Source organism: Astatotilapia calliptera, chromosome 6 (assembly GCF_964374335.1).
Source record: "Astatotilapia calliptera chromosome 6, fAstCal68.1, whole genome shotgun sequence".
Classification (NCBI taxonomy): domain Eukaryota; kingdom Metazoa; phylum Chordata; class Actinopteri; order Cichliformes; family Cichlidae; genus Astatotilapia; species Astatotilapia calliptera.
Window position 1 is genome coordinate 7464736 of NC_137427.1, and position 124569 is coordinate 7589304.

Below are 124569 nucleotides of genomic sequence, written 5' to 3' on the forward strand. Positions count from 1 at the left end.
CCACACAACTCTGAAATTGGTAACATGTCTTAGACACACAAATATAATGGCACACAGTCCTTTTTTATGTATTTTACATTCAATATAGTTACATTCATTTTTTAATTTCTTTCTTTTACTGGTGCTTGAGGGTCCATGTGGCTGCTGAGGGTTGCTGGTGCTATGAAGAGCAAAAATTGTGTTCTGGAATGCCGTGCAGTTATATACAGGAAGTGTTGATCGCTGATTGCTGACTCATCTTAAATTTTCTTTGACTTGTGAGATGCATTTTTTGCTTAGTCTTGTGTTTAGTTTTACTTATTTGAAGTAACTATGAGACTAACTGTTGTTTTTGTTTCTTCACTGTTAAATAGTTTGTTAGTATTACTCTTATGCATCAACCTGGTCTCATCAGCCAGTATTCAAATCCCCTTAATTTCTTGTGTGTTAGATCAGATTTATTTTGTACAGCAGTTAGCTTCAAGTTATGTGAAGTTTTTATTTTGACTGTAGTTTAGTTCTGTTCATTTGACTTTTTTTAAGTGCCCAGTGTTAATTCATTTTGTATATTTCTTTTTCATTTTTAGGGTAAATAAAACCCATTTTTTTCAACATACCCACCATGTCCTCCTATCTAACACACTTCGTTCTTTACACGAATTCTAAAGTACCTATTTAGGTTTACTTCTCTCCTGATTTCAGACATTCATTTGAATTTTAAGATATTGAAAGGCTTGGCAATATAGAGCATCTTTCAGAGCATCTTGTTGCTCAAAGGGACCAAAGACAGAATATATATGTAGCTTAGTAAAAAAAGAAAGAAAGAAAAAAGAAAGAAAGAGGAAACTGTTATAAATACGCAGTTCATAAAAGATAAATATTGCAAAGTTAAAAAGAGTTAAATGTATGCTTTGTTGTGTGATGCAATCCATGATTAAAATGATAAGAATGTAAAGGTTATATTTATTTTGTTTAAAAAAACGTGTTACTTTGATAATTCAGTTTTGTCCCAGTGGAGGTGAACTAGACACAAGTGCAGACGTGTGGCGTCTCGGAGCAGGCAAAGTGAGACGACTAGAGGAGCTAACGCAGAAGCGAGAGGCATCCTGTGGTGATTTAAAGCTACAGTTTATGACTGCAAACTAGAGCTGGGTGATATAAGATTTTTTCATATCACGATATGTTTTTTTCATTTCAGGCGATAACGATATATATCATGATATAAGCCAAATAACTAAATTTGTAAGATTTAAATGTGCCATTGCTCACAAGTAAAATGTGAAATAATCAGCAGCTTGTTTTGATTTAAATATTTATTTCCCATAATAAGTTAAACAGGGCAGATGTACTTAAGGAAAATGAAACTTCAGTTTCAGATAAATAGAGGCAAATATTGCAAACTACACAAAAGGCAGCCGCTAAAGCGTTTAAGTTTGAAAATAGAACAAACAAAACAGACTACTAAATTGTCAATTCCACTTAGAAACAAAATATTAATTCTAAAAATAAATCTTAGTTTGTTTTACAGAAGAACAGACAAAATTGACTAACTAACTTTTGTCAATATCAAATGAACTGAGAACTAAATGGAAATTCTCACTCTCCTTGTTGTATAGCTTAGCTTTTCAAACAGTTTTAAAATAAAGATGCTAACAGAACATTCTTTAAATCCTAGGTACACATCCAAGGTGCAACATATATATATATATATAAAAATAAAACTTTAGTCTGACAAAAGCCTACAGGTTGTGGGACAGGAAGACAAGTCTATCCACTGCTTCAGGCTTTAAAGCGGCCCTGTGGCAAGTCACAATATTAGCCCCTGTACTAAATACCCTCTCAGAGGGGCTGCTGGTTGCGGGGATGCACAGGTAGCGCTTTGCCAGGCAGCTAACTCTTGGGAAGCTTCTGTCGTTGATTTTCCACCACTCAAGTGGGTCCATTTCACTGTCTGCATCAGGTGCCAGCAAGTACTTTTCAAGCTCCTTTTCAACTGTCTCCTTCTCAGTGAGCCCTGTGCTGGTGGGGTGGGATTTCTTAAAGAAGCTGCCCAGTGACTTTCTCTGTTTCTTCTGGGTTGGTAGTACTGCAGCAGCTCCACCATCTTCTGTTTCCTCCGTTCCAGCTGAAGTGGACGGGTGCTCAATTTGCCCCAACATCTCAGACACTGCTCTCATTTTGATGGCATCAACGTGTTCTGCATTAATGTATTGTACTACATCTACCAGGGTTGCAACATCAAGCAGTTCATTTGTAATCTGGTGATTGTACTTTTCATCAAGGTATGTCATGACTGTCATCTTAAGGTCTTTTGTAAGTTGTGTTTCATCCTCAGATGGTTTCAGAATCTGTGTTCTGAAAAGGTGAAGCATCGGCTTGAGGTAGGACACACTCACGTAACACTCTCCAGAAAGTGAATCTGTGAATTCCAGTAGTGGGTTCAGGGCCACATGCACAGACTCCAGAACATCTAGATCTTGCCAGGAGGGAACCAAGTGCCTGGTCTTCTTATCTGCACTGAGGACCTGAGAGATAGCTTTATGTTGCTCCAGAACCCTCCCAACCATTTTTTGGCGTGAGCCCCACCTGGTGGGTGACTCTGTCACTAACTTGTGCTGGGGGAGGTGAAGCTCCTCCTGAGCAGCAGCCAATTCCCTTTTCTTCTTACAAGAGAAACTGAAGGCGGCCACCACTCTCTTACACACGGCCACAGCTCGCTCCACCCTCTTGTCTTTGCCGGCTTTTTCTGTGGATAAAAAGGTAAATAATAGCACATATTAACCTCAGAAATTAATTTAAGATTTTTGATTTTTTTTTCAGTCACAAATAAAATTCACTGCCCTGAAAACCCACTTACTTGCTATGATTGTACTTTTTTTTATTGTACTTTTACTTTTTTAAATTTTTCTGACAGACTGTCCAAATTTTTTTTTCTTATATTTAAAAAGGTGACAGAGGCTGGTGTTATCAACATCATTGTTATATTTGACGTTTTCATCACTTGTTCTTTTTGTCTTGAATTGCCCTATTTGGTGGAATCATAATTTAATGTTCTTTATAGGAAAAAGAGCTGAGGTTCTGTATTAGCCAATTGGGATCCTGATAGAATCCCAAAATTCTAAATTTTATTTGGCACATTTTGTCAACTTGATTTACACTGAAGAGTGACTGAATATTTGCCTATTATGCATGCCAACAGCAACTATTACTTCAAATAAATAGGCTGACATGAAGAATATTCTTTCTGATGTTTATTTTTTAACAATAATCATGGAAGTGATTTAGATCTCTAGCTTTTAATATATTTACATGGGCTCAAAAACACAATTAAAAAAGGCATTTTTAATTTTATTCTGCTTCCCAACTTACCGATAGCTGAGTGAAGTCGATGTCCGAAGCACTGCAGCCGGGTCCAGTTATTCAGGGATGTGGCCTTCACTATATTTGTCCCACTATCGGTTGTGATGCAGACTTGTTTGTCTTCACTCAGTCCCCAGGATGCAAGCGCTTCTGACAGTCCTAATGCAATTACTTCACCCGTGTGGTCGTCGGGAAGGTAGGCAGTTTGAAGACATTTGCTTTTCAGATTCCAGTCTTGGTCGATATAGTGGGCAGTAAGGCTAAGGTAAGGTTCTGACGTGCGACTTGACCACATGTCAGATGTAGTAGCGAAGAACGATACAGTTTGTAGCTCCTTCTCAACAGCCTCACGGCGCTCTCTATATAGCTTTGGAAGCGCTGTCTGAGAGAAATGTTTAAGTCCAGGGAGTTGGTAACGAGGATCCAGTACCTTAATTAGCTGCTTGAATCCTTCATTTTCGACCGTGTTTATTGGTAGCATGTCTTTAGCAGGACAGTAGGCTATGGCATTCGTTATGTCGCTATGTCTCTTAGCTTTTTTGTCATATGGTAAGACGCTGGAGAAAGCCGACTCAATTGACTGTTGCTGCTTCGCAGGGATTCCCCTGGTTGTTTTCGATGACAAATTAGCACTTTCAGTCAGAGATTGAGCGTGCTCTAGTGGGTGGCACTGCTTCAGGTGATGAAAAAGGTTTGTTGTATTTCCAGACTTAGTGGGAACATGCTTTCGGCACAACTTACAGTGCGTGCTACTCTGTTTTTTGTCAGACTTCAAATAGCCGAAATATCTCCACACTACGGAACTTTTCTGGCCCTACTTTTCGACAATCTCTTCGGCATTCGAACCGTCATCCGTGTTCTCTTCGGTAACGTGGTCACCCGAGCTCTCGGTCGATTTTTCTCTACTTGGTACACTCATTTTCTCCATTACCCGGTCGACACGGTGGTTAGCTGCTTCGCAAACAAATACGCACGTGCGGCTTGGCACTTGTACGTAACAAGGCACGTGACGTGGATTGGCTCTGTGCTACTTAATTTGGATTGGCTGTTCCTTTTTTTTTTTTTTTTTAAAGAGGAAGAGAGAGAGATGAGGTCTATCGCGATAGTTGTATTTTCCTATCGAGAAGAAGTTATATCGCAATACATATCGTTATCGTTCTATCGCCCAGCTCTACTGCAAATGTTTTGGGTTGTCGGTTAGATAACCCAGGAACTATTTGGCATTGCAAAGCAGCGAATGTCGACCTGAAGTCTGCTGCATGGAAGTTTACTGTTTATTGATAAAGTGGTGGCTAACTGGCAGAACATCCAGACTGTGAGCAGCTAGTTGCCCTGTTTGGACATTTTGGTGGCCTGAAAGTGGACAGCAAACACGCAGTGCCCAAAGTGGCCCAGACACACCCCATATATTCTGCAGCTGTTCTTGAGAGCTTCTGCGCTGCTTCGGAGTTTAGGCCTGCTTGCCAGAGTCTTCTCTGCTGGACACGTGACTTTCCAAAGCTACTACCCCGTTTGTTTACTTCAGATGGAGCGAAGCGACCATTAAGTTTGGGGTCACAACGATCCCCAGCTATGATTCAGTCCTGCGACTTTTACTTTCCCTTATGTTGTTTTAACGGCTTAAAATAAGATAGTTATTGTTAATTGATGAAATTACTCTGAAATTTCAGTTGAACAACTAAACAAAAGTGGACTTTTTTTTTTTTAATTAGAATCAGTGAACAGACACTTTTAAGTTTAAGTACTCAGTAGGTTCATTTTGTTTATGGTGAAAAATATTTGCGTATTGCTATGAGATGTAAGTCATTCAAGCATATGATCCTAGTGCATTATTAATTTGTATTTATTTTCTGGGGGTAATTTAAGTTACATAATCTTGAGTTTCAATTCATACTGTAATAAGAGAAAAGAACCCAGGGCCCCAATCTACGTCATTATAAATATATGGTAGATGGGCCACACACACTTATGGAGTTATAGCATGGAAACAAAGCAAAATTACCAAGCATACACTGCAGGCAGACCGATATAACTTGCAAAGCATGCACAAATTGAAAAACAAAAAGCTTTCCAAAGGTGATAAAATAAAGATGATTTGAAGAAAAAGAGTGATGTAATAAGTCCTTGAAGAGGGGGAAAAAAAACTTAGAAGTCAGAAGAGCTTTAATTGAATGACCTGCATCCAACTTCTTTCAAAAGTCTGGGTTTCATAAAAATGGATATTGCATATGTCTGAGTAAATATATCTATATTTGCTTGACATTTTTATTTAATGTTATTTAATTTTTTTTTGTTTAATGCCACGAATAACCTTTTTTTCTGTCGTGTTGATTCTGAATAAGATTATGAGTGACTCGGGCTGACACTGTAGCAGGGGTTGTCATTAAAGCAACTATCATTTTCATCCATAAACGCGACAAGACCGTTGTGCATTATGTGCCCTTTGTTCTCACCAGGTGACATCACATGTGGAGCACAAGTGCCTGGAACCAACGCTACCTCAGGGCAATCCCCAAAGGCCTTTTGTTTTTTTTAACCTCCAGAAACTCTCCTGCTTGGCCTGACCTACTCCCCCTCAGGTATTATTCATTTTCCTTCCCCCTTTTCCCCCCTCTTTCATATATATAGGCATGTGTATGTACACATAGGGTTTCTATACAGGAACACTTAATACTTGATATACTATATGACTGCATCTAAATATATCTGTCACGGTTTGCCGGGGCAAGCCGTGTGGAATATGAAATAGGACCCAAAATGCGGCAGCTCTGGTGCAGATGAGTGTTTATTTACAGGGGTGTGAGTACAAACAGCGGTGGCGACAAAACATGAAACCGGAAACCTAAACTGGGTAAACTAATAAGACAAACCAGAATGAGGATGCAGGGAGGTCCGGAGAAATACATACGGGGAGACGCAGGGAGACCGAGGGGAAACAACACAGACGAACCAGCGATTACCAAGACAGAAAATACAACTTAAATACACTCAGAGAACACAGGGAGATTACACACAGGTGGGAGACACAGCTGGGAGTGATTAACATGACGAGACCAGGGAGGCAAACTGAAAACACTCACATAAGACGCAGACCTTCACAATAAAACAGGAACACACGGGGGGGAACAGGGTAAACACCAATTAGAGAACAGAACCAAAATCGCGAAGAGAAAACACAAAACGCTGGGTCAAAAGGACCCAGGATCATGACAATATCACTGTGCATGCTGTCATTTTTATAGTTCATGATAGAATCATATGGGTAAATGTTTTACGTAGTTTGTTGTTTGTTTTGATATGGGGAATGTGTTGAATGTTTCACTTTACAAGGATTACAAGAAATTATTTATGGTCCTTTTTATAATTTAATGTAGAGTGGCTCACCAAGTTTATGGATTGTTATAAACGCATTTTTATTAAGACAGTAAGAGATTGCTACTGTAAAATATCAATACATCAGTATGTGCATGTATGTGTTTGCCTCTACAATCCCAAGAAACTATAACTCTCATTAGTACCATAGTGGATATTATTCCTCATTCTGCAGCATAACATGGAACTAAAACTAACGAGGTTGCCGAACGGATGCTAGCCAAAGTGCAGTACCCATTTACATTGACACTCACACAGATACACCTCCACATACGTCTTAGTTATTGTTGACTTTGTATTGTGCTAAAGACAATTTCAAAATGTTTTTTCCCATGTTTTCAATGCACCATGCTGTGTTTTGTCTCTTTGTGCTTGACTTGTGCAGAGTGTCTGGACATGAATGAAGCCATTGAAACACTGTTTATCCGAGACAATAATGGCCACCTTAACTCCCACACAACTGCTTCGGGACAGGAAGCACCCCAGTTCAAGAGTTCTCAGCATGAGAGTCAAATCCCATGTAAATACAGACATTTAATTGGTGCAGATCGCCTCAGAAGTTGTCTGAATGTGAGGGCACATATTTACGACCCTTAGAAAACGGTCACGGGGTTTTTACAGCCTGAAGCAGCCAAGAGGAAGTGACGTAGCGTGAAGAGGACGGGCATGCGCAGTGAGAGAGAAGACGAGCGGAGCAAAAAAAAAACCACACGTGTCCGGACAAGGGAGGATGCTAGGAAAGACCCGAACAAAGTGTAAACGAGGGGTTAGCGAGACAGTGTACGGTACCGCAGCGAGTCTAGGCTGGGTTTCCGTCCGTGTATGAACTCTGATTCCGGCTACAGCGGCCTTACGGGTGCAGTGCCGGGGCGAAGCGTCGGCGGAGATAGCGCTAGCCGAGGGGCTAATCGAGAGCTAAGGGCTAGCGGCCGCTCCCCTCCAATCTGCCTCAGTTTCCCGGCGTTACCGGTAGAGTTTGACGGTGAAGAACGTTTAGAAAGCGAGACAGCACGGCCGGCTGTCTGGCGAAGGACCAGCGAGTTTCCGAGAGAGGAGTTGGGCGGCTTCGCTTCGCCTGGCCTGGGGACTGCCGTAGCTCCGATAGCCCGCGGGACCGCCATTTTGGGCCTCAACGTCGGCGGTGTTTGGAGTACCCTGCCACCCAGACGACGCTCCGGATGTTCACCCTGCTTCAGCGGGCTGTATGTAAAAGCTTCGCCTACCCGTGAGTTCATCACACCCCATTTCAGGAGGGGCAAAGGTACTGTTTCTGTGTTTTTTCTTTGTTTTGTGTGGACCGGAGAATGGACATTCTATTCCGGCTGTGGAAGTTCTGGACAGCCCAACAGACTGTAACTCCGGTTAACGACACCTACCCCTAGAACTATCTGTCCGTCCCACCCCAGAGACAATTTACTGGATTAAACTGTAAAGACTGAAATGTTCTTTTGCTGTGTCAGCCATTTTAGACTGGATAATTGCTGTGTTAACTTTTACTGTTCTTCTGTATTGTGAGTGCTTTCTCTGTGACTAGGGTGGGTTGTGCGGAGTCGAGGACTCCTAACACTGGGTCCTACCAGTCTGTTTTGATTTATTTTACCTCATTTTATTTCTTTCATTTCTTTGGTCCTGGGGAGGCTCCTTGCTGTTTTCCCTTTGCTCTCCAGGGCCCTGTGGACATTGTTAACCAAGTTTGGTTTTTTTTGAGGGCTCTCCAGATAAATAAAAAAAGAGCCACGTGGTTTAAAAAGTCGTTGTTGAATGCTTTTGTCCGACCCAGGTTGCCTTGGAGTAGGGGCACCCGAGTTATTTGGTTAGGCACAGGACGACGGAGTTAAGTGGGACCGTGCTAGTATTCCGTGTGCAGGCGCTGCTATCATTGCAGGTCCGGGCCTGGAGTCCTCCTTTTGTGCCTACTGTTGCCAGGTAACTAACCCCATTCTTACTGAAGTAAGTGTCCGGGTCAATCGCGCTAGAGGGGGTTACGGACTTAGATCCCACCACCCGCTAGTCGTTCAAGGCAGCCTGTGCGCCCTTCTACCCCTACATAGCAGGGCTAGTAGCCCCTCACAATTGGCGTCACGAACAGGATTCACCCATTGGCTCGGGGTCGTTATAGAGGAGGAATAGAGTTAAGGCAAACATGTCTGAACTAGAAGATTTGAAAAGGAGCTTTGATGAACTACAAGGGAGGCTTGCGGAGCAGGCGGGTGCCTTACAGCAGGCACGAGAAGAACAGAGAGAAGCTCTTTCTCTCGCAAGGGCAGTGATTGATCAACAGGCCCAAGCTTTAAAAGCCCCGGCGGTAATCTATGTCCACCGAGACCGCAAACTGGCAGATTTTAGTGGTTGCCCTGGAAAGAGTGGAGATGATTGTGTGGAAGAATGGATCGCGGCAATGCGGTCTGCGTTCCAAGTCATGAAGGTGCCAGAGGCGGACCGTGTAGAGCTGGTCAAACAACACATAAAAGATGAGGCCAGGGCAACTGTTAAGTTCATGTTGGATGGGGCAGGAGAGTCTGTCGAGGGCATATTTGAGGTTCTCCTTCAAACCTATGGAGACAAGGTCCCCATAGGTACCAGGTTGAAGGAGTTCTATGAGAGAAGGCAGATGTCCAGCGAGACAGTCAGAACTTATGCCTATGACCTACAGGAGAAGCTGGCTTTGATTAAGAGGCGAGAACCCAACCGCGTTCCCGACTCAGAGACAGTGTTGAAGGAACAGCTAGTGCTGGGCTTGCGGGATGACCTTTTGAGGCGAGAGATGAAAAGGAGGGTCAAGGAGGAGAAAGGCCTAACCTTCATCGGGCTGCTGCAAGCCGCAGTTGACTGGTCGGAGGAAGAAGAAGCCCAGTCCCCTCTCGCCTCCCAAAGTAGGCTCAGAACTAGAGGTGCGGTGAACGCTGCAGTACCGGCCGAAGATAAACCATCCCCCCTCACCCTGGAGATGCTCCACGAAGAGGTTAGGAAACTAGCTGCTCGTCAAGCTGTACTTAGCACTACAGAGCAGGGAAAGAGGGAGCAGCCAGCAGAGTGCACAGCGCAGGCGAACACCCCTGAGGGACGGTGAAGGGCGATATATTTGCTACAGCTGTGGGGAGCCTGGCCACACTAGCCGGCATTGTACCAAAAAGCTAGACGCCGGGGCTCTGGCCCCTATTCCCATAGACCCGGCGCAGGTGGCATTTTCTGGCAATCCAAACGCCAAGGGTGTGGCCAAGAAACACCCCACCACACCGGCCATAGGGCGCCAAGCAGCCGAGTGTCTTCTGACAGAGGTGGAGGAGAGCCTCCAAAGGAGTGCTCTTGGGAGGTGTCGCACAGTCCACCTTAAGATAGGGGGGGTGGACACCACCTGCCTCTGGGACACGGGGTCAAATGTGACGGCTATTATGGAGTCCCATTTCCGTAGGTGTTTTGGGCCACAGGAGTTGAAGTCAGCAGACTGGATTGAGCTCACAGCCGCAAACGGGCTCGATATTCCTGTCTTGGGCTGCTTGGAGGCGGAGGTTGAATGCGCCGGGAGAGTGGTTGGTAAGAAGTGCATTTTTGTACTCACCGACACTCACCCTCAGGTAGACAAAGCTAATGGGCTCCCAGGGATTGTGGGGATGAATGTTATAGAAGACCTCGAAGCGCTCTTTATCGCAGATGGGGGTCACGTCCACATGGATCCCCACGCTCCAGACGAGACAGAGGCCACCATCCGTCGGTTGATAGCCCGAGCGAGGAAGGAGTTCCCGCGCACAGGTCCAAGTGGCAAAATCGGGTTTGTCAAGGTGGCTGGCAGGGAACCCGTTATCATCCCCCCGAGGAGCGAGAAAGTGGTGGAGGGCCGTTGCGGGGTCTCACCTAGGGTTGAGTGCCAAGTGCTGGCAGAGGCGGCAAAAGAGATAGAGCTGCCGCGGGGACTGTTAGTTGCCAACACTATTGCGACAACCAGTGGTGGAAGAATCCCTCTCAGAGTGATGAACACAAGCGAGAGGGCTGTCAAGCTGATGCCAAGAGCCAGGCTTGCCGTTGTAAGCAAACCACGAGCTGTGCTCCCCAAAGAGCTTGTACGGGTAGAGGAGAGAGGGGGGGCACTCGTGGTTAAGCCGCTGGGTCAGGGTGAGAGTATAGCGACAGGTGGCGAGGCTGGGCAGTTGCCGGTCCCTGTACAGGCTAACACCCGGGACCTCACGGAGCTACAGCGTCAAAAGCTTTGTCGGCTGTTAGCCCAACACCAAGACGTATTCTCGGCAAGCGAAGTCGATTACGGCTACACCACCACGGTGACACACAGTATCCCCACCGAGGCACTCCCAATCAAACAGAGGCACCGAAGGGTCCCACCCCATGTCTTTCAAGAGTTTAAGAGGCATGTTCAGGAGCTCGTTAGCCAGGGGATCCTTAAAGAGAGCTCCAGTCCATGGGCCTCGCCTGCGGTGGTGGTTATTAAGAAAGATGGAAGTGTTCGATTCTGCTGCGATTACAGGCGGCTGAACGAAGTGACGTGCAAAGATGCCTACCCACTTCCCCGCATCGAAGAGTCGTTGGATGCGCTTGGCAATGCGCTGTTATTCTCGACCCTGGACCTGACCGCAGGCTACTTCCAAGTGGCCATGAGCGAAAGGGACAGGGGAAAAACGGCGGTTACAACACCATTTGGCTTGTTTGAATGGACTCGGATGCCATTTGGCTTGTGCAACGCCCCAGCCACTTTTCAGCGGCTGATGGGTATGGTACTGGGGGACCTCAGTTTTGATATACTCCTTGTCTACCTGGATGACATTATAGTCTTCTCCCGGGACTTTGACAGTCACTGCGAGAGGCTCGAGACAGTGTTCGAACGTTTGAAGCAGCACGGGTTGAAGTTGAAGCCGACCAAATGCTTCCTTCTGCGGCCGGAGGTTAAATTCCTTGGCCACGTGATTTCTGCTAAAGGCGTCCAGGTAGATCAAGAAAAGGTCAAGGCCCTGGAGGCATGGCCGGCTCCAAGGAGTGTGCGAGAGGTGAGGCAGGTGCTTGGATTCATGAGCTACTACAGGCGGTTTGTGCCAAGGTTTGCACAGTTGGCCAAGCCTCTGCATGCCCTGGTTGGGAAAGGGTTGAAAAACACGTCGAGGGGCACCCAGACGTTTGTTTGGACCGGTGAGTGCCAGGAGGCACTGGATGAGCTGAAACGGTGCCTGGTGTCCCCTCCAATCCTGGCCTATCCCAACTTCGGCCTACCCTTCATATTGACCACAGATGGGAGTCTGCACGGACTCGGGGCTGTGCTCAGTCAAAAACAGGAGGGCGTAGAGCGTGTGGTAGCCTACGCGAGTCGGGGGCTGAGAGGCTCCGAGAAGAATGACAAGAATTACAGCGCATTTAAACTGGAACTTCTGGCGCTTAAATGGGCTGTTACCGAGAAATTCAGGGACTACCTGATGTACGCCAGGTTCACGGTAGTCACGGACCATAACCCGCTGCGCTACCTGGCAACGGCTAACCTGGGGGCTGTCGAACAGCGGTGGGTAGCACAACTCGCTGAGTATGACTTTGAGGTGTGTTACAAGCCCGGGCGGCAAAACACGAATGCAGACGTCCTCTCCAGAATCCCTAACCAAGAGGAACCCGAGCAGGAGGACACGGGCAAGGACTTTATCAAAGTGGGCCCAGAAGAAGTGCGTGCGTGTCTGTGGCCTGCTAGGTTGGAGGAGGATGGTAGGGCTGATCTGAAAGCCAGAGTGCAAGCGACTGCTGGGAAAGCTCTTGGTGGGCACAGCTGGGAGGAGGTCGAAGTGGCTCAGAAAAACGACCCGGTCGTCGGGCCCGTGTATCGGGAGGGGCACGGGGATGAGCCATGCCGATCTCCACGCGTTAACACCTGACGCGAGGCGGCTTCACCAACAGCTTGACCGCCTTAGGCTTTATAAGGGTGTGCTGTATAGGCATGTCAGCAACCCTCGTGATGGGGAGGAGATCAGGCAGCTCATTATCCCAGGGGCCTTACAACGTAGGGTATATGAGAACCAGCATGAGCATGGGGGGCATTTCAGTGCAAAGAGCACCCTCGCGGTAATGAGAAGGAGCTATTACTGGCCTACCATGAGTAGAGATGTTTAAGATTGGGTTCAGCAATGCAGGCGGTGTGCATTGGCAAAGGATGTCTTTCCCAACCACAGGGCCCCCATGACCTGCAGCAATGTCACCGCACCCCTGGAGGTCCTTGCTATGGACTATACGGTGCTAGAAAAGTCTTGTGGGGGATACGAAAATGTCCTTGTCCTTACAGACATGTTCACCAGGTTCACCGTTGCCGTCCCCACCAGAAACCAAACTGCTGAGACGACAGCAAATGCTTTGCTGAAACATTGGTTTACCTATTACGGGTGCCCGGCCCGGTTGCACTCCGATCAGGGGAGGAGCTTCGAGGCTAGTGTTATAAAAGAGCTGTGCAGAGCCTATGGGATTGCCAAGAGTCGCACCAGCCCTTACCATCCGCAGGGGAACGCGCAGTGTGAGAGGTTTAATAGGACCATGCACGACATGCTCAGGACACTGCCACCAGAGAAGAAGCGGGATTGGAAAACATACTTGCCAGAGTTGGTTATGGCCTATAACTCTCGTGAGCACTCTTCCACGGGTTATGCGCCCTTCTATCTCCTGTTCAGGAGGGACGCCAGAATGCCCTTGGACCTCCTGGGAGGGAAAGACATGAGGGAACCAGAGGCGGACAATCTGGACGACTGGGTCCGGGACCACCATGAGAGGCTTAGGACCGCGGTATAGAGTGTTACTGAACATGTGGGTTAATATGTGTTATTCTGTGTTTGTTACAGGGATGAACTGCTTGAGTCGTCGCTGGTGTGGCAGGGTTTAGCTGGGGGGAAATGTGAGGGCACATATTTACGACCCTTAGAAAACGGTCACGGGGTTTTTACAGCCTGAAGCAGCCAAGAGGAAGTGACGTAGCGTGAAGAGGACGGGCATGCGCAGTGAGAGAGAAGACGAGCGGAGCAAAAAAAAAAACACACGTGTCCGGACGAGGGAGGACGCTAGGAAAGACCCGAACAAAGTGTAAACGAGGGGTTAGCGAGACAGTGTACGGTACCGCAGCGAGTCTAGGCTGGGTTTCCGTCCGTGTATGAACTCTGATTCCGGCTACAGCGGCCTTACGGGTGCAGCGCCGGGGCGAAGCGTCGGCGGAGATAGCGCTAGCCGAGGGGCTAATCGAGAGCTAAGGGCTAGCGGCCGCTCCCCTCCAATCTGCCTCAGTTTCCCGGCGTTACCGGTAGAGTTTGACGGTGAAGAACGTTTAGAAAGCGAGACAGCACGGCCGGCTGTCTGGCGAAGGACCAGCGAGTTTCCGAGAGAGGAGTTGGGCGGCTTCGCTTCGCCCGGCCTGGGGACTGCCGTAGCTCCGATAGCCCGCGGGACCGCCATTTTGGGCCTCAACGTCGGCGGTGTTTGGAGTACCCTGCCACCCAGACGACGCTCCGGATGTTCACCCTGCTTCAGTGGGCTGTATGTAAAAGCTTCGCCTACCCGTGAGTTCATCACACCCCATTTCAGGAGGGGCAAAGGTACTGTTTCTATGTTTTTTCTTTGTTTTGTGTGGACCGGAGAATGGACATTCTATTCCGGCTGTGGAAGTTCTGGACAGCCTAACAGACTGTAACTCCGGTTAACGACACCTACCCCTAGAACTATCTGTCCGTCCCACCCCAGAGACAATTTACTGGATTAAACTGTAAAGACTGAAATGTTCTTTTGCTGTGTCGGACATTGTAAATGATGCGTTGGGACTGTGTCAGCCATTTTAGACTGGATAATTGCTGTGTTAACTTTTACTGTTCTTCTGTATTGTGAGTGCTTTCTCTGTGACTAGGGTGGGTTGTGCGGAGTCGAGGACTCCTAACACTGGGTCCCACCAGTCTGTTTTGATTTATTTTACCTCATTTTATTTCTTTCATTTCTTTGGTCCTGGGGAGGCTCCTTGCTGTTTTCCCTTTGCTCTCCAGGGCCCTGTGGACATTGTTAACCAAGTTTGGTTTTTTTTGAGGGCTCTCCAGATAAATAAAAAAAGAGCCACGTGGTTTAAAAAGTCGTTGTTGAATGCTTTTGTCCGACCCAGGTTGCCTTGGAGTAGGGGCACCCGAGTTATTTGGTTAGGCACAGGACGACGGAGTTAAGTGGGACCGTGCTAGTATTCCGTGTGCAGGCGCTGCTATCATTGCAGGTCCGGGCCTGGAGTCCTCCTTTTGTGCCTACTGTTGCTAGGTAACTAACCCCATTCTTACTGAAGTAAGTGTCCGGGTCAATCGCGCTAGAGGGGGTTACGGACTTAGATCCCACCACCCGCTAGTCGTTCAAGGCAGCCTGTGCGCCCTTCTACCCCTACATAGCAGGGCTAGTAGCCCCTCACATGAACAACCAGGTTCCCACCCACCGTGCAAACTCCTGTTTTCTACAGTTAGAGAAATGGTCCCCAGAACTCCTTTTATCCACATTTGAAAGAGATACACATATTTACACCCAAACACACAAGTTTACAAGTTTAGTGAGTATTTTGTGAGGTTGTATGAAGCCAACTGAAAAGTCTTCTTTGAGCTCAGGCTTCTCTTTGTCAGTGACTCACAGACACTGATATGATAGAGAAAATCTTGGCTGTGCGTATTAGTCTGATTGTGTATGTGTGTGCATGCATGCAAACGTGCATTTGTGTATGTTTGATATGTGTGTTATCTCATTAGGTTGAAAAATGGTAGTAACACATACACACGCTTAGTTCATCCCTGAGGCACAGCACATCTCTCTGTCTCCTACTCTTCTCTCTTGCTCTCTTTCCATCTCCATATACACCCTATTTCAGCATGTGGTTCATCTCCCCTGACTTAAGCTGCTCTTCCGTAAGACTGGTCTGAACATGTGTATTGCACATTCCCTAAAATTTACTTAAACACACACAATCGGACACACGAGAAAAACAGAGAAAAGTCGCATTAGCTCATAAGGCAATGGGTAACCGCTGAGCTAGACAGCACATGTTGACTACCTTAGAAGAGAAAATCTACTTAACTTTGCCAATGCAAATTGAGTCAGAGTCAGGATGCCTGTAATGCAACATACAGCATAAAACATTACTTAAAGGTGCACACATTTATTTACATCTCTCCTTGCAAGACTTCAAGATTCCTTCCTCAGGCCTTAAAATATTAATATTTTAAGCATTATTTTCTTGCTAATAACAACAGAGGTACTGAAATGCAGAATAAAAGATCCAGAATTAAAGAAAAATGCTAAAATATTAATTTTACAACTTCAATTAGACTTCTCTGCAGAACTTGGTTAAAGTTTGTTGCTCCTTGTATTAGTTTAGCTTAACTTAGCTAGATAAAATGTCTGCAATTAATTTTCTTGTATGCCACATTTTTACACTAAAAACAGAATCATGTTTCAAATTGTCTGAGTTACACTATAGTATGATTCCAATTAGAGTCATTGCAACCAAAATACCTACCAGCCTGCACAAGATTGCCAATTCTGGTTTGAGGATAAAAGTGTTATATACCATTAGCCATAATGAGCCCTCAGTCAGCTTCCTTTCTTTCTTTCTTGTTTCTTTTTTTCAGAAAAAAGAAAGAGGCAAGCATTTCAATTAGTCAGAGAAAAATGTTAATGCGAAAGCTGTAAGAACCCGATATATTGTGTTTGTATTATATATGTATGTTTATCTTGTTTGGTTATTTATTATTTATTTAATTATGGAAGTACCTTTATCCTGAATCCCTAAATCTGATGTGTGGCGACTGCACCATGCATAGAACCTATTGTCAGATTAAATCTGTTATCCACTATCGTTGACTAGACTACATATGGTTGTAGTTAGTGTGTGTTATTTCTGGCTCAAGAAAAAGAAAACAATTTTGTTTGTAGAAAAACATTACTTTCTGTAAATACCAGCTATTTCTCCAAATGAACTTGAACTAAGATGAATCATGATCATCGGAGGGGACTATGGTGTGAAGACGTGTCTCCCGGGGCTCCGCAAAGCAATGACAAAAATATTGGTTTAAGACGCATCCGCACTTACTATATCAGCCCTGTAGGCTCTAAATAACCGTTCTTGCCGCCGAGCATCCGCTCGTTTATTTATTTTTTTTATTTTTTCACTCTCTGAGGTCGGGAAACCTATTTTTGACAACTTCTGGGAAAGGCCGTAGGAGCTTCTTTCCTGGTTGGCTGTGGTGACCGTAGCAGTTGCGTCCGGACAATCAAGTTCTCTCACTAAAAGCCTCACCATTTGCTCTTTATTTTTCTTTTGGTACAATGGCAGATAAGAGGGAGCACCGTCGAAAACGGGGTCAAGCCGGCGCGGGTGGTTCTCAGAGCCCGGAGCTGGGCCGCGAATCCCAAAGTGACGCGGCTATCACAGAGAGCAGCTACGAGCAGGGTGCGGGCGCACCGCTTGGTGAAGTCACATTTACGAGAGCATTGGAGGCTCTGAAACGGGACATCTGCGACAAGCTTGAATGCAAGATTGATACGGTTACCCATACACTGCGGTCAGAAATATCATCTGTGAAGGCTGAGTTTAAAGCTGCTATAACCACCCTACAGGCCACCGTTAATGCTCAAGGGACTACCATTAAAGATTTGGAGCTTTCAGCTACAACCTGCAGTGACGACCTGACTTCTCTTCAATCTGCTGTAAAGGTCCTAACGGAGGAGGTCAGACATCTCCAAGCTAAATGTGAGGACCTAGAAGGAAGATCAAGGCGTAACAATATTCGCCTTGTTGGCATCCCCGAGGGTTTGGAGTCTTCCAACCCTAGGGAGTTTATTTCCCATCTCCTGCAAGATCTTCTGAAACTGAATGAAGCACCTTTGTTAGATCGGGTTCACAGGTCCCTTGGGTCAAAGCCTAGAGAGGGAGCGCCTCCTCGCCCACTTCTCATTAGAGTCCATTACTTCCATGTCAAGGAACAGCTGCTACGTCTTGCAGGGGCAAATTCTCCTCTACTTTACCAGGGCAGAAGGATTTCCATTTTTCCAGACTTCACACCTGCAGTGGCTAAAAAACGTTCACAGTTTACTGGTGTCAAGCGCCTTCTGCATTCCTGTCCTGGGATTAAGTTCGGCCTGTTCTATCCTGCGGAACTGAGGGTGACACTTCCAGATGGAGCTATACGTAAGTTTACTGAACCTGCGCCTGCCACGGACTTTGCCAATAAGATCCTGGGGGGCCCAGCCTCTCAGGGTACATAAGTGTCTTGGTCCATGGGCTGATATGTCCATTTTGCTTAATTTCTTTGAAATAATTTTTTTTTTTTTTTTTTTTTTTTTTTTGATTTATAGGATGTGTCTCGTTCTAATATATTCTTATATAATCCTTGATTTGTCTTTGCCTTGTAATGCATGGAGCTTGAACTCAACTGGGACTTCGAATTGTTGGGAGGAAGTGCTCAGGGGTGTGTTTAGCGAGGGGTGCGCGCATCTTGTTAGGGAAGATGCTTCAGCATTTAGGGGGAAGTTTGGGTGTTTTTTGTTTTGTATGTTGTACTGCTCTGTACACTGATTTTGTTTTTTGCGTTTTTTTCATTGGTCAGCTTTGGCTTTTCTCAACCTATGTTTTAACATGGTATCGCAATTAAATATTAATACTCAACAAGCAGGTTACTCATTTAAGTTCTGTAGCTGGAATTGTAAAGGCTTGAACCAACCTATTAAAAGGAGCAAGGTCCTTCATCATTTGCAATTTTTGGGCGCCCAGGTTGTGTTCTTACAAGAAACACACCTAAAAATTTCAGATCATTTTAGACTTCGTAAGGGGTGGGTGGGTCAACTCTATCACTCTACATTTAATTCCAAAGTTCGTGGTGTTGCTATTTTAATACACAAATCAGTGCCATTTGTTTCTTCTAAGGTTATAGCGGACCAGAATGGTAGATTTATTATTGTGAGTGGTAGTATTTGGAACACTAAATTCATTTTTGCCAATGTTTATGCTCCCAATTGGGACGATCCAAATTTTTTTAGTATTCTTTTCACTAAAATTTCTGATTTGTCTTCCCACTATTTGGTTCTTGGTGGCGATTTTAATTGCTGGCTCGGGCCGCTGGATCGATCCTCAAATAAGCCTGGTAGGCAATCCAACTCTTCCAAAATTATTAATACGTTCCTTAAAGAATTCTCTGTTATTGATGCCTGGCGTTTCCTCAACCCTACACGTAGAGAATACACCTTTTTCTCCCCTGTTCATCATACATACACTCGTATTGATTATTTCCTACTGGACAGTCGACTTACTTCACAGATTCGCTCTTGCTCTCATAATGCTATTGTCATTTCAGATCATGCTCCGTTGACTTTAGATTTGGCAGTGGGCCAATGTTCTCCGCCAGCTCCATGGCGTTTGAATACACGCCTGCTGTCAGACGATAAGTTTACCACATTTCTGAATTCCAAGATAGACTTATTCATAGAGACAAATATTACACCCGGAATATCACCCTCTATTTTGTGGGAAACGTTTAAGGCTTTTATCAGGGGACATATTATATCTTATGCTGGTTTTGAGGCAAACCAAAGGAAAGCAAAATTGTCCGAGCTCATAATACGCATATCGCAATTAGACGAGTTGTATGCTGTTTGCCCGGCACCAGAGGTCTATAATGATAGGCTGTCTTTGCAGACTGAGTTTGATCACCTGTCCTCTGCTCGGGCTGAAGAGATGTTGCTGAAATGTCAGTACTCCCAGTATGAATATGGGGATAAGGCCAGTAAACTGCTTTCTCATCAGCTCCGTAGTGCAGCAGCTGCACACTCCATTCCTCGGATTCAGACATTAAGTGGTGTCTCTACGGATCCTAGAATAATTAATGACCAATTTCGAGACTTTTATTCATCTCTCTATGCGTCTGAGTGTGCATTTAGTACGGAGGCTTTGGACTCATTTTTCAATCATCTTAAGCTCCCATCAATCGATCAGACACACAGCCTCCAGCTGGAGGGACCAGTAACTGTAGAAGAGATCATGCAGGCTATCAGCAAACTGCAGTGTTCTAAGTGCCCCGGACAGGACGGGTTTCCGGTTGAGTTCTATCGTAAATTTATGCCTAAACTGGCTCCGCTCATGATAAATATGTATAAGCACTCACTGGAAGTTGGATCCCTCCCACCCTCTCTACTGCAGGCATCTATATCCCTGATCTTAAAAAAGGATAAGGATCCACTACAATGTGGCTCATACCGTCCCATTTCTTTGTTAAATGTGGATTATAAAATCCTTGCTAAACTTCTAGCGATGCGTGTAGAAGCAGTCTTACCATCTGTAATCAACCCGGACCAAACAGGCTTTATTAAAGGGAGATACGCCTTCTCTAACCTGAGACGTTTGTTTAATGTTCTTTACAATCCCTCAGACTCCAACAGCCCGGAGTTTGGGATCAGTCTAGATGCTGAGAAGGCTTTTGACAGGGTAGAGTGGGGATACCTCTTTTATGTCTTAGATAAATTCGGCTTTGGTAAAATATTCATCTCCTGGTTGAAACTTCTTTATACCTCCCCGCTTGCCGCTGTCAAAACAAATGGCACATGCTCTGACTTCTTTCCTCTGTTTAGGGGGACCAGGCAGGGCTGTCCTATGTCGCCGTTGCTATTTGCAATTGTAATTGAGCCCTTAGCCATATCGCTAAGATCAAACCCAGGTATCACCGGGGTTTCTAGAAATGGTATAGAACAAAGAGTCTCCTTATATGCAGATGACTTGCTTCTTTATATCTCAGAGCCAGCATCCTCATTCCCTTTGGTACTTTCAATATTTGAACAGTTTAGCCTTATTTCTGGCTATAAACTGAATCTTGCCAAGAGTGAACTGTTTCCCCTGAATGCTGCTGCACAGAAATATCAGTGCACAGCACTACCTTTTCGAGTTGTATCAGACAACTTCACATATTTAGGGGTTAAAATTACAAGTCATTTTCATGCTCTTTTCAAGCTTAATTTCGACCCACTTGTGGAGAAAGTTAGGCAGGATTTGGACAGATGGTCTCTACTCCATCTGTCTGTAGCAGGGCGCATAAATACAATTAAAATGAATATCCTCCCCAGATTTTCTTTTCTTTTTCAGTGTGTCCCTGTATTTATTCCAATTTCCTTTTTTGTTAAATTAGACAAGATTCTGTCTGGGTTTATCTGGAACAAAAAAACACCCAGAATACGCAAGACATATCTTCAAAGACCGAAAAAGATGGGGGGGATGGCTTTACCAAACTTTATGTTCTATTATTGGGCATGTAATATTCGTATTCTCAGGTATTGGCTACAGGGGGAAGACACGAATAATGCCCCGGCCTGGCTCAGTTTGGAGACTTCTTCCTGTGTCTCAGCCTCTTTACCAGCCCTGATTTATGCCCAAAAGCAGCCTTCGAGTACAGGCTCTTATAATAACTCTATTGTCAAAGTTACCTTGAAAATATGGTATCAATTTCGTAGTTATTTTAAGTTGACCTTTTTTCCCCTTCAATCACCCATCTTGAAAAATCCCTCTTTTCAGCCTTCGTTAGCTGATGGTGCTTTTTATTTGTGGGCCTCTTTGGGTATCAGGTCTTTTTCTGATCTGTACATTCAGAATACATTTGCCTCCTTTGAACAGCTCTCATTGAAATTTGGCCTTCCAAAAAGTCACTTTTTTCGCTATTTACAAATCCGGAGTTTTGTTAAGGAGAAATCCTTTCAGTTCCCATCTAGACCTTCTTATCATGACTTTGATAACCTTCTATTGCCTCCGCCCTCATTACAGGGCCTGATCTCCTGTTTGTATGGGAGAATATGTTCCTTTGGCAACTCTTCAATCTCGGCTATTAAATTGGCATGGGAGCAGGATCTGGGGTGTGTGATCCAGGATGACTCTTGGGATAAAATTCTTTACCGGGTCCATGGCTCCTCATTCTGTGCCAAACATGGGCTGATTCAATGTAAGATTCTGCACCGTGTACATTGGACTAAGGCCAGACTAGCTCAAATATATCCCAATCTTAGCCCTGACTGCGACCGTTGTCATCAAACACCTGCCTCTTTAATGCATATGTTTTGGTCATGTTCATCCCTCAAACAATACTGGATTAATATTTTCTTGATTTTATCTAAGATCATTCAGCTAACCCTCCAACCTGTGCCCTTAACTGCTTTGTTTGGGGTTCTTCCTGATTCAGTTGCCTTGCCGACGCCTCAAGCGGATCTGGTCGCATTTCTCACCTTATTGGCAAGACGCAGAATATTGCTATGTTGGAAGTCCCCTTCTGCCCCATCCTGGGAAACCTGGATCAGAGACGTTCTGCATTTTAGCAAACTCGAAAAGATTAAATTCACCCTGCGCGGGTCTACGGCCAAATTTTTTAAGACCTGGCAACCCTTTTTTGATCATGTTCAGACTTTGCGGTCTCGCAATGCTCCCAATTAGCCAGCTCAGACTCTATCGTATTTTATTTTTTCTTATCTTATGTTCAAGTAAGAGGCCTAAGTTTAAGTATATGGATTCTATTGTGCCTGCGTTCTATGATGGTATTTATTTAACTACTTTATACATATTTCTTTTCTCTAACAGAATTGATTTATCCCTATAACTAAGTTGACCATTTATTATGTGTGGGGTTTTTTTTTTTTTTTTTTTTTTTTTTTTTTTTTTCTTTTTTGTTTGTGTGTTTTGGTTTTTATGTGTCTGTGTGGAGGTGGGGGTTTTGGATACTCTCCACATCTCCCTTGTACACTCAGGAACTGTTGTCTTGTACCCTAGGGTTTGTTACTAGTATTATTAGATTGGATTTTTTCCTTTTTCTGTTTGTACACCCACTGGTACTGCTATAATTATGAGGTGGGAGTGTATGTCTTATATTGCTTTATGTTCTTTAAAAAGAAAACGGCATATTGTTCAATTTGTCTTTTGTAAAAGTCGATGCAAAAACTTTAATAAAAATATCAGGCTGAACTAAGATGAATCATGCAGCACTGGTACAAAAATGATCACAGTTATTTATTCATCTATTCATGTTTAGATATACACAGTTAATTTCTTTGTTGGATCACAGATTCATTTGGCATGTCCTCTAAAGTCCCATAAATAGTGGACATCAAACCCAGCCAAACAGGATATGACCTGACTAATTTGAATAACATTTCAAATTATCAGCCATCCTGCCAACTTTAAACTGTAAATCTCTATTCATGAAAATAAATTGCATAAAAGATAAAAAACAGTTTTAGATTTATTTCACATTTTCTTTTTTATTATACAGCTTCTGTAATCCCTAACTAATTAATTTTGTGTTTACTTTTTTTTTTTACCAGTAAATAAATTTAAAAAATATATAATTCCCTTCAGTATGGTTATCTGTTAAAACAGTTACCAGAGCTACAGGATGGTGTACTTGTTCTCAGTATGTTCATGGATGCCTGTCGCTGGGATCATGTTAACATGATGATTGATGATGCTTTGCATCGGTTATGAACGCCATGCTGCCAGTGGTGCACTTTGCCCCATAGCAGAACTAAGTGCCAGAGCATGACCTCTACCACATGCTTCCTGTAGAGGACCTCAGCCAAAGCTGGCATTCTGTCCACCACGGGTACATGTTAGATCCATTAACTTTCCCAAACAAGCAAGAAAACCCAACTAACTCTCTTACATACACACACATATTTTTGGCAAAGCGAAAGTATTTTGCACAGCAGTGCATTCTGACTGATTCTGCTTGGGGAAAAAAAGCTTTTTATACTACAAGAAGTGCATAAAATCATTTCTGGGCAGCCATTGTTGGGAATTTTAGCGGGTTACAGTGAAGGTCCCTCTTACAAAGATACAACGTAAAAAGCTGGCTCAATTTTTTTTCTCAACCTTCATTGCTTTTCAGATATAATATACTGTATGCTGGAAGTGAATTGCATACAGTGTAATAAAAATGCATTCGCTCACCCTGACTGGTTTATCAGCTTCCTTCATCTCGTACGTACAGTGGGGCAAAAAAGTATTTAGTCAGCCACCAATTGTGCAAGTTCCCCCACTTAAAATGATGACAGAGGTCAGTAATTTGCACCAGAGGTACACTTCAACTGTGAGAGTCAGAATGTGAAAAAAAAATCCATGAATTCACATGGTAGGATTTGTAAAGAATTTATTCGTAAATTAGGGTGGAAAATAAGTATTTGGTCACCTCAAACAAGGAAAATCTCTGGCTTTCACAGACCTGTAACGTCTTCTGTAAGAAGCTTTTCTGTCCCCCACTCGTTACCTGTATGAATGGCACCTGTTTGAACTCATCATCTGTATAAAAGACACCTGTCCACAGCCTCAAACAGTCAGACTCCAAACTCCGCCATGGCCAAGACCAAAGAGCTTTCGAAGGACACCAGGAAAAGTATTGTAGACCTGCACCAGACTGGGAAGAGTGAATCTACAATAGGCAAGCAGCTTGGTGTGAAAAAATCAACTGTGGGAGCAATCATCAGAAAATGGAAGACATACAAGACCACTGATAATCTCCCTCCATCTGGGGCTCCACGCAAGATCTCATCCCGTGGGGTCAAAATGATCATGAGAACGGTGAGCAAAGATCCCAGAACCACACGGGGGGACCTGGTGAATGACCTGCAGAGAGCTGGGACCAAAGTAACAAAGGTCACCATCAGTAACACACTACAACGGCAGGGAATCAAATCCCGCAGTGCCAGACGTGTTCCGCTGCTGAAGCCAGTGCATGTCCAGGCCCGTCTGAAGTTTGCCAGAGAGCACATGGATGATACAGCAGAGGATTGGGAGAATGTCATGTGGTCAGATGAAACCAAAGTAGAACTTTTTGGTATAAACTCAACTCGTCGTGTTTGGAGGAAGAAGAATAGTGAGTTGCATCCCAAGAACACCATACCTACTGTGAAGCATGGGGGGTGGAAACATCATGCTATGGGGCTGTTTTTCTGCCAAGGGGACAGGACGACTGATCCGTGTTAAGGACAGAATGAATGGGGCCATGTATCGTGAGATTTTGAGCCAAAACCTCCTTCCATCAGTGAGAACTTTGAAGATGAAACGAGGCTGGGTCTTCCAACATGACAATGATCCAAAACACACCGCCCGGGCAACAAAGGAGTGGCTCCATAAGAAGCATTTGAAAGTCCTGGAGTGGCCTAGCCAGTCTCCAGACCTCAACTCCATAGAAAATCTGTGGCGGGAGTTGAAAGTCTGTGTTGCTCGGCGACAGCCCCAAAACATCACTGCTCTCGAGAAGATCTGCATGGAGGAATGGGCCAAAATACCAGCTACTGTGTGTGCAAACCTGGTAAAGACCTATAGTAAACGTTTGACCTCTGTTATTGCCAACAAAGGTTATGTTACAAAGTATTGAGTTGTATTTTTGTTATTGACCAAATACTTATTTTCCACCCTGATTTACGAATAAATTCTTTACAAATCCTACCATGTGGATTCATGGATTTTTTTTCACATTCTGTCTCTCACAGTTGAAGTGTACCTCTGGTGCAAATTACTGACCTCTGTCATCATTTTAAGTGGGGAAACTTGCACAATCGGTGGCTGACTAAATACTTTTTTGCCCCACTTTATGTTTCACTAAATTCATTTATGTCATATACAACAAAATATTCCGAAAAGAGACATTTCACCTTCACATTGGAAGCACAGCACTACTTAATTACTGTAACTTACTGGTTAACGTGTTTACTTAATTTTATAATACAAATGTAATCAGAGGTGGAGAAAAGAGATGTGTAAAAGAGATATAAGAGGTGTGTGAACAGGGATGAGTAGACATGCACATATAGTAACTGGTAATGTTTCACAAATGCAAAAGGAGGAAAAAAAACAAGGTAGATGGTATGTGTTCAGACAGGAGGAGAAATGATGATCATCAAATGATGAAATGTTTCCGCCATGGCTCCCACACACATCAGCAGCCTATTTGTATCACTTAGGGCACGAAGCGCAAAAACAGAAAATACGCCTCTTCAAACACATTAAGTTAACTCACTGCAGCACTGGGGCAGGGGCCAGACACAGGCTGTGTCTGTCACACACACTGCCTCTCCACACCTTACTGATCTGATAACAGCAAGCAGAGACATTATATTCAACATAATATACTGCAACAAAACATCTGCAATAAAAAGCAGCAGTGCAAATGGTAACTGTCACCATTCACCCCTGACTGCTTTAAGGGGAAAATAGTGATTTAAACCTGAGAGAACTTTAACTGCCAGTTTATGAGGTTCTGCCTGACTTCTCATGTGCTATTGCAGTTAGGGTTAGGGTTTTCTTGCTTTGCGGTGCCATTTAAATATACTTTATCAGAACATGTCTGATCAGAAGTGAAATATTGCCATTAAGTAAAATCACTTTCTCATGGTTGTAATTACAGAAACTCCTGAACAGAAGTTTAAGTTAAATGTTTATTTTTTCTTCATTTAGAAACCACAGTCTTTCAATTTAGTTTTAATCATGTGTAATTCCCTCCAACTACGACATGCGATACATGGTTTTCTCATGTATCGCCAACAGCAACATGTGACCTCCTAACCTCCTTTAATAACCTCTTTTCTCCCAATCAGTTCTGTTATGAGCCAAGATTATGCACTAAGAATAACTGTGAATATGCACTGTACTCGTAGTGTTACTATGAGAGCATTTGTTAAGAATAGAATGGAAAAGGATTGAAGGAGTAAATGAGATTATATACCCCATTCACCCTGAAATCAGATTAAGAGCATTTTATTTATATGTTTTATTTTTTTACACACTACACACATATACATGCATTTCCATACTTCTGGATTAAGTTGGAGAGAAGAGAAAGTGGTTGATACGTGAAATAAATGAACATGGATGTAATTATTATTATTTCTATTTTTATTATTCCTTGGTTATAGACAAGGTGAAGTGTAGATTTTAACATAAAAACATCCATGGTTGATTGCCACATCTGTAAGACAATGAGGACGGCTGGTAACACATTTGTGTTACCAGCCATTGTCAGCAATGATGGACAGCACAGCTTGATGTCGGGTAAGCCTTGTGTTCTCACTGGGTTCAATTTGTTTTAATACTGCTGAGAACTGCCATTTGAATGGAAAATGCGTGATTACAGAGATCAGATTAGACTTACTAGGTCATGCAGGTTATTCAAAAGCAAACTACTTCATGAAACATCCACGACAGCAGTGACTTTCAGATCATTGGCTAGAGGCTGGCTTTCCTCATATTCAGGATGCAGTAAGTACTTTTGACTTTTTGCATTCTAAATAATAGAGATGCATTAAGACATTATATTGCATTGCATTTTATTATTGTAAGAAACAATAGTTATTCAAAATACTCAGGTTAGCTTGTATTTATTTAGCTGCAAGTTGCAAAACATTTTATCATAGAACTGTTTAGGACCATATACATACACCTCACTGGAGATGTTAGGTGTGTGGTCTTTATATTGAACTACACTATTAAGCCCACAGAGGTGTGTTCCAGATTACCTGAGACCAACAGTGCCACCAAACAGAGAAAACATTACTCACCAAAACTGTGCAAGCATCCAGTACAACCAAAGTGGCCTGTTCCAGGACAATTTCAGGTAAAGGTTATGGCACTGTGTCTGTCACCTTGGTCTGCTGGCAAATGGAAGGTTGGGGTCCATGTGTTTGTGGTGTGATACAGTGGGGTGCAATTCCAGCCACCTACAGCTGTCTGTATGTGTGCAGTGAAGCCTGAGATTAGATTTGACCAATTTGAACATGTTATCACACTGCTGAGCAGCATTTGGTGTCTGTGTGTTTGTGTGTGTGCTAAGCTGCTGAAAGTCCTGACTAATATCATAGGCAGTAAGGAGATTGGATACTGTCTGACTTTGTTTATTTCCTCCATTCCTTCCTCTTGGGAAATGAGGAAGGCTGCTGAACCATACTGTCTGATGAATGTTTGTTACATGTTCACATATCTGAGTTTAGTTTAACTTATCAGCTCAGGGTGCAGAGAAGGTTCTGGCTCAATTTTGTGTAGTAATCTGAAGCCTGAGCCTAGAAATACTATTCCTAAAACAGGGAATCTTTGAATTTTGCATTGCATCGAACATGAGTTTTGAAATGTCAAAAAATGTCATTTCTTATCTTAAAAAAAAATCTATCAATACTGGCATATGTAAATCAACATGTGGTTCTGGATGTCTCTATTGAAGCTAGGAGCTTGACACAGCAGCAAGTTAATTACTGTATTTTCCGCATTATGAGGCATACTTAAAATCCTTTAATTTTCTCAAAAATCAATAGTGTGCCTTATAACACTGTGCGCCTTTGTGTATGAATTCTGGTTGTGCTTACTGACCTCAAGCCGATTTTATGTGGTCACGGCGCTCAAAAATCTGTCAAAAAATGTTTTAGTACGACTTTGGTAAGCTATGTAGCTGCACTGCTTGATGGATTGTCAGAGCATTACGGCTACCATAGTCAGGAGCAGAGTAATCTGGGTCCAAAACTCTTTCACTTCAGGTCCCAAAATTAAAACGAACACTGCGGCATCAATGAGAGGTAAAAACTGTCTAAATTCTTTCATCTTTAACAAAATTAGCAAGATTTGAAGTTAGAAGTTAGAAGTTAGCAGGAAGTTAGCTCCCTAGTTTCCACCTAAACTTGATATGGTATGTTCTAAATGAGAGATTTCTGAAAAAAAATAAAACTTACAGCTCTGCTATCACTTCCAACATACATGAAGACAGAAAACTAAACAACAGTGACTTTTGTAAGGTTACTGAAGTTGGACTAGCTGGTATTTAATGATGTGCTATGTCAGTGGTTCCCAAACTTTTTTCGCTGCGCACCCCTTTGTTTTACAGAAAAATGTTCGCGCACCCCCCCCCTCGCGCGCGCACACACACACGCACGCTCTAACACATCCTCCAACCACACACACCCATATTTTGCTCAATTGTGGTTTATTTCACACCTCAAACATTTAGTAAACAATTAAGCAAATACAAGTAATCTGCAGGTAGTAAGAAAATAAACTACTAACTCTTTACGCTACACGGGTATTTTTTGAAAACGCAGCTGTTTCGTCCACACGTAAACGGCGTTTCGAATCACCGAAAACGGAGATTTTTTAAAACTAATTTTTTGCGTTTAGGTGTGGATGAGGAATACAGTTCGTCTCGCACCGTCAAAGGTATGTGCCTTTTTTCACGTCAGCTGTGCACCACGTTATTGCTTACATGAGTGGAATTGCAGAATGGCAGATAGTCAGAGACAAAATACTGTTAATCTATCTTCAGGTTTTACATGCTTACATATAAACACGCAGTTACTGTCCCTCAATTTAGAAAGGCAGAGGCATCACGGTGTAATTATTTTACATGTAGTTGTTTTTTTCCTGTGTAATAATATTCAACATTGCTATCAATACATTTTTCAAAAAAAAATGCCTCTCTGTGCAAAATGGGTTTAAAAACATAAACAGCTGTGGGATACTGTTTGTCCATGATTTAGACAGGGGGAACAAATCGTGGCAGGATCAGCCTGATATTATTTGTACCCCACTGTAACTTTACTGTATAAAGAGCTAACATCTCCAAAATGTCAGGAGTAGTTTAGTCATTACAAGAAGTGTTTGTGAACTAAAAATCACGAATGTGGGATGCTGTTTGTCTGTGATTTGGAGAGCCCAGCTTGTGCTCCCAATGAAGGGAAAACCAATTCTGCAGGGGAGACCTACCTTGGCACTTGTGCAGGTGAAACCAAAGGGAAGATATGCTTCACCATATTTTCTAGTCTTTGGCTTAGAATGAAGTTGGTTTGGAAACATATTCAGTGATGCTTCATCTCCTGCTTTGTGTTTGTGTGGGCGCCCAATGGTTGTTTTGTTTTTTTCCCCTTTTCATGCTGCGCCCCCCCCCCTGCAATGGCTCTGCGCCCCCCATAGGGGGCGGGCCCCACACTTTCGGAAGGTCTGTGCTATGTGATCACTAATGACACAGCTAGGATAATGTAATGTTAGCATAACATAAACACAGTGAAGCTGGAGGATGAATGCTAACTTTTTTCGACTCGATAAAAGTTAACATGAGGGTTCCCAATGGTTAGGAACAAATGCAATCACATGGCAGGATGCTGTAAACGAACCAAACTTCAGTTAGGAGAACAACTGAGATAACCCATCCACAATACGAGGTTAGTCATTAATATACTGCAACAACATGGGAATAGAGCAGCTGCAAGAGAATTCAACATTAATGAATTAATGGTAAGGAAATGGAGGAAGTAAGAAGAATGAGTTGAGTAAAATTTGACTTATCTGACTGTTTTGTTTCCCTTAATGCGTCTTATAATCTGCATTATATGTATGAAAACAGACCCGTTAATCTATAGTGCGCCTTATAATCCAAAAAATATGGTACATTTAGATTTGTTCACAGCTTAACCTTTATGCTATGCTGAATGACTCTTGACTTCATGGATCTTACTGCACATGTGAAGCTTCATGATCTCACTGTCATGAAGAAGACATATGCAATTAGGGTCATACATATTTGGACAATAATAGAATTATTGCAATATTGTCTGTATGACATCACGGTCCAGCAATCAAGCAATTCAAGTCATGCAGTCAAGATGATTGTAGTGCAGACTTTTATGTTTAATTTAAATGATTTAACGAAGATATTAATTGTTTACATTAACTGTTTACAGACATTTTTAAAGAAATTCTCCTATTTTCAGAGGCTAAAAATAATTATAAAATTAACAAAGTTTTTTAGTTTTGATAATTGTGTTTAATGCTAGACTAGGGCTGCCACAAACGATTATTTTGATAGTCGACTAGTCACAGATTATTTTTGCGATTAGTCGACTAATCAGAGCATGCATCTGCTCTTATATAACTATCATTAGCTTACAGCTTTAAGTGTTTAAGGTATGTGCTAATTAAAAATAAAGGCAAGATGATAGTTTATTAAATTTTAATGAAATTTGCAGATTGTTTCGGTGAAGTTTAATAAACTCCTTGCTATCTAAAATATAACAGGACACCGGAGTATATTCTCGAGCATTTCACACTTCTGATAATCAGTTGTCTGCTTGACGTTTATTCAGCTGTGTAAAAACTATAACTTTAATCTCAGCCAAACCGATTTACTCAGGAATAAATAAAATACTAAAAAAAAAGCCAAACAATAACATTTTAAGTTATAACATATGTAGTGACTTACATATCATGTTTAACCCGAGTAGCGAAAGACGGCCGTGGGTTTGAAAACGATTTGCCCGGAGTCCGGGGTTCTCACCGGCTCTAGTCAGCTTTGCCCCCGGCTAGCTATCGAGGTAGTGGGGAACAGACGTTTGAGTGCTTTTCAAAATATGTGGTGTCTTGATAAACTGAGCAGATATTTGAGGTTTGCACAGCTACATTCTCGCTTGAAAATATGTTAAACGTTTATTTTGTGACCCAGAAAGAATAATAAGAGTAATATTAAAACTAACTAGCTACCGCCATTGTTGGAAACTGAGCTGGGCTGCGCTATGAATTCTGGGACAGAGCTACTTCTTTTTCTTCTTCGGGGTTTAACGGCAGCTGGCATCCTTATACATGCAGTGCTGCCATCTTCTGTTTCAGTACGTTATTACACTCTTAAATCCTACTACTTATTCCTGCGTCTTTTGTGATCTTACAAAAGCTTCAAACGACGCGTCGACTATTAAATTAGTCGTCGACGATTTTGATAGTCGACGTAATCATGACTAGTCGACTAATCGTGGCAGCCCTATACTAGACAATGAAGCCTGGAAAATCATCCATTGCTGTGTTACCTTCCTTGTTGGCCTCTGCTAGGCCTTTACTGTAGTTGGCTTCAGTTGCTATTTGTTTGTGGGTCACTCTGCTTCATCATGATTGACTGATATTGTTGTATGCTTTCGATCATGAGGTGTTCTTTCCCTTCTCCATACTTCCCCCAGTCTCAATACTTAGATGTTTGTCTTCTGTGGTCTTTCTTGCCCTTGGCTGTTAATGAGCTACCCAGTGCATGGCTTTTTAAGAATATACCCAGTTTTGCTGTTTTGTCTGATAGATAAGATTTATTTTTCAGGGTAATGATAGCCTTTTTCAGTTGCATCAGCATCTGTCTGGACCTTATTTTAAAAGCACCAACGAAGGGCTACAAAAGTTTAGTATTTGGAATTACCACCTGATTTAAATCTCTGCTTAAATTAAAGCTGAAAGTCTGCACATTAATCACATCTTGGTTTTCTGTTTTTTTAAATCGACTGTTATGGTATACAGAACCCATTATTGGTTGCATTGTTCAAATACTTATGAACCTGATTGTGTGTATATTTTTCTAAATTTTGAACTCTTTTGTTAGAGCTTATTGTGAGAAAAAAAATAATATATTATTCTGTCAGTGAAATATGACATTTTATAAAACTGTGTGAACAATACCATAGAAGTCACTTGTGATTAGGCAGGCATATTAGATGACAAGCTGTCATTTCACTGACTCTTCAGATTGCAAAAAACAACCTAGTAATGACCACTTCCAGTCGGTTCCAGAATTCATCATGACTGATTGAAAATTCTGGTGGTAACATTTTAATCAAACTATATAATTTCATGAATTGTAGCATGTCAGCAAGTGAAATGCCAATAATTATTAGTCACTCCTTTATTTTTCTCAAAATAGTGATGTACACTGAGCATTTATGTACATTATTCAACGTAGAATGACTCTGAATGATACTGAGGCACAGACTACAAAGAATAAGACACTCAAGTTGACCAAAATACAACATTGTCAGTTTAAAAACCATTAAAAGCAACAGACAAATTCAAAAGCATTGCAAAAAGTAAACTGCCACATCCTCATTTTTAGCTATACTTGTCAAAATCATTCAGCAGAATTAAACCTTTAAAAAACTGCAATTCGAGCCTTTAGTGTGTGGGTGAACTTCAATATGTTGAATTGTAAATTGCATTGTCTTTTACATTAAACAATTCTTGACATGGTTTTATTTCTTCTAATGCAACCTTTCAATTCATGCCTCATATGAACTATTGCATCTGTATGTTCCAACACGTTGGTAGGTGAGATGGAGCACATTTGTGATACCTTCCCACTTCTATCTGCATGGACATTTGCAGGCATTTCCAATAAATCCCAATAAATGTTTTGTTATCAGATCATCTATGATTGGATTCATATTTAAGCAAATACTGTACAATTTGGAATATGCTAGGACCGTGCACAATTAGAACACTGACCAATATTTAATGGAATTGTTCAACTTGGTAAAAAATGGATTTGTTTCTCTGAGTTAGACAGAAATATGTCAGTCAAGTAAGTTACCATCAGCATGTAGGTAGCTTAAGATAACTCCAGAGCACTGACTATAGCTCCTTTATTACACAGATGTGAAAGTGGTATTCATCTTTTGATCTGTTTGAAACAAATGTCTGCCTGTTCATTTAAAGATTATAAGACTACTCCGTGTTATTTTTAAAAGCATATTTGTGACATTTAAAGCAAGTAAAAACATCAAATCCCTGGTCACAGAAAAGTAGATTTTTGAATGCAGCTTAAGTTCGCACAAAAGAATTGGCAATAAAGCAACACTGTACATTTCATTGGCTTCACCTTTTGCTTCATGTCTATTATGACTGGACATAACAAACTGTTTACAGTGCTTTAGTGGCATAAAAGGTCGACAGCAGTTGGAAGCTGTTTGTCTGTACGTAGTGCATTGATTAACTGTAACAGCATGAATTCCATTTCAGTGAGTATTTCTGCAATCGCTGTGTGGTATACTGTATGGTGTTGCTTCATTCTTCTTTAGTTTCCCCACTTAACACCATTTAAAATATCCAATAGCTTGGTGGAAAAAGGCTGTGAATTTATGTGGGTTTTTAAAATGGGAATTCACTCATGTCTTTTGCCCCCTGGAATCAGAGGACAGTCAGGGGGCGAAAAGAGACAAAGTTGAACAAAAATCTGTTCTATCAAGTCACCCAGTAATTCTTGTTACATGTTGTCACTAGAGATTAGGGAAGAAAAGTGTTTGCCTTTCACTGAGCATTAGAGAGTAAAATACAAAGCACTCACCACTACAAAAGAGTACTAAATGCACATCTCAGAATAGATTTCAAAATATTCTCTTTCTGTATTGTGAGTTTCTGTGTGAGAACATGTCTAGCTCACACAAATAAACAAAGATGAATTTACTACCCAAGGAAAAATTGCACTGTAAGTGAGTGTGAGTGATTTACAAATAGTGCATCATATGCTAACAAAACTATACTGTATTAACACAAGGGATGGATGTAATGAAGTGACACTTTAATAAACTGCCCTGAAAAGTTAAGTTTTCAGTCACAGAAAAGTTCCGGTAGTATTAATTTGTCGCTTTAATGTCATTTCAAAACAGTGATGTTGACTGAGTATTTTTTCCAGTGTCTGGTAAATCATTCCTATAGTTTAAATGAACTGCCACTGACAGACTGGGTTGCTGTGGAGAAGCAGAGATTGGTAAGATTTGGCCTGTAAGGCAGGGTTAGCAGAGGTATATTAACATTTTGGTGCCTACGTATTCTGTGTTCTTCTGTCTGCAGTAAATAAACCTTATAAAGGGCAGGCGATGTATTGCAGGTTTTCTTGATTGCTTAAACACTATAACCAATCTTTTGAACTAAAATTTCAAAACCATAATGCTATTTTTCAAAAAGCACACCCATTTCCTTGAACTATAAACACTATTCCCCTGCTTTAACACATGAGTCAGATGTGGGGAACTGTTACTGCAAAACTCTACACACAAATCGCTACATTTTTCAGTGCTTATACCATGTGGCCATTTAGAAAGCGCTTGCATTCAATAATGTTAACTTAAGTCAGCACAGCTTGAGCTCAATTAGCACACAATTAACCAAGTGGAAACACTACGAGTCAAAATTTATCACACACCAATCGGAAACTCATTCAGGTTTGAAACAATGGATTCAAAGAGATGCAAAGGAAGAGGTTGAGGAGGAAAAGGAGGTCTAGGACACCAAGGAGGAGGTGGAGGAACATAATTGGCCATTGGGCTATTGTAAATGTACCTGGTCAGCGTGGAGGGAATGTCACTCTGTGCGCAGCCATCAGCCAACGAGGGGTACTCCACCGCCATGCCATTCTAGGACCCTATAACACTATGCTTCTCCTTGCTTTTCTTGATGGTCTAAGACAACATATGTTCCAGCGGGACTACAGTGAACCAGCACAGCCAGAGCAGCCTCACTATGCTGTTGTTTGGTGTAATGTCAGCTTCCATCACACTGCTCTGGTTCATGACTGGTTTACCAATAACCCAAGGTTTTCTAACATCTTTCTGCCTGCATACTCTCCCTTTCTAAACCCGATGGAGGAGTTATTTTCGGCGTGGCGGTAGAAAGTGTATGACAGAGAACCTTATGTCCGTGTTCACCTCCTCCGGGTCGTGGAAGAAGCCTGCCTATACATATCAGTAGATGCATGCCAGCGGTGGATCAGGCATGTGAGAGGATTTTACCCCTGCTGCCTGGCCAGGGTCAATATAGCCTGTGATGTGGATGAGATTCCCGGACCTGACCCAGATCACAGACAGGATGCTGCAGGTGGAATAATGTTTTTGCTGTGTGTTGTACTGTATGGTACATGAATAAAAATGTGCCACTGTATTAGGGCTGGGCGATATGACCCAAAATTCATATCTCGATATTTTTTCACTGTCTCAAGAGGGCACGCAGCATCCTACGGGACTGCACACACCCAGGACACCGGGTGTTTAAGCTGCTGCCGTCTGGCAGGAGGTTCAGGCTGCTGAGGTCCCGAACAAATAGACTCAAGGACAGCTTTTACAACAGGGCAATAGCCCTGATCAATGTAAATAGCTGACCTGACTGGATACCTCCCTGGACTTTTTAGGGGGAGTTTACAATGTTTAAAACGATAACAATAATATTTATATTTATAACAAGGTGCAATAATAATTAATGTGCAATAATAACAGTGTGCAATACACATACACTTATTCTTCTTTTTTATACTAAGTTAATATACTGTGTTGTGTTGTTTGTTACGTTGTGATGTGTCATATCGTGTCGTGTTGTGTTATATGTAGTGCCGACGTAGGACAGTTTTTCCAATTTCATGTACTATGTATGACTGTGCAATGACAATAAAGAGTTATCTCTTATCTCTTATCTCTCTTTTTAGCTGGATGGCGATATAAGATATATATCTCAATATTTTTTTTAAAGTTTTAAGTTTTAAGTTAAGAACAAAAAGAGAGTTCTAGTCACACTGTGTCCCAGATGTCACACGGGCACTTTTATTTACATACAGCGTAGATGTACATGAAGAAATTACTCAAAAATAAATTATCAGCATTTATTAAATAATCATGGTCCATAAATAAAAGAAAACAATGTTGTTTTTGTGCATAACAAAAAGCTCACAATTGTGCAATCAAAATGTAAACTAATAGACGCTGAGCGTAATAACAAAGAGACAGATTTCACAGCTGCACCACGTCTCTGAACAGGTGCCATTTGTGGTCCTTATACACACACAGTACGTATCACTCCGCGAGGCTCCTCCTCGGTAGCCGTAATCCTCCGACAATCCATCAAGTGGTGCAGCTCCGTAGCTTAGCAAAGTCATATTAAAACATTTTTTGACAGATTGCTGAGCGCTGTGTACCACATAAAATCGGTTCGCGTCAGTAAGCACAACCAGAATTCATACATAAGGCGCACTGTCGGTTTTTGAGAAAATGAAAGGATTTTAGGCCGTGCAGCTCCTCCGGGCTGCATGTCGTTAGCGCGGTTAGCTCGTTAGCGTGGTTAGCTCGCTAACACGTTGACACCGTCCAGCCCCACGCACGGGGCGATCCGAGGTAACTCGCTAACGGAGATTTTCCGCTTTCATCTTGTCATTGCCTGCAGGTGAAGCTATGGGGGAGGGGGAGTTGTGTTCAGTGAAGGAGAGGCGAGGCCGAGTGACGTTGCGTAGAGACAAAAGTGGACGAAAGAGAGGCAAACCTGCGGCTCCATAAGTATAATTATAACGTAACATAGACTATATGATATAAACGATATTGTCACATCTTATATCTCGTATGAAAATATATCGATATTTTTCAAAAACTCGATATATCGCCCAGCCCTACACTGTGTGTACATTGGATCTTTTGTTTTCATGATGTGAAAAGGTTTTTGAGGGGAAGAACCACAAGCAACATAACTTGACAGTTTTTGAAATATTGTTTTCAATTTATTGCACCAATGTGTAAGACTATGTTGTAGTGTGTGTGTTTTTGAGGCCTTGTGTCTGATGTCTGTGGACAAAGTTTGGTTTTTCAGCAAGAGTGAATGGTTTTGAGTGTAGAGCTTAATTTTGACCTGAAAATACAATTTTCGGGAAATTGAGTGAGACGTTATGGATTTGTGTTTACTGTTTTGAGAATACGAGCCATAGTTTCAAGAAAAGTGTTTAAGCAATCGAGAAAGACTGTAATATATATTAGACTAATAGCTCCATTTGTAAAAGGAAGAGTAAAAATGAAGGTATAAAGAAATTATTTGGCTTTCTTTGTTGTAATGAATCAGATACAGTTGTAAGTCAGGCTGTGGGAAATTATAATGGGCATTTTCACCTTGAGGGGACAACTATATAAATAAAATTGAGTTGAATTGAAATTTTAAATCAAATTTCAGTTAGCGAGGGAAAATGTATATTTATCTAAAATGAAAATACTCAGTAGTTTCACACCTCAGATTAGTGAAATGTATAATTTCAGTAGATCTCAGTGAATTTGCTAACTCATTAAAAAATCAATTTCAGCTTAACCAGATTGCACTGTAAAATGTGGATTTATTTATAAAATACAAAGAACAAATGCATTACAAGAATACACCTGTAAAACCCTGTACTATATATGTAACTGCTGAAGTTGTTTAGGTAAGACATCTCTAGAAAACGGAGTGAAGACAGGATGTGTAAATTCTAAAATTAAGAGAAAAGAAAAGCTGTAAGGGAAAGAGTGAATTCTGATGAGACGTGACGCTCAAATGGTGGCAAGTAAATGATGTGGTGCAGCAGGGATACAGAAGAAAAGTGCATCAGTCTGACTTTCTACATCATTAACTACTACATGTTGCTTCAACTTCCTATGTACCTGTATGTATGTTGTAAGCTAAAGAGGAACCTTCACAGGGAAAAAACACATTACCCCAGCTATATACCAACAAACGTGTAATGAGAGGGGTAAAGGCTGGGTACTGATCTATGGTGATATCAATTCTAAATTAACTTGAGCTTGTGTGTCTTCACATAAAAGTACAAGAGAGGCTTGTGTGGTGCAGGTCTAATTGTGTCAGAATTTCTACTGTTAGTTTTTATCTGTCAGTGATGATAGAGAGCAGCCTTACGTAAAGTCTTTTGACACGGCTTCAATGAAATTGGGAGCTGACATGAGAATAGTGAAGGTGCAGATGATGGAGAACAGCGAGAAGGCCACCAGGCATAACCGGTCCACGACTGCAGCTGCAAATTTCCACTCGCTGCAGATTGCCTCCCCCTCGTCCTGCTCTCTGAAGCGATTCGCAATGTACTGCACTTCTTCCAAAATCCGGCAAATTTCGGGAATCTGCTCCAAAAGCAAAGTCCGTGTCTGGTCTGAGTGGATGTCAAGCTGGGAGGTACCGTTATGATGATTCCCTCCACCTCCATTTCCACCACCGCACACAATCACACCTGAATCAACACTAGGTGGAAACACAGGGTTGTCTGTGCCCATTGAGTGGTAGCTAAAGTATAGGTTCATGTTTCCATTGGTTGTTGTTGCCTGAGTGGATGGCTGCCCTGGTATGGTGCTCATCTGAATGCTGGTGGTGCTAGTGTGGTGAGCAGGAGAATGGGAGTACTTATAAGTTGAAGGACTGGTTGAGCTCACTGGAGTTTTGCTTTCCTCTCCAGGCTTCTTCATACGGAGGAACCAAGCGCACCAGTTGAGAAGAAAGACTCGGACCTGAAAGAAAGAAATAAGAAAGATAAAGATTTAGCTGGAGGAAAGAAGGTGGAAAGATTGGATTGATATGTTAATTTACACTGGAAAGTGTTCCTTAGACTACCATGACCTGGATGACAGAGAATCTACATAGACAGTTTAATTGACACTTACCAAAAAAATAGTCTAAAATCTTCTAAAATGACTAAAGCTAGCAACAGAATTGAAACAACAGTTGGTATGATTTCATCCTGAAAATTTCTATTTCTTGCATTTATTTGGTGGCCTACCAAAAAGGCAAAGCTTCTTAAGAGAATGAGAGCAGGACTAAAAGGAAAAAAATCAAAAGATAATAGAAGGATACATCAGAAATGACTTGTTCACAGCCACTCTTAAAATGTTGCCTCAAGTGGTAAAGGGTTTAAGAAAAGTTTTGCAGAGTATAGTTTTAAAAAGTACCTTTAATCATTGTGTAAGATCTTGGTGTCATGTCCTTACACAAACAAACTCGAAAATAAAATGGACTTATACTGGCTCAGCGGCTGTACCTCTATGCATTATGTTAGAGCAGTGGTTGTCAGGTGAAAAATATGATGTGAAACTAAGGAGAGTCAATTTTTTTTTTTATGGTTTTTTTTTTTTTACTAAACAAAGAAGGATCTGTTATTGTTATTGTGCTAATGATGCGTACCCTTTTTGTTGCAAGAACTAACCTTTTTCAACTTCTAAAGAGGGGCACATCAAAGCTTGGAAACAGTTTTAGAGAGGTGGTTATTGAAATAATACTGTAATTAAATTGTCTCTTTTTTCCCCTTATTGAACTCACCCATTTAGGCATTTTTCCTCCGTGGGGGTCATGGTGGTGGAATTGCAGAACCAGAACAGTTACCACCACCGACAATCCCACAATCATCATGGTGCTAGCAAAATACTGAGCTGAAGAAGAATACGAACAAATCAGTATATTGCAATTTCAATAAAGGACACATGGCTTGTTAGTAGATATTGTAGTCTGTTACTGAATGATTTATTTATTTAAATATATAAGTGAAATGGTCATTTTAAAATTATTAGATTAGAAAGCATCATCACTGTCACCAAGTAAGGTAGCTGGTTGATTATTCAGTGAAGAAATGATCCCTGTCAACAAATCTAAGGTCATAACACCCCAGGGGCGGTTAAGAGGATGACTAACATCTTTTTTGTTAATGTAAAATGTAGCCAAAAGACATAACAGCCTTGGAGGCACTGGAAGACACACAGGGACATAAAAATGCATATCCTTTCCATGTAGGAAAGCATGTTTTTCAAACACATTCTGATGCAGCTGTGATGTCAGCGATTAAGTAGAAAGGCGGGCTAATGAAATTATACGTTTCCGTGTCACAATATAATTGGAATTGTATGATAACCTCTGATAGTAAATGTCAAAGACATTTTTGTCTTTTATCTATTATCTCTGATATACAGTATCTGTAGTGTGTTAAACATCTACTCTAAAAGGCGTGTTTTCTCTTGGCTTTGTTTTACATCACTGAGCTGCCAGATGATGCAGGGCAGCAGCCCTATCTGCAGCTTCTCCTCCCTTCTTAAAGTCTGCTGCCTTGTCTTCCCCTGTCTGCATCAGTATGGTCTTATGCAACACAACTGTTTATCTCCTACGCTGAATATAATCTTCACATACTGCATCAGCAAGCAAACACCCACCCCACACTCTTTAGAACCCGCCCACAGCCACAACATATCAGTCCATCTGTGCAAAGAATGTTTTCTGCTACAGACTGCCCTGTGATGTGAGTATGAGGCATAACGATCTATTTTGACACTCTAACCTATTGTAGCCAACTGTCTCCTGGGTAAATTATTCTTTTCATCCAGCAACTTTCCATGGTTTTCTCTCTGAACAGTAAATTGAGAAAATAAAATCTCCATACTGACCCACTACCCTCACTGTGGCACTTTATACCTTTTCCACCTTTTGGGCAAGTCATGATATATTATAATTTTCTTACCTATTTATTGTAAAAACAATTCCATCAATTAAAAATAAACTAAAAATAGCACACATTTTAGCTCTTGGATGTTTGAAAATGGAAATATTAGATTGTGATTTAAATAACATTTTCTAGTGTTGGCATCCATAACCAATTTAGAATCACCAGTTAACATCCATGTCTTTAGGTGGACACCAGAGTACAGTCTCTATGCACTACTGTGTAAATGGACTTGGTTAACTGATTATCAACAATTGCAATTGCTTCTATTAAAGCAGAAGTTTTAGCAGTTGACTCAGCAAATGAAGTGGTATGATAAGACCCTAAAAGAACTCCCCATAAACCTTGCAAAGAAGATTTCTTCACAATTATTTTAGAGACTAGTGAAGTCATATAGAAAACCAATCAGTGCTTCAAGTTATTGCTGCTAAATGTTGTTCTACAAGCCACTGAATCGAGGGATGTGCATACTCAGACTGCATAGGTTCCTGTGAAAACCTTCACAATTCACAATTGCTTTAATGTTGTTTTTAAACCAACAATTAAATAATTACCAATAAAAGCATTACGAGGAGCTGAATATTGTCTTACCAATTAGAGGAACTGAGTCTGAAGTGGCAGGCATGATCTCTGCTACCAGTAACATGAACACTGTCAGAGACAGCAGTACCGTTATGCCTAAAAAGGGCAGACACACATTAGATACATTATTTCATCAAACATCTCTATTGCTGTTAAATTGTGACTTGAGAGAACTCAAAATAAATGCAGCTGGTTGTCTTCAAAACAGGTGACAAAAGCTATGAATTTATTTTTGGAATATTTACTATCTTATCCACCGTCAAAGGAGCACTGTCTCATTTCTATTTAGTGCAGCCCTGTCTCACGGAATGGCATTTTGAAACAAGCTGGCATTTTCAGGTCCACATGATTATCTTTGCTGCGTTAACAGTGGTGCTTTTGTTCATCTGCTAAGGAACAGAATTCAAAGCAAATGCTTATTCAAAGCAATAATGTCAGCGCTAGCATAAAGCAAAGACAAATAAATGGGTAAGCAATTGCAGTCTGGTGGGCAGAGATGACCGAAGTAGGGGAGAAAGGCACATTTTTGTCTACATGTATGAATATAATCATGAATCATTGTCCCTCTGCGTGAAACTGTGTATCTGTGTCTTTGTGTGCAAGGATGGCCTGATGTGTATGTGATCCTCTGTACCCAGTGAGATCTTTTCTCCAGAGTCAGCAGGGAGCAGAAAGACCAACAGTGCCAGACCAGAGATGAGCACACAGGGGATGAGCAGGTTTAAGCCATAATAAAGAGTCCTGCGGCGCATAGTGACTGTGAACGTCACATCGGGGTAGGGCTCCTTGCAGCAGTCATAATACAGCTCATTACGCTTTGCTGGTACACCTGGGAGACATATTAAGGGGTAAAAAGGTGTCAGTTTAGAGGTCAAAAACACAGAATTATGAAATAATGGTCCAGTTCTTTCTTCTGCTTGACTGAATATTTTTTTATAAACAGTAAAATAAGCCAATAATGCACATTTCTTCATACTTCATGTATGGCCTTGTTAACAAAAAGGCATTAGTTAAAATGTAAATAAATACAGGCAAAATACTTGTAGAAGTATAATGTTTTACATTTTATGGAAAGCCAACTTGTACTTTTTATAGAAGATGTTGGAAACTTATGAATATGATAATAGTACTTTTTTCTTCTTCTTTCAATTTCTGTATTTCATAAATTTGTAGACTTTAACCAATCAGATTAATATTATTTTGTCCAGACTGGAATTTAGTTAATCATGTTGGGAAGCAGCTTGCTTTGAAAAAAACAAAAACAAAAGAAAATCAACTTGTGCCTAATAATCTCAAATCCATTCCACCTGTTTGTTTAGCAGGAAGTTATAATCAGTATAAAGAATTGCTCATACAGTAGAGACTGAAATAGAAGTTGCAAGTTCATGGCTTTAAAATGACAGCCATTTGTTGAGAGCAGTAATTGGCTTTTGAATCTGTTTGCTGACCAGCTGGCCATCTTTTCATCCTGTTATTGGAATTTGTTTGATCAAAACCAGCTTGATAACTTTCAAATATAAACTATTAAAATTTATGAATACTTCCACATCTATTTTACAGACAAACAACAGTTCCTGTTCCTTACAGCATATTTGAAAGGCACCTTTTGTACACAGTACTAGTTCAACGTATCAAAACAAGTAAGGGTAGACAAAAAATTAAATGAAAACAGTAAAATGACATTAAAAAGCAGTCACTAAAGTTTATTTTATGTTCAAGTTCATTTCATGGTGACTAAAAAGTGAAAATATAGAATATATATCTGAACAGTAACTCTGTTTTTGTAAAAAACAAATAAACAAAAACTAAAAGGAGCGTGTATTTATCTTTAGCTGTAATTTAAATAGTTTCAAATAAAATTATCTTTGGAGATTGTGGAAAGTTAGCTGTAGCTGCAATGCATTGTGCCATGATCATTGGTTGTATTATATGCCGAGCAAGAGTAAAGGACTGCCACAAAATGTTAAAACCTGCAAATGTTAGTAAATGCTTCAGATTACCCAGCTACATCTCCAAAAAGCAGTCATCTGCCATGTTCAACACTATAGTTTTATCTTTGTTGTTGGCATAGATATATTTTGATTTTTAAAAGGTCAGTAACAGAAATCAACATCACATTGGCCTGGCCATAGTCAGAAAAACTACAAGTACAAGAACAATTGTATAGCTAAATGATCAGTAACAATAGCAGATCTATTTCATATGTATAATCATTTTAAGGTGGAATGCAGACAATGTTAGCTTGTCCTCTGGATTAATATCATCAATCAAGGACCTCTGTGTGAGTATGTGTGACTGCCAGGCAGTCATGTGTAGCTTACAATCAACAATCAGTGATGAATAAAAGTCAACCCACAAGAGTGCTGCCTGTGTATGGTTTACCCAGCATTATACCCCTCTAATAGCAATTAATTGATTGTGAAAATGACACAATCAACAATACAGTCAAAATGCACAACTTTTTTCAAGTCAGTAACAGAAAACACTTGATATTATCACTGCGTGTGTGAGCCTTACTTCCTATAGGAATTCAGTTTAAATTGATTGCTCGGATTCAATTTCATTTCATTTAAAACTCTTGTCACCCGCTTGCCGAAGAGAAATAGCCTTTGTTAGTTTCTATTAATTTGATGGATTGTAGACCTGCAGATGCATTTACCAGATCTTGTGTGTGTGTGTGTGTGTGTGTGTGTGTGTGTGTGTGTGTGTGTGTGTGTGTGTGTGTGTGTGTGTGTGTGTGTGTGTGTGTGCGTGCGCGTGTGCGTGCGCTCACTTGTATGGGGTCATGTCCTCCATTCCCTTTAGGGACTTTAACCTGACAGAACACTAACCCATGGGAACGTGTGTCACCCTAGAGACTTAAAAGTGCAGTCCTGAAGGGTCCAGACTGCTTTTTGGGGATAAGAGTTGGTTTTAGGGTAAAGGTTATAAATAGGTGAAGGGTGGGGGTGAGGCATTCAGTTGTGATAGTTCAGATTAGGTTAATGGGCTCAGGAATGGCTTAATTTAATGAGTTACCCCCTGAGACAGTGAAACAATGCGTGTCTGCTTGCTTTTGAGTGTGTGTTTGCACTCTTGCATGAACATGGGCATGTTCTAAGGCACCAGGACAGTGTGTGTTCTTGGCCAGCTAGCTGCCTGGCTGTGCCTGAATTAAGTGAACCATCCCTAGGCCAGCTGTCACCACACACACTCACAACCCCCCATCTATTCCCCCAGCCAGCTGGGTGCACCAACTCTGTGTGTTAGTCAGTTTGTGTCTGGAAATTATTCCATTGGCCTCCGATTAACACCCAAACCTGGATGAGTTCTTTATTTCCATATGGAGACACAAGCAGTGGAATATATACGGTAAAAATATTGATAGGATGAGGGATAAAGTTAGGAGGATGATTTTAAACGGCACTTTGATGGGCAACTTTCCATGTTTTTTGATATGCTTTATCCATTTGAGTCATCAACCCTAACCCTAACTGTAGGCAAAATGCTGGAGTCATTTCCTAGATGCTTCTGAAAGGCTTGAAGGTATGAACTGAGAGAGTTCTTTTTAACTACTTCTGATGGATTTTATTTTTAGCTTTGCTAGCCTACCTGTTGTGATCAGTATTTGAAATTAGCATCACCTGTATTGTACAGAAATGCTGTCAGAAACAGAATTTGTTGAAGATTTATTTAGTACTATAGTAAATAGAAGCTGCATTATTCACACCATCTAAAGACCCCTTCGTTGTGGACTGATTGACTAAGAGAGTGGCATCTTACAAAGAAAGAAACACAGCTGAAACACCTGCTGTGTGTGACACTGATTGGATGTTTCACATAGTTAATGCTGAATCTCAGTGAGAGTCTTATCAGGGTCTTTCTTATTCAGCATCTATGCATGACATTTTGTTTTCGTTCTTACCAACAAGGTCCCACTCCCCATTGGGTATATATGTAGAGACATCGACTTCCATCATCTGGAGATCCAGCAACCAACCATTGTGGGTCCAGGAACCAAATTTCAGGTCACACTTCTGAATATCAAACGGGAACCACCGAACGTCGATGTAGCAGGTACTCTTCAAGATACCTGCAGATAAATTACTTTTAGAAACCAATCAGTTTTTTTATGTAAATATTTATTTTTAAAATAATAAAAAGTTACTTCTACATGACAATTTTTACTTAAACATACTTTAAATAAATGCTTCTCTGATACTAAAATCTAGTATATTCCAAGCCATTTATTATAGGCACTGATATCCTTTTAGAATACAAATAAACATCAGCTTTGCGATTCAAAAAATACTGATCTAGAAACAGATCAAGAGCTTTAGTTAGTGTTATATCAAACATTAGATGGGGTGGGGGGGTGGGGGGGGGGGGGGAGTATTTGAGTTCAGTGGCCATGGCATCTTTGCTGATGCCAGGCAGGGTAGTTTGAGTGAGTCTGAAATTGCTGATCTCCTGAGATTTTCACCAGAACAATCTCCAGAGTTTACAAAATTTGCTCAGTGAGCAGCAGTTCTGCAAACAGAAAAGTGCATGTAAAAGACTAAAAGAGAATGGTGACACTAGTTAAAGCTGACAGAAAGATGATGGTAAGCCCTTTAGAAAGCATAATAAGTGGAAGACCATGACGCGCTCTTCTCCTGTCAGCCAAGAAGACAATGCTGAGGCCAGAGCTAGCTTGTGTTAATAATCCAAGTTGGTTGTAGTGGTATAACAGTTTTCTCTGCAAACTTGAACTTGTATGTCTGCATGCTATAGTCTGAATATTTTTGCTGACCATATATTTCTTATACCCATAATTTACCATCTTCCAATGGCTGTTGCAGTAAAACAATGCAAGACAGCAATCCAATTCTGTCTTTGTGAACAAGAAAGTGAGTTCAGTGATCTTCCATGGCCCCCCGAGTCACTAGATCTATATCAAATGGAACAACTTTGGTATGTGGAGGAAGTGGAAACAGTCTCTAATGTTCAGTGATTGTAAAATGACATTGTCTTGGGAATCTGAATAGAGATTGTTCACCAGAACAGTGAGGTGAGAATGAGAAGGGTGTTGATGGCAGTGATAACAGTAATGATGATGTTGAGATAATGATGTCCCTAAGATGATGACAATTTGGATTTAGCATGTTGGGAGTAGTGTGGGACGGTAGTGTAAGAATATAGAAATATCTGGGATGTCTCACCTGGTGGAATGTACTGACAAGCTCCTGAAGCATTGACCAGCACATTTGTATGGAACGTGGCATCAAACCTCTCATCAGCACTATAGGGGGACAAGAGTAGTTAAATGGGGCATTTTATCATAACAATTAAATGGAAGAGAAAAACACACAGAAAGAAGAGAATAGAAGTTATTAAGCTGAGTCAGAGTCAACTACAAAAGTAAAGATAGACAAAAAAACATCAAGTGGTAAATGAAGGTGACAGAAGGCAGAGACAAGGGGGATTAGTGAAGATCCAGACAGAGTGTGTTTAATTTTGCTCATCATGTTAAATAAACACGGTCGTCTGTTACCAAGACGTCCTTCAAGCAGACCAGGGATTATCTATTTCGCATGCTCAAAATCTCTGGAACACAAAAACTGATTAATGTTTCTTTCAGAGAGTAAAAATAACCAGAAGAGTATCTGAGAAGTCAGTTGAAGAATACTTTTGCTTTGTTAGGCTGATTTGATTGTGTCATGCTGAAATTGTATCTATTGAGCTTCTGACAACACACATGCTAATAATAAAGTCTTCTACACTGACAGTTTAATATACCAACAACTAATTAACATCTAACAGTCAAATTAAACCATGCCACTGTTAGATAGTGAGCTACCACTGACTCATATTATGTTGAGATTAGTATGTGACATTAACTTCATTCATTGTAGGTGTCTTAACAATTATGGTTGCAATGTGGGATAAAATTAACAATGCCCCAGTCATACAGCTCTACAGACTGGTCAGGACCCATCTGGGAACTGGCAGGTTGCAAGTGGATGATGGAGGTTGATGGAGGGTGTCACTAGGAAAACAGTTGCAGGTGCAGAGACTGGTCAATGACCAGTGGAATAACCATGGAAGTGACAGACTTGTGCAGCTAATCTCTCAGTTGTAGTAAAACTCAAGTGTTACTGTCCCTCAGCTAGTAGTTACCAAGTATTTGAGGTCAAACATGCAAAATCACAGGCAACTGTGAGTAATCAAAGCAATCACTATGACTTTTTGGTGAAGCATGTTCTTTGAAGCCAATTTCACTGTGCGAGCAACAGTGACCTCTATTCATTGTTGTAAAAGTAAGCATGTGAAAAATATAAAAAAGTGTAGCTTTTAATAAATTCTAGACTGAATCTGTGAGTGAATAAGAGTGCGAATGGTTGTCTGTGTCTCTATGTGTTAGCCCTGCGACAGACTGGCGACCTGTCCAGGGTGTACCCCGCCTCTCGCCCTATGACAGCTGGGATATGCTCCAGCGCCCCCCTCGACCCTGGAAAGGATAAGTGGAAGTGAATGGATGGGTAGGGATTAGCTTGAAAAAATCTGTTGACTCATTAAAACACATCTTGATTGAAATATACTTGTCAGATGTCAAAACTTGTCAATGAGGTCATCAAATGGAAAGAACTAAACTAAATTGCCAAGCATCTGAGTATGTTAGCACGGTCATCATGAGTAATTAGCATATAATTTTATCATTTAGCTCAAAGCCTCCTGTGTATAAGTATACCCTATCACGGTTGTAAACACTTTTGAGTTTTGTTTATGCTGGATAATGAGATGGAAAAGAAGGGGAAAAACTACCAAATGGACAAAGCATATGGACTGAAAACAGCCTCCTTGCAAAAGTAATGAACCGGTAAATGGCATACAATTATACCTATTTATCCATGTATTCATAACAAGTATAATATTTAATTCACATATTTCAGTATGCTGTGACCTCTTAAAAAGGAAAACTGAATGAGGTGCACTGGCAACTCAATATATCTCATTTTAAAGGATGAATGAATGTTAATGCAACTCAGACAACAGTTCAAACCGCACTGTTATTTTCCATTAGTAAATATTTACTGCTTGTAGCATGAGACTATATGCAACTGGAGAGTGAGGAACATTTAAACAACATTTCAAATTCTTCTGACAAGCTTTTTGCTTTGTGGGTGGAGTATAGATTTTAGTAAAGTTTTTGGGACTGAATCCAGAAGACGTGTAACAGGACAAAGCTTTAATGGATGCAGATTTATAATGCTACATCCATAATTTATATCTAATCATTTATTTCACTTAAAGGGTGGAAGACAGAGACTGTGAGAATATTTCAGAGTAGCTCTCATCCATTGCCTAGAATAAATGATCTTAGCATTTAGCCTTGTAATGGTATCTGGAATACATCTACCTCACATGGACAAATTAAAGCATTAAAAATTGAAATAAAAACATTTCATTTTTCATTTACTAAACCCTCTCTCAAAATGCCAATATAAATGTTTAATATGAAAGACAATGACTTGAATAATGTACAGCACACAGAGACCCAGGCATTAATGATTCCTTGATGTATAACTTTAACCGCATTTAATTAGATCACATATTAATAAAAGATCACATGAAAACTACAATATGTCTTAAATCCCAATTGACTTTTTATTGAGTTTTTTCTTAATGGGATTCTTCAAAAACTTTACTTTATAGCAATAAATAATTCCAAAAGTGTAATATCCCAGTATTAAAAGTGAAAAAGAAAATGTATAAATCATAAATGGAAGTAAAGTATTACTTAAATTAAATTGGTCATTACTGCACTGTAACTTTAAATATGTTTCTCACATAGCAGTATAGAATATGAAGTCTGGTTTCAATAGTCAGTGGAGAAATGCAATGACACGGTCTGGACTGACATATCATTCTTGTCAAACACTGTTGTAGTGTGTGTCAGCAATTTATCTTTTAGATAACTAGCTATAATATAAAAAAGTAATGCTTCTTTACAGATAAATGGTCTATACTATTTACATGGGAAAAGTAGAAAGCTTAGTCTTTTTGTATTCAAGCTTTCCAGATATCTATAAATGATGAAATATTCAAATCCATGTCTTTGACAGAGAGGAATTGTCATTGTATTCATATTTTATTCATGTGAGGAGATTATTGATTTGTTTATGTGCTGACACAAGCAAATACAAAATTACAACTGTCCCTACTTTCTGGACCTAGTGTTCAAAAATTCTTGACTAAGTCAAAGTCACTAACTTTCTTTAGAAAAAAGAAACAGAAAAAGACTATCCAGGATACAAAAAGTGGTACATTAAAATGCACATTCTCTGAAATAATATCAAAGTCAATCCACTGATCTTTGTCCTAAGGTGTTGTTGTATGAACTACCTTATGATCAAACAGTATCTGATACAAGTCCTGAGCCAGGAATCCTTAATGTCCCACTCAGAGACTCCAATAAGATGAAATTCTTTGAACTGGTTTTTGCTTCATAAGCATAAAAAAATAATCACCCTTTTTGAGAAGTGCAGCTGCATAGGGTTTACCCTTTTTGTTCTCTCAGATAAAAGTCCAACTAAACACCTCTACACCAGTAGAAGGAATATGATCATTGGTATCTTTTCACTTCCTATACTGTCTGCTGCGTCTTCCCCACCAGAGAGGAGACATTCTACATTGCCAGTCAGACTTCATAGTCCCAGACTTACCTTGAGGGTTGAACATGAGCATGGTTGACCTGGGCTTAGACTTTGTAAATCTTAGGGGTTGATGTGAGGCTGATGGGACCAAAGCAAAGATGCTTGATCCAGGTTTTACTCTGACCAGGGTCAGATGAAAGAAAGGTCAAGTGAAGTGTCAACCATGGCTAAAGACTTGGAACTTGTAGCATTTCTGAATATCCACAATCCAGAATATAATCTACTAGAAATGTGCACTTGCATTAGAGTCCACCACTTGGGAAGGAGCGCACTTTACGCTGCCATCATCATCATGCTGTCTGTGATAAAATAAATAAATAAGAATTTATTTTTTGCACAAAGGGCTGAATGGTCTGAAGATTGACTTAAGGTCTATGTATACCATCCATCCATCCATCTTCATCTGCTTTATCCAAGGCCGGGTCGCGGGGGCAGCAGCCTAAGCAGAGAGGCCCAGACCTCCCTCTCCCCAGCCATCTCCTCCAGCTTATCCGGGGGAACACCAAGGCGTTCCCAGGCCAGCTGAGAGATATAATCTCTCCAGCGTGTCCTGGGTCTGCCCCGGGGCCTTCTCCCGGCGGGACATGCCCGGAACACCTCACCCAGGAGGCATCCTTGTCAGATGCCCGAACCACCTCAGCTGGCTCCAGTGTATACCATTGTAGCTTATTGTCAGCTGGCCCAACAGTCCTGATTCCCATGGCTTTCATGTTGTGTTTAAGGGGCATAGTAGTAAAGACAGTAAACATTTGTGACACAAAGTGGGCAGATCCTGACCTAAAAGTATCTTAATTTTGAAAAGATCATTTGATGTGATTCCTTCTGGGAGTGAAGGATACCAATAATTGACATCTGACAAGTTGGTAAATACATTAGATTGTTCCCTATGCAACCAAAACCTGCAATGCCCATTACCTACTAACCCTTAGCAGTGAAGTGGTAAATCTCTCTGACATGGGGGATAGAGGTTTAATGTCGAGATTTGGTGTGGGTGGAATGAGGGTGGTCCTGTCACTTTGAATTTAAAAAAAAATGTGTGTGCTAAAGCCTTGCCACTGCACTGACCTAGTTTCCCATTAGGGATTTGTAAAACTACATCTTCTCATAATTTTAATCTCCTCTCATGCTTGCTTTCTTGATTCATAAAAATAAGAGTAAATGATTTTACTCCAGATTTATGTTGAATCCATGAAGAATGTCATTTACAATCTAGGTCTCTGTCAGGAGCATATTGATCATTATCAGTTATCCCTACTGTAAGCCGCTTAATGTTCTGTATCATCCCTTGTAGACACCCAGAGCTCTTGCTTCCATCCCTCTTTCTCACTCATTCTCTCTCACTCTGTCAGGGTTCCTGGGTCGGTGACCCAGTGTTTTCAGTTCACACTCACTGTTTATCTACTGCCTGTTCCACTTCCTGTTTTATTGTGTTAGCCTTGGTCTGTGTGTATTATGTTCAATCCTCTTCCCATTATCATTAGTTCATTATGTTCAGCTGTGTACTCACCGGTCCCTCATTATCATCATTATCACCAGTCTGTGTATTTAAGCCCTCTGTTCTACCCATTCAGTGTCGGGTCATTGATGATGTTGTTTCTGTCGTGTGTTCCGTCCAGTCAGTCAGTTAGCCAGCCAGCCAGCCTACCAGTCCGCTAAGTCCAGCCAGCCATCCATCCTATCATCTGTTGTCTACATATTCAATAAACCTCGTTCTGCACCACGAGTCCTGCATGTGGGTCATCCCTTCCTCACCTCCGCACACGAGCCCTGACAGAATACCGCGGTAAAGTGAGCCGTCATTTGTGAGCCGCGGTCAAGCCAGCCGCCTCCTATCCGCCGCATAAATTTCCTTGCGCTTTTACACTAGTCTTTACGGTAGCGCCTTTTCGCTTTATATCCTGATTGAAAGCCTAGACTCGCGCACACATGCACGCGCGTGAACAGTCACACGCACGCGCAAACACAAATTACAATGGAACAGCCCAATACAGCCATCGTGACAGTCTGGTTGCATATTCAAAAATTCATTAAAAATCATTCTTAAAAGTTGATGCCAAGCTTTCAACACAATCCTCTTCTCGGACACCTACTTTACCTCTGGGCCAGTTTTTACCCAGATTTACTGTAATATTACTCAGAAATCACAGTAAACTGATATTCAGTGCAATACAGTCAATTATGTTTATTTCAAAAATTCATTAAAAATCATCCTGAGTAGTTGATGTACAACTTTCAACACATCCCTCCTCTGGGACACCTACTGTACCTGTGTGCCAATTTTCATCCAGATTTACTGTAGAATTCCTCAGAAATTAAAGGAAACTTATATTCAATTCAATACAGTCAATACAATAGAATTATGTCAATTTTCAAAAATTCATTAAAAATCATCCTGAGTAGTTGATGTACAACTTTCAACACATCCCCCCTCTGGGACACCTACTGTACCTGTGTGCCAAGTTTCATCCAGATTTACTGTAGAATTCCTCAGAAATTAATGGAAACATTTATTCAATCTAATACAGCCAATGCACTACAATTGCATCAATTTTCAGAAATTCATTAAAAATCATCCTGAGTAGTTGATGTACAACTTTCAACACATCCCTCCTCTGGGACACCTACTGTACCTGTGTGCCAATTTTCATCCAGATTTACTGTAGAATTCCTCAGAAATTAAAGGAAACTTATATTCAATTCAATACAGTCAATACAATAGAATTATGTCAATTTTCAAAAATTCATTAAAAATCATCCTGAGTAGTTGATGTACAACTTTCAACACATCCCCCCTCTGGGACACCTACTGTACCTGTGTGCCAGGTTTCAGCCAGATTTACTGTAGAATTCCTCAGAAATTAATGGGTACTTGTATCCAATGCAGTCGGCCAATACAGTAGAATTATGTCAATTTTCAAAAATTCATTAAAAATCATCCTGAGTAGTTGATGTACAACTTTCAACACATCCCCCCTCTGGGACACCTACTGTACCTGTGTGCCAGGTTTCAGCCCGATTTACTGTAGAATTCCTCAGAAATTAAAGGAAACTTATATTCAATTCAATACAGTCAATACAATAGAATTATGTCAATTTTCAAAAATTCATTAAAAATCATCCTGAGTAGTTGATGTACAACTTTCAACACATCCCTCCTCTGGGACACCTACTGTACCTGTGTGCCAATTTTCATCCAGATTTACTGTAGAATTCCTCAGAAATTAAAGGAAACTTATATTCAATTCAATACAGTCAATACAATAGAATTATGTCAATTTTCAAAAATTCATTAAAAATCATCCTGAGTAGTTGATGTACAACTTTCAACACATCCCCCCTCTGGGACACCTACTGTACCTGTGTGCCAGGTTTCAGCCAGATTTACTGTAGAATTCCTCAGAAATTAAAGGGTACTTGTATCCAATGCAGTCGGCCAATAAACTACAATTATGTCAATTTTCAAAAATTCATTAAAAATCATCCTGAGTAGTTGATGTACAACTTTCAACACATCCCCCCTCTGGGACACCTACTGTACCTGTGTGCCAGGTTTCAGCCAGATTTACTGTAGAATTCCTCAGAAATTAAAGGGTACTTGTATCCAATGCAGTCGGCCAATACAGTAGAATTATGTCAATTTTCAAAAATTCATTAAAAATCATCCTGAGTAGTTGATGTACAACTTTCAACACATCCCCCCTCTGGGACACCTACTGTACCTGTGTGCCAGGTTTCAGCCAGATTTACTGTAGAATTCCTCAGAAATTAATGGGTACTTGTATCCAATGCAGTCGGCCAATACAGTAGAATTATGTCAATTTTCAAAAATTCATTAAAAATCATCCTGAGTAGTTGATGTACAACTTTCAACACATCCCCCCTCTGGGACACCTACTGTACCTGTGTGCCAGGTTTCAGCCAGATTTACTGTAGAATTCCTCAGAAATTAATGGGTACTTGTATCCAATGCAGTCGGCCAATACAGTAGAATTATGTCAATTTTCAAAAATTCATTAAAAATCATCCTGAGTAGTTGATGTACAACTTTCAACACATCCCCCCTCTGGGACACCTACTGTACCTGTGTGCCAGGTTTCAGCCAGATTTACTGTAGAATTCCTCAGAAATTAATGGGTACTTGTATCCAATGCAGTCGGCCAATACACTACAATTATGTCAATTTTCAAAAATTCATGAAAAATCATCCTGAGTAGTTGATGTACAACTTTCAACACATCCCCCCTCTGGGACACCTACTGTACCTGTGTGCCAATTTTCATCCAGATTTACTGTAGAATTCCTCAGAAATTAAAGGAAACTTATATTCAATTCAATACAGTCAATACAATAGAATTATGTCAATTTTCAAAAATTCATTAAAAATCATCCTGAGTAGTTGATGTACAACTTTCAACACATCCCCCCTCTGGGACACCTACTGTACCTGTGTGCCAGGTTTCAGCCAGATTTACTGTAGAATTCCTCAGAAATTAAAGGGTACTTGTATCCAATGCAGTCGGCCAATAAACTACAATTATGTCAATTTTCAAAAATTCATTAAAAATCATCCTGAGTAGTTGATGTACAACTTTCAACACATCCCCCCTCTGGGACACCTACTGTACCTGTGTGCCAGGTTTCAGCCAGATTTACTGTAGAATTCCTCAGAAATTAAAGGGTACTTGTATCCAATGCAGTCGGCCAATACAGTAGAATTATGTCAATTTTCAAAAATTCATTAAAAATCATCCTGAGTAGTTGATGTACAACTTTCAACACATCCCCCCTCTGGGACACCTACTGTACCTGTGTGCCAGGTTTCAGCCAGATTTACTGTAGAATTCCTCAGAAATTAATGGGTACTTGTATCCAATGCAGTCGGCCAATACAGTAGAATTATGTCAATTTTCAAAAATTCATTAAAAATCATCCTGAGTAGTTGATGTACAACTTTCAACACATCCCCCCTCTGGGACACCTACTGTACCTGTGTGCCAAGTTTCATCCAGATTTACTGTAGAATTCCTCAGAAATTAATGGGTACTTGTATCCAATGCAGTCGGCCAATACAGTAGAATTATGTCAATTTTCAAAAATTCATTAAAAATCATCCTGAGTAGTTGATGTACAACTTTCAACACATCCCCCCTCTGGGACACCTACTGTACCTGTGTGCCAGGTTTCAGCCAGATTTACTGTAGAATTCCTCAGAAATTAATGGGTACTTGTATCCAATGCAGTCGGCCAATACACTACAATTATGTCAATTTTCAAAAATTCATGAAAAATCATCCTGAGTAGTTGATGTACAACTTTCAACACATCCCCCCTCTGGGACACCTACTGTACCTGTGTGCCAGGTTTCAGCCAGATTTACTGTAGATTTCCTCAGAAATTAAAGGGTACTTGTATCCAATGCAGTCAGCCAATACAATTTAATTATGTCAATTTTCAAAAATTCATGAAAAATCATCCTGAGTAGTTGATGTACAACTTTCAACACATCCCCCCTCTGGGACACCTACTGTACCTGTGTGCCAGGTTTCAGCCAGATTTACTGTAGAATTCCTCAGAAATTAATGGGTACTTGTATCCAATGCAGTCGGCCAATACACTACAATTATGGAAATTTCAGAAATTCATTAAAAATCATCCTGAGTAGTTGAGGTCCAACTTTCAACACATCCCTCCTCCGGGAAACCTGCTGTACGTCTGGGCCAAGTTTCAGCCAGATTTACTGTAATATTCTTCAGAAATTGCAGGGAACTTATGTTCAGTGCAAGAAAGGCTGAAAGACGACCACCACTGAACAAGACACACAAGCTGAAACGTCAAGACTGGGCCAAGAAATATCTCAAGACTGATTTTTCTAAGGTTTTATGGACTGATGAAATGAGAGTGAGTCTTGATGGGCCAGATGGATGGGCCCGTGGCTGGATTGGTAAAGGGCAGATAGCTCCAGTCTGACTCAGACGCCAGCAAGGTGGAGGTGGAGTACTGGTTTGGGCTGGTATCATTAAAGATGAGCTTGTGGGGCCTTTTCGGGTTGAGGATGGAGTCAAGCTCAACTCCCAGTCCTACTGCCAGTTTCTGGAAGACACCTTCTTCAAGCAGTGGTACAGGAAGAAGTCTGCATCCTTCAAGAAAAACATGATTTTCATGCAGGACAATGCTCCATCACACGCGTCCAAGTACTCCACAGCGTGGCTTGCAAGAAAGGGTATAAAAGAAGAAAAACTAATGACATGGCCTCCTTGTTCACCTGATCTGAACCCCATTGAGAACCTGTGGTCCATCATCAAATGTGAGATTTACAAGGAGGGAAAACAGTACACCTCTCTAAACAGTGTCTGGGAGGCTGTGGGTGCTGCTGCACGCAATGTTGATGGTGAACAGATCAAAACACTGACAGAATCCATGGATGGCAGGCTTTTGAGTGTCCTTGCAAAGAAAGGTGGCTATATTGGTCGCTGATTTGTTTTTGTTTTGTTTTTGAATGTCGGCGAGGATTCCGCACGGCACTCCCCTCCATTCACCTCGCGAATCTCCGCTCTCTTCCAAACAAAGTCGACGAATTACTGCTCTTAAACCGGACTAACAAGGACTTTGCACGCTCTGCTGCCCTGTGCTTCACTGAAACCTGGCTCAGTGAGCGAGTCCCAGACGCTGTCTTAAATCTGCCGGGCTTCCAACTTCACCGGGCGGACCGCGAAACAGAGCTCTCAGGGAAAACAAAGGGTGGTGGAGTCTGCTTCTACATTAATGAAGGTTGGTGTACTGATGTCACAGTGTTACAGAAACACTGCAGCCCACACTTGGAAAGTTTTCTCATCAACTGTAAACCTTTTTATTCACCGCGGGAGTTTTCTTCCTTCATGCTGGTCGGAGTTTACATCCCTCCACAGGCCAACGCGAACAACGCACTGTGCGAGCTGGCTGACCAGATTACTACCCTGGAGAGGAAATTCCCGGATTCCTTTACAATTATTCTTGGGGATTTTAACAGAGCAAACCTAAACTACGAACTCCCTAAATACAGACAGCATATAGACTGCCCCACCAGGGACAACATCATACTGGATCACTGCTACACCACTCTAAAAGATGCCTATCGCTCTGTGCCCCGGGCAGCTTTGGGACATTCTGATCACTGCATGGTCCATCTTATTCCAGTTTATAGGCAAAAACTCAAACGTGCCAAGCCTGTAGTCAAAACTGTGAAGAAGTGGACTAACGCAGCAAAGCAGGAACTGCAGGACTGTTTTTGAAGCTGCATCTGAGAACCTAGATGAGCTCACGGACACTGTGACATCATACATCAGTTTCTGTGAAGACGTGTGTGTGCCAACAAAGACCTTTTGCACATACAACAACAATAAACCATGGTTCACTCCTAAACTCCAACATCTTCGCAAGGCCAAGGAGGACGCTTACAGAAGTGGTGACAGGGCCCTGTACAAGCAAGCCAGGAACACACTGACCAAGGAGATCAAAGCAGCTAAAAGGATCTACTCCCAGAAGCTGGAAGAACGGCTCTCAGCCAACGACCCTGCGTCAGTGTGGAGGGGCCTGCAGGAAATCACCAGCTACAGACGCCCCCACCCACTATTGAAGCAAACAAAGACCTGGCCAACGAGTTAAACACTTTCTATTGCAGGTTTGAGACGGACAGACTCCCATGCCCCATCCTCCCCTCCCCAGGGACATTGCTTCAGACATTGACCCCCAACACACCTTCCACCTCTCCCCCCTTCACTCTGCCCCTCCCCAATCAAGACTCAACGACCACCCCCACCCTCCCCAATCCAGACTCAACGACCACCACCACCCTCTCCAACCCAGACTCAACAAACTCCACCACACCTCTCACCCCCCTTTCCTCCTCCCTGAAACTAAGAATACACACTCAGGATGTGAGCCGACTATTCCAGAAACAGAAGCCCAGGAAAGCCCCCGGACCAGATGGCGTCTCACCCTCCTGCCTCAAAACCTGTGCTGAACAGCTGGCTCCCATCTTTACTCGCATCTTCAACAGATCCCTGGAGCTGTGTGAAGTTCCCTCCTGCTTCAAACGCTCCACCATCATCCCTGTTCCCAAGAAACCCACCATCACAGGACTGGATGACTACAGACCTGTCGCCTTGACGTCTGTGGTCATGAAATCCTTCGAACGACTGGTGTTAGCCCATCTGAAAGACATTACAGGCCACCAGCTGGACCCTCTGCAGTTTGCCTACCGGGCAAACAGGTCAGTGGATGATGCAGTGAACACGGGGCTGCATTACATCCTGCAACACCTTGACTGCCCGGGAACTTATGCCAGGGTCCTGTTTGTGGACTTTAGTTCGGCTTTTAACACCATTGTGCCTGAACTTCTTTCCTCCAAACTCTCCCAGCTCAGCGTGTCACCAGCTACCTGTCAGTGGATCACCAGCTTCCTGACAGACAGAAAGCAACAAGTGAGGCTGGGGGAGATCACCTCTGAAACCCGGTCCCTCAGTATTGGTGCCCTCAAGGATGTGTCCTCTCACCACTACTGTTCTCCCTCTACACTAACGACTGCACCTCCAATAACTCTGCTGTCAAACTCCTAAAGTTTGCAGATGACACCACTGTCATTGGCCTCATTCAAGATGGTGATGAGTCTGCATACCGGCAGGAAGTTGAGTGGCTGGTACTCTGGTGCAGTCAGCACAATCTGGAGCTGAACACTCTTAAGACTGTAGAGATGACAGTGGACTTCAGGAGACATCCCTCAACTCTGCTCCCCCTCACCATATCAGACAGCCCTGTGTCGACTGTGAAGATCTTCAAGTTCCTGGGTACAACCATCTCCCAGGACCTGAAGTGGGAGACCAACATCAACTCCATCCTCAAAAAGACCCAGCAGAGGATGTACTTCCTGAGACAACTGGGGAGGTACAGTCTCTCACAGGAGCTGCTGATCCAGTTCTACACTGCGGTCATTGAGTCTGTCCTGTGCTCCTCCATCACAGTCTGGTATGGAGCAGCCACTAAACAGGACAGGAGCAGACTGCAGCGGACTGTACGGGCAGCAGAAAGGATCATCAGCGCCCCCCCTGCCCTCCATCCAGGATCTGTACCTCTCAAGAACCAGGAAACGGGCAGGGAAAATCATCGCAGACCCCTCACACCCTGCACACAGACTTTTTGATCTGCTGCCCTCTGGCAGACGGTACAGAAGCCTGCAGACCAGGACCACCCGACACAGGAACAGTTTCTTTCCCCTCGCCATCTCCCTTCTTAACAGTTGACCTGTCACACTGCTCCCACTGCCAGACTGCAACTGCACCTTATGTACATTTTGTAGTATTCATTCCACCTCATTCATTTCTGTATTTTATGTATATAAGGTTAGATTCGTTATTTATAGTTGGTTTACATAGCTTTGTGTATGTATGTGTAATGTGTATATATAGACACTTGTGTGTGTGTGTGTGTGTGTGTGTGTGTGTGTGTGTGTGTGTGTGTGTGTGTGTGTGTGTGTGTGTGTGTGTGTGTGTGTGTGTGTGTGTGAGATTTACATTGCTGTGCTTGAGAGCCACCATCTACCGGAACCAAATTCCCTGTATTTGTCTGCACATATACAGTGGGGCAAAAAAGTATTTAGTCAGCCACCGATTGTGCAAGTTCCCCCACCTAAAATGATGACAGAGGTCAGTAATTTGCACCAGAGGTACACTTCAACTGTGAGAGACAGAATGTGAAAAAAAAATCCATGAATTCACATGGTAGGATTTGTAAAGAATTTATTGGTAAATCAGGGTGGAAAATAAGTATTTGGTCACCTCAAACAAGGAATATCTCTGGCTCTCACAGACCTGTAACGTCTTCTGTAAGAAGCTTTTCTGTCCCCCACTCGTTACCTGTATGAATGGCACCTGTTTGAACTCATCATCTGTATAAAAGACACCTGTCCACAGCCTCAAACAGTCAGACTCCAAACTCCGCCATGGCCAAGACCAAAGAGCTTTCGAAGGACACCAGGAAAAGTATTGTAGACCTGCACCAGACTGGGAAGAGTGAATCTACAATAGGCAAGCAGCTTGGTGTGAAAAAATCAACTGTGGGAGCAATCATCAGAAAATGGAAGACATACAAGACCACTGATAATCTCCCTCGATCTGGGGCTCCACGCAAGATCTCATCCCGTGGGGTCAAAATGATCATGAGAACGGTGAGCAAAGATCCCAGAACCACACGGGGGGACCTGGTGAATGACCTGCAGAGAGCTGGGACCAAAGTAACAAAGGTCACCATCAGTAACACACTACAACGGCAGGGAATCAAATCCCGCAGTGCCAGACGTGTTCCGCTGCTGAAGCCAGTGCATGTCCAGGCCCGTCTGAAGTTTGCCAGAGAGCACATGGATGATACAGCAGAGGATTGGGAGAATGTCATGTGGTCAGATGAAACCAAAGTAGAACTTTTTGGTATAAACTCAACTCGTCGTGTTTGGAGGAAGAAGAATACTGAGTTGCATCCCAAGAACACCATACCTACTGTGAAGCATGGGGGTGGAAACATCATGCTATGGGGCTGTTTTTCTGCCAAGGGGACAGGACGACTGATCCGTGTTAAGGACAGAATGAATGGGGCCATGTATCGTGAGATTTTGAGCCAAAACCTCCTTCCATCAGTGAGAACTTTGAAGATGAAACGAGGCTGGGTCTTCCAACATGACAATGATCCAAAACACACCGCCCAGGCAACAAAGGCGTGGCTCCGTAAGAAGCATTTGAAAGTCCTGGAGTGGCCTAGCCAGTCTCCAGACCTCAACCCCATAGAAAATCTGTGGCGGGAGTTGAAAGTCCGTGTTGCTCGGCGACAGCCCCAAAACATCACTGCTCTCGAGAAGATCTGCATGGAGGAATGGGCCAAAATACCAGCTACTGTGTGTGCAAACCTGGTAAAGACCTATAGTAAACGTTTGACCTCTGTTATTGCCAACAAAGGTTATGTTACAAAGTATTGAGTTGTATTTTTGTTATTGACCAAATACTTATTTTCCACCCTGATTTACGAAAAAATTCTTTACAAATCCTACCATGTGGATTCATGGATTTTTTTTTTCACATTCTGTCTCTCACAGTTGAAGTGTACCTCTGGTGCAAATTACTGACCTCTGTCATCATTTTAGGTGGGGGAACTTGCACAATCGGTGGCTGACTAAATATTTTTTGCCCCACTGTACTTGGCCAATAAACACGATTCTGATTCTGAGATGTATATTTGTGAATGTGGAGATGTTATATTGGTTTCACTGGTAAAAATAAATAATTGAAATGGGTATATATTTGTTTTTTGTGAAGTTGCCTAATAATTATGCACAGTAATAGTCACCTGCACACACAGATATCCCCCTAAAATAACTTAAAAAAAAAAAAAAAACTACTTCCAAAAACATTCAGCTTTGATATTAATGAGTCTTTTGGGTTCATTGAGAACATGGTTGTTGTTCAATAATAAAATTATTCCTCAAAAATACAACTTGCCTAATAATTCTGCACTCCCTGTAGGTCTGTTGACAGAGCTCTGTACAGGTCTGCTCGAGCTGACCTGAAAAGGGGTCCCACCTGTCCAGCAACAACACATGGCATGGAATAATAGACATCATAAACCACAGAGGCAGAACTGTGAAAACAGAAAACCTGAGTGTGCAGCTAGCAGAGGACATAAACAGCTTCTTTGCCCGCTTTGAAACACCACAACAGCAGCATTCATCTGCCTCAGCCCTGCTCCCATCCTCATCCTCACCTGGTTCCTGCACCGCTCCATTCACTGTAACGGAGCACGATGTCAGATGAGTGTTCCTAGCAGTGAACCCCAGGAAGGCGTCCAGACGGAATACGTGGTAAAGTGCTAAGACCATGTGCCCACCAGCTCACCCTCATCTCCACCAGAATCTTCAACCTCTCACTGGATGAAGCAGCCATCCCATCCTGTCTAAAATCAGCCACAATCATCCCAGTACCAAAGAAGTCTCCCATCACCAGCCTGAACTATTATTGCCCTGTGGCCCTCACACCGGTAATCATGAAACTAGTCCTTCAGCACACCAAGGATTACCTCCCCCCAGAATTCGACCCCCACCAGTTTGCATACCGTGCAAACAGATTCACAGAAGATGCCATCACCCTCCACTCGGTGCTGAGTCACCTAGAACAGCGGCAGAGCTACGCCAGAATGCTCTTTGTGGACTACAGCTCACCCTTCCACCACTCGCCCATTGAGAGCCTACTAACTTACTGCATCACAGTATGGTACAGCAGCTGCACTAAGGCAGATAGAGCCACCCTCCCAGCATGTTTGCAATGAGTAGGAGATGCTCTGTATCTCACTGTACAACTGTATAGTGACAAAGGTATTGGGTTCTTTTCTAAAAATTGCTATAAACAGAGGAACCCAAACTGATGAAAAGTGGCGAATATTTTTTTTCAAATGACTATTTTTAGTGGATGTTTGATATGGAGGCAGAATGACAGAATGTTAAAAGAAGTTACTTTTAGTCATTCTAAGCTGGGCATTGCGTTCTCTGGCTGTTCAAAGCCATGGAACTTTAGACTTTCCAAGCAAATAATGATGGCCATACTGATGTTCTTTTCAGTACATTTTACTTTATGTTCATTTTCATTTTTATGATGTTTCTATTTTTACATACCGTAATTCCTCCCACATAGCAAAATTGGTATGGCCTTGATCTGTCCCACACAATGTGCTTACACATGGCCTGCGTACCGCAAAGAATGACGGCCCTATGGTGGCCCAGATCTGGTTTACCAGAGGTGGCCCACACATGAGCCAGCACAAGGCCAGTTGCAGACACACTGCTGGCCCTGTGCTGGCCCAGAACAGTTTCAGCTCTGGCCCCAGATGTCAGCCTAATGTGTACCTTAGCCATGTAAGCCATGTAATAACAACATGTGCTGGAACATAATAGTGCAAAAGTAACATGACGAAACTCTGTTCAGACAGTGAATGGACTGATTCTTATACAACACTTTTTTACTCACCCATATTACTCAAAGTGCTCTATACAACATGTCACATTCACCCAATCAGGCCAAATGTGGCATGCCATCACATAAACAGTGCCATCTTACCATGCCAGAAGTCAGCCAGCAGTGCCGGCTTGACACCAGATCCAGGCAAGACCCGTCTGCTATGTGGGATGACTTGTTCTTTTGGCATTTTAGTTGTGGATTGTGTTTGGACTGTGTCTCTTGCCCTTTCAGTATTGTTTCCTTGTGCTTCTAAGTGTCCCTTTGTTTCTTTTTAGGTTATGTAGTATGGGTTAGAGATATTTTGTATGTTGTTTTCGTTTAATAAATCCGCCTTTTTGATTATTCCCTGATGTGCCTGAGTTCTGTTATTTAGTGTCACTTTGAAAGGACACACATCCAGCATTGACATATAATTGTTCTTTCAATTTTTGATAAAGATTACAGTGAATTGAGATGTAACTTGGCCCAGAGGTACGGTAGGACGCCCAGAGTAAGAAAGTGTTGAAAGTTGGACCTCAACTATTATGGGTGATTTTTAATGAATTTTTGAAATTTCCATAATTGTAGTGTATTGACTGTATTGAATTGAATAAATGTTTCCATTCATTTCTGAGGAATTCTACAGTAAATCTGGATGAAACTTGGCACACAGGTACAGTAGGTGTCCCAGAGGGGGGATGTGTTGAAAGTTGTACATCAACTACTCAGGATGATTTTTAATGAATTTTTGAAAATTGACATAATTCTATTGTATTGACTGTATTGAATTGAATACAAGTACCCTTTAATTTCTGAGGAATTCTACAGTAAATCTGGCTGAAACCTGGCACACAGGTACAGTAGGTGTCCCAGAGGGGGGATGTGTTGAAAGTTGTACATCAACTACTCAGGATGATTTTTAATGAATTTTTGAAAATTGACATAATTAAATTGTATTGGCTGACTGCATTGGATACAAGTACCCTTTAATTTCTGAGGAATTCTACAGTAAATCTGGATGAAAATTGGCACACAGGTACAGTAGGTGTCCCAAAGGGGGGATGTGTTGAAAGTTGTACATCAACTACTCAGGATGATTTTTAATGAATTTTGGAAAATTGACATAATTCTACTGTATTGGCCGACTGCATTGGATACAAGTACCCATTAATTTCTGAGGAATTCTACAGTAAATCTGGCTGAAACCTGGCACACAGGTACAGTAGGTGTCCCAGAGGGGGGATGTGTTGAAAGTTGTACATCAACTACTCAGGATGATTTTTAATGAATTTTTGAAAATTGACATAATTCTATTGTATTGACTGTATTGAATTGAATATAAGTTTCCTTTAATTTCTGAGGAATTCTACAGTAAATTTGGATGAAACTTGGCACACAGGTACAGTAGGTGTCCCAGAGGAGGGATGTGTTGAAAGTTGTACATCAACTACTCAGGATGATTTTTAATGAATTTTTGAAAATTGACATAATTCTACTGTATTGGCCGACTGCATTGAATATAAGTTTCCTTTAATTTCTGAGGAATTCTACAGTAAATCTGGATGAAACTTGGCACACAGGTACAGTAGGTGTCCCAGAGGGGGGATGTGTTGAAAGTTGTACATCAACTACTCAGGAAGATTTTTCATTAATTTTTGAAAATTGACATAATTAAATTGTATTGGCTGACTGCATTGGATACAAGTACCCTTTAATTTCTGAGGAATTCTACAGTAAATCTGGATGAAAATTGGCACACAGGTACAGTAGGTGTCCCAGAGGGGGGATGTGTTGAAAGTTGTACATCAACTACTCAGGATGATTTTTAATGAATTTCTGACATTTCCATAATTGTATTGACTGTATCGGGCCGTTACATTGTAATTTGTGCGCGCGCATGCGCGCGCGACTGTTCGCGCGCGTGCACGTGTGCGCGGGTATAGGCTTTCAATCGGCACATAAAGCGAAAAGGCGCTACCGTAAAGAGTGGTGTAAAAGCGCAAGGAAATTTATGCGGCGGATAGGAGGCGGCTGGCTTGACCGCGGCTCACAAATGACGGCTCACTTTACCGCAGTGACAGAATGACCCGACCCGTGCCAAGAAGACACGCTTTTGACCCAGCGGACTCGGACCTCTACGAGCGGCAGGAGGTAGCGCTCTCCTTGTGGGCTGAAAAACTCAAGGAGAGACAGCGGCTCTTCGCGGAGCGAGAGCACGTCTTCGAGGGCACTCGCTTGGCTCTGGGCGGGCCTCGGAGACGCCGCGTTCCCCCACCTGCTGCCTCACCTGCACCGGAGCATCTGCCGCGGAGAGTGGACGTTTCACGCCGCGCTTCGGCCGCTCCCTCTCTCGCCACTCCGCTCCACGCTCACACATCACCTGCCTCATTCACCGGACCTTCAACCTCGCCACGGCACAGCGGCTCCGTCTTCCACCTCGGCTCAACAGAGGCTCCCGTGCCAGAGGCTCGGACGTGTACCCCGCCCGCTTCCTCCTCCCGGAGAAATCGGCGCACACGCCGCCATAAAACGGACCACTTTCAGCCACTCCCGATGGTGAGCTCCAGTGACTGTTTTTCGCACTCACCATCTGATTATTCACTCAAAACGCACAATAACCCCATCTCTGATTCGTGGGATGTTTCCCTCCTGGAAGATTCTGTGGACTGGGAAGATTTGTTCTGCTCTGCTCTCCCAAAGACTGTAAATAGTGGTGGCAGGAAAACCAGAACAATCCCCAATAAACCTGCTAACATCACACACCCAGTCATTATCTCCACTCCCGTCAGTCAGTCTACCCCCACACCAGTGCCAGCTCCCAGGAGGAGGGCAGCTGCGACCCAGTCTACCGCCACACCCGCTTCGGTTTCTCGAGTGGGGGTGACTGGTGTCCAGCCACCTCCCGTGCCTGTCCCAGCACCTAGGCTGAGGACGGCCAGGATCCAGTCTGACCCCCCTAGAGACTCAGCTGAGGCTCTCCAGCCAGTGCCCTCACGCTCTGGAGGCACGGAAGAGCTAATCAGTCCACCACTTCATCCACCTCCTGACCCAGCCTTTCACGCACTAGCTTTATCCCTGGTTAGGCTGGCTGAAGTGTCCCCTGCTCAGGCACCGGCCTTACTAGCTCAGGCTGTAGCTTTATCTCCCTCATTAGCTCAGTCTGTAGCCCAGCCATTAGCCACACCAACCTCAGCTCCGTCGTCAGCCTCACCTGCTGTTCAGCTTCCAGCCCCGTCAGTTCACTCACCTGCTCTCCAGTCCGCTCCTGTCCAGTCACCCGTAGCTCAGTCTCCTGTCCAGTCACCCGTAGCCCAGTCTCCTCCTGTCCAGTCACCAGTAGCCCAGTCTCCTCCTGTCCAGTCACCAGTAGCCCAGTCTCCTCCTGTCCAGTCACCCGTAGCCCAGTCTCCTCCTGTCCAGTCACCAGTAGCCCAGTCGCCCGTCCACCAACCTGTTCAGTACCCAGAGCCTGCTGTGAGCTACCCTGCTGCCCAGCCAGGGGTTTCCGCACCCGCTGGCCCGGCCGCTCCTCAGCCAGGGGTTTCCGCACCCGCTGGCCCTGTCCTGTGTGTGCCAGGGGCTCCAGTGCCCACTGGTTCTGAGACCGTTTTCGCTGGAGGGCCCGAGGAGCCCGTCCGGCAACCTTCCTCGTCAGCTGGGGGTTCAGGAGAACCGCACCAGCCTCATGCCTCGCTGTCACCTAGCTCTGCTTCGTCCTCGTCTGGCCCGGCCTCGGAGCCTTCGTCCTCGTCTGGCCCGGCCTCGGAGCCTTCGTCCTCGTCTGGCCCGGCCTCGGAGCCTTCGTCCTCGTCTGGCCCGGCCTCGGAGCCTTCGTCCTCGTCTGGCCCGGCCTCGACTTTGGCTTTTATTTCGCCTGCTGCAGCTCCGGCCTGTGCTTCGCCTGATCCTGCCTCGTCTGGTCCTGTGCCCGCCGGGCCATGGCCAGCACGCCTAAAACTGGAGAGCCGCCGCTGCCTTCCGCGCGGCCGGCCCCCTGAACTGCTCCGTCTCCTTCGCCGCCGCCGCTGCCTTCCGCGCGGCCGGCCCCCGGACCGCCTTCGCCTGAGTGGCCGCCGTTGCCTTCCGCACGGTCGGTCCACCGGAACAGTCTCGCCTCGGGCCACGTGGCCGCCCACCCGAACTGTCTCTGTGTGGCCTCCGTCCCTCTGTCCTGGGCCCCCTCCGCCCGCCCTGTTCTGGTTCTTTTTCGTTTGGCCGTCGGGTGCCGGCCTTTGAAGGGGGGGGTCCTGTCAGGGTTCCTGGGTCGGTGACCCAGTGTTTTCAGTTCACACTCACTGTTTATCTACTGCCTGTTCCACTTCCTGTTTTATTGTGTTAGCCTTGGTCTGTGTGTATTATGTTCAATCCTCTTCCCATTATCATTAGTTCATTATGTTCAGCTGTGTACTCACCGGTCCCTCATTATCATCATTATCACCAGTCTGTGTATTTAAGCCCTCTGTTCTACTCATTCAGTGTCGGGTCATTGATGATGTTGTTTCTGTCGTGTGTTCCGTCCAGTCAGTCAGTTAGCCAGCCAGTCTACCAGTCCGCTAAGTCCAGCCAGCCAGCCATCCATCCTATCATCTGTTGTCTACATATTCAATAAACCTCGTTCTGCACCACGAGTCCTGCATGTGGGTCATCCCTTCCTCACCTCCGCACACGAGCCCTGACATACTCAGTCATAGGTAAGCTGTAAATCTGTCACTATCTCTCCCTTATGAAAGAATATTTAATCAACTTAAAGAAGCTGAAACAGAAACATCAGGAGTCAAATCTACCTCTATCTTGTGTCCTGTTGTCTTTTTCCCATCGCAAGTCTACTTCTTTGAAAGCAAGAAGCAGTGTATTGCTGCAAGGAGTTAAGTGAAGCGCTGATGCCCTGTTTAATATCATCTGTTTTGACAGGTTAATAATGATCCACAATTACATAGCTGTCTGTTTTAGTCACATAAACTGGAGCACTATATAAATACCACTTCAGCGTTTCCTCAAGTGGCCTTGCCTTGCACATTTCTTTGATTAATGTTTAGCAAGTGGACATCCTTAAGTAAGAACTAGAACTGTCTTCCACTTTGCAGTTTAAACTGTAACGATTACTTACTATGGCCAATAAAATAAATAAATTAAAAAAAAAAAACCCTTCCTAAAATTGTCTATGTTGTTGCAACTCCTAAGATATTTTACTGCAATTTTCAAAGGAATTTTAAGTGTTTCAAGACACCTACCAAATTCTTCTCTGAAGTGAATATTATTTCACTATTTATTGACTTTATTTATTTATCTATTTTTCTCAGCAAATGCTTGTAGACAAAATCATGATTGATGTGCCCCACAGAGGCACACTGGGTGTTGCTGTTGATTTTTATTATGTCACAGCTGTTTTGCAAAAGGGTAAATGTTCTGTGTTATTTGTTTACTGTGTAGGCAGCTGTCAGTATATGTTATAAAAGTCTAAAATCAGGTTATGTTTGAGGACAACACTGGTGCCACAGAAAAGGTCAAAATGCAAAGGACTCTGGAAAATGATCAAGTCAGTCACTGGCAGTAATGTGAGGTGCTTGAATTCTTCTTAAATCTGACCAGATCTAGACGATATTGTGAAAGCAGCCCAAGCGCTTTGTATTTCTTCAATCTAGCCAAGCAGGACAATGAGCACAGGAGCCTCATGTCCAGCCAAATATGCTGAAAGAAAAGAGGTTCTGTTCTATTGACCTCTGTATCAGAGAAGCCAGTGAGCCAGTGTTCAAGAGACAGATTATTTCCCCTTTGTGCTATTAAAGCCCAATTCTTTGATAAAGGAAGAAATGAGCTTGTTCAGATGGATGTTTCCAAGAGCCTGTGGTTCATTATTGAATTGAACCTCATCTACAACCACGGTGACAGGGCCTAAAACATGGAATTAAGAGAAGAGAAGAATTCTCCAAATAAATAAAGGTAGTACAGAATATAGCTTAAATTCTCTCTATTCTTCTGAAGCTTGAATCGTTATTAGTTTTCAAACTAACCAAAGCACTGGCAATTTTACCCACTTGGCACAGTGCTTTCAGTAGTCAGAGTCCTATGCTGTTACTGGAAACAGATGCAAAGCCTAAAAGGAGTTATGGTTTATTCCCCAAAGAGGGAATTGGCTCGATCATTTAATTAAATGATACTGTAAGCAGAGTGATATTTCATCTATAGAATCTTTCATTCTGCTGTGTTTTTGGATACACAGATACATGGCAATGTAGTGTAGTGTTGTGTCCACTCACAAAAGAAAGCATATTTTTCTACATAGAAGAAGAATGGCGAAAGAGAGAAAATGTAAAAACCAAAATATATAATGAAATCTAATGAAAAATTAAATGGTAAAAATCAATTTGAGGAAACAGTGTTGATTATTCTAGTGGGCAGTATGATGTAATTAACAGCAAAGTGGAGGTTTTGTAATGTGGGTTGCCTGTCCTTATCATTTGCTTAAAGTCAGTACACTTTATTAAATACCCACTCTAATTCACTACACTTTACCATGTGAACAATTTTAAATACAAAATGGTGAAATACCAAGAACTGTAAGTTGTCATGCCCATGGACTGCAAATTATATAATGGGTAAATTTAGCAACTATTGCCTGAGAAACTATGTTTGAAAAGACATTATGAAATGTTTTACTTAATTTGGTCTGAAATAGTTTGTAAGCTTTTTATATTACTGTTGTAGCCAATTAATTGATGAATAAGTATTTTAACATGGTAAAATAAATTGCTAATTACCAAAATTGGACTAACAAATTCTAGTCATGATTATTGATTTGCTGTCATTTCAAAATTGTGTTTTTTACCCTTCACATTGACATTTTAGCCAGAAGATGGCTTTCAAGTTTTGGCTTCTGCAAGCTCCAAAACAACCCGTTCTCACTCCCAAAGCGTAACATTTTACGCTAGGTGACAAATCGTCACCATATTACGTTTTCGGCTACCCACCACGTTCCTAAATGACGACCTCGGAAAAAGAGGAAATATGAGAACCGTCTGGACTGAACCTACACATGTTCGCTCTTATTCTTCAAATCGCTTAGAAACACGCTATTTAACATCATTAAAGTCCTGGTTAAGGTCAGGAATAAGGTTATGGTCAGGGCCAGGGATAAGGTTAGGTTTAGGGCTGGAATACAGGGCTGGAACGTCTACTCCCGCGGGAGCGTCATTGCACTGGATTCCAGCCATAACCCGCCGCGTACCATAAGGACGCCGAAGGTCTCCTTTCGCGTTCCTCAGGAACGCCGCGGGACGTGACAAAACGTCGACATGTTACGCCTCGGGAGTGAGAACGCTCTGTCCAAAAACACAATTTTCTTTTCTCAGTCCTTTATGACTGATAATGGAAAAAGTATATATCAAATTGTATTCAGTTTTAAGTTGTCAAAAGTCAGAATAGTTTTTTGTTTGTTTGTTTGTTAAAGAAGATTTTTTTCCTGTTTCCGGTTGAAATAGTTAAAAGCCATTTGAGCAAGGCATGTTCTTCTAATGGTATTAGAAGATCTATATATTAACTTATAGTTGGATCTGCTAGATGAGCATGGTTCTAATCAGTAAAATAAATGAACAAATGTTACTGGAAAGCAATGAAGTGACCCAATCACTAGCCTGATAAGACCAACTCAAAAAGATGAGAATGTAACATACCTGTTGTACAGAAGAATATCTGGGACCCACACTAGATTTGAAGGGAAACGGAGATTCTGAACCCCAGGGTAGCTGTCTGGGTTCCATGAGAGGTAAATGTCTGTCCAATGCTGAAAACAAAGTGTCAAATTAGAAAAAATTATGTAAGGCAATGGAAAAGTGGAGGGTCAACAAAAGTGACATGTGAAGGAAACTTTTTCCCACCCTATATATTCGTGGTACAGTTGCATATATATCACATCACTGGTATTTCATAGCATTTTTTACTGAAACTATATCCATGCATATTATTGCTTTACCCTTGAATGACCAAAAGTATCAGAAACTGCAGTAGGAAGAAATCCACTGATAAGCTGGAATTTCCATCTGTTTTATGTGCATTGATATTAATTTATGTTTCACATGGTATTTGAATCCTCATCTCAACTGATCTGAAAAGTTTGGTGATTAACCAAGAATAGTTATTGTAGATAGATTTTCTATAGCAGATCCTAGAGGATGAGGGTGTACAGGATGTTGGAGCCAAGTCCAGGCCAATATTTTACTCAGTTACATCATGCCATATTTAAGTATTTGTCATGATCTTTAAGTTTTTATTATAATCTTGATCATTTTAGGTTATAATGTAATATGCTGTGCTCCATAAATTAATCCTGCTTTGTTAGTCTGTTGTTGTTGTAAAGTGTTGGTAGATGTCGTAAAGGGGGGGTGTATTTGGCCCGCATGCAGAGGGGTGTGGGTAAAAGGTTAGGTAAGCAAGCAGGACGTGGAGCAACAGTTTTCTGATCGTCGCCGTTTTAATGTTATCTTTTGTTGTAACACAAAGGGAATATAAACGGAGCTCCCACCAGAGGCATTTGTTTTGTACCTTTCGATTTGTAAGGAAAATAAATGTTTTGCACCTTCTTTCCTTCGCCTCGTTTTTTGCTATCGGAAGGCATCCAAGAGACTTAACAAGAGCACGAGTCAGAAACTTTACGTTCTGCAGAAGCGGCAAAGAAGGACCGAAGGTTGTCGCTATAATACAGAATTCTACTTTCCACTCAAACATTTTGAATATGATGTTCAAAATGTTTGCTATGGATTTTTTTTTCTTTGTCAAATCACTGTAAAACTACCACAAGATTTTTAAGTACTTCTAGTAAAGTGTTGCTGTATTAGATACTCCTCTGTTTGCAGATAAGAAGCTTTTTAAGTCCTTAACAAGAGGACAGCTTCAACCCATTAGAAGTCAAATATTTCCTCTTCACACAGACTAATACAGCTGTTGGCTCTTCTACTTTGTCTCTAACTCTGATAATGAAGCTTGGCACAGAAACGTTGCCAGGCCAGCAGTTGTTGGCACTAACCATGTGCAGTCCCATTTGAGCCTGCCAGTATTCAGCTAACTGAACACAGCATCAAAGGGTTCAAAAACACAAAGAGTGAGTGTGATATGTGTTGCTTCTGTGCTTATTTTCATTACTTGTAATGCACAGCATGATGATATATGATCCACAGTGGTATAAATACTGGCATTCATCCTGGCATCTAAACGTATGCTAGTATTATGCTTTTTTCTAAATCTGTGTGCAAGCACACGTGTTACCCAGATTAACCACAATATTGAGCATGTCTTTACAATACAATTCACTGTTTGGAAATCTAGTTGTCAGGGTATTCATGTGGACAGACCATTCACCCAAACATTACATGGCAAGCACATTTACTCACGGCGAAGGTGGTTACAGGATAAAGTGCTTCGCCATTATAAAAAAATCGGCTTAGGAGTGGCTTGACCAAGTGTATTCAGACTTAATAAAATCCATAAATTAGTCTGTCACACCCAGTCCATTGAGGTCTTGTCCCACTACTTGCAGCAATCAAAGAATCTGCTGCTAACATCCGAGTGACAGACACTACAAGACATAGTTTTTCCATGCTCCAATGAGTTGGATGTGTTTTTGCTGCATGAAAGCTATATGGTGTGTATATAAATATATGGTGGAGGCATTCAATTGCTGAAAGCACAGGGCAAATTCCTCATGTACCAACAAAAATCCCCAGAGCTAAAGTAGCAACAGTATATTTGGGATCATCTGTTTGTGTGTATGTATATGTGCATGCATGTATTTTTATAGTGTTTTTTTTCTTCCACTTAAAAGGTTTAGTCCTTGTGACTGTCAGCATGTTTCCACACCATCTGTCAGTTAAATATACAATAGAAAATGATTTCAAAGATATTCCATCCATCTCAAATGGGCCTGCTGCATATGTCTGCACTCACGCAGCTAATGACTTAATCACTACACTTGTCATCTGTGGGCCTTGGCGGTTTGGTGCTTCTTTTCATGTTCATTGGCTGGAAACACACAACTAACAGCCAACAGAACTAATCACAGCTCACTAACTTTGTAGTCTGTCAGGAACAGATGAGGAGGACTGAAAGCTATGTAAGGTAACAGCTGTCTAAGAATAGGTATGGAGTTGCATAACATAAATTCAAGACAGCATCACTAATTTGAGAGTATGAAAGGCTGATTTTTTTTCTTCAAATTCATATATGACACATGTGAGTCAACTGCAAATCCAAAGAGGTAACAGAGGTAATTGAAAATGTAGCACTAATCTGATTTTCGTTATTTGCAAGGGTGAATTGATTTTATTTGCACTGCAATGGCCATATTACTATATAAATATTCTACAAAATGTTGGTTTCATAATCAATGGATTGTTAACAATAACACAATTTCAGATACACTATTTTTATTTGTTTATTTGTTTTTTATTTTCAGTGCTGAGTATTTCAGTCACATCTGAATGTAGAACAATCATTGACTGATAAACCTGTAATCCCAAACTTGTCCTTTCTTTGACTGTCTGGCTGACTTTGTATGAGCTGGTTAATGTAAATCTTAGGTCTCTCTCAAAAATTGCAATGTCTGCAAAGCCCCCTTGAGCCACTGAACCATAGTAGATGCCAGTATTAAAGAGGAGGCTTCCTGAATAATTGATTTATTCAACTTGTAAGGTAGGCAGCAGCCAACTCAACGTGACGGCTGTGACATACTTAATGGGATCTTCTGAGTGTGGCTGTTGTTATAATGAGACTGTTGTACCTACCTGGTTTGATGTAACACTTTTCCTAGAGCTACTAAACGCTGCAATCCATATTTTTTATGCTATTTACTTCTTTGCCAGTTTCTATTCTGATATAGAAATTCTATTTAAGTGGATAAGAGATAGGAATTTGTCTGACAACAGCATAGCAACCACACACAGGTTTTGGTGGACTGTGTTGAAGCAATGCAAAGTTTTTAAAGAAATTATGAAAGTAGTGCTTGGAAATATATGCAAACAAAATGACCACAGATAGTGTGGCATTTGCTGCAACCTGCAACCTAAGTCAACAGTCTAATCCATGTTTCCCTTCACACATACAGTCATGCAATGTTTTGACTGGACTGCATAGAGTAATGTGAAAACAAAGTACACCCTTACTGCTTACATGGGAATTAAAAGACAGGTGCTACTTATCAAATAGATTTGAACAGTTTTAGCAGTTTGCTGGTTTAGAGCATTCAGGCATATTCTAACACATGCAGCCTCCCCAGGAATGGATGTGCCTGTAAATTTACCGCAAGGTCAGATCAAGAAATGCTCAGAGAAATTGCAAAAAAACCTAAGAGCTGCATCTCAGATGCTACCGGCCTCAGTTAACATATTAAATGTTAAGGACTTGTAAAAAGCATGTCTTGTTTGGAATGTTTGCCAAGATAAAGCTCTCCTCTCTAAAAAGAACACAGCAGCAGCTTAAGTTTGTGGTTTAAGCCAAATGGCCTTTGTAACAATGTTTTTAGGAAACTTGAGATCAAAGTGGAGATGTGTGACCATAAAGTTCCTAATCCACATTTGGCAAAAAAACCAACACAACATACAGTACAAACACCTCATGCCAGCTGTCAAGCACAGTAGTGGAGGGATACTGATTTGGACTTGTTTTGAAACCAAAGGACTTGGACAACTTGCAGTCATGAAATCCACAATGGGTAATGGCTCAGTCAAAGTCCAGACAACAATCTAAAATGTGGCAGTGCTTAGGATAGATAAGTGGAGTTGTTCTTATGTAGTACCTTTCTAGCCTGTTTGAACACTCAAAGCTCTGTATACAGCATGTCTCATTCAAACGCACATTCATACAACCATTTTTTTCTACATCTTAGTGTTTTCTGTCTTACATTCATATTCCGATGAACTCATCAAGAGCAACTCAGTGTTCAGTAACTCATTCAAGTATACTCTAGCAGACTGGTGCAACCAGGGATCAAACCTACCAACCTTCTTTTTAGTATATGACCTGTCCTACCTCCTGACTAACAGCCACCATGGAGGGTTCAGCATTAACGAATATCTGCAAACCTCAATTAACTAAAAAAAAAAATAGAATATATCAACAATATCAAATTTGTCCCACAATGACATGAGAGACTAATGAAGTCATACAGGAAACAATTACTTCAACTTAGTGCAAGTTATTTTCAGTAAAGGTGAGTCTCACAGATGGACTTTTAACAGGAATCTACATATTTTGTATTAAATACCTCTACACCACAACAAAGTAAAAACCTGAACTGTTGACTCTCTACAATGAAGATATTGTGTAGCAGTTATGCTTTGGGCAGTATTTAGTTAGCATGGATTGGTCCACTTACCTCCTTAGGGAACACGATAAATACAGATCAATACAAAGTTGTTCTGAGTGGTCAAATTTATGATGACATTTTTCTGTGCTGACGGCAGTGATCCTGGACAAGCTGACAACGAACCTATCCACAAGACACTAGGGGTTTATGGTTCAGTGGTTTGATGTGTATGAAATGGATGTGAGTCACTTCACAGTCACTAGAACTCAACCCAGCTGAACACCTATGGGAGATTTTGGATTGATGTGTTAGACAGACGCCGCCTACCATTATCAAAATATAAAGTGGGAGAATATCTTTGGGAATATGGGAATGCTGATAAGTCCAGGAATATCCCAGAGACTGGCATGTAGTGGCCTAAAAACTTAAAAAGCAATGTCTTTCTTTGTCACCTGTCTGTAGGAACGGCACTATTTTTTGTATTTTAGTGTGTGACTGTATTAGTTGAGGAGGATGTTGATTTTTCTGTGGCTTTAGGAACCAAGATTTAAAATTTGTATTTTAAATGTTGAGAATGTCAAATCAGATATAATTTTTAAGAGTAAAACAAAGGTAAAATAGAAAAGCTTAAACAGCAAAATAAAGTAACCCAGTGTTTTAAATCTTGAGTCCTGAAAGAATATCTTTGAAAATATATTTCTATCACCTTCCCCTGCTATATTGCTGACAATAAATAGCCTTATGATACCATGCTATTATTAAATATTATATAATATCATATTATCCTTTGTGATCCATCTTAACATAATTTTTCCTTTATACTTGGCAGTTAAAGATGTCTGCCATAAAACTGCATCGTGCTGTTTCTTGTTTGTTCCCAGAAATTGTTTTTGTTAAAAACAAAAGGTTATTGGTTGTAGCTTGTGCTATGCCTTCAAGAGCAGTCAGATGTGTACACTTATTGAAAATATGAATGACACAGCCCACATATGGCTTCCAAAAATATACTAAACGACAATTATTGTGCAGTGATCACACAAAAAAGGACTTAAAAGTGAGACGTACCAGCTGCAGCCAGGCATTTGTTATCAACACTTGGTTCTTTTCATCCTGGAGGGGAACAAAAGGAGACGGAGAGAATAATCAGCAGTGAGTTGACATGGGTGCAGGCAGATAGTAAATGACAATATTCTACAGGGCAAGAGTAAAAAAAAAAGAAAGAAAGAAATTATTCAATTCTGGTAAACATAAGGCACAATAATGAGACAGATTGGCAATGAAGTCAAACAGCATCTCATACGAGTCTGAGCTGCCGGCTAACTGAATGACAATGATGTACTTTTTCAGCATTCTCTTATTTACAAGGTTTTTCCATTGCCACGTCAAAGAAGTAACATATATCAATATTTTAAACAGAAGTAAAAATAATAAAGAAACAGGGTCAAGCAACAATTTCCATTGACAATAGACAGGGTGAGTGCTTTTCAAGAAAGAGATGAGCATACAGCCATTTCTATCCATATTGTGAAAGTATAAATACACAGAAGCTCCTAAAGTCCAACTCATGGTCAAATGTTCAGATGGAGAAAAACAGAGAGGATGGCTGTTGATTCTTTTATGATTCTAGAAGTAGTGAGATGAGAGTGAGAGCAATAAATGCAAAAAATATTCAGAGAAAACTGATTTCAGAGATGCTTCAACAAAGCAAGTCATAGAAGAAATAGTAGTAGTAGTATTGGATAAAGAGAGACAGGAACAATGCAGGGGGGAAACTGAGATGTGAATGAACTAGAGTCTGTTTTGTGAAATCCTACATGACAGCAGCACATTTTGCTCCTTGTGTTATTACTGATACATTGGGTTCATGTTTTATCACTGCCTTGGATCTGAAACACTTGCAAGCTGCTTGTGGGTAACTGGATGATCTCGTGCTGTGTTTCTTCATTGAATAGCCCCTTTTTAACATTCATGGATTCATTGAAGTGACTTATCACATTATCTTCTACCCATGACTGAAGCTGGAATAATACAGTTATTTCAACCCTTTCAAAACTTTCCCTTTAAAGTTACTGAGATAAAATCATGAAATCAATTTACTGTACTCTCTATTTTTCTCTGTTTGTCAGAACTAAGCTTCTGAACAGTTTTCTGTCTTATCAGACTCTTTCACGCTGTTACTTTTATTTTTCTCCCTCTGGATGTTCAGGATTTCTTATTTTGTGAAACAGTCCAAGTGGTGAAGTATGGTTAGATATGACCTTACAGGTCACCTTCAGATGTTTTTAAGACTATCTTTAAACATTAGTTGGGAGACCACGTGTACACTGAAATATTTGCTTGGAATGATTCTTGATTTTCATTGAGATGTTAGGAAAACCCTTCTTTAAGATGTATACAGTAGCTTGTAAACTTTGATTCTATATTTTACTGCTAAATAGATTTGAAATACTAGAAATGAATCACTGTCACATATATCCCCTCTGTTGAATATTGCTTGCCTAATAGTATAATCTAAAAACGGTAGTCAAACAGTAAATAGTACTTTGATAATGTTTCCATTAAATTGTTTTAGAGAGGCGTTGACATATTCTTCACAATAATTTTGGAGGATGTTTGAGGGTATTTTAAGTCCTTTATTTGAGCAAAACTGTCCTTTGTCACTGATCCTGTTCACAACTTTTGTGTACAGACTTTCTATTTGCAGGCAAGTAGAGCAAGGTTTCTGGTTTGGTGGCCTCAGGATCTCCTCTCTGTAGGATTAAAATATAACAAAAACAAGTCTGAGGCCATGGTTCTCAGCCAGAAATGGGTAATGCACCTAGAAGGATGAGTTGTTACCCCAAGAGTGGAGTCAGAGACTGACAGACTGATTGTTGTAGTGTCAGCACTGACGTGGCTGCTGTACAGATCTGTTTGTTGTGAAGAGTGACTTGAGCGTGAAAGGAAAGCTGCCAGCTTACCAGACAATCTATGTTCCTACTCTCACCTATGGCCATGAGTTTCCTCTGGGCTCAGACTATGAGATTGGTTGAGGAGCTCAGCCAGAAAGGGGTCATAGTAGAGCAGCTACTTCTCAGTATCCAAAGGATCCAGCTAAAGTGGTTCAGGGATCTGACTAGGATGCCTACTGGGCACCTACTAGGTGAAGTGTTTCAGGCATATCCTAACAGAGAGACACCCCAGGGCAATCACAGGACGTGTTGAAAATTATACCTGTCACTTGGCCCTCCAAAATCTAACTCAAAGTTTAAAAGCTACTGCCAGTGCACTTAATATTGGCAACCATGATTTTCTATTTTCAATAAAAAGGCACAATAAATGTATTAACAAAGCATTTACAGATGCTCATTTACACTAGAACTAAAGTAAATTAAAGTAAATATACCATATAAAATAGGCAACTGACAAAGAAGAGAATCGTGTCTTTGTGTTTACCAATATAAATCAATTAAAACATATTTTGCATATAAAGAATCCTAAACAAATTTGTTCTGCCTCAGCACTATCTCTGATATGGGTTAAGCCAGAAATTATCCTCAACATCACAGGAAAGCGAAGCTAGCCAGAGGGGGAAACGTTATTAAACAAGTGTACTGACCCATGGCCCTTTTATCTATCTAGTGTGAGGTTCTGATTGGTAATCAACCAATTTTGAGTCTGAGTTTTCCACCTGGGAAACTGCTATGACACCATACACAATATTGAATCCCTGTGGTTCCTGAATGAGAACATGGTACAGCCAGTGATATAAACCCATTTCCACATGGACACATGAACTCTAGACAGTGTCAAGAGAATTAGGTCAGGACATTGCACCTTCTTGCATGCAGTGCTTAACAGGAGTTAGTCTGCTTCAGATGCTGCCCATTACTGGAAGTGCTCTATTTGATTTAGACCTGCGTAGAGCCTGCAAGGAGCAAGCAAATGCATGCAGTGATTCACCTATTCTCATATGCAGTACAATCATATATTACACAGACTTTCTACTAAGGGGCTGATGGCAAAACTGTCTAATATCTGATCTGATAAGGTTGGACACTTGCTTTTTTACACGCAGCTACATTCTGTAATATCTTGAAAAAGGTCAGGGCACAAGTGCATTTGTGAAAATGCACTTACATAGGAATTCATGAGAAGAGATTTTAACAAAAACTATAACTAAACCTAAGTCATACGCAAAAAAAGGAAGTTATAATGTGTAGGATACTGGTCTTGACAAAATACAATTCTGTAGACTATGCTACCCTGTCTCTACATGTTTTTTTTTCAGTCTTTCACTAAAAAGAGGATTTTTTTTCACATAGGTATATAATGGAAATTCTGAACATACTTACTATACATAGACACACACACTCAGGATTGTGGTCACCTCAATTAAAAAAAAACAATGTAAGTAAATGAGATTTTTTTTTTACAGTTACCAGTTTTATTCTTATTCTAAATTGTAAATGTAGTAGCACACACCATACAACATCGAATTTCATTAACATTCTCCGTCATGATTATCAGGATGTATAATCAACTACCACAGTTTTCCAAAGGTTTAACTTTGTGTCATCAGCGACAAGCCAAGCAAAGCACTGCTTTTACTTCTCTTTGTAGTGAAAATCGATTCTCACAGTTTACATCCCCCTATCCCTCTGCCTCCTCAATTCCTCCCTAACTCCCCCCAAACTACAATCTTATCTCCACCTGTCCTTTCTAATCTCTGCTTCTTTTAAACAGGCTTCCTTCTCCACAGTTGAAATGGAACAGCCTTCTATTGTATACATTACAAAGAAACATTTTATGTCTCTCTGGTGTGCAACCTAATGTACAGTTTTGGAGACCTGGCTTTGCTTTAAGGTTGCTGTGTTTTTGCTCTATTTTGTGGCTGACCTCTCTTTTTTTGGTGTTTTGTGAGATTTCACTGAGCTGCAATATCAGCTCTGTGACACCCGCTATAAACACTCTAATCTTTTCATAAATCTACTGTGATTGGTTTTTGTAGGCTGTGCTTGATGGACACTTGCATTTAATAACAGCTCTTTATCTGTATTTCACTGCAAGCGATATAGCATTCAAGGCTGAAAAATGTAATACACATATGAAATAGTTCTTTGTTTGAAATCTTCATGTGCATTTTCCCCCAGAAAGAGGATTTCATCTGTGGAATTCATTCAGTTATATCCCCAGCTTGGAACAATAGGATAACTTCCTACCTCTTTTTCTTCCAATCCAGATGAAAGGATCAATATTTCAAAGATAGAGAATCACCAAACAGGGAAGACAACAAATTCTAAAATCTGAAATAAATAATATCTTCTTAGAAAACTCTATTGTGCTTCATGTACTTGCATTGACTTTATATTTCCCATCAGTTTCTTTGAATAATAGAGCTTCATCGGGACAAAGAATAGTGAAAATTCGTTCTTTTATATACAGGTCAATGGATACGGTCATGCTTCTGCTGCAATGCATCAGTTTATCTGAAAGAGGAGCATTTCTCTGCAGATACTTTATATCTCAGGGTTGATTGAATCAAACATGAGCAGAAGCAAAGAAGTGCCTGCTCTTGTGCAAAGAAACATCTGTTACAAGCATTTTTTCTGACTATTTTAATCTTCCTCAAGAGTCAAGAATCTTCCTCCAGAGTTGTTAAGTAATACTATTATCCCAAAGCAAACAGACTTCCATCTTACTTTGAATGTAGCATGAGCATACTTGGCAACTGAAGAAGTAGTATTCAAAATGGTTTACTTAAGCATTTATGACTAGTATTAATATTTTTTAAAATTATCACCACAGCAAATTCTCATTGTGTGAAAGTATGTTTTTATAACAAAAACTTGTTGAGAATGTGTCTTCAATGAAGCGTTTTTGGCAAAAAATCCTGCAGATGAGTTTTTAACAGTGGAATTGGCCATGGTACATCAAAATTGTGACTGTTATATTTTATCACTGAATCATCTTCATTGAGGCAATACGATGATTGTGCAAATTTAATGTTGATAGCCGGATTAGAGCTCATTATTTATTTGATTTCATATTTAAATTTATAATAATGTCATAGTACATGTTTTTTTTTAATTAATTTTATTTATTTTTTAATGTAAAACCCTAATCAGTTAAGAACGCAACACCTATAGTATTCAAGTATAAATGTGCGGTAAAGTAAAATTGCAAATATTTATTTCTCATTCATAGTTGTTCACTCAGAGGTAAAAGAGAAACTCAAAAGAATGACAGGGTATATATGTGTTGTCCTCAATTAAATATACTTTGTTACATATCTGCAATGAACTTTACTGGTTTCCTAATAAGGTGCATGAGACACATGGTGGCACTTTAAACTATATGGTTACCAGTTGTCCATCAGTCTGTCTGTGTATGGCATTATTCATGGCAGTGGACCCAGTGGGCATCAACCTGCCCTATTTCCATGGTTAGAGAGTTACCCAGGAGCAGATGGAGGAATCAAAGGCCATATTACACACACATTGCAATTATACTCACATACATATACACAGACACAGCAAGGTTTACATTATTTACAGATGCCCAGTAAGCATTAATTCATCTGGTTTTGCCAGCTTATTCATTATTTATCAAGCCATCTAACAGCACAACAATACATAAACAACCAACACACAAACACACATACATGCACATACATGCACATACATGCACACTATACATATTTACATAACATAAACTACAATAACTATAAAATAGTTTTAAAAGAAAAGAAATTTGTAGTCATGTAACTATGTGACGAGTTCTTCAGAGATGTGGAAGCTGCTTGGTTCTGATTCTCCATATGGAAGCTCAAGATCTAAAATGCATTAAAATGTTTTTAGTGTGCGCTGTTTGAGACTTCATATTAACAATAGAATTAGAATAGGAGTCTAGTGTATGAGATTTACTGTACCACCATGTAGTTATCATGAGGAAACCTCATGTCTTGTCACAGGGCTGACTCTGGGAAGTGACAGGGTGTCGGCTTGGCTTTTTTGGTTGAGTGCCCTGGCTGTGTGGTAGGGCCAGAAGGCAGGAGGTTTGTGTGTTTTTGTGCAAGAGTAGGTGTATGAGATGGGGAACAGGAGGAAACACTTGACTGAGTGTAGAGCAAACACTGAAGGAGCAAAATATGAGATGTGACAGAAAATCTACTCAAACCACAGAAGTGTCAATTTAAGAGTTGTGGGTTTAACATTAAAAAGAGTGAAGAATGTCAGAGAAAGGGAGGATTGTGCCTTGTTGAGCTAAATGGTGTGTGTATGGGTGTGTGTTTGTGGGTATAAAATGTAGGACACAAAAATAAGAATGGATGCTTTAAGTCAAGCTTTTCTCTCAGGGTACCACTTCAAATGATATCCATAAAATGAAGAAGACAAACACAGGTATTGTATTGTGTTGTGCAGGAAGTGTTTAAAGGAGTGGCAACCAGCTAATGTTAGGTGGCTAATTAAGTATTCAGGCTGGCAAATGTTGTCTGGGATCGAAATATGCAGTCAAAAATAACTAAATCTGTCTGTTGAGCACTCGAATTATATTTTTCCATATGCCTTAGCTTGTTGACTAGTTAGGAAGACATGATGACATTGTTAATCAGCTCTAATTTAATATAATGATGCTTTGGGGTAATAAGTGTTTGAGGTGACAAAACAATTTTAAAAATTGTCAAGTAATAATATATTCTTAGGCTGAGTCACCATTATGAAACCTTCTAACCTCTGTTTTAGAGGTTATTTCTCCTATTTCTGGTGACAAATATAAGCAGCAATTTAGCATAGCATAGAAGAGCAGAGTTCTTTAAAGAGAAAATAGCTGAAGACGAAATTAAAATATCTTACAATATTTGATCTTTATTGTTGTTTTCAAAAACAACAAACTGAAAACTGACAGTGTTTGACACTGTAGATAAGTTTTACCTTGAAAACCTTCTACAGGAATTTCTAGAGAGGCACTCTATACTGCCTTTGGTTAGGATATGGTTAGCATTTTCAGCATGTCAATCTTTAATTTTTCCCCCTTGACTGAGTTTGACACTGTGGGAATAATAGTTTGAAATTCAACTTCACAGTTTTAAAGAAGTACAAAAGATGCATAAAGAAAGATGAAATACCTTCAATATAAAAAAGCCTAAAAGACATGCCTCAAGTTTCACAAAGTAAGACAGCATTATAAGCCCAAAACACATATAACGCTGGGCAAGGGAGGTATGGAAAGAAAGTGACAAATAGATGAGAAAACGTTTTTAGTTAATCAGGGAATGCTATTGCTTCATTTTCAAGTATAAGTTGGAAAAGATTCACGTAATCAATCTTTTGGGATAAATATTTAGCACATTTGCACCGACCTGCATGCAGCCTGTTGCTATTACCCCTGTTTTTTTCCCCATTCTGTTATTTTTCATTATTTTGGATTGGGATTAATGAAGTATTCTGATTCTAATAAGAGATAAGAACCATTATTAGAAGACCAACACCTTTTTGTAATCCTGTTATTAGGGTAGGCAATAAACCTCAAGCTTGTTTTCAGTAAAAGTAATCATCCTCTCAAACTGAACTAACAGCAGTGGCTTCTATGTGCCACTGGCTGCGAGATGAGTGTTTGTTGCAGGCAGTGTGCTGCTGTACAACTTGTCTTAAAAAAACCCTCATCCTCTTTCAACTGTCTTCAGATATTCTCGGCACTTCACAACACACACAGACTCACCACATCAATAATCTGTAGCAAAGTGAGGCCGAGTTCGACCACAATGGGTGCAGAGTCGTTTTGGACTGGTCTCTCAAGTCGATTGTAGTTTACCATCAGATCACGATACAGCTTTCTCTGGTACACTCCACCATGACAAACTGCAGGGAATAAATTGAGAATTATAACCAAAATGAAGCAAGATAGTCACTCACTTTTTAACTTGTACAGATTTGCCCTATGGTAAAAGAGGAAAATGAACTAGCAAAGGAAACCAAAGGAACAATGGTGCAAGGAGCTGATCAATTTAAATTCTGCTGTGCACATCCTTTTTCTTTTTCACTCAATCCAGTAACTTTATAAAACAATCAAACAGTTACTCCACCCATATTAAATCTAATCAGCACTGTTATTGCAGTTACAACCAACATTGTTCATGCAGTGTCAAATTCTGCAATAAATACTGATTAAGTCGCACTAAGGTGAATGTGATGAGCACATTAAATCATTGAACTTTAATTGTGTTGACTGTGTTTCCCTTTTTTCTCTCCTGTATTCATTATGCCTCATCAAGAGGTTTACACTGAACAATTACAAGTATTACAGCACAGTCCCTCAAGCAAAAGCAAGCCCAGGCAGCCACGAGGGTATCGCACATCCACAATGCTAAAATTCTTTTTTATCAGTGCTGCTGTCGTAATTTGAAATATAATTACTTTGAGTGGCGGTCAAAGCAGTGACTTTAACCAAGTTGCTGTTAAGGCCCTTTCACAGCAGGCAGGGTGAGCAGGGTAAGCAGAGTGATGATGGATGGTCAAATCGATGGAGCTGTCATGTCACACAGCTGTTGAGTCCACATTTCAAACAGTTTTTGTGTTCAAGTGTGACTCTGGTGGTTGCAGCTCTAAGTGTGTATCTGTTAGTGTAACCAGACAAAAACAAAAAACCCACTATTGTTATCAAACTAGTCTTTACAGTCAAAGCTTAAACTGAAGTAAACCTGTGTTGAACATTATTATATACTTGTTAGAATTTTTAATCTGAATCTCACAGTTCAGCTATATTATTTAGAATATGTGAATATTTTGTGCTATAATGCCTTGCAGTGTTGCTTTTGAAAAAGACAGCAACTGATATAAATATAGAACAAGGGGGGATTTACACAATCAAGGCTCTGGTAAAACGAATGGAAGAGAGCCATAACTTTAGGTTCAGTGAACACCAAGACATAAAAATCTGATGAAAAAACTTTAATAATGTTTGGTGACTTTGGATTATGTCACAATGACATAAATTATACAGAGTACCAATATAATTACTGTTTCGGGCTCCTACCATAGCATTTGAATAAATGCCATGCAACATACAATGAAAATCCTGACTGTGTTCTTCCTATATTAACATGTAGAAATGTGTGCGCAACACAGATGTGAACATCAAGTGTATACTTTCTTCTCCAGAACAACAACACTGGCTTCCCATTTCAGCTGTTTTAAAGCTTCTGATTGGCTCTTTTGAGTTATTGGTGGAAGAATATATGGACTTCATATATTTTATTTTAGGATTCCTGGTTGGTTGCATATCTCTCACAGTCTCTCTGAGTTCCCCAAAACCTTAGAGCAGCAGCTTCTCTCATTAAAGGATGACATTAGATAATTTTCTAAACTTCTCTACTTCAGTGTCATTTTCAGTCACAGTTGAAAAGGTCTCAGTCTGCCTCTCCCCAGTGATCCATGTCCAAATTAGATGTTGTCTTAACATATTCCAGCAATTACCAACTGACAGCCAAGACGTGAGTGCACCGACAATGACTGAGTGAATGACTAATTAGCTAATGAGGCAAAAATAAACAAAGGCATCTAGCTGTTCATTTGTGAGTGAGGGTGTTGGCGAGTGATAGGCCACTCCTAAATCTTGGGGTGACAGGAAATCTGCATAATGGCTGAAAGTGGCAGCCAGCAAAAGTGTTGAGAGTCAGTAAAATGAAGTGAGCCAAGAAAAAAACAAGCTGAACAGTAAAGAGACCTGTCAAAGAGCCACTACAAATAATATACATCTCTAAATGGGTGTCAACATGGCAATTAATGAAATCTGTCTTGCTATAAACCTTCACAATAAGACAGAAATATCATGCGTATGTGTATGTGTGTACTTGCGATGTGTTATTGTACAGCAAACTTAAGAAAGCAGACTTCAGAAAAATAATGAAATGGTAATAGCTGCATGCCATCTACAAATTTAGAACATTTAGGACTGTTGCTTCTCCTTCAAGGAATGGGCATCCTGCAAACATGAAATCTCCACAACAAAACTATAGGTTCATATTTACATTATAAGAAAAACCCTGAAAAATGTTGTGTTAAAAAGCAACAAAGATCCTGAACATAGCACGAGCTAAATTGTGTGTTATAATTGGCTATAGTTTATTTAGCTGTAGCTGTTTGTAATTGTTTCTGTTTCCTGCACAACTGTAGTGAGAGCTTAGTTTGCACTAGCAGCAAAAAATCTTGTTCTCAGTGCCTGTTGGTCTGCCGTTTACCACCAATTCTGTTCATAATATTTATGGACAGAATTTCTAGGAACAGCTAAGGGTGGAGAGTTTGGTAGAGCTGCTACTCCTCCACATCAAAAGGAGCCATTTAAGGTGGTTTGAGCATCGGACCAAGATGCCTCCTAGGCACTTTCTAGGTAAAGTGTTTCAGTCATGTAATGGAGATCTAATCTCTCCAGAACACACTAGAGAGATTACTAGGCTGACTGGTTGACTAAAATACAAATAATGCTCACTTTAAGTTATGAAATGCCTCTTTGTTGTCCTTCTTTTTCTTCAAATACACAACTGCACATACAGTAAAACCTATAGTAAGATCTTAGAAATGCTTGATGTTGTACATGTGTTAATTATTGTAATCTAATAATGTTTACACTCTTTCTAGTGTTGCTGCAGCATACAAATCTAATTAATTATGTTAATTCTTAACATAGGGAGAATTAAAAGGCAGCAGTTTTCAAGGAGCGTAAAACGTCTATGTTGTATATTAACCTCCCTGAACTGCTACAAAGCTTTAGCTGAAGATTCAAAAAAGTCATGTTGTTCATTTTTCTCTATGGTAACTTCATAATTCCTTAAATATGTTTTTTTTAGTATCTTTACAGAATTACATTTTTAGATCTGATGTTTACTTCTATTATCACGATAAATCCAAAAATACAGTCCAAAAAAGTCGATCATTACCCACTGAGAGAACAATGCCAAAAAACACTTTGGAAAGAATATTAACTTAAAATAAGAAATATTTTAGGTTAGTTTTGCTTTTAAAAGCAAAAGCTAGGGAAATATTTTCTCATGCTCTGTGGGTGGTCTTATCCTCAATTTTTTTTTTTACACAAATAGCTACATCCTCAAAATATTCATCTTACCCTCAGGTCCTGCCACTGACATACAGGATTCTGCCCCAGTTTTCCATCGTCAAGTCATACTTCCATCACCCAGATTGCAACTGTAGCTCTTTTTCAGTTTTAATTAATTAATTCTGAACTGAATGATACAGATGCACAGGACATACCAGTACAGTGTAGTTAACGGCAATGAAAATATTTTTTTTCTTTTTTATTGTCTGGATTCTACAGCAGTAGACAGAAAGACAATTTAGTTTATAAGTGGTTCACCCTTGAAGTTGTATGCTGCCTTTAAAATACTACACATACTGGCATCTGTACTGTTGTCATTCTTCTTGGCAAAGAAAACAAATCATAATCTCTCAGTTACACACAAACCTGATGCATGTTGGACATTATTCATTTTCATGTACTTAAAATTAGGCTTAAAGTAACACAGCTGACAGTAGAACTGCTGGATCTACCTTATGAATGTAATATCTACATATTACATTCATAAGGTGGAAATCCAGCAATTAAGTACAGCATGTCATTTCCTAAAGTTTGCCCCAAAATCTATTCCTGTCATTGTGTCCAAAATCTTGTAATTGCCATAGCTGAACTGAAAACCACATATTCTTCGCTCCTTAAACGACACTAAAAACTTTGTTTTACAAACTGAAAATATATTGGGGGAAAAATGAAACTATACTTCCTGAAGCAAATTCTTATCTGGGTTTCTCATCTTACTGTACACCATATTGCTTTTGCCAGCCAAAGGGAAACCCTAACAGCTTTTGGCTTCCAGCAATAAAAGGGACACTTGAGGACAGCAGGCCAAAGACGGGCTTGAGCAGAGGAGAGTCAATCTTTAATGCCTGCAAAAGGTAGGTTGGTTTACACAGAGTAGTAAAAAGTGAAATTCACAGGACAATGAATAAAAGACCATTGTACCACTTTAAGTGTGACCGTCAGCGAGATTGCAATGAAAACAATCTGTTGTCAGTGTTTACAACAACCGACAGGGAAAATTGAACCTTGTTTAAAAAGCTGATAGCTGGTGGAATAAAGGCCCTCATACCAACTATCAGTGGTCCTTCTTGTGAGGTATGAGCTCTGCCCAGAAAATTGTCACTCGCATTTTGAGCCCTGACTTCTAAAACTTGTGCTCCCAAACTGCATTTCCATGTTATCAGACATTACATTTGTTTTTGGCATTGTACAAATAGGTTTGTATTCAATATATCTTTGTTCAAGTGGTTGCCTTTCTTCTGTCAGTTCTTGTCAGGCGACCAGTCACATATTAAATAGGGTGTTACTTGTCACTTCTGTGTAACCCAGAAAATAGACAATTAAATGTGGTTACTTTGTGAAAGTAAAAGGGTTTTCCTGCACCGAACAGTAAGTAAATACAAAACTAAGCAGTGAATAAAAAACAAAACCTAAAACTCATTAAAGTGAAAAATTATGCTTCCACATATTACTCTCCTACATCAAAGTTTTTTTTCCCTTTGAGTGGAATTTGTGGACCTTTGGAATTCTGTTGTAGTGATATTACACTTCCCTGCTAATGTATCTGAGCACTTACTTTAGTGGTATTGGGTCAATGTTGCCTCACAACAAGAAGGTCTTGGGTTCAAATCCACAGACTGGCTAGGGCCTTTCTGTGTGGACTTATGTGTTCCTCTGCAGCTTCCTCCAACAGTCCAAAGACATGTTTGGAGTTAGGCTAATTGGTGATTCTGAATTGGCTGTAGATGCAAGTATGAATATTTTCTGTTTTACTGTGTTAGCTACCTGATGAGGGTGTATCCTTCCTCTTGTACTTAACCATGAACTGGGTAAGTAGAAAATTTATGGAAGGATTTTATTATTTCCCAGAAGCATATTTTTGGTATAACTAAATATCTACATATCTAGCATATAACACATATGTAGATCAAACACAAACAGTTTTTCCTTGTTGGGTGTTTTATTTAATTTTACTTCAGTGTTTATTGTAGAAATACACATTAATATTGTACATTTTGCTGTGTGTTATTATAGTTTTCCTCTTAAATACTCCTACAGAGTTAGGATCACAACTGCAAGCACATGAAGGAATGTACATGAAAGCAGATACCATTCAACTAAAGAACAGATATCATGACAATTACCACACCACAAAGACAGATTAAATATTGATTAGTCTTGGCGAGTCTGAACATCGAGGAAGGCTGGCCAAGTTTAAAATCGAATCACATTAAAGCAGATGGTTTGCAAACATCTGCAAAAGATCAATACATATCCAGAATTTGAAAAGCAAGAAAGACAGCCCAACTGTGTCTGAGTGTTACAAGTAAGTTTCCTTGAGAATATGAAGTCACTTTGCTGGGAAGTGGAAATATGTTTTTAAGGAGGTTTTGCCATTGTCAATACAAAAACATGATTTAATAATTCCAAAAAAAAGTTGTCTCATACTTTTTTTTTTGTAAGCAACATTGATTTGTGCATTGGATCTGCATTATTTATTATAAGAAATGTTCTTTAACCTCCTAAGACCCGAACTCTTCCATGGCATGCATTTTTAATTTCTCTTTGATATTTGGGCTGATGACCCGATGAATGTAAAAACAAAGAATTAGAAGATTTTTTCTTTTTACCTAATTTTTCTTTCTAAGAAAAATGAGAGCCACATATGAGGATATTCGTTTAAAATTTCGATAGAACGGTAGTAGTATAATGTCCTCGTAAGTGGATATCAGGCGCTTGTAGAGCAAAATTGAGTATTTTGGTCTAAATAACCCAAAATGTGATGTTCACATATGTGGACGCCAGGTCCTAGGAGGTCAAAGCTGCATCAATTTTTTTCTAGCCACTTGGTGATGGTGTAACAACCTGTAAATAAAACAGACAAACTTTCAAAATAAAACTAATGAGGGATTTAAATGTTATCATCCAGGACCAACATTTTTCATTTGGCGTGGTGTGTGACCACCAACAGTTTACTTTGTATTCTGATCCCCAGTAAGTCCAGAGGGAAATGTCTCATGGCCTGCTAACTATTCCACTATGGTCAGCATCTAGGTACCACTCTTTTTTTTTTTTTTTAATTTAACAGCGCTAATCAACCTAGAAACAGGTTTGATGCTGCTGCTGTATACTGTAGATATACTAGAATTGAAATGAAGTAGTATTTTTTTCTTTTATTTATTTTTTTTACTTTTTAATAGTTTTTTATATCTTATGTATGTTTATTGTTTAATTCTAATGTACAGCACTTTGTGTAAGCTGTGGTTATTTTAAAATATTTCATAAATAAAGATGGTATGGTATGGTATGGTATGGTAGTTAAACCCAACTCAAAAAGGAAAGATGTGGGCTGAAGAATAAACTGAAAATTGCAAAATTCAGACAAATACTCAGTTTTCAGCAGCCATTAACATTTGTCTGAGTCACTCTGAACACAGGCCCATGAGTCATCCCAGTTTTGTTTTCAGTCTTAATCATTTATATCTAACTATTCAAAGAGAAATTGTCCTTTGAACTGTTTTCATCATGGCCGACTCTGAATCAGCTGCATATGCCTAAATGTTGTCAAACACAACAACAAAAATGGCTACCCATTTAGGGTGTATACATAGATTTTTCAGAATAATAAGCAATCATGCTACACTGTCTCATTAGCAGCCTTAATTTTATGGTAAGTCCACTGCAAATAATCATGTTCAGTGAGCTATGAAAGGACTAGATCCTGGCCATATTTTACAGACTATACTGAGAGTAACTACTGTATGATCTGAAAGGACTGTGTGACTCAGTGTTGCTGGTAGAAATGCACATTATTAAGAAAAAAAACAACAACAACTCAATGATGCTCATTCATTGGGAATAAGTGCCAGTATCAATGAATAAGCATCTTTTCATTTCAGGACAGCTTAAATCCCCCTTCAAAAGGTGTCTTATGAATTATGACCAACGTTTTGTGCAGCATTGTAGAGCTCAGAAGACAAATCCCTTAATTCATTGAGTAATGAAAAGGGTTTGATGCACTACACTCGAGACAATTTCCTTGAAGATTCACAGACTCATCTCGTGAACAACATTTAACTTCACACTTGTCTCTTAGAAACTGCTCTTGAACATTCTCCAGGAAATGCCCCTCCTCCAGCCACTTTATTATACAGAATGTATGTTTGCCTGCTTTTGTAATAGCAATGTGGCTTCTTAGAGCTGCAAGCAACCTGTTGGGAGAAGCTGAGAGGACACATAAGCATACAGCACCCTCCTTACTTGAAGTCCTACCATGTTGGGATATTAATCTTGGAGCAATTAAAACGTAAAGAAATCACTTTTTGAAACTGGCTGTTCAACACCCCCCTCCACCTCCGCACCCTCTCAACAGCATCAAAATAAAAAAAGACTACTGCACAAAGACAGAATAAAACGAGGGATTCAGACATAGACTTTTAACCTCGTCTGAGGGTTCTCTTGCTCAGTTCCACTGTCGCGCATTTAACAATCCTTTAATTGCAGATTACACTGAAGGGATGAATGGCCCCATGAAATTCGTGCATCACCGCCGGGACGCCCTCCTTATTGTGGGCCAGCTGTCGCCACTCTATTAAAGAAGGTTCACTCACTATCGTGTACGCGCAGACACATGCAGCCACTGAGCCATGCGCTGCAAGCATGGAAATCCAGTAATACAGCACTCTTAACCGTGGCAATCTTTAGGGATTCACTCTTTGCGCATATAATAATATCAAGCATTATTATTATTATTTTTATAAAAGTCTCTACAGTATGTACAACTCATGTGCTTGGCTTTTTTAAACACACTGGATACAAATCTCATGACCGATAAACATCCGAAGTAATCCGAAGTCTGTCTTAAAACATGTCAATCCATTGCTCCTCTCTCGGTCTTTTTGGCCATCTTTTCACGCACGCATACAGAATACAGACTGAAGGCTCCGGTGACCCACCTTGACAGCAGAATGTTGCCCACAGGTAAACTCCAACCAGTACAAAACCAGTGCGTTTCCGAGGCTCCATGGTCGCGGCGGAGCACAACTCTTTCTGTAGCCGCTGGAGATGTCAAACTTTGAGGGAGTGCAGCTTTGTCAGACTGCTGGTGCTGCTCTCTCTCGCTCTGTTTCTCTCTCGCTCTCTCTCTCTTTCCCCTTGCCGGATGCTGGAGGAGACGCGCGGGCACGCACGCACACACCCAACGTGTCTTTTTGCGTTTGGGTCTGTTCAAAAGTCACATCGAATTCAGCTCTCTTGTACTCTTTCTGCTGCTCTCACGCGTATTTTTATATCAAACGTCTCGAGCCTGACCCTCGCGCGTTTCCGGTCGATTGCGCGTGCGGTGACGATGACAGCCACCTGTCCGCTAGCTGCTGCTGCGCAATACTTCGTCAAGGTTTGTCCCCTCCAGTCATTTCAGGCTCATCCTCATCTTCTTTATGGATGATGACTAAGGAACCGATGAACGCATAATCTCAACATGCACACATTTCCAAAAGAGGACAGCGCGCCCCCACCCAACTTTAAAAAAAAACTTTTTACACACTTTTTTTTTTTGTAATTGATTGACTAAGCGGCTTAGCGTGATTTCACACCCAGTGTAATAAAAGATCTCCTCCTGCATGCCACAGGGATCTAAAACAACTGAGAAACAAATAAACAAGTATAGAAAAGAGCACACATTGAGCAGAGAGCCAAATCTTCTCCTTTTGTCACACTTCCTACAGCTCCTCCTTATTTCTTCTAACACACTGCTCCTTTGCCAGGAACCTGCCACTGAGAAAGTAATACTTTTAGATTGCACCTATGTCGCTGCTGTTTTTATTATTATTACTGTGCGTATTTCATGGCAGGGGAAAGCTTAAATATTCTAATTTAATTGTGAGATTCTTGGTAATACTAGTTCTTCACTGTGCAATACTTTTTGTTTATAGAGTGTTACCAAATAAATGCCAAATAAACAGCTTTAAATGCTTTAAGCTTTAAGTTTAATATAGATCTTTCTAGTTATGTAGCTCTCAATGTGATTCAGTCTATATTCAGTCTATATATCTGTATCCATAAAGTTCTGTCTAGCTCCAAATGGCCATGCCTACACCATCTTTACCCTTTCATTGTCATAGGTCTCAAATTGTCCTCCATAGCACAAGTAGGTGCAAGGTCATATTAGCATAGCGTTCTACATCACAATACAACACATGTCTGAGGGACCCCTTTGAAGTAATCTGTGAAATGACAAAAAGAAGACAGTGAAATTTGAGTTGGAAATAAAGGTAATGAGAGGCAAAGTTGACTTTGAGCTTTGATGCATTAAAAATAATAAGACTACAAACATGTGTACATGAATGAAAACCCAGAAACCTTTTGAAAATTGAATTTCACAGTAAAACAGACATGGCTCAGATCATGTGGAATCATGTGGCTTTTGTTCCCCTATGACTTACTCTGAAATTGTCAGTAATAATTTCAAAGAATATGCAGACTTGTTAGCATTGTTTCAAGGTACAATGAATAATGCAATCTGAGGGTTAGGTTTTAGACCGCAACCACCTGAAAATCATCTTAGACTTGTACTTCAAGCTTGGAGGAGGATCATTGGTCAATAAAACCACCACAAACCATCCTCTGTAGAGTAATTATTGATGTCTGTTCTAGGCTACTGTTCTCGTGCAAAATCATGGACCCCATGAAGAAGGACAGGGACCAAAAAATTTACTCCATTTGTTTTTTCAAGGTTATTACACATCTATTACAACATATTTTTGGATGATTCTGGTCTGTAGATTCTGTTAACTCCTCACACATGGAGCCATGCTGAGTCTTTAAGACATTCTTTAAAAAGGTATCTCAGCACCTACCAAAAGTTACTTGGCTTTCATTGTTCACTGCTCATTTAGATTTGTTCTAGTGAGTGTCAGTGTTAGGTCTCTCAGTTATACCTTCTTGCACATTACTCTTTTTTAGATTGGAAGAATAAGGTTCTCCCTGTTTTACCAATCAATGTTAATTTAAAAATAATAATAATAATTTTAGTGTTAGTCACTAACCAACATTTTATACCAAGAACATCATCCATGGCATGTCTTTGCAGCAGTGGTGCAGATGATGAATTAGGTTAGATGAACACAGTTTCATTTCAGCATGCACCACTGGTTATGTCTTTAATCAGCATGGCAGCTGTCCAGTCAGGTAAGTCTGGTGCATGTGGCCAATTGTTAAAGCATATTCCATCACGTAATTACTTCTAACGAGGCAGTTGCCTGAGCTTCAGTGTGGTGCTGTCAGTAGGGAGAATAACATCTTCAGGGCACAGGCAGCACACCTTGCATGGCACGACTGTTGTGTTGGGTTGCATGTACGTGCACTTTGTGTTGCAGCTTGCGTGCAGCATTGCCACCCTGTATAGAGACCTTTCAAGTTGTTGTTTGGTTTGGTGTGATGCACATATGATTGGTTTCCACATCAGTTAGCTTAGTCATTTATGCTACCCCTGCGTTCACTATATTATAGTTCTTTCTTTCCTATTCTTTTCTTCTTAGTCACCCTTTCACCCACCCTCATGTCCTCCAATTTTTTTCATTCTTTTTCCCGCTGCTAATCTGCTATTCCCACTCAATCCCTCTTTAAGCGTGATGTTGTCTTTTTTTCCTAAACAAACTGCAGTCTCTGTCTTCTTCCTCTCTGCTTCCGCTTGTCTCTGTTTTGTACTCTTGAAGCACTGAATGTGAACATCAGATACAGTGATATCCTCAGACCATTACAAGAGAGCCTGCAGCGTTTTTCTTGCTCTCACTATTTACCACACTCTCTCACTGGATTGCCTTATCCACAGTGTAAAAAAATTCCCTTCTTCCCATGCCTCCCCATCGTTGCTTTCTGTCTCCCTAAGGCTTCAATCTGGACACAGTTCTGTGCATATATGATGAGTGCTATCAACTCAAATTAAACACAGGTCCCTTTGGCTGAGCCTGGAGGGTTTGTTACTGGTACTCTGCTCCTATTTGTGTGCTATTCTGTTTCTTTAAAATGCATTGCACTGTAAATAATCAGGTTTCACTGAACACACAACACATACTGAATACAGTCCTGCATGTGTCTTATAGCTTTAGCAGCTAAAAGTCTGGATATTTACCTCAAGAGCTGGTTCACGAGTTTATTTATACAACTGTTTCGTAACACGATCAACATATTTGCTTAAAACGACCAGTGGTCCCATTGTTGTTTTCTCATTTTTTTAATTGCACCTTAATAAACCATAAAATCTTTTCCATCCAGGATTAGGAAAATGTTTTGTTATATCTTATGTACCCGGTAAAAAAAAATGTCATAATTACTTCTTAAAGTTACATTTTGACCTTTTTCAAGTTTAATAGACCTTAAATAATAGAGACAGCAAACATGTTAGCAAATACTTGTGTATATTTAGCAGGTCTGGAAAAACATTAATTTGCAATTCCTGTGCTCACTCTCCTTCTCACTCTGTTTTGTTCTTCACTAACTCCCAAGGAAAATATCCTATTTGTTGCCCGGAGTGGAAGAGATTAGGTTTTTTTTGTTTGTTTGTTTTCCTTCTTTGTTACAGTTGGAAATGTGGTTTAGAAAGGGCAAATTCACATGTAGAAGAAACTTTAATTACACCTAACCTAACTGCTCCTTGGCGACAAAAAATGAACTGAAAGTTGCTGAAATACTCTACAAAGGACATGCGATGAATATGAGTTATCTTTACATCACTTCTCACTAAATACTTTTAGAAATTAAATATATTAATTTTTGTATAAATGACTTTCACACACAGACAATCTCTTTTACGAATGCAGCATTTTAGCATGACCTTTTCCATATCTAGTACTGATTTATTTAACAGTGAGTAAATGTACCTCTGTGTCATGGTCTACTCCTTGTCATGTCTCTGTGTCTGTCTCCATGTTCTTCTCCCTCTCTGTCATCCTTTATCTTCCCCAGTCTGTTGTGTGTTTCCATGTTTGTATACCCCTGTCTTGGTGTCAAGCCTGTGTGTCCTTGTCTGACTCTTGGTGTGCATGTTACTTCCTGTTTTATTTTGGCAGTCCTTTGTGTCATGTGCATTGTGTTCAGTTTTTGCTTCCCCTGTCTCCTTATGCCTGATTTGTCCTGCGTATGTTTCCATGTGTCTCCACTTAAATCACCCTCATGTGTATATATTGTGTCAGTTACTCCATGTATCCATGTGTCCAGTTCTTAGTGTTTTGTTTAGTTAGTAAAGTGTCTCTTTTTGCCTTTTGTAATCTTGTTGGTTTTTCTCCCAGCCTAAATAAACGGCTTGCTTTTTGTTAAGTCCACTCCTGTCTCTACGCTTCTGCTTTTGAACCCTCTCTCCAACACGATCTGCACACACAGATCATGACACCTCTGTGTGAAGTCCATAACTAATAGCAACCTATTCACCTTCTCACAGCTAACCCCTCTTGAGAAACCTACCTCGTTGCCATGATTTTTCTATAAATTTCTTCACTTTCATATCTCAGTGAGCAGAAAACAGCAAATGCCCTTCACTCAGACTGTCAGTTTTCATGACAGAAGACATGAAAGGTAAAGGTCACATCGAAATAGGTCTGTGTTTTCTTTGAAAGGTAGGATCACACCTTTAAATGAAGAGGCTGAGGAGTGCAATAGAGTATGTTTTGCAGTCCTTACAAGCTTTTCGTAGTGCTGTAAGTGCTACTGACAGTTTATGTCATGAATTCACAAGGCTTGTGTACACACTTACACACACACACACACATGCACACACACAGTAGATGTGATGAAAATATAAGGTCAGCAAGTGGATGGATGAACAGGTCTTTTCCAATACTTTCACCCACAGTGCCAGGGCAACAACCCTGTAATTTCTCAGTGATGTACAACCTGGAATTGTTCCATTAAGAATGGTTGTGAGACTGACCTTGTAGAGAACCTTGTGTGTTTCTGCCTTTTCATTCAGATAAGCTGCAGTTCCCAGTGGTGATAACAGATATAAAGCTGAAAATTGAGTCTTTCTTTATGCCAGGAAATTCCCTAGCGTGCCTCTATGATCACCTTTTCAATCTTTTCTTTTTCATTCCTACTGGAATTGTATGTCGGTGTCACAGAAAATAAACTATGCATATCCCAAGTCAGTACTAAGCAGAAAAGAAACCATGAATGTTTCTCAACGAGAGCTTTAATCGTGTATTTCTAAACCTGTCTCACAGTAAAGCAGTGCCTATTGCCTTGAAATGAAATGAAAATACCTGACACATAAAGGTAGGTAAAGCTGAATTTTACTTGTACGGTGTCTGGCTTAGCAATGAATGTTCATTCAGATGGAACGAACCGAGTCGGGATCCCTATGAATATAAAATACTGCATGACAACTTTAGTGAGTCCAAGTGACCTGTGTCCACGAATGTATGTCCGACATTTGTAATTTATCCAACACAGCGGACAAAAGTGAGACTTGTTTATCATTCTCTCATTTCCCTGTTTGGCAATTTTCACCCTAGCTTATTGATTTGTGTCTGATTGCTTTCACCTGTGTAAAATCTGTGCTATAGAGTCTTGCCTGTCCTCTTGTCGACTGTCAGATCATTAGTTTGTTAAACACTGCCTGGTAAACATTAACGAGTTAATTCTGCCACTAAGATGAATCTGTTCCTTGCTTTCTGCTACATGGTCAAAGTTACCTTTGGCTGTTTCCTTTGTTACAAGGGGTCATCACCATGAGTAGCTTTGCATATTTGATTTGGCAATTTTCTTTATGCCAGATGCCCTTACTAAAGCAACCCTCAAGAGATTTGTGTCTCCTCCTGGGATCAAATGAGAGATTTTTGACTTTTATTTAATCAACTAAACTTTTCGTCATATGTGTTTTTCACCATTTGTATAAACAACTTATCAAATTGCTCATTTTCAGCTGGGTTTTTCTGTCTTATTCAACTTGTGTCTTGTGGTATTAGTATAGCCAGTTTCCTTAATATTAGCTATACTGACAAAGACAGAGACACAGAGCTCTCCCTAAACACAGACATTTAGAACTTTCTGTTTGTGACAGGCAGCCAATCACAAGATAGTTGGCTGAGAGTGAGGTTTTCCTAAAAGGGAGACAAGCTCAAACACTTTCTTTCTGACAAAGGATGAACTCAGACTTCAGCTGTTGCCAATAAAAAAAAGTTAAAAAGGATCATGCAGGGAACTACAAATCATTCAATGTGCTATTCAACAAAGACAATAATCATAATAATATGGAGTTAGAATAAAGCATATTGAGTACCCTTTACGTGCCTTCTTTTCTGTGGCGATCGTGGCTCAAGAGTTGGCAGTTCGTCTTGTAATTGGAAGGTTGCCGGTTCGAGCCCCAGATTGGACAGTCTCGGTCGTTGTGTCCTTGGGCAAGACACTTCACCCACCGCCTACTGGTGATGGCCAGAGGGGCCGATGGCGCGACATGGCAGCCTCGCTTCTGTTAGTCTGCCCCAGGGCAGCTGTGGCTACAACTGTAGCTTGCCTCTACCAGTGTGTGAATATGAGAGTGAATGAATAGTGGAATTGTAAAGCGCTTTGAGGTTCTCAAAAAGCGCTATATAAATGCAATCCATTATTATTCTTTTCAGTTAACTTTTGTTCACATGATTTGTCTAAATTATAACAACAAAAAATGATGTTTCAATCATCCATCCTTTACTATTTATTGATGCTGCTTTTTTTGTTTTTTATATTTTCTATATTCTTCGAGGTTTTGGTACTTGCAGCATAGATGTAGACAGTATGCCCAGAGAAGGGGGTATGATGTGACAAGCCATCCATGTTAATGCCACAGCAATAAACTGTAAAATGGGTGTGATGATTTGTGGTATGTGCCGTAGCGTATTGATATAAATATTTGGTGTTGCTAATAGCAACTTCAAGTCAATACACTGAACTTCCATTCAGTTTCAGATTCATAGAAACTGACTCAAAATGTGCATAACACAGGCAGTGTCATGGACAGAGCAAGCCTGGGATTAATTGCTCAAGTCCCAAACCATTGTTTTTTTTTTTTGTTTGTTTTTTTTGCATGATTCATTGTTGATAATAATCCTTTATTACCACAAGATTGGCCACGTTTCTCATTGGCTTTAAGATTGGCTGTCCCTTGCAAATAGAAAATTTAAACAAGTGGTTGGAGATGCAATGCTAACAGCCAGAACTATATGCTTAAAATGACCATGTTAAGGTCATCTGCTTTTGGTGATATCATGCAGATCCAGAAGTACAGAAAATAAGGAAAGACAAAGGTATATTTTAAAGTGCTTTGGTGGGTTTCAGTTTTTTAAACACAAATAACTGACGCCACCTCTCATACAGTTTAGTTGTCTTGAATTATTAATTTCCCAGCAGCTCTAAAGAAAGCAAGTACATGAAATATGTTTTTGGCTGGAAAGAAGAGCTCCGTTCAAAATATTTTGGGTGTCTCGCATACGGTCAAAGATTTTTCTCCATTGAAAGAGCTGAAAGCTTGTTTATTTGTATGCAATCCTGAGGGGCTTGCACCCTCCTCTGTCACAGTCTATCTGTGTCACACACACACACACCTGTCTTCCTGAGTCAGATCTGTAGCTATGAATAATGGAAGAGTGGGCTGAGGTCAGACTGTTCAAGTGCAGGGGAAAGAGGGGAGACTCTTGCTTAAGCATCCCAGTCATATTTAATAAGTCAGAGAACAAACTCATCTTACAAAAACTAGGCCAAATCACGCAACAATACGATATCGCCTTAGACTGCCACTTGTAACATCTGGGTGACTAAAAATGTAAGAAAGTTACCACCATTATAAAGTTACAGTTGGTGGTTCAAATACACACCCAGTCAGCTGGGAGAACAAGTTCTGGGGAGATTTAAGGTCACTGTCTCCTCGTGTAATTACTAATGATGACGATGGTGATGATAATATGCCCTTGTGCAGAGCTCATCTGATGAGGACTGACACAGCACCTCACCATTTTTTCTTGGGGGGTGAGGGGGTCTCTAGGGTTGATGCTAAACCATGGCATCAACCCATCCATCCAGCTATCCTTTTCCTCCTGCTTATCTAGGGTTTGGTCGAGGTGGCAACACCCTAAGCAGCTATCAGACATCCCTCTATATTATATCAAGTGATTTTATTTTACTAACTTATTATAGTCTATGTACAGTGTCTTAAATTGTAAATTGTATCTGTTGCATTATTATGTAGGCAAATTGGAAAGCAAAAAATGAACCCTTTTAGAAACTGTTTCTCAGCCATTGTTGCTCAACGCTAATTCCACCACATTGTTGAACAAAGACTACTGCTGTTCTGCAGAGACCGTCATGTGTGCCTTTGTGACAAAAAATGGATGTCTGCTGCCACTTAGTGTATATACTGTGTCATTACAACCAATAACACATTCTAGTGCACACTGAAGCTGTTGGGTGCAGTTTACAGTGCTAGATTACCATCTAGCGGACACTATGGGTACCAGACATCTATTTTTATTATTATTATTATCATTACTACTACTAATCATTTTACCATATTTATATATATATCAATTTAACACTTTATTCTACCTGTTCAGCATGTGTGGGTGTCGCAAAAAAGGACGTAGAAATAGTGGTATTCAATTTTTTCTTTATTCTGATCATCATTACAGAACATACAATAATCAACAAAGTGCATGTGACACATAAAACAGCTCAATATTCATGGAGTGACATTGTGCATTTTGTTGCATGTATAATTACTTTTACATTTATACAAACAAAGATGTTCAAATCATACACGCTACCTTAACCTGTTTATTGCTTATACTCCTCTGCACCCCTCTACATGCATTTCACAGCAAAGGACAAGTTGCATCTAGAGCATTACAGTCTCCAGTAGTTATTACAGGCTGCAAACCATGTTGTAGGGAGGTAAAAGTTTGTTGCCCGGGCTTGTCTCTACAATAGAAAGATACAATATGAATGTTTCATTGAGCTTTATCAATAAATCATAGTTAAAGACAGACTGGAAACCAAGAACGAACTGTTGGATAGTATTCATGAGTTTGAGTGTGCGCCTTCATGAAGGTGTGCTGAGGTACATCTGCAAAGCAGGGGTGAAGATAAGGATAGTTCCCAGGATTGACACTGTTAGGAAGGCCCACAGGAAAATTCTGTCCAGCACCTGAGCCACAAATTTCCAGTCTTGTACAACCTGATGAAACAAAGAGAGACACAGAAACACAAAAGTACACAGGTGTGAGTCTGTGTTGGCGCCAAACATTTTTTTCACAGTAAAACAACCCTCATTAGGGACATGTAAATGACTCTGTGCCACTTCTGTAACAGTAAACAGATGATGTAACACGCATCCAACCCAATTCGTCCCACATCTAGTCTCCCGTTTGGCCACGCCCACCTCTCTTATAAAGTGCTCCTTTTTGATATGACGGCTGATGTAGCGAACGGAATTTGTGGCTTTCTCCAGCATTGCCAACCAAGCTTGGTTTTCATCCTCCTTCCCTCCATGGGGGCCTCTCTGCTGACCGCCACAGTGCCCAGGAACGCCCCTCCTACCCGCACCTCGACGGGGCTTCAGCTCTGGGCTTAGCATCTCAATGTCTGGGAAGTGGTATCTGCAGATAATGACACTAAATCTGTTATTTTATTTCTTTTATTTTGCATGTGTAGCTGCTAACTGAAACTGTTAGGCTTCAAAGGTTAGTTGGAAATTTTATAACTAACTCTCTTAACTAATATTTGTTTAACTAAAGCTGATCTTTGTTACCTGTCTGTGTGTCCCCTCATGCAAAGGAGTCTGGGCAGTCTCTGAAGAAAGAGGCTCTTTACCCAGGGTGCCATGGGGTGATAGGTGGCAGAGGAGCGATGGTGGACGTTAATCACAAAGACAGTGACAATAATGGAGAATGTGACAAAGATCATGATGAAGAGCAGGTACTCTCCAATTAGTGGGATCACCTGTAAATGTAAAGATGAGACAGGTATTCAGCTGTGTACAAACATCAGTAATACTTCCATGCATCCAGCTATCTTTTTTCTTCCACTTATCTGGGGCTCTGTCAAGGTGGCAACAGCCTAAGCAGATACCAGACCTCCCTCTCCCGAACCACCTCCTCCAGCTTATCCAGGGGAGCACCAAAGTATATCCTGGGTCTACCCCGGGTCCGTCCCCAGTAGGACATCCCCAGCTGTAAATGTCATTCTTTCGATCACTAACCAAAGCTCGTGACCATAGGTGAGGGTGTGGACGCAGGTCGACCAGTAAATCAAGAGCGCCCCTAAACTATCTTTTCACCACTTTGGACTGGTGCAGCATCCATATAACTGCAGCAGTGGCCCCAATCTGTCCGTTACTTCCCCATTATCATTACTCATGAACAAGACTGTAGGATAGTTCCTCCACTCACTAATCAGCAAAATTTGGAATATTAGCCAAATTTAAAGAAAAATTTATGTCATGTAGTAGTGGTTTAAGAGACCTGAGTTTGTTTCACTGGCTTTTTAGGATGCACTGTATATAACATAAATAAATTCTTTTGATTCCTTGTGGTAGAATTTACTTTTTCTCATGTACTCTGCAGAAGATTACAAGTCTTTTGTGCATTATGTTTGAAAAGACCTCTGCTCAGGCTCGTGGCTACTAAATGACTGGAATTACGTGACATCATATAACTCAGTGTACCTCCTAGACTCCAAGATGTATAAGTCGTTTCACCTTAGCAACTCTATCAGGAGATTCAAGGAGCTGTTAATGAAGCAGAGACTGTACCCACCCACATGTTTCAGAGAAGAGCTATAGTTTAACACTGTAAGATGCCAGTGTAGATGTTTAAAATACAATTTCATGCCTTTTTTTTTCTTTTTTTGCTGTCATGGATGAAATTTGTTTATATTTAACAAAAATTGCTTTAAAAATATTTAATGATGAACAAAGTGCATTTCTGATGTGTTTCAAAGCTTGTTAAATATAGATTTTATTCATTTGCAAAAAAATACTAATTAGTCTAATACATTTAAAAAGCATGGTACACATTTTAAGAACTTTTATAGCATTTCTACTTACTTCTTGTTTAAACTATCCTCTGTAATAACATATTAACCCTGAATAAAACATTCAGGCAACATTATAATAGTCTATGAAATATGCCTCGTAGTGGGCTACAGACTGAAAAGTCATTGATTCTGTCATTGCCTTTGAAAGTAGTTTTTTCTGAAGGCTTTTTTGTTTTTCTCTGCTGCTTGGTTAATAGAGCTGACATGCAGTTCAAACAGCAGGTAATTGAGAAGGTTGGGGTTGTGCTCCATTTTAATTAGAGCATGCTGTAATTAAGATTGTAGTTAGGATAACTGAACACAGAAGAAAGAAAAATGGATTCAAAAATAAATAAATAATAATCATAATATAGCCCAGTAAAAACTTGACTATGGAGAAACACTGACATAGATTACCCACCTTTGAGGATGAAGGGATAATTTCTTCTATGACCAGCAGGAACACAGTGAGCGATACCAGCACCGATGTTGAAAGTGAAAGTTTCTCTCCTTCGTCTGATGGCAAATAGAATACCAGCACAGTAAGGAAGGACAGGCCAAGGCAGGGGATGATGAGGAAGAGGGTGTAGAACAAGGGCAACCTTTTAAGGATGAAGGAGTATGTGACAAATGGATACCAGTAAACCCCATCCCTCCTACTTCCCTTTACTCCAGTGGCATTGAGGATCTCCCATTCGCCATTATCAAAGAAGTCTTTACGATCCACGTAGTGGTCCACCAGGACAAGATCCACCATATTTCCATCATAAGTCCAGGAACCGAACTTCATGGAGCAGTTCTGTCGGTCAAAGGGGAAGAAGGTGACATCCATGGTGCAGGACGACTTATAGCTGGCGGGTGGAGTCCATGTTATGGTGCCATCCCAGCGCACAATGGCTTTAGTCATCAGTGAACCTTCAAAGCGACCATCAGCACTGGGAGAAAATGGAAAGAAATGGAAAAGAGAGAGGAAAAAAGGCTGAAGTCACAAAAGTGAGGCAAGGGAGGCAAAAAACAAAGCCACTGAGCAATGCCTCAGAATGTGGTACCAATGTGTGTAGAGTGTTGTGCAACTCACTTTTCATACAGAACAATATCAGGCAGCCATATTGTCTCCGAAGGCACTCTGATAGAGGTAATGCCCCCATAATCATCAGGGTTCCACTTCAGCTTCACATCAACCCACTCCTATAAAAACACAAACAATACCACAATGACCCACTGATACATTAAGCCTACAAGCTAAGTGCATGCAGTTTCTGCACACATGGTACTGTCCATGGTACCATCCATGCGCAGCACCATGGACAGCACCAGGCAGGTCGCTCAGCAGGAATGGAACGGACACTAGAATATGTTTTCCACCAGTATACTTCTCCTTATTTTTAAGGAGAAGTATACTGGTGATTTTACTTGCAAATACAATCTAAGATTATTTATTTTTTGCCCTTGTCATTGTGGTTTAAAAAAACGACTTTCTATTTCTATCAAGAGCTCACTCACAGAATTTTTACTAAATAATTTATAATTAGAATAATTAACACTAAAGAAACTGTACAATGCGGCAGATATAAAGTAATGTTTACAATCAGGTGTAAACAGTAATAAGAATGGGACCAATTCTTAATACTTTTTTGCTGTTCTTTTGCTGATCTGACGTCTGATATCTCTTGTAGAAAGTAACACTAGTGTGAGACATTTTAAAGGATGGATTGGGAATCATTAAAAGGTTATTACTGAAAGGCTGAAAATAAAAAAAAAGGCAAAAGCAGTATGTAAAGGTTAAAGCTACCCCCATCTATTATATATCTATGCATGTTTATTATCTTTATCTATTATACATCTTGTGTCAGCCAATTTACTATTGACCAAGGCCAGAGATGTATTGTTCCGTGAGTCCGACACAGGTTTCAAAAGATCATCTCTTGCTGTAGTGCAGTCATTCAGGATCCAGCCTCCTCTTAAATGGACTTTGAACCTCTCCAAATGTAATAAAATATACAAAAGCAAAATTTAACAGTGTGTTAAAGATGGGCACATTTCTTGCCTCTCCTCACAATGTGCCTCTGGAAATATGCGTAAATGGAAAATGTTTTATTGAGATTCATGTGCTCAAGTTTTATTGTCTTTTAAAAATAATAATAATAAATCGATAATTACTCCATAATAATCATTATTTTATATATACACAATGGTACATTTATGCCTTTATTTAATCATGTAGTCTCATTCATTTATATCTTCTTGTCCATGGACACCAAAAAAAACCCTTATCAAAATGTGAATAATAACAGTAAAAATTAGCTTACTGAAAATTAAAGATCCTATAATTTGTAAGCAGTAGAGCTAGTATTCACCTGCCAGAGCCAAACATTTGTAGTCATTAGCTGGTTCTTTTCATCCTGCAAGACAAAAAAAGAATAAAATACCAAGTTCATTATTTATAAATCTACTTACTTGAAATGATAAGTGAAGCTAATGAGGAGGTGAGCAGCAAACCCAAAGCTGGAGACAAAAAGCTGAGTGGCATTGAAGAAAGGACATAAGCCTAAAAAGGTTGATGGGTTAATTGCTTCTTCAGCTTCCTACTTAATAAGTGCAGTGGAACAGCTTTTGGGGTCTCGCACATATTTTAGAGTTTCTCACTTTTGAGTACAAACAATATTAGACAAAAAAAAAAAAGAGATAGGTTACTCCAAATGACACTTTCACTTGGAAAATAGTATATAATAAAGACATGGTTTACTATTCCTGCAATCTTACTCCTATCTTGTGCTATACAAAATAATGAAACCCACTGTATAAAAACACATTTGAGAGGGTGGTAGAGGATTACCAGGAGAAGGTCAAAGACAGAATACATTCCATGTGGAGTTTGAGAGCAGAAAAAGTATAAAGTATTAAGAAAGATGAAAATCTATGAAATCGATTTTGTCTACCCTCGTGAGCTTGTGAGGCATACCTGACTGCAACATTTAATTAATTTGGTATAAATATTTGCAGTTTAGACAGAAAACCAGAAGATGGCACTCTTCTAAATGTTATCTTTTCAGGGAGAAGTACAAATGTGAAATGCTGATGTAGTAAAACTGTTGCCTTCTTTAGACTTGGGACAAGCAGCTTTGTGAGCACATACTTGTGTGAATAATAAATGAAATCTGATTCCTCTCAGCTTGATGGCCTCATTACTTCCTCTCCCACTGCATGTACAAGTCCACTTTGGACTTCACTTTTAGTCTTTCTTCTTCTCTCTTTGTTGTTACTCTCTCTTCCTTTTGAGGTCCTTTAAATCCCTCTCGACACCCTTCTCCTTGTTTATCCTCACTGAAGGCTTCATCTCTACAATAATTTGTTTTTTACCTCCATATATAACATTTACACCTATTGTAAGCTCCATCTGTCTATTGCCTTGCTTACCTATCTTCTAGTTCTCCTGCTGCTGTCTCTCCTCTTTTCTTATTTCCACACACTCCTCTCTCTTGTTCCTGTGAATAACCCATTTCTCCTCAGACGATTATAACAGGATTGTATTAACCATATTACATATTAATCTATGTTAATTTATGCAGAGTCACAGACACAGCTGTGTATTCACCTGAATCTACTTTGCTCAAGAATTTGATCAATACCAACTGACAAAATTACCCAAATCCTTGTAATTGTGACCTAATATTATATAAAAATATTGGGTAGAGTAAGCAGTGTCAACAAGCAGAGGCAATGTATAGAGCAATTTAACTAACTTGGCATTACTATACACACTGTATACCTCCTGCAGGTTTATGGATGTGCATGTTATTTCCTCACCACATCAACCAGCTGTGAGATCTTTAGTCCAAAGCGTACAGTGATGGTGTCATTGGCGTGCTGAACAGGCCGCACCCACTTCTGGTAACCTCTGAAAAGGTTCCTCAGCAGAGAATCCTCCAACTCTGCCAGCGACACAAAATCTTCCTGGACTGGAAGGAGGGGGAGAAGGTAGTAGGGATAAGGCCAGAAAGGAAAAATGTAAGACTGTTGTACGTCGTAAAAAGCAGCAGCAGCTGCCACACACTTGTAAAGGAATAGATGTGCTTCTGGAATCAATGCAGATCACTACACACATCACATAAACCTTTTGTGTCACTATTTATGGGGTAAAACTGTGGAATAGTTTTACTATAGATCTACAGCAATGCTCACGAATTAGTAAGTTCATGAAAATACTTCGAAAACTGATTTTGGAAGAATATGATACCGATAAAGATGATCACCCATTGTATGTATAAAAATATCAAATTATATCCAAATTATATCAATCACGGTAGCCATGTTTATATAGGTTCTCCTCGTGTATTGTGTGGAGTATGTGATGATGGGAATTAGGTGAATTATGTGGGATCAATAAGATGTTGAGCAGGGGTAGGAATTAATAAGTATGTTCATACTTCTTCCTACTCCTTTTCAGACCAAACAGTGTTACATTATGTCAGACGATTTTGTTTTATTTCATTATATTTTTTTTGTTTATCTGAACACATACGTGTGTGTGTGTATATCTACATATATATTCGTATCTGTAAATGAAAATATATGTAGTGTGTATATATTGTTTTTTTGTTTTATATGTCTGAAACAAATAAAGATACAATACAATACAACAATAATTACTCATATTTCACACAGACTGTACCTGAACTTAACATTTGACCCCCCCCCCCCTCTCCTTTTGATGTGTGTAAGTACAATGATTAAACTCAGCTCTTTATTTACCTAAATTAAGGTCATTTACACTCAGTGATTTCACATTCTTTTGACCATTGTGGCTTTCAATGCTGCTCTTCTAACATGCTGTTTCATTACTGTGCAGCTGTGCAAACCTTTTACTGTATAAGACACCGCCACACTAGCAGCTTAGTAAGGCTCAAAATGATGGTGGTAATATGATGATATTTAACAGGTTTCATTTTTACAGTGTTCACATTTACACACTAACACGTCATAGCAAGTTTAGCACTTGGAATCATTTCCAGATATTTTATTTCCTTAATTGTCAAATTACTTTTGAGCCTCTGAAAATAGAGGCCTATGTGTAAAAATGGCTGTCATGGGCTAGCAAGTTAATTTAACACTTGTGTGAGACCCTCTGAATTAATCCACTGTGGTGGCAAAATTATATATAAAAATGTCAAAGGCCCAAACTTTGTTGACCTGATTGTACATCATAAAGTGCATTACTTAAAAGTAAAACTAGTTGAACCTCTAAACAGATGGCTACTTACCTCATATACACTCAACATTCATGTGCAAAACAGATCTGCACATAACTGTCACACTTTTCCAAGTTTTACATGTTTAAGTTATGCATGAACGAGCTCTACCACATGTCTCCGGAGTCTCAAAAATAAGTGGGATAAAAAATTAAGTCAGGGCCTTAGAGTCAGGCATGAACACACAGTCAGCCTCGGACTGACAGCTGGTCATGGCCGAGCAAATGCATCTAAGCTCCCAAGGCTGACAAGATGATCATACTGACATGATCACCTCAGACAGAACAATCGCCAGGGGAAACAAAAAGAGCTCAGAGCGCTTTGTGCAGTCAGGCACAAGACATAATAGTCAGTTAAAGAGTGACGCTCATGCTGAACAGGAAACAGCACAATGAAGGAACAGTGCATTCATTTCAACAAGCCGGGAGATGTTTTTTTTTTTTTTAGGTAAACAGTTATAGAGGAGAACATGCAAGATTATGATGTGAATTTCAGTTTAGTTCATCTTTGCTAAAATATACATGTATGAGTTTGAAACCTAGACTGAGTAGAAAAAAACTACTCTTTGTGTGTAACTAAGATGCAAATGACAGCAGCATCCGTTGGACGCTCAGAGCATTATGTGGTATTTGTACTTGAGAGTCACACAAGAGCCTCCCACAGTAACTCTGTGGCTTTATCAGCTCAAAGCTTGGAGCAATTGTCTGCATAAGAGCCCGATATTTGGCACAGCCTATGGTAGTGTTGCAACAGAAGCTGATAGACAGAAAAGAGAAGTTTGAATCAACAGCCTCTAAAATGAGAGGAATGCTGCAGAGGAGTGGAGAGTGCTGATAAGAGAAAGAGTGAGACAGAGTGACCCAAAGCAATTCCCTCTAGAATATAAGAGAGACAGAAACAGGGGGAAGGGGAGAGGTTGCTACAGAAGGGTACACTAACTGGGGCAAGGGGAATGAGAACAGGCAGAAAAAAAGATAGAAGTGAGAAAACAAACTCCCACTTCCACTTGCATCTTAATGCAGCGACATTGCTCTCTGCTAAGCAATGCAATCTTCTTTTCGTCCTACATTTTGGTATACAGTCGTGATATAATATTTTAGCTGGAGAGGGAGATAAGAAGGGCATCCCTATTTATATAATTATTAATAAATAATATAGGAAACTAGGTTTATTTTAGATTGCATTTAAAATGTAATCTGCAATAATTTATTCTGTTTTTGGCTTTTTGGGAGGGCTATGGTAAATAATGATCTAGTGGCCACAATAATTCGAGCCAAAATGACTTAGCAAGCAAGAACAGCCTTGTAATGAAAGATGACTAGAGACCTGACAGTTGCAATAACAAAAGTTCAGAAGTCCTGAAGTGAAGAGAAAACCTGCCAGAATGACAACGCTTTCAACAGCTCAAGCTTTTATGGTAGAATACCTAGACAGAAGTCACTTGAGTAAAAGAGACTTGTGAGACTGTCAACTCTTTTTATTTTATTTGGTCTTACAAACTTGGTTTCTAACCAGATACTTACTCTAGATTTCATTACATTGGCCTCTAGTAATTCTCTGCAGAATCTTGGAGTCCATTTTGACCGGGACATGTCCTTCAACATGCATATTAAGCTAATATGTAGGACTGCTTTCTTGTATTTGTGCAATATCTATAAAAGAAACAGACTGAGTGGGTCTGAAAGACAAACGGAACTATTTCAGCAGAACTCCAAGCTCCAAGCTCACTCCATGCTTTATTGACTCCCTTGTTGATTCCTTATCAATCATCTCTGAGCCAGAACACAATAAAGAAAATGAGGAAAATGAAAGGCTTGTATATGATTATGCATGCTGGCACTGGTAAAAATAATAAAAGCTTGGAGTCATATCATTCAGATTAATTAGAAAATCTGGAAATGGTTTTCTACTCCCATCCCTACTCATTATCTGGTGGGTACAATCCATGCAATTAACTGTACTGTAGGAATGTGTCTCTGTGTCACGGACAGAGAAATGGGTGAAAGAATAGCAATGATTGCAGCCAAATGCAGAGAGGTCCTTGAAGAAGTTCTGAAATGTAAATACCTCATGAAGTGGTGATGCTGAAACTTAAAGCATGACAGTGAAGTGAAGCATCCAGCTAGGTCAACACTTGCATGGCTTCAGGACAGGTTTCTCATCATTAACCCTACCAAGAGTCTAAACCTAACCCTATGCAATATTTGTAGAAAGACTAAAAGATGAGAGTTTACAGATGCTTCCCATTTAATATAATGGTGCCTGAGAAGAACACCTTGGAAGTATTTCAATAAATTGCCCCAGTTCAGACATGTCCTGTAGAGACTTACCTGTACAGACTCAAAGCTGCCATTGAATCTATAAGGATATGAATGAACATTCTGAATGTTTGTACATATAACAGATATAAATTTGCTTTTTTTTAAAAAAAAATTATGCAAACATTTGATAGTTATTGGTCATCAATTGAGGGAAAAAACATGCAAAGGACAAAAAAAATACAGTGTGGGTAAAATGTGAAGGGTGTGTGTGCGTGCATGCATGTGTGTGTGTGTGTGTGTGTGCATGGACACAAATATACCGTGTATTTTTTTCATTTTTAGATTCCTCTTGTTCTCTGTTGGGTGTGCTGCCATAAGTTAAAGCACATGCTGTGTTCATACGCAGACAGATTACCTACTATTGCATCAGATCCGCTCTCAGTTTGTAAAGACTTGAAATGGGGCAACAACACACTCAGCTGAATCCATCTATCTCCCATCACAACAGGAAGCAGCCCATCTCGAGATTCTCATCAACAAAAACCCAGGAGCCCCTGTAGTCAAACACCACAGGGATGGATTCCTCTACAAGGGCCAACGCCCTCCCTCAGAGAGACGCTTACTGACCCTGCACTATGTGAGTGTGTGCATATTTGACTGAGCAAAGGTAAAGAGGAAAGTATTGATCAGAACACACACACTGTGATGGTTGGAAGGATGCGGTTGCTTCTCTGTGGGGAAATTATAATGCATTAGGTCGAATGTGTGTGTGTGTGTGTGTGTGTGTGTGTGTGTGTGTGTGTGTGTGTGTGTGTGTGTGTGTGTGTGTGTGTGTGTGTGTCTGAGAGAGTAAAAGAGATTTGTTGATGATTGATAGAGACAAAGGAGTGACCCAGCATGCAAACATGCACCCTGCCTCCTCCTCAATTTGAAGCACCCCATGGGTGACAACTGGTATGATCACCTTGATGTGACTACCATCTGTTCACATAGAGCGACAGCAGGATGCACCACTGCGAGGGGTAATATGAGAGAAGGAAACTGGAGGGGAACACCTTTTTTGGTCACACACCAGTGCATATGAACAACACTTTAACTTTATATTCTAACTCCACTGTCACTGTTTCAGTCTCAGCAAGTTGACAGAGGTTTTGATGTTTATTGGTCTGTCTGTGTGTCAACAGAATTATGCAAAAACAGTCAAGCTGAACCTCTTAACATTCACCAGGTCACTCATGACATATATGGTAATCACTAGGATTTTCGGGGGGGGGGGGGGTAATTCACATACTAAAGAATCATATTTAAAGAAACTACAGGTTGTATCACTTAACCACTAGGGGACTAATGAAGTATTATCTTTTCATTGTTATAATAATGGAAAAGTAGGAAGCGAGCTTTGAATGCTGAGGGGTAATTTCAGCATTTCCCCTTATCCATGAAAAGTGATTTAAGTGACTCTAAATGTGGCATGGCTGTTGGTGCCAGACAGGCAGGTCTGAGTAGTTCAGAAACTGCTGATCTACAGGGAAGGTTTACAGAGGATGGTATGAAAAAGATAAAATATCCCGTGAGCAGCAGTTCTCGGAGTAAAACTGCCAAGCTGACAGGAAAGCAACAGTAACTCAACTAACCATTCATTACAACCAAAGTATGCAAAGAGCATCTTATAATATACTTTCTTGGCACACTTTGAGCATCATTTAAACACTATGTCCTTCCTAAACATTGTTGCTGACTGCATTCATACCTCTATCGCCACAGTGTACCCATTTTCTGATGGTTTCTTCCAGCAGGATAATGTGCCACGTCACAAAGTTCATACATCGGATCTCATTCCACCTTTGTTATATAATGGAATGGGAGATTCACATTTTTGATGCGCAACTGACATATCTGCAGCATGTAATAGATGCTATAATGTCAGTATGAGCCAAAATCTCTGAAGAAAGCTTCCAGCACCTTGTCCGTCTAAACCATGAAGTATTAAGGCAAAAGGTCAAGGCCACTGAGATGAAGTGGATTTACACAGGCATGTGCACAAACACACAAACAGATAAACAACTTTAGATTGTTAATTTGTGTCTGCGTGTTAAAGTAATATCTGCCCACGCTCACACACACACATGACAGCAGGAAGAAGAGACAGCAGTTTGATCGTGGACTTCTGTTCTGCCATCTCTGTGTCACAGTATTTTGCTCAATATATTTCATATCAAATTCTATGAGGCATAGCCCGCTCACGGCTTTATTATGTAAGGGAATTCTTCTCTCCCATTGCTGTGAATATGTATTGTATTTATACCGTCCCTTATTGTTCTACTGTAGTGTTATAAAGCCCATTCTTAGTCACACATCCCAAGGGGGGGCGCTGTGAACTCACTCTTTAATAAATCATAAACATGCTCTTTCACCTGACCCCATCGTTTTGTCCTGCGCCCTGATTAAAAACTATAATCATATTTAAACTACATAGCATGATCGCCTCTTTTTAAAACACCTTTCTCACTGGGCAGAGCCGTGGCACGTTAGCCAATTAGTGTGAATATTGAGGATATAACGTGTTTCGATTTAACTAGACGCAATTCTCCTGCTCAATCTTCTGTCAGTTTGAGCTTTTGTTTTGTACAAATTAGATTTTCTGTCCTGACAGTTGTGCAGCTTCAACAGTTTAAAGACGAGTGTTTCCAGATTCTTACCTTGCATCGTAGCTTTCCCAAGAGCCACGCAGAACCACAACACCGCAACCGCAAACTTCATCTTTCCTCCTGTCATCAACGAGACCGAGTGGATATTTCCACAGCGAAGATCAAATTATCTGACTGTTCATCCCTGCATGCATCTCAGCAGCCAAGTGAGACCTCCGGAGTGTCACCGCCGTGATGTGCAGTTTAAATAATGAAGGACGGTCGGTTGTTGGTGGCTTTGTACAACACGCACCGCCTTCACGCTGCGAAACACCACCTTGTGTCGAATATGTGTGTGTGTGTGTGTGTGTTTGTTTTGTTTTTTTCCTTGTCTTGGTTCTGTCGCCTGTTGGGTTTCTCTGCACCTTCTTTTCGTGCGTGTCCCGTCGCAGAGATGGATCCTGCCCGAGCCGAGATGGGCTGAGGGCGGGACAGAAGAGGGCTGGCTTGTCATACTGTGGGATGTAGGGGGGAGGACAGATCTGGTCCCCAATCAGAGAAAAAAATAAAGAAATAAAAAATAAAATACATTTCTGTGTGAGCAGTACTAGCCTCTATGATTAGGAAATTACATGCATGGTCTTATTATTAATGTTAAATATTCCAAAGTAGTGCAGCTCAGTGCAATTCGACACTCGTCAAATACGAATGATGCCAAAAAAAAAAAAAAAGCATAATGAAAAAGAAGATTAAACTTGGCTGTGTTGTCTCCAGTTCAGAGTTACAGGTTGTTACATGTTTTATTCAGTGATGAGTGTGGTGGGGAGATGCTCGCTTGAATCTGTTACCCCACCACAAAGTGATGGCATGCTGCACGGACTGCACTTCATCGTCACTTACACGAATATTGCAAGTGTAAGAAAGAGCGGTGGTTTGCATATTCAACAAGTAAGGTAACTCTAAAAACGTTATATAAACCACAAAACTTGAAATAAATACCAAGTAGGTTGTTCCAGAGCTGAATTTCTAGTACATAAAATCCTGTTTGAGTTTTAACAGACAGTGTTTGCTTGCTAAGCCATGACAGGAATAGTACAACAAAGAAGGAATTTAATAATGAGAAGACTAACTTTAAAAGATACACGCTAAGATACACACCAGCTGCTGAAGCGACCCACTTTTTTTTCCTTTCCTCAACCCTTCTGAAGTTACATGTTCACACAAGGAGCAAATAATTGTGATGGACTGCAGTACTTATTGCTTTACTTGCAATAGTGCTGATGTGGTGAAGCACTTTGGTTTATGATTAATGGCTTAAGATAAACTTTCAGGAAGCAGTGACCTGTAAGTTTCCAAGAAGCGCATTACACAGTTTTATAGGTAGTGCATTATCATTACTCATCAGAGAGCGGAACTGATGCTTCATTCATTCGACTAGACAGAAAAAGACACTTACGCTATGCAAGCCATGTTATGTCCATATACATATGCATGCCGTGCTCCGATCTTTTTGGCTGGGTGTGGTTGTATAACACAAAGAAACGGAATCAATCATAATAATATAAATACACTGAGCAGGGGATGATAAAAGCATCCAGTGACTGGAACTATGCTGTAGACTCTGGCACATCACTTCCTGAAACTAAATCTGATTAGAGGTTATAATGTATGTGGGCATCGTAGACCTTGATTAGAGCCTGAATCCACAAGGCTGAAGATACTCACGCAATTATTTTTATGTATTTTTTTATTCCAAAGCTATCACCTTTCACTTATAAAAGGTAAAGTAGGAGAAAAGCACTTACTGCAGCACAATCTATCTAATTACTTGCAGTACAAGCTGAGCAGATGAGATGATCTAACTATCGATTTTTAAAATGTTCCATACAGTATTTGGATACTGAGAAATATCTATCGCCTTCAGTTATAATCACATCACTACCAGTTGTCAGCAGTGTAACAGACAGAGAATTTGACCAACTGACAATGACCAGGCTTCCCAATCGGTCAAGCAACTTTACCTTTCTCATATGTAATATAAAATGCATCGTGTCACTGTTTAAAAGACAACTAGTAGAAAACAAATAGAGTGTGAAGAATGGGGTTGATTTATTGAGGCACAACAGGCCAGCAGCCAGCCCATCTGACACAGAGCAGACAGTTCAGATTCATTTGCTTTGTGTCATTTATGCAGGCAATCAAATGAGCAGTCGGTTGACTCGTAAACAACTCATGGCGATTTAGTGAAGAAGATGGAATCCCACTCTCTCTGCTAATTAAGTTTGAGCTAACAGCAGCTGGAAGAAGAACTGTAAGGTGAATCATCCTGCACCTACACACAAACACACATGCAGGTCACATGCTTGAAAATCTGCCACTCGGCTGCTTTTGTTGGCTTTGTGTGTCTCATTAAATGCCATCTTATGCCAGCACCTGATCACTGCTCTGGTATTGCCAAGATTTGCCCAGGGGGACAGCCCAGCCTATCTGTCTCAAACACACATAGATAAACACATTCCTGTCAAGTAAGGAAAACCTTCATGTTTATCTAACACACAAACAACCTATGCCTCTTCTGTGTCAATGTAAACAAACTGAAAGTGGATGCTTTTAGAGTCTTGTTATCCAACGATGGTTGTAAATGTAGATTCTGGATGGACTTAAAATTGCAGACTACTTCAGTAATTAGTCTCATTCACTCCCAATCCAAGTTAATTAAGAAAATGAGTTCACATTAAGGTCATGAGTGCTGAGGGAAGGTCGGTAGAGCAGTTTGTGCCTTAATTATACAAGAAATTATCAAAATTCTTGAGGATCTGGAATACACAGATGAGTCCACAGTTTTTTTCTCTTCTTTTTTTTTCTCTGTCGCTTAATATCAGCTTTATATCTGTTATTTCTATCTTCCCCTCTTTTGATGAGTAAATGAATGGTTGACTGTAGTGGAAAATCCATCACATTAAATGATGGTATTCATCCCTGACTGCAATGCATTAAGTACATGTTTTTTTCTTATGAATGAGTATATCACTTTATGTTGCTTGACTGCTAAGTCACCGTGGAATCAGTGCTGCCCTTTAAGCCAGAGGTAATAGACCAAAACTTAATGCACGGCACATATATCTGACTACTCACACTTACAGACAAATTCGCTAACAAATATCAATCCTCTTTGTCAAACTGGAGTCATTTTCACATCCATTTAGCAGCTTCGCTTTGGTGTGTGTTCAGTGACCTTTTCACTCCAAACAGCAAGAGAGTTAAAATAAGAACATTTGCCCCTGGCTGTGTACCCATGAGTTTCTTTCTTTATCTTTACATCGACAAAAAAAAAAGAAAAGAAAAAAAGCTCCTTCTAGAGTTTTGGGGGCAAATATTGAATTTGCCCAAGAATTAAATTACCTTAGAGTATGTTTTAGCTATAAGCTATTCTTTTTAGAGTTATTCCACATCATTAGCTAGCTTAATATCTGACCAAACAGGTTATAACCAGATTCATTGCACCTAAGCAAACTGGATCAATAAAACTAGAAATCTCTGTATGTCTCCTTTTTATATGTATTTTTTTCTATTTATTTATGCTTTTTTGTTTTATGGTAACTAATGTTTCATTCAATGTACATAAAACACAAAGGTCACATAATGAAGTCACTAAAGAGTGTGACAAATGAAATGGTTTTCAAATAGGCTTCCAAAGACCGTGACATCTCCTTTGTTGATGCCAACATGCCTCCGACTCATAGTAGCACTAGTATAGAAAAATCTGACCTAATGATGACTTCATGTTGCATGAGGTAATAGAACTGCCCCACCTTTTCATATTTTTTTTCATAAAACAGTAAATATTAAGGACATTTCTTATTTTTATTTTCTACTTGTATTGGACTACATCACTAGCAATTCATGCACATATAACTCTTTCTGTCTTGAGATTACTTATAGGGTTTCATCTTTGAAAATTGAACATGAGGTCTATATTCACCCACGGACACACAGACACACGGGGTAAAGAAGCATCCAAGTAAAAACTTAAGCAAAAGGGTGACATTGAAAGGCTGGTGCACAATCTCACACGCCAGCAATTACCCAGTGTGGCTGAATGAAGGAAGTAGCGTTCCTCAGTAGCTATTGTTAATGGAGATAAAAATGAGACACAAAAAAGGATAGGAGGTGGGACATTAAGCGAAAGAACTAAATGGCTAATAAAGGGTGAGTTGTAAATATCAAAGAGAAATGTTCTGAGACATGCTAAATCCATTTTTTTTTTTTTTGTAATTCTATGGTCAGGTTGTGTATTGTGATGCCAGTATAAATTCCCTGGTCTCAGAAATGTAAAACAGAATACTACATGGAAATTATTTTAATGACAGAGCAGCAATTGTCTATTTGTTTCTCATGCAAAAGGTCTTGCCAGACTGAGTTTACAGAATAGATCTTAGATGCAAAAAAAGGGACACAGTTTTTAAAGACCCAAACACTAAAACCACTTACAAAGTTCTTTAGTGCTAAAGACTCAGGGTTCCTGCAAGGGATGGTGGACTTAGTATGTTTGCACAGGAAGGCTCAGGTGATTAAAAGGAACAGGCTTTTCACTGGAAAAGTCTATTTGACAAGGAAAAAAAGAAAGGATGGAAGACACAAAGGTTTGGGTAGATTGGAAACCAGAATGTTGATTATGACAAAGCGATAGCTCCGATTTTCTGCCCCAGTTGCCCTGGCAGCCAGGAGCAGCTGCAGTAGCAGGAAAGCATTTGCTCTGCCATTCCACTCCTTCATTCCCTGAGCCAGTCAATTATCAATGATATGGAAATGCAAGGAAAATCCTGCTGGGCCCACTGCCTGACACAAGCTGGGGCCACAGGAGGGGGAAGAAGTATACACACACAGAGAATAAAACAGGTTGTCTGGTTGGCCTATAGCTGATGTTAAAATCATGGACAGATTAGAAAGGGAAGAAAAAACGATCATAAATACACAGATGCACTCTCACACTTGCTTTTTTCCCTCAGGAAGTAATCAAATTATGTAGCATTCATTCCCTGGAGACTTGTACTAACATTAACCACACACCAATCACGCATTAAAATCACCAACAGGTGAAACAAATACAGTAACGTTGATTGACAGTAGCCTGCTTCTTGACAGTAGCACCTCTCAGGATATGTTATCTGACAGGTGACAATGAGTTCTTAAAAGAGATGAATCTAAAGAAAATGGGTAAGCATAAAGATGAGAGTGATGTTTAACTGTGGTGGCCGAACGACTGAGACTATGTTTCACCAAAACAGCAGTTCTGTGAGGACCACTATTGTCATAGAACATTGTTATTTCCCAGGAACTCGTGTCATACCACACGCATATGTGGAAAGCACAATGTGTTGCAAAGCAGCTTGCAAATGTGCAGCTAAACAGAAGGCTGGCTAAAGTACTGTTTATAGCACTGTTTGAATTGTTGCAGTTTTACATGTAGAAGGCTGTACGGATCCATATACACTGCCTAAATGTACGTGTACATGTTAAATGTAAGCTTCAAACATGGATCATGGATAAGTGAAAGAAGGTGGTCTGAACTGAATCACAAAAGGGGAAAAAAGGCAGCAGGATTCACTATGTGCATATACAGGCAGTGTGATGCTTGGGACAACATCTGCTCAAATGGTTGTTGTCACTGCTGTATCACCCTATTCTATTCTATTCAGTTCATTTTTTAAAATATATAACATAATATATTACATATTATACATTTCCCACATTTCACATATCATACTGATTGAGGATTTGTAGGAATTTATGGGAAACTATGTCTAATTCACTGCCTCACCTTGCAACTAACTTGTGCACTCTTTGTTTTGAAAGGGTAAATATATTTTGGTGATATGAGGGGGATGAATTGACGTGATCTGCAGTATGCTCTGGAGCAAAGATTTTAGAATTGTATCTTTTGTCGTCAGTAATGACTCAGCATGGTGCTCTGAGAGCGCTGTGACATCATAATGTTTCTTTAATGACCCACACATTAGCAATCTCATTAAAGTGCTCTTCAGAGAACAGAAGCAGGCAAGAGAAACGTTTTTATAATAACAGTGATCATCTCTGAGTGTCTTCTCTTCCTCTTTTTATATTTCAGAATAAGTGTTACACTGCCTCTGCTATTTAAGCTGAAATGAAAAGCGGTGTTCACTACACTCTTTGATACGTATTTTATTGCTTCAGTCATGACATCTGCTAGGACTTACCAGATAGATTTACAGCGAACAAGGTTTATTTCCCAAAGTGTTCACTATAAATTCTCTGTTTGCTTACTGGAACAAAAACTTCTAATGCAAGATATTAAAGTGGAATTCCCTACATGCAATACTGTCGATAAACTAATCATACAAAACTCCTTGGTCTGAATCTCTACAAATCAAGTGCTACTTTCTATTTTCAGCATACATGCAGTACTACGGTGTGTGTGGGAAAGTATATAGAAAAGAATATATTAAGGGAGCCTTGGTGAATCATTATTCTTTGATAGCTGCCACAGTTATCCACCCAGAGGGCTTCAGAAGTTTCAGATACTGGAGCGTTCAGGGTGGTATTATGGGGGTTTTGTGTGTGGATTCATGTATGTGTGTCTGTGTGTGTGACAGAGAGAGAGAGAAAGAGAGAGATTAATTTCAAAAGAGGTCACATGGTGACAGGGATACAGGCTAGGTGAGTCGGATGTAAAGGTATTTGTTACAATGTAACTTTAACATTTCTTGCATGGGTGTCTAGAGGGGTGTGGAGGAGAACACACACACACACACACACACACACACACACACACACACACACACACACACACACACACACACACACACACACACACACACACACACACACACATATGTATATAAACACTTTGTTATACATGTGCGTAATGCAGTGAGCAGAGAGAGAAAAATAAGGAAGAGTGAAGGAGTCTGACTGAGTCATACCTTAAACTCTCCATCCAGAACATTTTTGTGGCAACTTTAGTGGTAGGAGAGCAGAAGGAGTGTGTATGTTTGTGTTCATATGTGTGTGTGTAAATGCGTACACATATCAGGGTATACACCATCCACGGAGGCAGACAGTGAGTCGCACTGAGTCAGATCTCTGTCTCTCTATTAGAATATTTTTGTGACAGCTTCTGTAGAAAAGAGACAGCGAGCTAGAGATGAAATGACAGTCTTGGTTTTACTTATTGCAAGCTCCTGTCCTGTTAGTTGTGTGCGTGACTGTCTTTGTGGGTGTGTGTGGGTTTGTGTGTAGTTGGCTGTTTTTGCATGTCTTCTTGTGTTGCTTTTACATTTTCTTAAGAGGTACTTTAGTTAGACAAAAATGTTTGACAGTCAAAGGGTCACTTCATCCTTCAATATACATACTCAAGTTCATATGCAGCTGAACAATGAGCGAATACTTTTGGCAATAAAGAGTATATTTACACACGCATCAACCACATTCAAGGCTACTCAGATCTTCTGATATGTGCATATTTTAATCTTTTGTAATCTTCATATCTTACTTTTCTGCTCTACATATTTAAACTCATCATTGGTGCACTGGTGTTTTGGTAGGTGGTATACCCAAACCCTGACAGCTAATTATAGTGAATTGAAGTAAATAAATATATTGCTTTTTGAGGGTGTGTATTGTTATTTATGTGCAGGAATACCTTGACTTTACTTTTATACAGTGCTGTAACTTACAAAATCTAAAGAAATCCTCTACCATTTCTCACCACCCACTCATTTGCTGGTGTAATGTTCCTAACACTAAATCAGTTGCATTATCTCCTTCTGGAGATTCAGCTCCCATCTGCTTGTGGCAATCATCTGTATAAGTACTGGCAGATGTTTATTTTTCTCATTGACAAATTTCATCCTGCACTTCTCCCAAAACTCATGGCTGTTTCTTGTGTTGCCTAAGAGGAAGACTGTCTGCTGTCTCACACTGCAAGATGTCCAGTGATACATAGCCTACTGTATCAGTGACTTTTTAAGTAAGTATACATTAGCCTTCACTGTATACACTGTATATATCCATGCATATACCACTGCACCTACCTCTATATAAGACCAGTCACCCAATCAGCTTGACTGACATATTGTTGAGATTTTTGCAGTCCCTTTGCTCTTCTGCAGTTTTTTGGGACTTACTGTTACCCGGGATAGTTTATTCTGCATAGACTCACAGCATTTGTGAGTATTATTCCAAAATAAAAATATAGATCAAACTAATAAACATTTCAGCCTTGTTGGTTGTTTTGCTAAAAATATAAAGTACTTCTCTAGTAAAGCCACTTCAATAGGTTTTTCAGTGGGAAACATCAGAGTGTTTACTGTAATTAAGAGGCTTGAGTTAGATTTCTTTCATGTCACATGAGAAACTTATTTAAGACTTGAAGATTGTGTCCAAGTAGCAACAAAAAAAGTTGTTGGTCTAAAAAACCTAATATGGCCAACATGGGACTTAACGAACATGCCTGAAAGAAACAAACGTGTAAACAGTGCAAAGTATTTACAAGTCAGTAACATGAGCATATTATTTCGCCATCAGTTACTCAAAATATTTTACAATTACTGAAAGAGTATATTTGTAAATGTAAAATAACATCTCACATAATCCAACTGATATAATCAACTACCCTCTCCATGTTCTTAATAAGACTGAGAAAAACAAAGAAACAGGTGCTCAGAGGTGTTGGTCTGCAGGGGGAATCCAGCAATACAGAAAGTTTCAGATCAGGATTTCAGATTATCTCATGACTCTAGCAAACATACTAAAACCACGAGAACAGATGTAACCAGGTGCTGACAGAAAGCCATATAAATAATAAAACATATATAGTGATCTTTAAAACATACACTAATGTCCAAAATAGATCAAGTTAGTTAATCAAATGAGTCACTTCTCAACAAGGAAAAAAATAAAGTGCACATTGTATAGCCTACAAAATCTGAAGATTTCCTCCACCGTGATGTAGAGTTATAACACAATCATTCATTTGAACTCATGTTTCAGGAAATCTAATGAATTTTAGTTTCATATCACACAATAACAAAGATAAGCACTTTATCTAGTTACTTAATTTGGAAGCAGCAGTTTTTAATCTCTACAACTGTTTCATTGGTTTGCAATTGTCCATTACGAAACAGCAGTATAATATAATTTTGCTAACACCAATAGACAGTGTTTTTGTACATCTCCCTCCCACTGCTCTGTCTGAAGTGTGCCTGTGAGAGTTATGCAGTTTAACATCGAACGTTAAATCTTGTGATTTCCTGCCTCCGCTAGCCATCAAAGGAACACCTCTCTGCTACCATGGACCACATCTCTGTCTTTTTTTCCCTTTTCCTCCTCCAGTATCCCACAAGCAAACTCTTTTCTCAAAGAGGGAATGTCAGCAACGCCCTCATAAGTGCAGCTAAAAAAAAGTTGAACGATTTCCACACACACGTCAGTGCCAATTTTAAAACATGTGTTGTGAAGCTTCAGAAATAGAAATGTAATGTTTTTTTTATTTCATCTGCATCAAGATCTCAGAGATCTCATGTATTTGTGTGAATCCATGTTTATGTAAACAACAGGCATGTGTGTTTGTGTGCATTATAGACACAAGAAACTGAACTGAAGAATAGTTCAGTATTTCTATCTCCAACTTATTACCACATTACTGTAATATTTGCAAGATTAAATCAACTGTTGAAAATGAACTTAAAACTGAAACTGAGCTGTTTTATGCTCAGTACCAGCCCAACTATCAGTGTGAGCAATCACTCTCAAAGCGGTAAGGCCTCAGATAACATGATTTAGTGCTACAATTGGTGAAGATGTTTTATTACAATGGTAAATTTAGAGCATTTTACATAATTTTCAACACTTTCATCGTCTCTCTCATACAGTTTACCGAGTATGCTTCTTCTGCCCTCTGCATACTATTCCTAAAATAAAATCTTTCACATATATCATAAATCCTTGGCAGCGTTTGCAGCATAAAAAACTAATTATGTATATGAATATTGCACCAGCCACATTGAACCTAGCTCAGGGTTTCTTTGCTTCATACATTCCCACAACCAGGCTTTTCAGTAAGTCGTGCCATGATTTAATGTGCCAGCACTGTACAGAAAGGAAAAAATTTCTAGAGGGACTTGGATGTAAATTTGTATTACACATCATAATATTTCCTATTAGGATTGAGCTCCATTCCCTTTTGCAAATCCCTCTGAAAGATAGAGCATGAATCACCCCACACAATGTAATTCCAACTCTGCTTGACATCCCAATTTCATTTGACCTCCATTACTAAGAGCTTCCTGTTGTAGAAGGCACTTCATAGTAGTGTGTTAAGCTGCTCCATTAATGTTTTTCATTTCTCTTTCTTCTGCCTTTAAGCATTGAGCTAAACTGTTATGAATTAAATCTAAATCAAATTTTATGCAAATAGGGAAATCAAATGGCACCGAACCTGAAAATATTGCCAGCTCCAAAGCATGGGTTATTGATACTTTGCGGCTAGATGACTCAATACACTGCATCAGAGTCCACAAAGAGTGACTGACTTATGCATGACACCTTACAAAAAAATCAGTAACTGAGGATTTGTGCATGTTCTGTATATCAAATCATATCATATCTGCCTATTATGTTGTTGTGTTGCTATGACCTGATCACAAACCGGATTGTGACCATTTTCATCATGCTAAAAGCGTTTTTCTTTCTTTGATAAACAGATTATGAGGCTCCTGCGACAAATTCTTGATTTCTGATAATGCTTCTGATAAAGCTGGCATTTTCCCAGAACCACCACTACGTGCATGAAATTTGCAAACCTAGACTGAAAATGAAACATAAATCTCGAGTTTGATTTCCTGTGCTGCCAACTGTTCCTTGTGACCAGAGGGGCAGTTTGTTAGTGTGGTTCACACTAACAAAACCCAAACAACTACACTGGATCTGTCATGAATCGATGTGTGCAGGCAGGAGAGGAGGACCCAAACGCAGACTTCACAGAGGCAAAATGTGAA

The 124569-nt window shown here is 40.4% G+C and overlaps 3 protein-coding genes across 3 annotated transcripts; all 3 read right to left on the reverse strand.

The window, feature by feature from the left end:
- Nucleotides 1–1718: 1718 nt before the first annotated feature.
- On the reverse strand, nucleotides 1719–4267 carry LOC113023396 (E3 SUMO-protein ligase ZBED1-like). The gene is made up of 3 exons (XM_026169399.2): nucleotides 4158–4267; nucleotides 3349–3944; nucleotides 1719–2725 (listed from the first exon to the last, which is right to left on the reverse strand). The coding sequence occupies exons 1-3, from the start codon at nucleotides 4265–4267 to the stop codon at nucleotides 1719–1721; spliced, it is 1713 nt and encodes a 570-aa protein (XP_026025184.2).
- A 31776-nt stretch (nucleotides 4268–36043) lies between these two features.
- On the reverse strand, nucleotides 36044–92793 carry LOC113023674 (neuronal acetylcholine receptor subunit alpha-7-like). The gene is made up of 10 exons (XM_026169929.2): nucleotides 92317–92793; nucleotides 83993–84132; nucleotides 76358–76402; nucleotides 70671–70780; nucleotides 46502–46581; nucleotides 45226–45393; nucleotides 41956–42150; nucleotides 41331–41417; nucleotides 39572–39681; nucleotides 36044–38766 (listed from the first exon to the last, which is right to left on the reverse strand). The coding sequence occupies exons 1-10, from the start codon at nucleotides 92384–92386 to the stop codon at nucleotides 38164–38166; spliced, it is 1608 nt and encodes a 535-aa protein (XP_026025714.1). The 5' UTR covers nucleotides 92387–92793; the 3' UTR covers nucleotides 36044–38163.
- An 8181-nt stretch (nucleotides 92794–100974) lies between these two features.
- Nucleotides 100975–114452, reverse strand: chrnb3a (cholinergic receptor nicotinic beta 3 subunit a). Its single transcript, XM_026169930.2, has 8 exons — nucleotides 113606–114452; nucleotides 107204–107355; nucleotides 105754–105798; nucleotides 104475–104584; nucleotides 103818–104331; nucleotides 102132–102322; nucleotides 101763–101979; nucleotides 100975–101558 (listed from the first exon to the last, which is right to left on the reverse strand). Exons 1-8 carry the CDS (start codon nucleotides 113679–113681, stop codon nucleotides 101424–101426), a joined length of 1440 nt encoding a protein of 479 aa, XP_026025715.1. The 5' UTR covers nucleotides 113682–114452; the 3' UTR covers nucleotides 100975–101423.
- Between the last annotated feature and the right edge of the window lie 10117 nt (nucleotides 114453–124569).

Coding starts and splice junctions, on each gene's coding strand:
- LOC113023396 (XM_026169399.2), bottom strand. CDS start 4,267: ATGGAGAAAATGAGTGTACCAAGTAGAGAAAAATCGACCGAGAGCTCG. Junction 3,945..4,157: donor GCCGAAGAGATTGTCGAAAA/GTAGGGCCAGAA, acceptor GAAAACAACCAG/GGGAATCCCTGCGAAGCAGC. Junction 2,726..3,348: donor TCGACTTCACTCAGCTATCG/GTAAGTTGGGAA, acceptor TTTTATCCACAG/AAAAAGCCGGCAAAGACAAG.
- LOC113023674 (XM_026169929.2), bottom strand. CDS start 92,386: ATGGAGCCTCGGAAACGCACTGGTTTTGTACTGGTTGGAGTTTACCTG. Junction 84,133..92,316: donor GGCAACATTCTGCTGTCAAG/GTGGGTCACCGG, acceptor TATTCCCTGCAG/TTTGTCATGGTGGAGTGTAC. Junction 76,403..83,992: donor TGCTACAGATTATTGATGTG/GTGAGTCTGTGT, acceptor GTTCCCCTCCAG/GATGAAAAGAACCAAGTGTT.
- chrnb3a (XM_026169930.2), bottom strand. CDS start 113,681: ATGACAGGAGGAAAGATGAAGTTTGCGGTTGCGGTGTTGTGGTTCTGC. Junction 104,332..104,474: donor GATATTGTTCTGTATGAAAA/GTGAGTTGCACA, acceptor ATTTTCTCCCAG/TGCTGATGGTCGCTTTGAAG. Junction 102,323..103,817: donor TTATCCCTTCATCCTCAAAG/GTGGGTAATCTA, acceptor TTACATTTACAG/GTGATCCCACTAATTGGAGA.